At 40.7% G+C, this 144,179-nt stretch overlaps 1 protein-coding gene across 8 annotated transcripts; it reads left to right on the forward strand.

The window, feature by feature from the left end:
• The first annotated feature begins 31,303 nt into the window (after nucleotides 1-31,303).
• Nucleotides 31,304-117,865, forward strand: PTBP2 (polypyrimidine tract binding protein 2). Of its 8 annotated transcripts, none has more exons than XM_005307530.4 (14): nucleotides 31,304-32,015; nucleotides 33,777-33,807; nucleotides 52,750-52,825; nucleotides 68,950-69,122; nucleotides 69,657-69,800; nucleotides 73,779-73,943; nucleotides 74,024-74,134; nucleotides 94,960-95,155; nucleotides 112,863-113,017; nucleotides 114,491-114,524; nucleotides 114,944-115,036; nucleotides 115,724-115,940; nucleotides 116,044-116,121; nucleotides 116,282-117,865. In XM_005307530.4, the coding sequence occupies exons 1-14, from the start codon at nucleotides 31,840-31,842 to the stop codon at nucleotides 116,412-116,414; spliced, it is 1,782 nt and encodes a 593-aa protein (XP_005307587.3). In that variant the 5' UTR covers nucleotides 31,304-31,839; the 3' UTR covers nucleotides 116,415-117,865. The 8 variants fall into 8 exon arrangements, with proteins under 8 accessions (XP_005307587.3, XP_008164000.2, XP_005307588.3 ...); XM_008165778.3 differs by having other exon boundaries at nucleotides 31,439-32,015; nucleotides 116,285-117,865; XM_005307531.4 differs by having other exon boundaries at nucleotides 31,439-32,015; nucleotides 112,878-113,017.
• The last annotated feature ends 26,314 nt before the right edge of the window (nucleotides 117,866-144,179 follow it).

A 144,179-nucleotide genomic window follows, 5' to 3' on the forward strand; every position in this document is an offset into this window, starting at 1 on the left:
TCCTTACAGTTCCAAATGAGGTGTGTGGTTGACTGATCAGTGTGTAATGCAGGTGTTTGTAACTCTGAGGTTCTACTCAAATGGTATAAAGCACAGGAAGGAAGTGTGAAGGGGGTGTGTGTGAAAGAGATAACAGCAGACTTGTAGAGTCAGAACCATGAGTGACCTCTCCCCTTCTTTCCTCGGGAGCTGAGGGCTCCATGTTGTTGGAATGAAGTTGTATAGTCTGTTAAGGCGGTGCAAAAGAACACTGTAAATTGCATGAGGTGTCTAACCAGAAGGTCTTCAAGCCATTTGTGGGCTAGACAGTAGCTAGAGGCAAGTTAACTCTGCTGTAGCCACCTACCAGCATTATATTCTATCATGTAATGTTGCACATTTTATTATAAAATAAGTCACAAACATACTGATAAAAAGGAATGGGATGAGAAAATGTGCAATTGCTCAGAACAGTTGTAAGCTTACAAAAAATTAGCTGCCCACTCATGGTTTTTTTTGGTAATATATAATCTAAAGAAAGTGCAACTTTAGTCCTAAAATGCCTCTGGCAGTTGGGTACAAACTTAATGCCTTAAAGATGCAAACTGATCATCACTATATTTTGATCATCATCTCCTCTTGTTCATCCTGCCATACCATTTTGATAGCTTAACATAAGGTCTAATGTCAAGTAGTAATAAAACAATTACAAGAATTACACTTAATTCTAGAGTGCACTAGGCAAGGACTAAATTAAAGGACATAATTAATAAAAATGTATCTAAGACAAAATATGTTTTAACCCCTATATTTCTGCCAGCATCAACTAACTTGGCATTCATTCACGTGCCAGGTATATATGTGAGCATACTAGCCTTCTCCACACAGTCCCTCCAGTAACTTCAGGAAGCCAAGCCAGATTCCCGTTTCATCCAAGTCCAACCCCATTGAAGTTCTAGCAATGAAAATGAATCCACATTTGATTTGTTATGATCTTTCATAGTTTTTCCTCTTCAAATGGGGACTGTACCAATTTCTAATTAAAAGCACCCATTCATTTATTGTTATGGAAGGGTCATCATTTTACTGATAAATTCCTCAGGCTTTTATTGAACTCTATCAAAATTTGAGATTGCCTATACTGAATAAACTCTCCTACAATACCTGTAGTAGGACAGCTCTTGGAAGAGGAAACATGGACTAGTGGCTAAATCACAAGTCTGGGAATCAGGAGTACTGGATTTTTATTCCTGAGTCTATAACAGGGTACCTGTGTGGTCTTGGGCATTTAACCTTTCCTTTCCCCAGCTGCCTCATCTGTGAAATGGGGATGATATACTTCCGTAACTCCTGGACCATTGTAAAAATTAATCCATCAATGTTTTGTGACAGACCCAGACCAGTGGGGTACAGGAGTCTGGTAGAGGACAAATATACTGGTCAATGGATGAGTAGTTTTCTGGTCCCTGAGTGACCAGAGCAGGGGCTGCACTAGAATAATCAGGAACCTGCTAGAACCAGTTAATTCAGGCAGGTTAATTAGGACACCTGGAGCCAATTAAGAAGCTGCTAGAATCAATTAAGACAGGCTAATCAGGGCACCTGGGTTTTAAAAGGAGCTCACTTCAGTTTGTGGTGTGAGTGTGAGGAGCTGGGAGCAAGAGGTGCAAGGAGCTGAGAGTGAGAGGGTGTGCTGCAGGAGGACTGAAGAGCACAAGCATTATCAGACACCAGGAGGAAGGTCCTGTGGTGAGAATAAGGAAGGTGTTTGGAGGAGGCCATGGGGAAGTAGTCCAGGGAGTTGTAGCTGTCATGCAGCTGTTACAGGAGGCACTATAGACAGCTGCAGTCCACAGGGCCCTGGGCTGGAACCTGGAGTAGAAGGCGGGCCCAGGTTCCCCTCCAACCTCCCAATTGACCTGGACTGTGGGTTCTTCCAGAGGGAAAGGTCTCTGGGCTGTTCCCCCAACCCACATGGTGAATCTCTGAGGCAAGAAAATCCATCAATAAGCACAGGACCCACCAAGATAGAGGAGGAACTTTGTCAGTTTGTAAAGTTCTTAGGGATACCTCTTGAAGAAATGGAAAGGAAGTGCAAACTATTTAATTACCCCTTTATTGGTTCACAAACCCAAGTTGTTAATGCTTGAATCAAAATCCTCATTCATTCACTTTACGCTCAGATAAGCTGTAATCAGTCAAAATCTGCATGTTGTACCAATTTCTCTCTTATCAGTTTTTATTTAGCCAGGTTTATACCTCACAAATCTTCTTTAACAGATGGGGCCAAATTCAGCACTCATTTACATCCTGTGCAATTCCACCGAAGTCAGTAGGGTAGCATAGGACCTATGTCAGCAGTGAGTTTAGCACATGTAACATATATCAAATCCAAAACCAGTAGTAAAAATCATAATACAGCAAAGTTGGAGAAGTACAATTTGAAATAAATGCATTGGGCTTGATTTTGAATAAGGTTAGGCATGCAATTGTGACTAATTTGTGTGCCTAATTATCATGACTATGTGCAAATCAAGTAATTATGCAGGCAAATAACCATAATTAGTTTTAAGTGTAATTATTCAATTACCATGTACAATGACTGTAACTGGGTGTGCAAATTAACCATGCAATTGTGCATGCTTCTTCAGCAGACACTTATGTGCCTAATCTTTTTAAAAATCACACCCATCTGAGTTTTTTCTGATTTCCCTTTCATTGCATGTGTTCTTATTACAAGAGTTTTCTACTAGCAGTGCTATTGCTATAGGTGAAGACTCTGAAGCAATATCATTCTGTGCCCTCCATGTTCTGGTGGTTTTTAACTTTCCTCCCCAAAATACCTTTTATGCTGACAGACATTTCTCATGTTTATTCATTGCATAGATTTTTTTTAATTGAACGGGGAACTAAGGGGTGTGTGTGTATATATAATATACACACACATGTGTGTGTCATCTTTCAAACATGAACAATTTTTTAACCATGTAAGAATATAGCAAAATGCCTCTTCGTGCTCAGATAACACAAAATGATTTACTGTTAAAACATCAAACTTTGCATGTGCATAGTCCTCAGTGAGGAAAGTATGCTGAATTACATTAGAGAACTTCTTAAATAAAGCTAATAAAGAAACCTACTGCACTGGACATGCCTACCATGTTGTGGATTCAGTTTGCAAGAGCACTCAGTATTGGCTTAACTCTACTTCAATTGAAGTTAATGGCAAAACTCCCATTGGCTTCAATAAATCAGAGTTAAGCCATTACTGAACACTTTTGCAAGTCTTATATTATTTGCCTTTGTCAGGGTTCCCTCCCCACTCTGAATTCTGGGGTACAGATATGGGGACCTGCATGAAAGACCCCCTAAGCTTATTTCTACCAGCTTAGGTTAAAAACTTCCAAGGCACACATTCCTTTCCTTGTCCTTGGATGGCATTGCTGCCACCACCAAGTGATTTTAAACAAAGATTCAGGAAAAGGACCACTTGAAGTTCCTATTTCCCCAAAATATCCCCCCCCAAATCCCTTCACCTCCTTTCCTGGGGAGGCTTGAGAATAATATACCAACCAATAAGTTAACAAAGTGAGTACAGACCAGACCCTTGGGTTTTTAGGACACTAAAAATCCATCAGGTTCTTAAAAACTTTATTATAAAGAAAAAAGCACCTCTGTAAAATCAGGATAGAAGGTAATTTTACAGAGTAATAACAAGATTTAAAACACAGAGGATTCCCCTTTAGACTCAACTTCAGTTACAAAAACAGGAATAAACCTCCCTCTTAGCATAGGGAAAATTCACAAGCTAAAACAAAAGATAATCTAACTCATTTCCTTGCTATTACTTACAATTTCTGTAATCTTAGATGTATCAGTAGGAGCTGGGTACCTGCTTGGTTGGTCGGTCTCTCTCTCCTTCTCCAGAGGGAACAAAATCAAAGAGAACACAAACAAACCCTCCCTCCCCCCCCCCCAGATTTGAAAGTATCTTCTTTCCTTATTGGTCCTTTTGGTCAGGTGCCAACAGGTTATTTGAGCTTCTTAACCCCTTACAGGTAAAGGAGGGATTTTTTTTATGCTACCCTTAGCTGTATGTTTATGGCATGCCCCCCAAAATCACAGATGGTGCTAAACAGCCTGTTCCACTCTGGCTTTGATTTCTTCCTGGAGCTCTAGGAGAAAACAGTTAATAAGACATATGCACCTCTAGATATATTACTGATTATATAAAAATTAACTATTTCCCACATTTAAAGGACTATTTTAACCAGTTGATTCTGGGAAAATTTCATGGGAGAATGCATCAGCCACTTTGTTAGAAGCTCCTGAAATGTGTTGTATTTCAAAATCTTGGAGAGCTAAACTCCACTGAAGAATTTTTTGTTATTTTCCTTGATGGTATGAAGCCACTTCACCACAGCATGGTCGGTTTGCAGGTGGAAATGCCATCCCCAAACGTATGGGCGTAGCTTTTCCAGAGCATACACAGTGGTGTAACATTCCTTTTTGGTGATGGACCAGTGGCTCTCGGACTTTTTTTTTTTTTTTTTTTTTTTCTGAGAAACACAACAGGATGGAATTCTTGATCCGGTCCTTCCTGCATTAAGAATGCTCCCACACCACGCTCAGATGCATCTGTCCTTACTAGGAAAGGTTTGTCAAAGTCTGGGGCCCTTAGCACTGGGTCAGATATGAGTGTCGCTTTAAGCTGGTTAAAGGCCTACTAACTCTTCAGTCCACTGAATTGCATTAGGCTGTTTCTTTTTGGTCAGGTCTGTCAGTGGGGCAGCGATTTGGCTGTAGTGTGGTACAAATCGCCTGTAATATCCAGCCAAGCCTAAGAAGGATTGGACCTGTTTCTTTGACTTTGGATAGCATTTACTTTGGCCTGTAGGGGGTTGATAGTTCCTTGACTCACCTCGTATCCAAGGTAAGTCACTCTGTTTAGACCTATTGACACTTTTTAGCCTTAACAGTTAGTCCTGCCTCATGTGCTCAAAGACTTTTTGTAGATGCACCAGGTGTTCTGCCCATGAATCCGAAAAGATGGCCACATCATCAAGATAGGCAACTACAGAGTCTCCTAGCGGGATTGGAAGAAGTTTTTGGAAGGTAGCAGGTGCATTTCACAGCCTGAAAGGGAGCACATTAAATTCATACAGCCCTACATGGGTGATGAAGGCTGACCTTTCCTTGGAGAATTCATCTAGTGGTACTTGCCAGTACCCCTTGGTTAAGAGAGAAACTGGGAGGTACCCAGTTTCTCCAATAGCTCATCTGTGCATGGCATTGGATAGCTGTCTGGGCGAGTTACAGCATTTAGCTTATGGTAGTCCACACAAGCATATTTCCCTATCTGGTTTGGAGATATATATACACACATACAGAGAGCATAAACAGGTGGGAGTTGTCTTACCAACTCTGAGAGGCCAATTAATTAAGAAAAAAAACTTTTGAAGTGATAATCAAGCTAGCCCAGTACAGACAGTTTGATAAGAAGTGTGAGAATACTTACAAGGGGAGATAGATTCAATGTTTGTAATGCCCCTCTGCCATGTACATTGGCCAAACCGGACAGTCTCTACGCAAAAGAATTAATGGACACAAATCTGACATCAGGAATCAAAATACTCAAAAACCAGTGGGAGAACACTTTAACCTGTCTGGTCATTCAGTGACAGACCTGCGGGTGGCTATATTACAACAGAAAAACTTCAAAAACAGACTCCAACGAGAGACTGCTGAGCTAGAATTGATATGCAAACTAGACACAATCAACTCCGGTTTGAATAAGGACTGGGAATGGCTGAGCCATTACAAACATTGAATCTATCTCCCCTTGTAAGTATTCTCACACTTCTTATCAAACTGTCTGTACTGGGCTAGCTTGATTATCACTTCAAAAGTTTCTTTTCTTAATTAATTGGCCTCTCAGAGTTGGTAAGACAACTCCCACCTGTTTATGCTCTCTGTATGTGTGTGTGTGTATATATATCTCCTCAATATATGTTCCATTCTATATGCATCCAAAGAAGTGGGCTGTAGTCCACGAAAGCTTATGCTCTAATAAATTTGTTAGTCTCTAAGGTGCCACAAGTACTCCTGTTCTTCTTTTTGTAGGTACTTGATGTCTTTTTCGGGAAAGGACCCAGAATATCCACAGCTACTCACTGAAATGGAAGCTTAATTATGGGGAGTGGCTGGAGAGGGGCTTTGAGCTGGTCTTGGGGTCTTCCCACTCTTTGGCACACTGCACAAGACTGGACATAAGTAGAAATGTCCTTGCCCATTTCCTCCCAGTGGAAGGACTTCCCCAAATGGTCTTTGGTCCTGTTCACCCCAGCATGGCCACTAGGATGATTGTGGGCTAAGCTCAAGAGCTTTACCTGGTACTTAGTTGGAACTACCAACTGTCTTTGAGGATGCCAGTCTTCCTGGTGCCCACCAGAAAGAGTTTCCTTGTATAGAAGTTCTCTTTCTACAACAAACTGGGATTGATTAGAAGAGTTGAGAGGTGGTTGTTTGCTCCATGACGCCATCCAAGCTCCCTAGAGGCTTTCATCTGCTTCCTGCTTGGCCTGGAACTATTCCCTTGATGCTGGAGACATCAGTTCCTCACTGGATTGTGGACTTGGGCTTGGTCCCTCTGGAAGCAATGTAGGTGATGGGGCTGTTTCCGTTGCTTGTGAACTGCTCTTTGCTGAGCCTCTTGCGTAGGTTTATCTGCTGCTGCAAGTGCAGGCTCAGTGGTGTCCTCTCCCGTTGGAGTTGTAGACGGGGTTGCAAGCGCTGGCAATGGTTCTGGTGCTGGTTGCTCTGCCCATTCCTGTTCTGGGATTGGTTCTGGTTGGGTCTCTGGGACTGGATCCACTATGGCTGTTGCAGTCGTTGGCAGGGGATCTCCGTTTGAGCCGCTGGTAAAAACAGACAGGGCCCTGGTAGAAGGCTCAGGAACAGGGATGGGTGTGAAGGCTTGCTTAGCCTGGTTGTGAGTGACCGTTCCCACCCTCTTGGCTAGCTTCACATGGTTGGACAAGTCTTCCCCCAGCAGCATGGGAATGGGATAATAATCATGGACTGCAAAAGTCCACTTTCCTGACCAGCCTTTGTACTGGACAGGCAACTTGGCTGTAGGCAAGCTTAAAGAGTTTGACATGAAGGGTTGAATTGTCACTTTGGCCTCTGGGTTGATGAATTTGGTGGATAGCTCCAGTGTCCCTCCATGCAATAACTTTCTTCCCACCCACATTCAGTTTCTCTTCACTCTGAGGGTATCGGAGAGGCATCTGGGCCTGGAACCTTTGGTATGATTGCAGTTCATTACACCGGAATCTGTTGGGGTTCTTGGGGCAGTTGGCCTTCACATGCCCCAGCTCATTAAATTTAAAACATTGCCCAGCTGACTGGTCACTGGGGTGAGTTGGGTTGCTGGAGACTGGTGTGGTGGAACAATAAGGTGTTTGGGGTTTTCCTTGGGATGTAGATGGGGCGGGGGGGGGGGGGGAGGGCCTTGGGCTGTCCCTTCTGATATCCACTCCAACTGCTACTAGCTTTTTTTCTTTTCCACCTCCACCCATTTGGTTCTGATCTCCCCTGCCTTGATTACAGTTTTGGGCTTCCCATCTAGGATGTATCTTTCTATCTCCTCAAGAACACCCTCTAAGAACTGCTCCATTTGAATCAGGAAAGACCGATCTTCCAGAGATTTAACGCTTGCTCCTGATATCCAGGCATCCCATTTTTTACATGCACTTAAATCCCACTGACCTAAGACTTAACCATGTGCTTAAGTGCTTTCCTGAATAAAGATGCTTTCCTGAATCAGGGCCCAAATGCAGAAAGCTTGCATGTACAGAGCTTCTAGAGGGTCTACTTCATTACCATCTAAGGGTGGGACAGAACCATAAATTTCAACTCTTGTACAAAACATGTGACATTTGATATTCACAGGAATACCATTCTCACTTTATTTGAATAATACAAAAATCTTTATAGTTGAGTTCTTAAATGCAGGAAAGTCAGGACACTCAAATGTGTGGTTCACCCTAAGCCACCCTAAGCTAAGGAGTTCCAGAAGCTGCTGTAAGTGACTGTTTCAGTCTTGCAATAATGTTCTGCTCAGCTTCCCAAGAGAATATTTCTGTACCTGTGTATTCCCCTCATTCCTCCCTTCTGTTTAGGGTATAACACATTCAGGGCATGTGGCAGTGCTTTGAAGTGTGAGTGTGGTCGCACGTGAGCACTGAAAGAGAGCTCTTCCAGCGCTCCTGGTAATCCACCTCTATGAGGGGATTAGCTCCGAGCGCTCGGAGCCTGTTTACACTAGCGCTTTAAAGCTCTCAGACTTGCTGGGCTCAGGAGGGTGATTTTTCACATCCCTGAGGCAGCAAGTTAGAGTGCTATAAAATGTAAGTGTAGACAAGCCCTAAGTCTGATTACACTGGACATCAGTTCTTTAGTACTTCTGCCTGCCACAGTATTCATGGATACCTCCCCTCCCACGCCCATCTCTTTGGACGGCATTGTAAGGGGAAATACGTGCCACTTCTGCCATAGTGTATTGAGAAGTCTTCCCAAAGTTACTCTTCTTAACAAAAGGTCTTGGTTTCCATTGGTTCTGGGTTTTTTGTTTTGTCTTTTTGTTTGATACATCTTCCCCCAGCCCATGGATACTCATCTCATTGTCTTATAATAAGCAAAGTTAAACTTGCTCCTGTGATAATCTTACTTTTTGTCACAAGATCATGAGCTTTCCTCACAAAGGAGCTTGGAGGTTTAGAGACTCTATACAGGTGTCAATTCATCCAGCAATGGTAAGAGAGAGAGGCTGTTTAATAGTGCACAGTGCCAGTATGCAATAGTTACGTGAAGTGAAAATACTTTCCCAGTTGAAAATGCAGAGGGAATTTAGGCAGGCATATTGTGCTTACCTAAACAGAATTAACAAGCCACATATTGTGCTGCACCTGGGAAGGGGGAGGGGCACTATCAAAGACCTGCTTATGTCTCCCTGAGTCTCTGCCAGGTTCAGAGCCCCACATTGACACGTCTGAGGGCTTCTCTAACCTGCATCAAATGGCAAAGGTCCCCCAAAGGATTAGCTGCCTGCTGGCAATGTGCTCTGTTCCTTCCCCTTCCCCTTCCTATTCCAGTGGCTACAGAAACAATCGGGGTTGCACCCAGCCTCCACTTTTGCAGAGCTTGTCTCAAGGCTGACAGAGTACCACTGGATCTTTAATGACCACAAGTGGTCGAGATCTTGGTTTTATGTCTCATTTGAAAGGTAGCATTTTCATGAGCATGCTGCTCTATTAGCACCATGCTTGGGCACTGTCAGTATTGACTCAGTGTGAAGAATGCCATCTATTAAATCCCCAGCACCACTTCCTAAAACACCTCAACGTTCCTTGGTGGTCTCACATGATCAATGTACTAGCCCAGCCTCTTTAGCTGGTGATTAGTTTCTGGGTTCCATTATTACACAATGGAAAAACAAGCAGTCCATTCTTTAAACATATAAGATATTAGGAACTCTTTCCCTAGAAAGTTTAGCTACTTTATGAAAAAGCTATCCCTTTGCTTCTTGAAATTATCAGAATAGATAGAATATGGAGAGCGAGTATCTTTACATCTCTACAGAAGAATTTTGAATTATAACCTCTAGAAGAGGATAATTTTGAAATATCCATAAATGAGAATAATTGGATTGAGTTCCTACACAGTAATATGGACACTGAATTTGAAGTGGAGAGACAAATCTCTAATTATAAACAATAAAACATTGGAAGTTGTCATTTTACACTTTTGCTGACTTTACAGAGCTGCAGCTGTCTTATGGAAAGCATTGCTAGACACTTTATTGTGGTGAAACAATTCTGCTTATATAGCCTATATTTTCCATATTTATTTATCCTTATTCTGTGTAAGCGCAGACATTTGCATTAAAAAAGTGTCTTTGTTTCTTAAGAGTTCATCTGCTTTGCTGCTTATCATGTGCAAACTGAGAAAATGAGAATAGTGACAAACCACATTTCCCTCAGGTTAAGAATGCCCTCTGCCATAATAAACAGGAGCAACCTGGTGATCATATCTGACCCAGTGCCCCGCCTCCTCCTTATTGAGACAGATTCAGTCAAAGATGTTGCATGAGACTGACAGGATATGACCTTGGGGAAACCCAGGAGAATTCAAGACAAATTGGAATTCTAAGTAATTTATTTGGAGTTAAAAATATTACTCCAGCTGTTCATAAAAATCTTCCCTCACAAGAGGTCCTCACACCAACACTGGAAATATTAATCTCCAATAACTGTGCCAAAAAAACCCCAATCCTGATGGCATTAGATTAAAATATAATTTATTTGGGATGGATAATACAATTGTATACGTAAAGGGGAACCTCTACTACATGATCTTTGTGTTAGGAACCCAGACTTTGATGAAATTCTACTAGTGACTGCTGCACAGTATTTCTTTTTAGTTATTGAATACATTCTACTGAATTAAGAACCATTAAGTAAATATTATTTGTGTTGTGGTGATGTCCTAAGTGCTGTCAACACATAAAACAGTCCATGCCCCAAAGAATTTACAGTCTAAGAATTAATTCAATCTAATGTACTGGTTGTAAATAACGAGTGCAATTTTTTTAAGCTGACACTGGGTCTGACTTTCAGAGGTTATAAGCGCTCACACAATTGCAATTGAAATCAATGAAAACAGCTGGTGCTTATTGTCTCAGGCCCACTGAATTTAGCACTTGCATTGCCCAAAGCACATCTTCAAAGTGTTTTAACTATACTTCACAGCACACATGTGAGTCAGATAAACACTATTTCCATTTTATAAAGAGGACTGCATTGGAGCAAATTCAGCTTTGGTTTAAGCAGATACAACAACCGTTAAAGTTACTAGGTGCTGCATCTGCTTAAGCCAGAGCTGAATTTGATCTAGAGAAGTTACATGACTGGCCCAAGGTCACACAGCCACTTAGTTTTAGATCTAGGGCTTTGAACCTTATCTCTGAGTGTTGTATTAACCTAATTGTATTGCTGTTTAATACTTGGTCCACCATGACTTCTAATACAACCCCCAAGAGATGTGTGACTCCATGTAAAAGGCTAGAAGCCTTTGCCCAGAACACTCAACCCTGTTAATATTCCCCTGCAGCATCAAGATCTTTTAAGTGGGTGTGACACTGACAGACCAACTCAAATCAAAGCCATAAGCCAAGTCGCTTGTGTGTAGATGTAAAAGAAATGTTAATGTTGTCTTCACTTACCTATAACCAATTGTTTACTATTGCATTACATTATGTATACCCCATACTTAATTAACTTAATTAACTTTCTCTGTGGAGAAAGAAGTGGTTCGGGACTATTTAGAAAAACTGGACGTGCACAAGTCCATGGGGCCGGATGCGCTGCATCCGAGGGTGCTAAAGGAGTTGGCGGGTGAGATTGCAGAGCCATTAGCCATTATTTTTGAAAACTCATGGCAATCGGGGGAGGTCCCAGATGACTGGAAAAAGGCTAATGTAGTGCCCATCTTTAAAAAAGGGAAGAAGGAGGATCCGGGGAACTACAGGCCAGTCAGCCTCACCTCAGTCCCTGGAAAAATTATGGAGCAGGTCCTCAAGGAATCAATTATGAAACATTTAGAGGAAAGGAAAGTGATCAGGAACAGTCAGCATGGATTCACGAAGGGGAAGTCGTGCCTGACTAACCTAATTGCCTTCTATGATGAGATAACTGGCTCTGTGGATGAGGGGAAAGCAGTGGATGTGTTATTTCTTGACTTTAGCAAAGCTTTTGATACTGTCTCCCACAGTATTCTTGCCACCAAGTTAAAGAAGTATGGGCTGGATGAATGGACTGTAAGGTGGATAGAAAGCTGGCTAGATCGTCGGGCTCAACGGGTAGTGATCAATGGCTCCATGTCTAGTTGGCAGCCGGTTTCAAGTGGAGTGCCCCAAGGGTCGGTCCTGGGGCCGGTTTTGTTTAATATCTTTATTAATGATCTGGAGGATGGTGTGGACTGCACTCTCAGCAAGTTTGCAGATGACACTAAACTAGGAGGCGTGGTAGATACACTAGAGGGTAGGGATCGGATACAGAGGGACCTAGACAAATTAGAGGATTGGGCAGAAAAAAACCTGATGAGGTTCAACAAGGACAAGTGCAGAGTCCTGCACTTAGGACGGAAGAATCCCATGCACTGCTACAGACTAGGGACCGAATGGCTAGGTAGCAGTTCTGCTGAAAAGGACCTAGGGGTCACAGTGGACGAGAAGCTGGATATGAGTCAACAGTGTGCTCTTGTTGCCAAGAAGGCTAACGGCATTTTGGGCTGTATAAGTAGGGGCATTGCCAGCAGATCGAGGAACGTGATCGTTCCCCTTTATTCGACATTGGTGAGGCCTCATCTGGAATACTGTGTCCAGTTTTGGGCCCCACACTACAAGAAGGATGTGGAAAAATTGGAAAGAGTCCAGCGGAGGGCAACAAAAATGATTAGGGGTCTGGAGCACATGACTTATGAGGAGAGGCTGAGGGAACTGGGATTGTTTAGTCTCCAGAAGAGAAGAATGAGGGGGGATTTGATAGCAGCCTTCAACTACCTGAAGGGGGGTTCCAAAGAGGATGGAGCTCGGCTGTTCTCAGTGGTGGCAGATGACAGAACAAGGAGCAATGGTCTCAAGTTGCGGTGGGGGAGGTCCAGGTTGGATATCAGGAAAAACTATTTCACTAGGAGGGTGGTGAAACACTGGAATGCGTTACCTAGGGAGGTGGTGGAGTCTCCTTCCTTGGAGGTTTTTAAGGCCCGGCTTGACAAAGCCCTGGCTGGGATGATTTAGCTGGGAATTGGTCCTGCTTTGAGCAGGGGGTTGGACTAGATGACCTCTTGAGGTCCCTTCCAACTCTGATATTCTATGATTCTATGATTCTAACACTAAATGAAAAGTGTATGTTAGTGAGAATTTACTTGTGTGAACCTCATGAAAACTAATGAAAGATTGTTTGGATTGCTGTAACTAATTGCATTGTGTATATCTCTATAATTGGAATTCCCATCAAACGGGATTAGAGCCTTGGAAATGTAAATGAAGAAGCATGCTAACTTCAAAACATGGGTCATTGTGCTCAACAATGGGAAATCCACAGACCCAGTCTGCATCTAGTCAACAGAAGAAAAGCCCACCCTGTGACAGAAACGCTTGCCAGATTGCTTTCTGGGGAAGACAACTATAAAAATGGATCCACGGAATGATCCTGTATCTCTGAGCTGCTTGGATACTTTGAGGGAGCATTCCGTATCTCAAAGAGATCCCAAAGATATTTTGGGCAACACTGACACTTATGGAAAACTAGCAGATCACTACATCTCTACTATCCCATTGGACTTACAAACTTGGACTCACCGGTTAATGTATTTTATCTGCTTTAACCTCTCAATAACTCTCACTTCTTTTTTCTCAGCTAATAAACCTATAGTTAGAGAAATTGGCTGCCAGCGTTGTTTTTGCTATGAGATCGAGAGTATCCATTGAGCTGGGGTAAGTGACTAATTCTTTGGGATTGAGAGTAACCTAATGTGAGGTGACTTTTTTTGGTTTTAATAACCTTTCATCACAAAGTCTAGTTTCTCTGGGGGAGGGGGAATGCACTGGAGAGCCTAAGGGGACTGTCTGTGGCAACATAGCAAGACTAATATAGTAATCAGGAGTGCAAATGTGTTACTGGTTTGGTGAAATCTAATTATAGAACATACCACCAGTTTGGGGTGTCTGCCAATCTCAGATCAGACTGTCAAAAAACAAGGGCAATCTCAGATGTGAGCTACTCTAGACAGCATGACAGTCGGTTCTGCTGACTCATTGGTGCAAGTTGCTCACTACCTTCCCCCAGGTGTAATGGAGGGCAGAGTGACTAAAGAAAGAAGATCTAGGGCATGAGCTGAGTAGTCAGGAGGGCTGCACCTTAAGAGCAGTCAAACCTGAGGAGATGGCTTGAGTGAAATTTTTTATCTGTTAATTTCTTTTTTAATAAAGCCAAACTGCAGAAAGGGGTAGACTTTGTTTTAGAGCAGAATGGGAAAGCCACATACCCACTTCACTATTAGGCGTTCTAGTCTCTTGATAGTTTAGCAAAAGGTGAAATAGGAGGCAATATTAATAATAAACCATGAATTCCTGAAGGACAGATATCTTCTCATTTTAGTCAATTGCAAGACTATTCATTATAGTGGGAGCTAGGTTGATAGTAATGCTTCAGAACAGTGGAGAGGAGGGTAACCAGAAATACAAATGCTATGTGCCAAAGAATATAATTTAAGGGCTAAAATATCATTTAATCTCAATTTTTATATGCATACACACACCACGTTAGCATCTGTCAAGCTGCTACCTAAGTTCTGCATTTCTTGACTTGTGCATGTTCATAGCTCTGAGTGCACAAAATGCAGAAGCTATGTATATAAATGGTAGTGCATGATCAAAACTAAAGATAACGCTGAAATGTTAGCCCTAAATCATAGTAAGGTTTAATGACACATTGTACCCAAATAAAAGAAATATTTTCATAATGGCAATCCATGCAACTGGAAAGAATGGGATTTTGTGCATGACAATCACTTTACTATATACTTGTTGCATTCTTTGAAAATGAAGCCTGTGGCATTCAAAAGCAATTAAAAGAAAACTAACACTTTGCTCATCCCAGAAGTCTTCTTTCAAATGACAGTGCCAAATGAGCTTTCATATCTATTCCTCAATTCACCTGTGCTGGGGAGGACTTCCTCAATTTGGAAATGTGAGGCTGCAAGTCACTTATGGCCAAATATGCATGTGAAGCACCCCCAGCCATGAGGCTGAACTTGTAAGATATATATGAAGGGGCAGCAAGAGGCATCTTGGCCCTTAAACCACACAGCTGCTCCGAGGAAGATACTTCAGCCATATAGCAGGAATAGGTATGAATGCCCCTTCCTAACCCCACACAGCAGTACAGAGGATCTGCTGCTTTGCAGATCCTCATCCCTTACTCTTGTAGGGAACATAGGCCATATTTGGATTTAAGCCTCAGTAACTTTAGTTGGCCAAATGTTTAATGAAAGTTAGCGTTATTAAAAGATGTTTGAAGCAGCTGTCTGGCTTGTAGGCCAATGGATATTAAGGTAAGGTCATCTGCTTGCCCAAAGCTCTGCCCCATTTCTCAAAGTTGCTTTCCTACTGTCATCATTAACTCATTGTCATGAAGTGCGGGAATGAGTGGATGTGTATGATAGTTCTTGTATCCTTTGTTGAGACACTTCTGTTTGCTGTTATCAATTAATTGTTACAAGACCCAAAAAGCTAATCTGGAATCTTCAATGTGACTTCAAGATGCCAGATCACTGGCTGTCGGGGGGGCATGGATCAGTTTACATATCATGCTCTCCATCAGTGCCCGTCCTGGGCCTTGGAAGCTAATGAGCCACCCAACGTACCAAATTCAGTGATGAACTCTAGTCACATGCCACCTGAGGCATGTTGTGCATATGCTAAGAAGTGGCTCCCTCAAATTACAGCTACCAGGCTGTAACATCTAATTGGTCTTTGAAGATATCAGGATATCCCCTAGGGAGGAGTAAGAGGAAACTGATCCCTACAAAAGACTCTAACCATGGGATTGATGCGTCTTGTATCAATGAGAACACCCAGAGTTGTATCCTGCCATCTGCCCTAGGCCAGCCATCCAAAGAAGGAGAGGTGAAAGACTCCGATCACTGGCAAAACAATGCATAAGTCGAGTCTGTCCTAGCCAAAGAATGTGTATTGGTGTGTCTGACCAGCCTGGCAATCAGGCAGAGATAATGAAGATAGCTTTGTTTATCTTGTACATAAATTTAACAAGCCAGGGAGAAGATAGCAGGAGAGAGACTTTGTCTGGGCTTAATTCTCAAAAAATACATCTCAAAGGTTTACTGGACCTATAAGAAGGGGAGAGAACCCGTAAGTTGTCCTTCACTAGAAGGAGCCCAAAGCACTGGGCTTCATGTGTTGGGTCCTGGCTAAAGGTCTAGCCAGCCATGTTGCAAGACTATGGTGAGAACAAAGGGTTCTAGTTTGTCAAGTTTTAGTCTCAGAAGCATATTTTTACTTACTGCTTATACTTACTGTCACTTAAATCTATGTCCTTTTATTAATAAATGTGTTTTACTTTTACCATAAACCAACTCAGTGCTTTGATTGAAGTGGATGATGTGTCAACCCCAGTTAAGCTAACATGCTACTGTCTCTTTAAAGGAGCAGCAAACTTGATAAGGTTTTGAGGGTGCCAAGAGGGGCTGAGCACTGCAGAGAAAGAAATCTCTGAGGAACTCAGGAATTGGGGTTCACAGTTACCTGGTAGGCAAGGTTTGGACTAGCAGAGTCCTGAAGAGTTTGTTGACAAGTCAAACAAGCTAGTGTGTTAGCTTCCTGGCACGGAGTTTAGCAACAACAAAACTCTCTTGCTCAGGCTGAGAATGGTAACGGAGTGGCTCACAGTTCTGGGGACCCCAGCAAATTGTCATAAACACTAAACCCTTAAATCTTTTGTCTGAACAGTAAGATCTCTCAGTTAAATGAGCATTCTAAAGTTGTTATAACTTGGGATTCTATAAATCATTTTAAATCAGTGCAAAACTGCAAGAAAGATGCAGGCGTGTTTAAATGGGGTAGGGAAATAGATTAGATAAGCTTCACTGTCCACATAAATTGCATCAAACTTTTGTTTCAGGAACAGAGCAGCCAAAGGATGATGCTACCAAGAAATCCTTTTAAGAGCTGTACTTTCTCAAAACCAAGGCAAGGAATAGCCTCTGCCTCTAGCAGACTTTCAGCTGAATACTTAAATAGCTTCTCCCCTTAACCTTAAGTGAATTGTTTAACTTGTTTGTCATATGACTTAATTTCCAATTGTAGTAACTGGAGAGCCAGAAACATTGAACCATTGACTTATTGATTATATTTAAATTATAACCTTGATTTCACTATTGCATTATTGTAAACTGGGTTAAACCTGTAAGTTAATTTAGCTCAGACATATTTGCTTAAATTCATATTTGTTTTATAATTGCTTGCTTAATCTTTTAATACATTTATAAAGTTACACTGAACTGGTTCATCTCTCAAAACTTCAACGCAGACAAAGTAACCTACACTGAGGAAAAAGGTGAAATCTTTAAAGATCATTCCTAAGCCCATCCTATATTTAAAAAAACATCCTATCATCCCTCCACCCTTCTCCTGTCTGCTCCCAGTGTGGTGCCATGCTGAGAGCATGGTTCCAAGCTATGCAGGAATTGTGTATCGCCAGTTTCTCTCCCAATTCCTCTTTCAACTTGATCAGCACAATTCCACTGTGCGTGCTATGAAGGCACTTTCTGTGGCCGTGCAGTTGAGAGCAGTATTTGCTTCTATTTCCCTGTACTACATTTTCTCTGTCTGTAAAAGGGGGGGAAATCATCTTTACCTGCCTCACAGAGATATGGTGAGGCTTAATTAGTGTTTTAGGAAATTCTTTGGATGAAAGGAAATAGAAAAGCGCAAAGCAATACTAGTAGTAGTTATTCATTACTGTACTTTTATTTGGTCAAACAGTTTAATCCATCAGCTCTGATAGGAAAGAGAGGCTGATCTGGTATTAAAGACTATTTGGAATATATGAAATAGGGAATCACTAGTTATACATTTCAGGCCAGGTATACACTAGGAAATTACCGGTAGGTCTGTTTGAACTATGTTGATTGGGGTGTGAAAAATTCATACCCGCCTGAGCAGGATAGTTAAGCCAACCTAAGTCCCTATGTAGGCAGCGCTTGGTCGACGGAGAATTTTTCCATCAACATACCTACTGCCTCTCAGAGGTAGATTACCTACGCTGACAGGAGAATCCTTCCTATTGGCACAGAAGTGCTACAGCAGTGCAACTGTGCCAGAATAGCATTTTAAATGTAGATAAACCCTCAGTCCCTAAATACTTCACCCACTGTTTTGAAATCTGCTAGGTGAATTGGATGCTAGAATTTGGTTCTAGGGTTTGTTTCTGCTGTTATAAGACTTTAATATCCCTATATATCTGTCTATTAATGTACTTAAAGGTATTTTGTAAATTCCTTGAATAACTGTAACATCTAATTTTTCTATTGATGATCACATGTCATATTTAACAGTGCAAAGTATTTCAATGATCAGGAAGCATTTGTTGGTCAGTGGTTTAGACAAAATTTACTTTTGCTTTGAGAGCATCTAGGTGGGCCCATTTGATTGGATTACAGGAAGTGAATGTAGAAAATAAAATCTGATCCTAAATATCTCCCATTCAAATGTCAAGAAAGAAGAGACCTCTTCAGCATGTAAAGATGTGGTAGCTATAAAATGAACCACTTTAGAAAATGATTAGTCATCTAAATGATCAAATTAAATGACACTGATTCCAAACCACTATGTCCATGTTACACCAGATTCTGATTGCCCCATATCTTTACATTTACCATTAAAACAGCTGCTCCTTATCAAACACATCTAGTTGTATCACTATCATAGCATTATTGGGAATGGGTGGACTGTAAATAAAAATATCCCAAACCCTCACCCATCATCTAAATCATATCCTGTTTTTTGGTGGATGACCTGTACACAGAGTAATGGAAAAATATATATTTTTTTTCCTTTCTGGATTTGAGTCACTCTCACAAGTCTTGATCAGTTGTGGAGCTCCTATAGCAATAAATAAGATAAAGGATGTACTTGGCTTACAATAACATGGCGATATTGCATATTTTCTTTCTGCATTTATGTGAACCAAAGTACATTAGCAGCATATAGCATCCGTTATGGAACTCTTAGAAGTAATGTAATTAGTTTTATTGGCACGTCACAGTAGGAAGCAGGAACTTGATCTATTTGATAGTGTATCCGATACCCTAGAAGGATTAAACATTCTGCTTCAGAACCTTGTGATTTTTCCTGAGATAATGTAGTCTTGGTGACTGAAATGTGTTGGCTTTTTCAGTCCTCTTTTGGTGCATAGTATTAAATGCAGGTACTGGGAATGAATGTTTGTTACCTTTATTAAATACCAGGCATTTACAGAGACACAGGAGAATAGATGTGATCACAGGAAAGAAACTCACCTCTGAATTTTTGTACCATGTGTCTTCAAACTCCCATTGCTAACAGACATTGTACAAAACCAGAATTAGTAAGGGCACTGCTACTTCCATTTTTGTCTTGAGCAAAGATGTGATCACAAAGCATCAATTGTTCTTGAACTCTGTGGCTATGTACTTAAAAGATGACCAGGAACTTTTCATTTGGATCAGCCCATGGGCCCAGAGGAGAGTCAGCTCAGGACTGCATACAGATGTGTGGAAGTGTCTTCATCCACATCTGAGCAAAGTTCTATGCAGAAACTATATTAAATTGCTAAAGGCAAGCAAAGCTACTTTGTTAGGTAGTCCTTTAGATAGTCTTAAAGTTTGTTTTGATCTGATGATGTCATTTGCACTGGGAGTGAAGTAAGGCAATAGAAAACCCATAAGGACAGCATCAATGGAATAGATATTGAAAAGAACAAAAAGGGTAAAGTTCTTTTTAAGTCTTCCATGCTTGTTAATGTGAGAGTTATTGCTGTGATAAAGGAAAGGGGCATGAGCTAATGCACTAAGGGACATTAGCACTAAAATAAGCATACAATCCTGCTTCAGAAAGTATTTGGGGTTTTATTGTCTGAGGAGCAAATCCTGTTCCTTTTCTCTTGGGGCCAGCAGGGCTTGCATCTATCACTGCCTATGCAGCTGAGGGTGGAGTACTTACAGAACAGATCCACAGCTTGCGGGGAAGAATTCCTCCCTCAGCACAGTTCCCCAGTACCTAGCTCAGCTATTTGCCCTATATGTGGGATTGGTCCTCAGTGAGCTGTAACGATCACCATGGTGGCTGATAAGGGGGAATTTGCATACAGAATAAAAGGGAGGAGTCTACGGGCAGGGAGCCCTGTGTGATTTCAGTTACCTGATTTGCTTCTTGAAGATTCTGGGTGGTGGGGGAAGATTTGGCAAATGGAGATGGAAGTGGTGTGAAACAGAGGGAAAAGGAGCCTTAGCTGGGTCTGGCTAACCTAGTTCTTGTTCATCTAAATTTTCTGGAGGATTATTTCATGTATTAAGGATCCCTACAATGGACCTCATTTTGCTTGACTCCCACTGATATTAATGGAAGTTCCACATCAGCTGGACAATTAGGTGTTTATAAAAAAAAATTAAATCTGATTACATGTAGGATCAATTTCAGTGTCTTGTACTGGTTAGCTCTTGCCAATACCCTCTTCTACCTGGCATGAAGTGTTAATAGGCAGAATTTATACTAGTCTTTTTTATTGCATACAGTTTCAGAGGAGTAACAAAATTAATTTTGTGATCAATCCACAGTCATGAGGAAGTTATGAGACTTAGTTGACTTTTTGCATTAATTTTGTTCACCACAATAAAAGACTAATAGGGAGCTGCAGATTAACATTTTTTGGTATTAGTCCAAATACCAAATTTAGTTAGTTAAGATTTTAATATAGCACCTACCTGATCCCTAAGCAGTGTACAAAATTAAAATCACAAAGATAAATATCCTTCATACAGTTAAAACACAAATTCCAGGAAGAATAAAAATAATTTACTGTCATGAAGAGTAACTACAATATTGTCAGTGTAGAATGCAGATAACATTGTGAAATGTTACTGTTTTCTATTTTAATGATACATCAAATTATTCACTAATTACTGTTAGTACATTGCATGTTTAACAATTATTTATTTACTTAAAATATGCACACAGTGCTTAGCAAATAATGAATAATTTTGGTACTTCACTGCACGATGTCAGCACTAAACTAATAATAGCGATAGATAAAAATAAAGCACTGATTAATACCCAATATGCAATGATCACTATTTTAAGTTGGTCAAAGCTTGGGCTCTCAGAAAATAATTGAGATGGCCCTGTGAGAATTTGGCACTTTATTTATTTTTTTATAAAACATACCTATCAGTTATCCATATCCAAATGCAAAATTCCAACCTCTGGGCATGTGAGTATGTTAGATGCACATGTCCACTCAATAAGCTCAGTAAGCTTGTTAATGAGGGTAACTAACCTACAAATGATACATTATAAACACTATCAGAAAAATTAATTTTAGTTTCCATCAAAGTAGTTTTGTATGGCTTTGAAGTGGTAAGCATGGGGTACTTTATATTGTCTTGAATACTTAGACACAGATTCTATGCTTGTGGTATTGCAGTACCAGCATAGCCTGGCTCTAAAGATGGATGAATAGTGTGACCAGGACACTTTATGGCTTGCTGCTCTTGGGCAGCCATGGCACAGGGGAACTGGCCTGCACTGAGCTGCTGCAGGATCAGGAGACCGCAAAAGTGAGCTTTAAGATACTTTTGCCTACATTTTCTGCATTTTTGGTTGTAGTTGAGTATCCTGCCTTTTAAAATTATAACCCTGAAGAATGTTTAACCAGTGATACCTGAGGACATCATGCACACCAGATGAATCAAGTCAAAACCTGATCCATGTTGTGTGTAAATCAAAAAGGTAACTGAGACAGCAGGTTGCATGCAATTGTTAACATAATGACACTAGTTTACTGCAGTATTTTAGACTCAGTAATCAATTTTTTACATTTATTTGCCCTCCAATTTAGGGGCAGATTCTGCTAAACTTGTTCACATTCAGATGGCTTTGGATATGGTATGTTCTCTCCCATCTGATCCAAGGCCTGTTGTGCCTCCAAAATACCAGCCAAATAGATAACAAGGTCTGTCTGTCTATAGCCTAAGGCTAGGTCTACACTACGGGGTGGGGGTATCGACCTAAGATACACAACTTCAGCTACGTGAATAGCGTAGCTGAAGTTGCGTATTTTAGGTCGACTTACCTGGCTGTGAGGACGGCGGCGAGTTGACCGCTGCTGCGCCGCCGTCGACTCCGCTTCCGCCTCTCGCTGCGGTGGATTTCCGGAGTCGACGGCAGAGCGATCAGGGATCGATTTTATTACGTCTTCACTAGACGCGATAAATCGATCCCCCAATAGATCGATTGCTGCCCGCCAATCCGGTGGGTAGTGAAGATGTGCCCTCAGCTGTGTCTTAAAGATCTCTTGTAATATTAGTTCATATTTTTGACCCCATGTGTTGTGGTGATTCTGATCTGGGGAACCCCGGAGCATACAAGTAATAATCACTCTTCCACTGATCGATTGTGTGACCTGGGGCTAAACACTTCAGTTTCCTCATCTGTAAAATGGGAATAATGATACTGCCGTTCCTTTCTCAAGTGCCTTGAAATCTACAGATGAAAAGTACTACATCAAATCTAAGTATTATTAATTATGGAAATTTGGCATTCAGCCTTAACTAATCTTTTCAATTCCTATTCTAGCTTAATCCCTGGTAGAGAACGTTGTGGGTAGCTATAGGGTTAAACTTCAAGGCATGGATTACTATGGCAAGATCTGCATCGCAGCCTCCGAGTCAACCATAGTTGGAAAAAGACACTTCATGCCATAGTTGTCACTTCAGAATCCAGGAGCAGCAAAGGATCCAAACAGAAAAGATACTTACGTTTTCTGTTGATATTTTGCTAAGACATATGGCTACAATGGATTCCCACTCTATTAAAATATATCAATGATATCGCTGGTAAACTGGGAATTTGTGATACTGGGGAAGACAAGGATCAGTTGTTGCTGAATATTCAGTGTGCTAAACTGCAGATACTGATGCATGGACGGGAACCTCATATTTTGAGTTATTGGAGCAGCATTCTTAAACTATGCTGTAGAACAGATGTACTGCCTCTCTTTTGGAGATTGATGAGAATTCTGCTGTGACTGCCACACTCCAGTGCAGAGCACTTGAGGGCATTTAGCATGTTGAGAAAGGTCAAAGCAAGACTATATCAGTCTCTGAACCTAAAAACTCAGAAGTCTTTGTTACCTATTAGGATGAACGAACAAAAGCTGTGTTTTGATGTGCAACATCCCAAAGAATTGCTTGACACAGAAAAGAAATTTACTGTTACTTAAAATAAGGAGCACTTGTCTTCAAACTGGATCTCTCAAAGCAAGTACAACAGTATAGTACTGTCAAGCTGCCTTTTTTGGCAAGAATGACTTCCTCAACCAATTGCATATAGCTTTAAGTAATAAAGCTTTTATATTAAATATTCATACATTTGCTTTACTTTGTTAATTGATGATGAATTTGACAGTTTAAAATTAAGAATTATGGACGCAGGATGAAATAATACATGCATTTAAAGAAGAGTACTGGAGCATGATGCACGCACACACCAAAAAACAGGTATCATGCATTTTTAAAGGCTGGTGTGTCACATCACTCGATGATACTTGAGGGTTATGAGAATAGCTCTGTGTTCAGAAGATTGCAAGAAGTCTGAAAAAGAACTAGTGTTGTCAGGGGACAAGGAAGATGTACTCAAGAAAATGAGGCTTGAGAAGAGATACAAATGAAGGTAGTATTGCATCTTAAAATATGTGCTCAGAGTGCTTGCCCTCAGCACATCAGTGTGAGGCATTGTAGTCTAGTTGACATGGTGCTGGATTGGGAGTCAGGAGACCTGGGTTACAGGCTCAGCTCTATTACTAACTTGCTATGTGACGCTGGGCAAGCTACTGCAACTCTCTGTGCCTTTGTATCCCCTCCCATACTTTTTCTGTCATGTTGTTGTGTTTAAATTGTCAGATCGTCAGGGGAGAGACTAACACTTCTGTCCTATTTTCACCTTCTAAGTATTTTTGTTTCTGACCATTAGCTGCTTTTTGTCTATTTAACTCATACACACAAGTTTTCTTGTATTTTTTTTTCCCTTTCCCATGCAGTTTAAGGACCCCATTCTAGACCCCCACTTCAGTACCTGCGGTGCAGTCTAGCTCTTTAAATCCCAGACAGTAGACTACTAAACCTCTGCAGTGTTTTAAATCATTAGAAGGAAACCAAGTGTGTATCTACCAAAGCTACATTTAATCTATATACATACAAAAACAATTAACTTTTTTTTTAAGTTAAGCAATTAAAAGTTAGGAAATTCCAGAATTAATGTTGCTTGTGTCACCTTAATTCAGCCTCCTTGTACATATTTATTATGATAGTCTTTAATTACATGATCTCACACTCTTTTTCTACAGTACCCCAGTGTCATTCAGTGCACAAGATGGATGGTGCTCAGGGAAAGAATCAAGATTATGTACAAATAGTCTGATCCTGCTCCCATTTAAATCAGTGGCAAAACTCCCTCTAGGTCAAGCTCCTTAATCTCCAGCAATGAGTCAACTCAGTCTGCTCCCCCTTGCTGCCTGAGTGCTAGCAGGGGACACACTTAGAGCACAAGAGTTTTTCTGCCATCATTCCTTGTGACCTGCATCACAGCAGTCCCATTTGTACAGAGGAGCAATTGTAGGGAAATGCTGCCAGCCCCCTCAGCCCTGGATGGGCCTGGCCAGTGCAGATAGTATCTTCAAAGAATTTAGAAGCCAAACTCTAACAAGTCTCTGCTGACAATGTGCTAACAGGTTTTTTTTAGTGGCTCATAACTTGGTGAGTGTATTTCCACAGAGATGGGAAAAGGCGTATCCCTGAGCCTGACACCAGCATGACTTCCCTCCCCCTCGCCAAATTTCAAGACCCTGCACCAAAACATGGACGCACTAGAGCATCTCAGTTATAAGAATTTTTTAACATGGGCAAGATAATGTATTTTTCCTGACCTCATTCAATGAAACTGCTGAACTGCTTTTACTGGAAGAAAAAAAATCTGCATGAGACACACACCCTGGATGGAAAATGGTTAAGTTTGAAAAAAAATTATGAGCAACTGAAAACAGGAGATTATAATGGAAAATGTAAGGCAATCAAGCTATAGGTGTTGGTGTCTGTCCTTGGTATAAGGTAGCTATATCACCCTTTCCCATGGATAAACCTGTGGGAGACAACTTGCAATTTAAAGAAAATATCACTGTGTACTTTATTACAATGTAAGTGTGACATTGTTGACATGAACTCTGACCGTATAGATCATTGTTGCAATCAGGGTCCTATGGTTGCACCAGGTCTTGTGCAGAGGAGGGCAAGTAGGGTGTCTATGGAAAGGTTGTAGTTTGCTGGTTATGATTGTGCTGTCTGTATCTGTGTGTAATTTTTGTATATGAAGATATGATTACTGGCTATGTACTTGCATCTCAAGGTGTTTGATTCTAAGTAGCCTGAGTGAAGCATTTGGTCAGCTTCTTGAGAAGAACTAGTCTCAGTAAGTGCCCAATCAAGAAACACTTAACTGACAATGGACTTTGGGCGATGCCAATCCACATCTGAGCTTTCCTTGGAATGTTCAAACTAAGATGTAAACCATGGCATCGGCGTGCAAAAAGCGGAATCATTCATGGACATGTGACTTGCCCAGGTGGCTACAAACTCCATCTTGTTGCTGTGATTTGGCACAGGAGAACAAAGGGGTTTCTGCCCACAAGAGAGAATATAAAAGGCCTTGGAAACCCCTCCATTTTGTCTTCAGCTGGCTTAAGAGCTACCCCTCCCCCCCCCCCCAAGAGATGCCTGAAAGAAACTGGAACAAAGGACAGTAACTACAGGGGTGTGAGTGATTGCTGGAACCAGACTAGGAAGGAGTCCAATCTGTGAAAGAAGCTTATTGGAACATCTCTAAGGGTGAGATTTACCTGTATGCAGTTTCTTAATGTATTAGGCTTAGAGTTGCGTGTTTTGTTTCATTTTGCTTAGTAACTTATTTTATTCTGCCTGCTATTGCTTGGAACCACTTAAATCCTACTTTTTATACTTAATAAAATCACTTTTGTTTATTATTGAACCCAGAGTAAGTAATTAGTACCTGGGGGAGCAAACAGCTGTGCATATTTGTCTATCAGTGTTACAGAGGGTGGACAATTTATGAGTTTACCCTGTATAAGCTTTATACAGAGTAAAATGAATTTATTTGGGGTTTGTACCCCAATGGGAACTGGATATCCGGGTGCTGGAGACAGGAGCACTTCATAAGCTGTTTTCAGTTAAGTCTGCAGCTTTGGGGGACGTGGGGGCTGTGTTTTCAGCAGGCCCGCGTGTCTGGCTCAACAAGACAGGGTTCTGAAGTCCCAAGCTGGCAGGGAAAACTGGCTCAGAGGTAGTCTCAGCACATCAGGTGGCAGTCCCAAGGAGGTCTCTGTGACCGAACCCGTCACAATAAGAATGCAACATCCATGAAAATAGTGCTTTGACAGCAAACAATCTGATTTTTGAAAATAAGACCACTGTATTAGAATTTAAAAAAGACAAAATGCTCCTTTCACTCTCAAGCGCATGGTTTGTGGACACTAAATGCAGAATCACCATTAGACACCTGCATTAGACATCCATTGTAAGAGTGACTTCCAACCTGAGTGACTTAACCCATTTGGGGGTCAGATTGTGATCCCCTTTATATTGGTATGTGGGGTACTTGTTCCTTGGGTTCAGTTGTGTAGGAGTCCAGCAAGTTAAGGAGCCATGTTACTTGCAATGCAGGGTGGCAAACTGCAGTATACTGACTCGCTCTGTCTCGAATAGTGAAAGACAGTCATTTCTGCAATGCTAGGATACGTTTACAATGACTAAATAAACAAGATTAAGAACTATGCTTAAACATAATTTAAGATCACTTAAACGTATGGCTAACAGGAGTTCCATTGCTATTTGACCAGTCAAACCACAATGGAACATCCATGCTCTCTATTAGGTAGGGATACAAACCAGATAATTTAAAACAAAACAATTTCCCCCCCACTCCCTTCCCCCTGCCCTTCAGGCTAGCAAGCCAAATTATATTCAAACTCAGTTTGGCTATAACTAAGTGATAAATCCAGTTCTTACAACTGTGTAGACAGCCTTTGTCATGCTTGTTTTGATGTCACTACATATCAGCTGCCTTTTGTAGAGTTAATTTAATGCTAAATGCAGGCTAGCACTTAAGGAGACGTCATATGGAGACAGGAGGTTTTACAGGCTGCGTTAGTTTAGGAAATGGAGAAAAAGGAAGGGACTTGACTCTGTGTCCTATAGACTCAGTAAAGGATCAATTTTGCGTTCAGTACAATGGACTCCTGTTTCCTCTCTATCATGATACACAACACACTGTAGAAACGACTCTCAAATCCAACCTAGGTTAGATTTCAAGCACAGCTGCAAGAATCTATTCCACTGCCAATCTGCTGAGACGCTAAATTTCTTCTGACAGGGACAAAACAAACAGTGTGGATTAAAATATGCATGTGGTTGATTTCACCAGTTACAGATGTTTGGTGAAACACACCCCACCCCCTGAGCTTGGGGCCTTGGTAAATTGTTCTCCCTTTCCCCTCCTCTTGTCAGGCCTAGGCATCAGTGTGTAATGTTTGTGACAAAAAGTCAAACCACTCTCCAGGCCTGAGGAAGGGGAACGTGCACATATGCCTTTCCCCCTATTGTGATTGTTTGCACTCTGATTTTGTGCATGCAATTGTTGCACCTAATACTTTATTTTCCTGAAAATATAAACAATCACACAATGTTAAACAAACATTTAACATAACTTAATGGGGTGAAACTTTTAAAATTCAGCTTAGTCTGTTGTGGCTACAAATACACCGATTTGTGAAAGTGTGGTTTTCTCTACTGTACCCCCAACATGCAGGGCCGGCTCCAGGCACCAGCTTAACAAGCAGGTGCTTGTGGCGGCCAAGGGAGAGGGGCAGCACCTGCGGCAATTCGGGGGCGGCAGGTCCCTCACTCCCTCTAGGAGCAAAGGACCTGCCGCTGAACTGCTGCCGCCGATCGCGGCTTTTTTTTTTTTTTTTTGCTTGGGGCGGCAGAAATGCTGGAGCCAGCCCTGCCAAAATGGAGTGGGAGGGGTTAGGATGTGTTTCATAATGCCACGTGGTATGTTGGGGGGGGTGGGGTGGGGTGGGGTGGAGGGAGCAGCGATCATGAAGTTCTCCAAGGAGTTCAAAGGCTGAGTCCAGGATTTTTGGCCTCATAGGTCAACGAAGGACTGCTGCATTGGGTTTGCTGCCTCAGTAGACCCACTATACCCTCGTGCAATTTCTGCTCCCTTGTCTTGCTGGGACTCCTGGGCCTTTTGCTTGTCCTCCCTGTCCTTCTCCATGCTCTCAGTCATATTTACCCTCCAAGCCCTTTATTCATGGTCTGATGCAGCACTGGCTTGTAGGCTCTTGCAGATTATGTCCTACTTCTTCTTTCTCATCCACATCAGGGTCAGGCATTCTGCAGGTGTGGAGGGGGCACCTTTAAGGACGCCACACCAGAAGCTGCTGATAAAAACAGCCACACACACATTAGATTTACAGTCACAATTAAATGGGAAAGATAAGTTTCAAAACTCCCTTCCCTTATTCCCATTAATACTTTTAATAAGAAATGCTTACTGACACTTCTGCTTTGAAGTGCCTTGGCACAGCATTATCTCCAGCACCATCCATGGTGAGTATGGCCTACCAGGGGTGGGGTGGTGGATTTTCTTTTGCATGAAGCTATAAAATTCTGGCCCCTGTTCTATGGGTATAAGTATAGAGCAATGGCAATGAATATTGGCACTATTTTCACAGGCAATGGTGATTTGGCTATCTCACTCCTGAGGGTCACAAAAGCACAGCGAACACAACTGGTACTGGCACCCCGAAGCTCCCAGGGCCCATATGCCAGTAGTCTGTTGGCTGAGATGGTGCCAGCCACATTCATCGCAGAGTGGTGTGGGAAAGTGTCCTATCGTGGAGTAAGAAATAAGGCCGACATCCCTAGAAACCTTCCGGAGAGGACTGCAGAATATCTCCATGAAAGTTTTATCAAGATTTCTCAGCAGATGCTGACTACATTTCTGTTTGTTCTACCTCAAAATGAGCACAGGACACTGAATCCATGTGATTTATGTAATCCAACTGCCATAGTACTGTTCAGAAAGAAGGTAAGTGAGGTAATATCTTTTATTGGACCAACTTCTGTTGGTGTGTGAGACAAGCTTTTGAGCTTACACAGAGCTCTTCTTCAGGGACCTGAAGACTAGCTCTATGTAAGCTCGAAAGCTTCTCTCACACACCAACAGAAGTTGGTCCAATAAAAGATATCACCTCACTTACCTTGTCTCTCTGGTATCTTGGGATTGACATGGCTACACCAACTCTGCATATAGTATTGTTTGAGAATTTGGCTTGAATTTACTTTTTACAGTGACAAGATAAGATGGTGAAAAACAGTCCCTTTGTTTTATAATATGGGGATGGGATGGGTGTCCTCTTTAAATGGCATGGGGAAGGGAGAAAAGGAAGGAAAAGTAAATAAAATAAAATTTAAGGAAAATTGCCTGCACACACTTACATAAGCTCCCTTCCCCTTCATCATTGGGCTCACCTGAGCTCACTTGACAAGACTGGCTAGAGTTCTGTGGCGTTTCAAACAGGTCTTGGCTCATGGCATGGTAGGAGTCCCCCCCCACTGCGTTTCCCTACTCCTGCTCCTCCTCCTCCTTGCTGTTGAAGCCAGTGGTCTCCATCTTGGGCTCCTCTGAGGTATCCATAGTGGTCCCTCGAGTGCTGGTGGGGTCACCAAGAAGTATGGCGCACAGTTAATTGTAAAAGTGGCGGGTCTGTGGAGCAGCATCAGATTTCCTCTGTCACTTTGTGGTATTCCTAGTGAAGGTCCTTTACTTTCATGGGGCATTGCTGCTGATCCTTATTGTACTCAGCCTGCATCCTCCATGCAATCTATTTAGAGAGATCCACATTTCTAGGGCTGTTCCATATCTGTGCTTGCATAGCCTCTTCTCCCCACAGGCCCAGGAAATCCAGTTCTTCCTGCCTGCTCCAGGCAATAGTGCATCTATTACCTGTGTGTGTGGCTGGGTGGACACAAGTCATTGTTGGGTGGACACAATCACAAAGGTGAGCTGCTAAGTATGTTCACCAACGTAGGCAACAAGCAAAGTACATTTAAAAAAAAGTTTTGAAAGGGTGGGGGGAAGGTATGTGACCCCCCCCCAACTGTGGAGTTTTAAATCATGAGCAGAGTGGTCACTGTCGGGGGACTGGGGCATTGTGGGATAGTGGCTGGAGGACTGTTTAGTTTGACACTGGTCATACAGTGTCTACACTTACACTACATCTATCAAAGTAGGTTGAACAAGGCTCTATGCTGTTTGGGGAAGTGATTTTACTCTATCACCATAACAGAATATTTATGCTGGTCACAGACAAATTTAATGTAGACACATACATCAATAGGTTGATGCAAGGCAATTTATGTCAACTTAACTTTGTAGTGTAGACCGGGGTGGGCAACCTGCGGGCTGCAAGACAGTTTGTTTACATTGACCGGCTGCAGCTTCCAGTGGCCGTGGTTCGCCGTTCCCGGCCAATGGGAGCTGCAGAAAGTGGTGGCCAGCACGTCCCTGCCAAAACTATGAGGTAGGACCCGGGAAATCATGAGATTGGCTTAAAAATCATGAGAATATTTTTAACAAAATGCATGTTGAGTTCTATTTATTTCCCTGCTGGTTTTTGAGCCCTTATCTTACCTTTGGTTCACGTTTTTAAAGCTTTTCTCCATTAACACAAAGGTTAGAAACTTTTTTTTTTTTTTCAAAGAAATGAAAGCTGAGATTCTCCCATAATCAGCCATCTCCAGGAGCCTTGGATATAAGTAAAATATCAAATATTGCAAGACTCATGCTAAAACAGAGAGAGTTTGCAACATTGTGAAACCAAACATACTACTAAATGGCCTTGTAGTGTAAATATACCTAGTTTAGATTTAGGCCCAAATCCTGCAATGTACAACATTTCAGGACTGTTGTAGCCATGAGGAAATTATATGTTCATCTTAATACCAATTAAAGTATATTTGTTATCAGCTTTGAAGGGGGAACCCTAACCCCAAGGGAAGTATGAGCCATTGTGTGCAATCTTTAATTGCTTGGAGGGGGAACATATTATAGCATGCTTGATGGTTTTGCTTTTTTGTTCATCAGGGGTCGTAAGAGTGGTTGATATCTAGGACTAACTGCACTAGCTGTAATTATTATATTGTGTGCAATAACATGTCTATCTTTTCCTTGCTCATATTTCAGGGCATAAGCTAATGGTTCTCAATTTAAAATAGGAAGAATTTCTTTCCTATCCTTTGGAATACTGTTGCACAATTAGGTGCATTATGAGAGGTAATAATTTCCTTTGAAGGACCAGAGGCAGGATACTACAGAAGATGGACTACTGCTGGCAATTCCTCTACAAAATTTTCCATTACAAGAAGAGAAAGGCTTTAACTACTCCCTCTCTGGCCCCAGAAATGAAGGAGATGCAGCATCAAGTTTGGACAGTCTCTTCCTGCAACAAGTGAAGCCTGGCACCAGGGCTGAAGCCTGGGGCATCCAATCCAAGTCCCTGTGCATCAGATCTGGCAAGTTTCTCTTCTCAGGCCCAGCCAGGCTGAGGAGTCTCTCCCCAGCTAAAGGAGCCAGACTTTGAGGGAAACAGTCAAAGAATTTCCCTCCAAAAAGCGGGCCTCCAGTGAGCAGGGCTGGGAGATGAATGTGACGTGGGAGATGGGCCTAGGAGTGGGCCTTGTGGGCAGCAAGGCTAGGAAACCGCCCTGCTTGTCTTGCCTGCTTTGCCCCCCGCCGGGGAAATAGTTTGGCTCAGACAGGCAGGTGACGAGGGGCATCGCAGAAGCGCCAGTAGCTGCGGCTACTGAGCATGCGCACAGCGCACGGGCATGCCCAGTGACAACGAGGGAGCCCAATCTGATGGGGAGCAGAGCCTGGCACTCGGCAACCTTCGGCGGTTTCCGTGGGGGCCCGGCCGCCATTTTCTCGTTGCCTCTCTCCGCTCGCTGCCTGCGCGGCTCCCTGCCCTGCTCGCCAGCGCTTTGTCTTGTTCGGCGATGGACGGGTGAGTAACGGGGGGGGGAGCGGGTGCTGCCGGTTTATTGTTGCCTTCCCGTCGGGGGCTGGGCAGAGCAGGGCTCGCTCTCCACCCCGTGGGTGTCTGGGAGGAGCAGGGTGCCCAGCACACCCCACTGAATAACGGGGATTAGCTCCTGCATCCTCCCTGTGGGGGAGCTGGAGACCGACTGGGGCCCAGGGAGGATGGGGGAGGTGGGGGGAGCTTCTGCATAACGCGGATTCAGATGCGGGGCTGGGGAGGGTCCGTTCCTGACTCTCCTAGGGCTGCGTGAGCCCTTACTTAGCGCCCTGTTCATTCTGTGGCCCTCTCAATGGTGTGTGGGGGTGTCCCTCCCTCTTATTCCCTCCCCCTCATTTGTGGGGTTGGGGAAACGCTCTGAACAAGACCCCTGCTTGTTTTGGAGCTGGCCAGAGAGGAGGAGGAGGAGCAGCAGCAGGAGGAGGCAGATGTCAAGCTCTTTTGTTTTCAATAGCTGCTTAATAGCCCCCTGGCTTTTTTTTATTTAAGGTAGAAAGATGCCTTTGTGTATGCTGGAGACAGGCAGTAAAAGCCTAAGTAAGGAAGGGTTTGCAGGCGTCAACCATATGGGACAGCAAGGGCCTTCATTCGTGGCAGGGAGCTTGGGTGGGTAGTTATACACAAGGCCCTCTTTTCATTGGGGCTGGGAACCACCGCTGGTGTTTATAGCTACTGTCAGCATAAACACTTGTACTTGTGCAGCATCTTACAGCCCTCATTTAACTTGCCTCCCTCTTTTGAGACCAATTAAACAATCTCTTGTGTTTGTGTGATAAATGTATAACCTATTGGTAATGTGATTTTAAAGTCTTTTTATGGTTGCTTGTCAGCATAATGTTGGTGTTACAAACCCTATCTAAAAAGTCAACCCTTTGTGCTACTCACAAATTGATACCCATGGAAGTGGCATGCTTTACTTATCACGTTTTGTTTTTAATGTTTTATGATATTTGTGTTAATTAGGGTATCCTGGCTATATTCTGTTTTGGGTTATTATATTCTGCCTACCCAATGCTAGATCCTGCAAATGGATCTGCATAAGAGCATGTCTGTGCTGTTGTTCTACATGGGTGTAGGGTGCCATTTGTAGGAGCTAGCCTTCAATGTGGTCATCTTTTTCAGTTCAGAAATAATATTAATCACTTTCTGCCCTGAACTGTTCTGTAGGGATCACTGTTAAAGAATGAACAGAAAGATATCTTATGTACTACACCTGTCCTTAAATCCTCCTAGTCTCTCACTCTATCCATTGTCCCACAAAGTCCAGAGACTTCCTCTTCAGACTTTCTGGCACTGGCCAAAATGGATATCTGTCAGACTCTAGAAGGAGGAGGAGGCTGGATGGGGTGGGTTCTCTGACTGTGGGACCTAATTCCTCTCTCTTCTTAAGTCCTGTATCCAGACAGAACTTCTTTGGGTATGTTCACTGACATCATGGCCACCTTTTGTAGCTGTGGGCACTCTCTGGGATTCTCTGTTCAGTGTGCCTTCTGGATGTCTTTTATTTTGAACCTTTGAGCCCACTCCCATTCCTGTTTTGTTTTTTGTTGACCCCTCTCCTCTTTTGAGGGGTCGGTCTTTGCTTTTAATTTCTAAATACTAAAGTTAATTAAAATATATTAAGAGTTCAGTTTTATGGGGAAATCATTTATTTTGAGAGTCAATCTGTGGATTGAAAACTCAGACATGTTTCTTACTATTAAATCAGGTTTCTTGTTTTCTTTACAGCATTGTCACTGATGTTGCAGTTGGCGTGAAGGTAGGATGTGAAGCTAGCTGATGCTAAACTGGCAACCTGTTAATATGATATATGTTAATTTGTGGAGTTGAAGTGAGCTGCAAGATTTTAATAAGTGATTGTCAGCTGACATTTTGTCATCGAGATATGCTTTAATAAACAGAAAACTTTAAGTTGGAAACTGACTAGAAATGAGAGAATCTGTTATCAAGACCAGTCACGTGGATGGCAGATTAATATAGTGATATAATTTATTCTAAAGATTATTCCAACAGAATAATGTTTGGGCAACATTCTGTTCCCACTGCTGCATGATGACCTTAAAAGCTGATATTTTCCCCTCTCCCTACCTGCAAAAAAACTCCAAATGAGGTCAACAAGAATTGGATACCTATAATTGGCGCAGAATATGGGAATGAAATTTTGACCTGCAGATCTGAGAGCAGAAGTTTGCTGGTTTTTTTTTGTTTTTTTTACCCCCAAACTCCCATTTCCTCATTGGTACATGTCTTATAACTGGAGAACTTTCATATAGTTAATTTCAGTTAGCCCTCTGATTCTTTCACTCTTGAAATGAATTTTGCATTCAGGAATCAGATCAATACTTCATAGGAGCTGGATGCGACAAAAATGTAGTTAGCATGAAGGGAACAATGGCACAGGGCTAACCTTGATCTATACAGACAAATATGTTGCCACAGGTGCACAATTTATGAACAGATGAGAGAGTTTTCTAGTGTGCGTATATTACTTGTTGAAGAGCATATTTGGGATTATGGAAGTGAACACAGCAAAATTCTTTCATTTTGAAGTAGACTCTTGAAAGTAGCACTCCATAAAATAAAGTTCCAGCTGTACTAGAAACAACTAAATTGCACAATTTCAGCACTCTAACCCCTTTCGGTATCAGTCTCTTAGGGAATGCCCTGAATCATGTGTAATGAAATAATTCCTGTTAAATCATGCATTGTTTGAAAGGATTGTGCAAATTCTGTTAGAGATCCTTTATTTTACATCTTGGGTACTTAAAGGCAACACTTTCCTTCATTGTAAGACCATCACATTCTTAGAATTCTAAGTTGTTGTTCATGTTGATAAGTGTAACTGTTGATGTGACATGTTCAGAGCAAATTGAGGCCACTTATCTGAAGTATGTTTTAAAATAAATGTGAAATTCCCTGCTATCCACCTGCCTATGAAATGTAAACATTTCAGTGGGGATATTTATTTTGTTTATCTGATTGTGGAAGATGTGGTGTCACGAGCTTAAGCAAGATTGGCAAGCTACAACAATCATAAAGGGAGGAGCCTTTAGAGAACAAGCCTCAAAAATTAGATCAGAAATCTATAGTAGTATATAGACAGGGAAATAGTCATGGGTATTTGATAATGTTAGTGGTATGTACCTCACCATTTTTTCTTGAAGATAGACTTTGTGATATGTGTTTTTAAAGGGAAAAAGCATCTATTTGCACAGACAGGGAAAGTACAGAATAAGAGCTAGTCTTTGAAGAAAGCAATTACAAGCCATTAAGCCTAACTTCAGGCAGATTGGTTAAAACTATAGTGAAGAACAGAAATATAGATGAACGTGATATGTTGGGGAAGAGTTAACCTGGCTTTTGTAAAGGGAAATCATGCCTCAATAACATATTAGAATTCTTTGAGGGGGGGTCAACAAGCATGTGGACAAGGGTGAACCAGTGGAATAGTGTACTTGGACTTTCAGAAAGTCTTTGACAAGGTCCCTCACTAAAGCCTCGTAAACAAGCTAAGTAGTCATTGGATAAGAGGGAAGGTCCGCTTATGGATCAGTAACTGGCTGAAAGATGGGAAACAAAGGATAGGAATAAATGGTCCATTTTCAGAGAGGTAAATATTGGTGTCCCTGAGAGATCTGTACTGAGACCAGTGCTGGTCAAGGTATTTGTAAATGATCTGGAAAAAGCGGTAAATAGTGAGGTGGAAAAGTTTGAAGATGATATAAAATTACTTAAAATAGTTAAATCCAAAACAGATTGTGAAGAGTTACAAAGGAATCTCACAAAACTGGGAGATTGGGCAACAAAATGGCCAATGAAATTCAGTGTTGATAAATGCGAAGTAATACATATTGGAAAATATAATCCCAATGATACATACAAAACGGTGGGGTCTAAAATTAACTGTTACCACTCAAGAAAGAGCTCTTGGAGTCATTGTGATTAGTTCCCTGAAAACATCAGCTGAATGTGCAACGGCAGTCAAAAAAGTTAAAAACTTTAGAAACCATTATGAAAGGGATAGATAATAAGACAGTAAATATAATGCCACTATATAAATCCATGGAGTGCCCATAGCTATTGTGTACAGTTCTGATTGCCCCATTTCAAAAAAGGTATCTTAGAAATGGAAAAGACAGAGAAGGGCAACAAAAATGATTGGGGTATGGAACAGCTTCCATATGAGGAGAGAGTAAAAAGAATGGCACTGTTAGTCTTAAAAAAGAGGCAACTAAGGTCTATAAAATCATGAATGGTGTAGAGAAAGTGAATAAGGAAGTGTTATTTACCCCTTCACATAACACAAGAACTAGGGGTCACCCAATGAAATTAATAGGCAGCAGGTTTAAAACAAACAAAAGGAACTACTTCTTCACACAACGCACAGTCAGCCTTTGGAATTTGTTGCTAGGGGATGTTGTGAAGGCCAAAAGTATAACTGGCTTCAAAAAACAATTAGATACGTTCATGGAGGATGGACCCGTCAAAGGCTATTAGCCAAGATGGTCAGGGACACAACCCCATTCTCTGGGTGTCCATAAGCCTCTGACTGCCATAAACTGGCATTGGGCGACGGGATTAATCACTCTATAATTGCCCTGTTCTGTTCATTCCTTTTGAAGCATCTGGCATTCGCCACTGTCAGAAGACAGGATACCGGGCTAGATAGACGATTGGTCTGATCCAGTATGGCCGTTCTTATAAGTGAGCCAGACTAAGGCTATGTTTACACTAAAAAATTGTTTACTCAAGTTACATCAGCATACAGCTGCTGCAGTTAGTACATCGCTTGTGCACGTGCATACTTGGCTCCTTGTGCTGGCAGTGCGTGTATTCACTAGGAGTGCTTGTGTCAATGCAGATTGCAGTGCACAATGGGTAGGCAGTCTCACTGTGCAACTAGACACTATCCCGCTCGCTAGTTTTTGGGGAGTTTTGGCAATGCATGATGGGACCAAAACGAGTCGCATGGGGTGACTGGGAGCATGGGTCAATGTTCCAGTTCACAACTGTCTCCATCCCATAATTTTTGTGTCTTTTTTTCAAAATCCCACAAACCCACGTGTCCCTCCTTGCTGTCCGCCATCTCAGACAGAAGCATGAAGCCTGCACAGTTCTGCACTATTGTCAGGAGCATTGCAAGCACAGGGTTCACGATCCTGTAGCATTTGCAGAGCCGCAAGAAGACCTGAATTGGGGGTGGGAGGGACATAATGATTCCTTGGAGGGCAGATTGTCATGGGACATAGCAAGAATCAATTGAATGTTGTTGGCGGTGTGCATGGAACAGATGGAGAAGGTGGAGCACCACTTCTGGACCTGAGAAACAATCACTGACTGACTGACTGGGATCGCATCGTAATGTAAGTTTGGGATGATGAGCCGTGGCTGCGGAACTTTTGGATATACAAGGCCATGTCCCTGGATCTGTGTAGGGAGCTTACCTCAGTCCTTCAGCACAAGACACCAAAATGAGAGCTGCACTGACAGTGAAGAAGTGAGTGGTGCTCACAAGTGGAACACCAGATTGTTACCTGTCTGAAATCAATTTGGAGTCAGGAAATCCACCACGGTGGCTGTTGCCATGCGAGTGTACAGAGCTTTTAAATGCCTCATGATGTACAGGATTGTGACTCGGTAATGTGCAGGACATACTGGATGGCTTTGCAGCTGTGGGGTTCCCAAACTGTTGTGGAGCAATAGATGGCATGCATATTCCTATTTTGGCACCAGACCATGTTGCCACTGAGTACATCAATAGAAAGGGCTACTTTTCTATGATTATGCAAGCATAGGTGGATCACTGGGATGTTTCACTAACATCAGTGTCCGATCCAGGAAGGTGCGCGACACTCACATCTTTAAGAACTCAGGACTGTTCAGAAAGCTCCAAGCATGGACTCTTTCCCTACTGACGGATTGCCACTGGCAATATTGAAATACCAATCCCTTGCTCCCCTGGCTCACGAAAGCCATAGATTGGTCACCTCTACAGCACCAAGGAACGATTCAACTACTGGCTCAGCAGGTATTGAGTGACAGTTGAATGTGCATTTGGTCATTTGAAGGGTCGCTGGTGTTGCCGACTTACAAGATTGGACCTCAGGGAGAAAAATATCCCAATGTTTATATTCCACAGCTACCTGCTGTGTCCTGCTTAATATCTGTGAAGCAAAACGGGAAAAGTTTCTGCCAGCATGGAGGGCAGAGGTGGAGTGGCTGTCCGCTGAATTTGAACAGGGCTATTAGAAGAGAGGAACATGGAGCTATACAGCTCAGGGAGGCTTTGAAAGGCAATTTTAACAGTGAGTGGAGTAATGTGTGGTGTTGTAGTATTCTCTATCTGGCCCTGCTCTTTTGTGGCGTGGTAAGAATTGTGTGGTGATTACTGTACATGTAGGAATATAACATTGTCAGCTCACCTATTATTTTTCTTTGTGACTGATCCTCTGAGTTGTGTGATACAGTACAGTAACAGGTAATTGGTTGCTTTCTGAATTGCTGAGCACTCAGCAGCATATGTTGTGAATTAATAAAGATGAATTATGTTCCAAATAATAGAATTGTATTATGTAACAAAATCAGTGCAAAAGAACCACTGCAATTTTAAAACAAATAAATTGAAAATTTAATAAAACTTTCTAAATTAATAGAACTGAACTTTTCAAGAGGAAAGAACATTGATGTCCATTTCAGCTACCACATACACTGATTTGCAAAAGCCATGGTAGATATATGTGAAGCTGTGTTGTCTTTAATATCTCCCAGGGCGGAGTGGAGGGAGGTCATCATTGTCCTTTGATGCCATGTAGAATATTGGTGGAGGAGGAAGAGAAGGTATAGGGAGATCCCAATATTGAGTTCTCAATGGCTGTAGAGGGAGGCAAATCCGGGGTTGTTGAACCCGCAGGTCCACCAGAGTCTGCAGGATCTGTGTTTGCTGCCTGAGAAGTCCCATTATGTCCCATTACATCTCCCTCTCCTTTTTCCTGCTGGGACTCCTGGGGTTTTCTCCTTTACCACTCTTTCCTTCTCCAGATTGTCTGCCATGTTCATCCTCCAGGCCATGTGCTCATGATCCAATGCAGCACGGGTTTGCAGGATCTCATTGAACATGTCGTAGAATCATAGATCATAAGGGGCCCACAAGGTCATCTAGTCTAATCTGCTGCCAAGATGCAGGATTTGTTGAGTCTAAACTATCCAAGACAAGTGGCTATCCAACCTCCTTTTGAAAACCTCCAGTGAAGGAGCTTTCACGAGCTCCATAGGCAGTCCGTTCTATTGTCCTACTGTTATTACAGTTAGGAAGTTTTTCCTGAGATTTAATCTACATCTGTTGTGCTGTAATTTGAACCCATTGCCTCTTGTCCTGCCCTCTGTGACAAGAGAGAACAGTCTTTCTCTATCTTTTTTTTATGACAGCCTTTCAAATATTTGAAGAATGCTCTCATGTCCCCCCCCACCTCAGCCTCATCTTTTCCAAGCTAAACATACCCAGTTCCTTCAGCCTTTGCTCATATGGCTTGCATTCCAGCCCTTTGATCATCTTTGTCACATACCTCTGGATCCTTTCAAGTTTCTCCACATCCTTTCTATACATTGGTGACCAAAATTGGACACAGTACTCCAGCTGAGGCCTCACCAGTGCTGAGTAGAGCGGTACTATCACCTCCTGTGACTTGCATGCTATGCCTCTGTTAATGCAACCTAAAATTGCATTTGCTTTTTTTGCAACAGCATCACACTGTTGATTCATGTTGAGGTTGTGATCCACCACAACTCCCAGTTCTTTTTCAGCAGTGCTGCTGCCAAGCCAGTTATCTGCCGTTCTGTATTTGTGCATTTGTTTTTTCTTCTCTGAGTGTAGCACCGTACTTTTAGCTTTGTTGAATTTAATTTTGTTGTTTATAGCCCAGTTCTCCAATTTATCAAGATCCATTTGAATTTTAGCTCTACCCTCCAAAGTGTTTGTAACCTCCGCACCCAGCTTTGTCATCTGCAAATTTGATCCTACATCCAGGTCCTTTAACCAATTATGTATATGCTTAATGGTAGTTTCACTGAGTCTGCATTTCTTCAGCTAACTTACCAGAATGTTATGTGGAACTGTGTTTAAAGCCTTGCTAATGTCCATGTATATATGTCCACTGCATTCCGTCTATCCACCAAACCAGTTACCCTGTCAAAGAAGGAAATCAAGTTAGTTTGGCATGATTTGTTCTTAGTAAATTCATGTTGGCTGCTAGTGATTACCCCTTCATCTTCCAGGTATCTACAAATTAATAGAGCCCTGCAAATCTGAAGCTGTCTGCTTTGTATCCACGGATATCTGCAGATCATTTTTGCAGACCATAACTTGGATGTGAATACAAATTTTGTATCTGCACAGGGCTCTGCAGCACACGCTCACCCGAACAGAATGGCTGTCACCCAGCCTGCAGACTCCAGCTTGGCTCTCTGAATCACACAGCAACGTGCTGGGCATTCTGGGAGTTGTAGTCGTCAGCTTGCTCGTAAGGAGGAGGTAAACTACAACTCCCAGAAGGCAGTGAGCCAAAGCGCCATTTTGAAGGTGTGGTTGTTCTTTAAATGAGCAGGCAGCTATAGCTGCGTGCATTAGAGCCTCCGCAACTGCATAGGGGTGTCTGAGCCCACCATGGGGAGGGCGGCACTGCATAGGAGGGCCCAGAATTGTAGCCTCCCTGCTCGGAGTGGGTGCGGCAGGGGTAGAGCGGGTGGCAGGGCAGGAGGTCTCTGGGGAGAAGTAGTTCTGGAGTGGGCAGTTGGGGGCTTGATGCAATCCTGTGTCATTGCTGCGCCCTGACCTGTAGAGCTTTTTAGAGTCCTGCAAATCCCCAGCTATCCACGGACAATTTTTGCAGATCAGATGCAGATACACCTTTTTATATCCACGCAGGACTATACAAATTAAATGTTTTATACATTGCTCTAGTAGCTTCCCAGGTATCGAGGTCAGGCTGACTGGTCTGTAGTTCCCCAGCTCCTCCTTTTCTCCCTTTTTAAAGATGGGCACTCCGTTAGCCCTTCTCCCATCTTCCAGGTCCTCTCCTGTCATCTATGAGTTTGCAAATTTTATTGTCTGTGGCTTTGAGATTTCTTCAGTTAATTCCTTCAGCACCCTGAAGTGAACAGCATCAGGCCCTGCTGACTTGAGTTCATTCAGATTAGTCAGAAGATCTGATGTATTATTTACTTATCCTTATCTGCATTCCTTCCCCTTTATTGGCAACGATAATATGACTGGACAACTAATGAAGTTATTGTGAGAAGACTGAAACAAAGTAGGCATTGAGCAGCTCTGCCTTCCTATAATCTTCCGTTACCAACTCACCTTCTCCATTGAGCAGTGGGCCCACACCATTCATGATCTTTTTTTTGTTGTATGACACATTTGTAGAGCCAATTCTTGTTGTCTCTCTCATTTCTTGACTGCTGTAACTCAGTCTTTGCCTGGGCTTTTGTCCCTATATGCTCACACTATTCCCATGTATACTTCCTTGGTGACATGCCCCTGCTTCCATTTCCTGTATGTATCCCTTTTGGTTTTTACATAGCTAAAAGGTTCCTGATGCAGCCACATTGACCTCCTGTGGCTCTTCTTATCTTTCCTCTGCATAGGGATAGCTTGCAGCCCCCTTTGACTCCTTTTGTTCCTAATTGGTCTTTCCATGGCACCTTGCCTATCATTTCTCCGAGTTGGTTGAAATCTGCCTTTCTGAAATCTAGTGTCCTTGTTTTGCTGTTCTTATGTCCTCCTTTCCTTAGGATCTCGAATTCTATGAAATCCTGATCACTTCCTTCCAAATTCCTGACCACCTTCATGTTCACAACTGATTCATCCCTGTTGGTCAACACCAGATCCAAAATGGATAACTCCCTCCTGGTTTCTTCAACTTTCTGATTGAGAAAGTTGTTCCCTACACATGCTAAGAACTTGCAGGACATATTATGCTTTGCTGAAATAGTCTTCTAACAGATATCAGGAAAGTTAAATTATTAATACTAGCTCATCTTCGCTAATCTTGTTACCTGCTTGTAGAATGCCTCGTCCACTTCCTTCTCCTGATTTGGTGGTCTATAATAGACGCCCACCATAACATCGCTACTATTCTTTTCCATTTTTATCCTCACCCAGACACTCTTAGTAGGTCTGCCACTCACTTGCTCTTGGACCTTAGAGCAAGTATATACATTCTTGACGTACAGTGCAGCACCACCTCCATTTTTCCTATTCCTGTCCTCCAGGACAAGCAATATCCCTCAGTGCTGGTACTCCAATCATGGGAGTTGTCCCACCAAGTCTCTGTATAATGCCAATTAAGTCATAATTTTCAACATATACCATGACTTCCAGTTCATCCTGCTTGATTCCCATACTCCTTGTATTGGCATACAGACATCGAAGATATTTTGAAGACTGTCCTGTTGCTTTTCTCCTTGCCTCTTTAATGCAGTTGTGGTTTCTAGTCCCTTCTCCAGAATTTAGCCCCTTCCCCTTGACTTCATTACTTGAGCTTATATGTGAATTGGCCATTTTTTTGTCACCATACCCCATCAGACCTAGTTTCAAGCTCTCCTTACCGGGTTAGCCAGACAATGTCCAAAGATGCTTTTCTCAGTGTTTGGTAGATGGAGCTCATCCCAGTACAGTAATCCTCTTTCCTGGAACATCAGCTCACTGTCAAAGAAGCCAAAACCTTCTCACCGTTACCACCTGCATAGCCATGAATTTACATTCATAGTTTGATGGTCCCTTCCCAGGCGTTTTCCATCAGGTGGGAGGATTGATGAGAACACTACTTGCATCCCAAACTCTTTTATCCTTCTTCCCAGAGTCATGTAGTGATCCACTCAAGGTCATTCTTGGCAGTATCGTTGGTGTCCACGTGGATAAGTGGGAAGGGGTAGAGGTCCGAGGGCTTGATGAATCTCGGAAGACTCTCTGTCACATCCTGAATTCTAGCTCCAGGCAAGCAGCACACTTGTACAGGATTCCTGGTCCCAGACGGCAGATAGATGACTGTCCTGCTTAGGAGGGAGTCCCTGACCACTCCCACCCTTCTCCGCCTCTTGGGACTGGTGGTCTGGAACCCTTGTCCCTATGACAATGCATCCCATGTCTTCTGGTCAGTGGGGTCTCCTGCTGCCTTCCTTCAGATGACTCTTCCAAGGCATTCTCAACAGGAGAACCTGTGCAGAGAGCCTAAAAGCAGTTGTTTGCTTCTATATGTGTTGGGGGTATATTGGCTCTCATTCTTCTTCCGGAGGTCACACGCTGGCAGTTTTCTTCCCTGTTCTTCAGTCCCCCCCTGCACTTCTGTCTCCGATTCTTGGGCACTCTGTGCCTGCAGTATCAAATCTTGACTTCTGTCCAGGAAGTCTTCATTTTCTCCGATGCAATGCAGGGTTGATACTTTGGCCTCCAGTCCTTTAACCTTTTCTTGCAGCATGGAGATCAGCTTGCACTTTGTGCAGATGAAGTCGCTTCTATCCTCTGCGAGAAAGATAAATATGACACATCCTGTGCAGCTGATCTCTCACTATCCATATTTTTTTTCCTTGTAATGTATCACAAGCCTCTTCAGATGATGTATTTACCAGGGTGGATTTGATTTAAATCACTAAATCGAGTCTTCCTGACTAATCATGGATTTCTACATAAAAGTGGATTCTTGTTGGTTGTTATAACCTTAATACATATTCTTCACAACTCAGAGATAGATGTAGGTTTCATTTTTAGAAGGTACATACTATACATTTTTAAGTGATTTATCTTGAAAACTTTTTAGGTTAGTTTTACAGCTATATCAGAAAATGAATGATTGTTTGGTTATTTCATTTTACCAAAGGTAATTGAAGCAGATATTTGAAGTCATTGGGAGGTGAACCATCTCAAATTCAACAGGGTAATCATTAATATTTGGAGGATTTTTCTTGCTATGCTGTATTATGAGGAGAACATCACCAGACGTTTAACTAAAACAACAACAAACATATAATATTTTAACAAAATAAGCATATGAATTTTTGAATGTAGTTAAACATTCAAGTGTTTTTAAAATCAGGTTTGTTTTTTTTTTTGTTAAAATTGTTTAAAATAGTTAAATGAATTAAAAAAAAAATTAAATAGACTATGACAGCCAGGTCAACATGAGAGACTTAAAATATTGGCTTCTGTAGCTAACTCAGTCATCTTCACTTTAATTTTCCTGTTTGTTCATAATCTGGAAAAGAAAAACAAGCTTTCCTGCTTTTTCAAATCCAAAACAATTTCTCAATTTGGAATGAATGAATTAGTCCAAAGGAAGAAAATATTCTTTCTACACCAGCAGAAGAAGCTACTGCAGTTAAAAGTGAGATTATCACTTCCACAGTCTGTGAATCCAAGTGCTTAAGTGAATTCCACCAGTTCACTGGTGTGACTTTCTTTAAAACATCAGCAAACATATATTTCTTGAATGGTTCACCCTTAGCTCTGAAGTTTATTAGTTGGTATTATTGAGGGATGATTGCTGGATGTTCATGTGATAGCTAACTCCTTTTTTTCAGCAGTTAAGGTTTGACCCTGGTATTGAGAATATTTGCAAGAAAATGAGCTGGAGATAGTGCTTGTTCGGTTCGTTTTTTTAATGTTTGTGATTTAACTGTCATTGCATATTTCTCTTTTTAAGATCTCACTCAGTTCCTTCCAAATTTCAACAGTGTCAGCAATAAAACAGCTATTTCCCTGCATTTTGTTCAAGGCTACAGAAACAGGCTTCAGGATACTCAGCATGTGTTCAACATTTCTCTTAAGCCCAATGTTGAGAACTTTGGCTGTGACTGTGAACAAAATCGTGAAAAAATAAATGGCACTAACTGTCATTGGATTAGGCCAGTTCTTGATATAATGCTCAAAACAGTCCACTACTGAGTTCCATCGCACATCTTGTGGGAGAGTTAGTTGGTTCCTCCCACTTTTTTCAGAGCAGCTGCTGCAAAGTGGTTGTTATGGAAGTATTTTGCAATTTCAACAACTTTAGCCTTTATTTCTGGAATACTGAAGTCTTTGACTAGGAGGTGCATCAAATGAGCACTGCAACTGTATGTTATTAGTTTGGGACTCTCTTCTAAATAATTTCTTCTCATCTTGGATACATTTGCAGCATTGTCTGTGACCAAGTTGCGTACTAGACATTTGCATTTTTTTCTACAGTTTGTTATAGCTTTTACTGCTACTTGTTGTAAGTATTCTGCTCTATGTGCATTTCCTGAGGGATCAATTGTTTCTGTAAGGAAGACATTCCCTTCTTCTGTTGTCACACAAGCACATACAACAGGATCATTGTGGACATTGCTCTACCCATCAAGACTCAGGTTAACAATTTCTCTAGACCTTTTGCACACTGCTCAATTTCTCTTTCATACACTTTATCCAGCAATTTGCCTGCGACATCTGCTCTGTTGGGTGGACTGTATCCTGGTCTTAATGACTGAACCATGTTAATGAAGTGTGGGTTCTCAATCATATGGAAAGGAGAGTTTGTTGCATAAACAAACCGGGCAATTTATTCATCAATTACCTCTTTTTGTAATCTGCTGGTTCTTATCACAAACTTATCTATGGTTGTTTCTGGATGATGGAATTTTTTTTTTCTTTTTGCTACAGGTGATATACTGTGGCTATGTGACATACATGATGTGACTGAAACACTGTCATTGGCAGATAATTCTGAAACTATAGAAAATGATGGTGATCTTGAAGGCGGATAGTCTTCAGAATCCTGCATGTTGAGGATGGTTTCTCCTAAACAAAATAAGACAATGCAGTACCATACTGCTCATTTAGTATTACTCATTGCATTCACTGACACTCAGTACTACTTTAAAGGTGAAATTGTAAAAGGAAGTTCTGCCTATTTCAGCTATTTTTTTATCACAACTGCATCTAAAATGATAGTACGATAGAGAAACAACTATATTTTTTTCCTCAAACATGAGAATTCAAGAATAGTTCAGAAGGAAGACAAGCAGTCTTTAAGAAGGAAGTATGAAATAAAAAAGTTTACCAACCTGAAGACCCTGCGTGTTCAGACATGTTCCTTTCATCATCTTCAACGTAACTTTCTCCTGAGAAGGAACACTTCTCATGATGTTGTTTCATTCGGGTAATCAGGCCTTGCATTTTTTTGTTGCACTGTTTGCATTTTGCATGCATGCCTGTCTTACCCACAGGTAGAGGAACTTCATTAAAATATTTCCAAACTGGGTCTCTCTTACGGCCTGCTGCCTTTATAGGTTTTCCCTTCTAGTGAGAGAATGGTATAGTAGATCTCAAATCAATGAAGGCTACACTCAGAAAGACCACAAGACTTCTGGAATATGCTGCTCAAACAGTTTCACTTTTGTTTCTACTGCCTGTCCCTCCCTTCTCACATTTATCTCCAGACTTCTTCCCCTTGTCCAGATCTATTCACTGTTGGGGGCAGAACTTTTTGAAACTTTGCATGTTTAAAGAGAGGTGAGGGATTAACTCTGTGTACACAAATTTGCAGAGGGACAATAGGGTTGAGGTCTGTTCTTTCTCACCTCTATATATTATTTATTTATTTATTTAAAATATCTTTGCTGTTAACAAGCGTGTTATCTCTGGTGACACAAATCCAGTTTGAGAACTGCAAAACTAAGGATCTCTAATGGTATCTTCTAGATTGAGCACTGAGTCCCATTGGGTAGATAGAAAGATTAACCTAAATAATCTATACAGAAGCCCCTGGAACCTCATAAAATTGAGTCCTTAATCCATGAACTGTTGGAACTCATTTACAAAACTTTTCTTAAACATTACATGACTATATTGTCTCATACTACAGAATTTATAATCTCTATTCCATGAGGAGATACATTATAGCTCAAAATTATCTTAATTAAAATTGTCTTTAGATAGCTTTTTTCCCCAAAAAGCATCTTATCAAGAATCTAATTTTAAATTTAAAAAAAAAATCCTTTATTTATTTATTTAAATAATTGATTTTTATCCACCCTGGTATTTACTGTTTCCAGAAGTCTGAAAGGCAAAAACTCTGTGGGCTCTATCCCTAGGTGAACTTCTCTGTTTGCTTCTCCTCTGTTCACTAGGTTGGCAACTGGCTGCCTTTTTATAAGGCTGCTGGCTCAAAGCAAGTTACCATGGGTCTGGGCCACTCTGGCCATGCTTGAGGCTGGCCCGTGCCGTGCCACAGCAGAGTTGGGGCCAGAGGAGGGGCGCCCTGCGTCCTTGCTGCACCGGATTGTGGGCCAGGCTAGTTGGGGGCCGGGGAAGGGACGCCCCTCCACCAGTCACGGCAGGTCCCCGGGTGGGTTCCTTGAGCACCTGCACTAAATACGCTGCTGCGCGGCCGTGCAGCTTACAGGGAACTGAGGTGAGAAGTGAGGAAGAGGGAGAGGACTTATAGGACAAACGAGGATACGTATGTATGTAATGTCCAATTAGTTACAGAAAGACAAGTGAACTTTAAACACAAATTACAGCAATGAGTTACCACTTGTTGGTGGAATACGGAGTTGTTGGGCTGGTCTACGCACAGTTCTTGTCCTGATTTAACTAAATTGTATTTAAACCAGTAAAAAACGGTGTGTAGACCAGTCTTTTGTCTATATGGTGCTGTGGCAGAGATGAAACTGGGGATTTTTGTAGCATACCTGTGAACCTGCATGGAATTTCTTTTGGACTGTAGGTAGGATGAGAATGTGTACAGATGTAACTCATACTCTTGGGGCCCTGGCCTTGGGGAGTCTAGTGATTCTATGTTGCTGTACAAAGTGAGTTTGCTTCTGTTAGTTATTTTTGGAGCAGATTGTGGATATTGCTGTTTGAGGTCAGTGTGTAAGGTAAGATGTCTATACATAAATGCACTTCCTCTTCACTAAATAAGCATAAACTAAATATACGCATGCTGTATTTCACTAAAAATTCATCATGTGACAACAGAATATTAATTAAATTCATATCTATCTCTCATGCAAATTGAAATCTGTAAATGAGTGCTTATTGTTCTGTGCCCTCTCCTTCCCCCCCCAATATACTAACTCAAACTCTTAGTATTTTCATCCCTGGAGACAATGTTTTTTTTAAATGCCTGAAGACACTTTATATTTTGGATTTGCAAGAAACATAACCTGAAGAAGAATGACTCAAGCTACTGGAATGGTAGTCACTGATTATTTTGAACACTTGTTTTTGAATGCTGCTACTCCTCCATCACACTGATAGTTTTCAGTTGCCTACAGATGCTGTTAGATGCTAAGGGTACATCTACACTTCAGTAAAAATCCTGTGGCACCAAGTCTCAGAGCCCGGTCAATTGACTCAGGCCAGCTGTGGCTCTGCTGTGGGTCTTTTATTGCAATGTAAACATACCCTGTCAGTGGTGTTATGCTCATGGCTTGACATATGCCCCTAGGCTGAGACTAACTGTGGTAAATGTACAATGTAACTAAAACTACCATTTAACATTTTTTCTGCTTTCTTTCATCACAGAAAAAAAGTGTCCTATCCTCTACTTAAAATAGATACGTATCATCGGTAAATCAAAATCTCTCCCAAGAGTTAACAGAATGTCTTTTTTAATTATTATATCCCCTTCACCAGATTGTAATTAAAAAATGTTTAGATATTAATTGTATCACAGTAGAGTAGATGATAGTGCTGACTCTTACTACTGTGTTTGAAATAGAGGGATAGTTTTGTTCATTTGTTGACTGTTTTTAGTAACACCATTTACTTCGTGTTTTGTTTATTTCCATGGTCAGAGGAGACTGCAAATTTGAGTGATGCTTTTATTAAGCCTTCTTTAACCTAAACAAATCTGTTACATTAGGTGTAAGAATCGACTTTCGAAACATTTTTCTCTACTTAAGAGTTAATAAAAAATTGGGCAGACACTTTTGGGTGTATATTTTTAGACTTTTAGAATTTTTTTGACAGGTCCTCACGAGGCAATTAATAAAACTTGGTAGCTGCCAAGTTTTAAGTGCAGTAATAGATTTTAAAAATGTTTGCGAATTGGCTTCTTATTTCTATTCTTTGCTTCTTAAATGTGGAAAGAGATTTCTACTATAGTTAAAATATATTATTCTGGAGATGTGGGAAAAATAGTTGACAATAGATTTATTTATTTATTTATTTATTTATTTTTTTGCCAGCCTGAATGGTTTCATGGTTAGACTTCAGGGGATTTTGATGACTGTAATGGCCTGATAAAACTAGGAAGGTGTATAACATAACCTGTGGCATTCAGATTAGATACATTTTCAAAGTAATACGTGTTGGGACAAACCATTTTGAAACGAATTATAATATGGATACTAAATTGGTTGCAACATTTAAAGCAAAGATCTATACACTGTGGCTAGTCACTGCACTTTCGTCCTCCTTTTCTATAGTTTTGTCCTGTAATTTAGGAAAGAACTAAAAGATTTGATTGTATTTGTTGTGCAGTGGTATTACACAGTTAAACATTCCCTACATTCCACTTCTTTTAATTTTTATATTTCAGATTTACAGTACATGAAGCAATTTATGCTTCTGAAGTTTGTAAATTGCTTTTAGGAGTCACATATTGAAGGCTTAAGTTGACAGTTGAATCTCTTTTTGAAAATTTGGTCCTGCATGAGGAATCTCACAATGTCACTTTTACACATCTGCTTTTCTGGGTAGAACCACACTTTAAATATTTTTCTTCACAATTCTGGTGAAAGACTGCGTTGCGGGGGACAGGATGAGATAGGAAGGACAAAACAGAATTTGCAGGCATGAGTCAGGATTATTTAAGAGGCTGGATCTAATACCCTCCATGTTTAAGTTGTAAACTAGTAGTTCATCAAGTAGTTTGTTTGTTCTGTACAGAGTCTTCCCTTCGTAGGGTTAGTGTTCTGGCTTTTACTTAAGACAGATCAGGATTCCATGATTTTAAGAGTTGTTTCTTTGCCAAGACTGAAATAGCATCCATCTTTCCAAATCAAAAAGAAAAAATCATGAGAAGCAAGGGACTTGAAAGCCTTCTAGACTCAAAATTGCATGTGCCTAGATCCAGCACTCATAGAGATTTGGCCTGTGAGTCATCTATGTTCAGGCATGAGAATGAGCAGGTAATTGCCCTCAAATGAAGCAATGAAAACAGAATCTGAATATATCCAGGTCAGTACAGTGAGCAGCATGGGAATTCTCTTTGGATGTAGGGGAAGGGCTGTGTCTTACAAGCAAACTGAAATCTTAAATATGCAGTAATATTATATTACAGTTTTGTTTTTTTGAGAAACTACCATAGTGGGTTTTTTTTAAACAACCATCTATAATCTGTTTAATTAGTAGTAAAAATAACTTTTTTTTTATTATAGCTGCCATCACTAGTTATTTTTGTCCATTGCAAACAGAGGTAAAATATCCCTCCGTGGAAATATATTGGTGGGCTGACTGCACAGAAGTGCAGGTATTTTTTTATATTCAACCATCTTGTCTTCCATGATTTTACTTCCATAATTTTGATGTCAAACTATGATATCCTCTCCTTAGCAAATATTGGGGAAGAAATTTAGATCTTCAAAGAGAAAGAAGGTACTCATTGTAATGTTCTATCTGCTACATTTCAGTCATCTTTGTACTTGAGAATAGTCATATAGAGTGAATAATGGAAAGGTTCCATAGCTTCTCTGAATTGGCTTTCAATTTTGTCTGTTTTAAGTTCATTCTTTTGATCTAATTAAAAATGGTTTTCTCTGACAAGACTCATTGCTGTTTTCTTTTATTAAATTTAAAGTCAAATCATGTTGCTCATTTGAACCCCAAAATGTGTAGAGCAGCATCTAGAATCAACAAGGGTGTGAGGCAAACTAAAATTATTAAAAAAAAAAAAAACAGGAGTACTTGTGGCACCTTAGAGACTAACACATTTATTTTGTTAGTCTCTAAGGTGCCACAAGTACTCCTGTTCTTTTTGCGGATACAGACTAACGTGGTTGCTACTTTGAAACCTAAAATTATTCAGGAATAGTCTGTTTAAATAACTTTTGAGAACTAGTGCTCAAAACTGAATAAGCTTAGTGACTGTAACGGCTTGGTGTGTTGTCTAGTATGTTGTGGATTTTAGATATGGGATACTTCAGAATGTGTTATATATTCTAATATTCCTCTTCATATTCCTATGCGTGTGTGTATATAGAATATATACACTAATATTACAGTTTGGGCTTGATTATATGCATCCTGGTATAAGCATACCACTTAGTATTGTGATATCCTCAGATTAGTTTAGTACAGGATGCTTTTCAAACAGAGATAGATCATACCTGCCTCAAGGACAGTACAGTCTGAAACATCTTGATTATTATAAAGACTTTGTAAGTAAAGCAGTTTGTGGTCAGTACTCAGAATGGAAACAGATTCCATGCAAAGTAATATTTGGTGATTCAGTAACTGGCACTCATCCTTTTCAGTAATGACCCAATGGCCTGGGTTAGTGCTGAGGGCATTGGTGCTATTGGAGATACCTTTGAATTAAGACACAAAACTGAGGTCCTAACCTCTTTTGGACATAAAAAATCCAGTAGCCTATTAATGATGACATGCAAAGGAGGGGAGGTTTATACCCGTTTTAATTCATTTTGACTTATGAGGAAGGCCTAAAAGATTTAAAAAAATACACAAACAAAAAATCCTACAGGTTTTACATTGGGCATCTGGATGTTTTTTTCTATCCTGGAAGGAAATGAAACCTGATCACTGAGAGGGGAAGTATATTTTTTTAAGTATTTAGATTGCTTCAGACTTACTTTTTATACCTATTTAACTCAAACACTTTGGGGAAAAGGATTCAACACCAAATCTCCTCTGGTATCTGCATTCCACATTGAAATCATCCAAAAAGAAGACTCAGAAAGAATAGACGTGATGTTCTTCATATTTTTATGACGCTTAAACCGAAAAGAAATCCATCCTCCAACAAAAAAAATAATTGTTTTCAACGTTCCTATATACACACCTCTACCTCGATGTAACACTGTCCTTGGGAGCCAAAAAATCTTACCGCGTTATAGGTGAAACCGCGTTATATCGAACTTGCTTTGATCTACACAGCCCTCCCCCCCCCCAGCACTGCTTTACCGTGTTATATCAGTATTCGTGTTATATCAGTATTCGTGTTATATCAGTATTCGTGTTATATCGGGGTAGAGGTGTATTATAAAGAAGTGCAAAACACAACAGTCTGCTTTTAACTTTTTCTAATAGGAGTGCTAGCCCTAGCACTTTAGTCAAATTCTAATTTCAGTATTTGCCTGAATTCCCCATTTAGTTTCAGTGGATAAAATATTAACTTCCTATTCTAAAATATTTCGTAAGGCGTGTACTGTTGGACAGCTCTTGTGGTCCCAGGAGGTTGCATTTCAGCTGTGGATGAAGTGATTGTGTGTATGGAATTATTTGATTTGAGAGATGCTATGTAAATATACTGTATTGTCTAGATTTTATTTTTTTATTTACTGTCACTTTTTTGAAAAGGGAGAATCTGCCAAATCTTATGTAATGTTCATTTAAAGCTCTCTGAAGGGGTTTGCCCTGTCAAACTGATATTTTTAATATCAACATTAAAGATGACAAAAATAGAGGGGAAAAAAACTCTTATTGTCTCTTTCTTTTTAGAGAGGATCTGACGAACTTCTTTCAGGCAGTGTACTCAATAGTCCGAACTCTAACATGAGCAGCATGGTAGTTACTGGTAAGTGTTTCAAAGGAGAAATCTAACATTATATCTCAGAATCTTTTCCTGTTTACAAGGGGGAAATAGTAAAATTAAAATAGTAAAAGTAGATTCCATCCTATTGTACAAGAATAAATTGTTGGCATGCACCAGACTTTAACAACCCTGTATCTACATTGAAAGACTCAAAAAATATTTGAACGAGTAAACCAATTAAGTTAATGGAAATTTACGGATGATGAAACAATTCTTAAGGCTGGGGAACTGGATGGGACATGAAAGAAATTACTCTTTTTAATATGGAATGAGTTATACAATTCTCTTCAAATTAAGTAGTGATACAGAGCAAATAATGGCTAACAGGAACTGCTGTAGGAATTTAACTTTGTCATGTGTAGGCATCCACATGTCTGGGCATCCCTGCTGGAGTAGCCTGCTCATTTCACAGTAGTGGAGTAACTTTATGAATAATTAAAATTCTAATAACTCCTCAGCTAAACTGCCACAGCACTAGATTCTGATCCTAGTTCACTGCCTTAGTATGGAAGCAGCTTTAGGCTCACAGCAGCACTTCAATGCAGCGTGTGTTAGTGTTCCTTTGTCAAACTGCTGGGGACTCCAAATAAATTGGCTTTTCAGTAATTGAAACTTGTTCTCCTTTCTTTTATAACTTCCTTACAACTATTTCAGAGTGTATCTGTCAAAGGAGCTTTGCTCAGCCTGCTGTTTTGGCACACCTACCACTTAGGTCTTTCATTCTGGTGGCAGAGTGGTTTAGTTCATACCTCTAGTCTGTTAGTGGGTGATCTAAATAGTTGTAATCAGAAGACTTAGCTCACCACTTTACTGTGGTAGGTGAATTCTCCACAGCGGTGCAGCAGCTTGGTCTAGTAGCTCCTATTACCAGTGGACCGTATCAGCAGTAATCCTGCAGTAAAAGGTAGCACTTTCCTCCCTGAGTGCTAATGACTGTGGCATAGCTTTAAAACCACTACAGAGAGCCTATAAATTATTTTTAGATTAAAGGAAGGTTTCTGAACACCAGTGCTTTACCCAGCTCTCCTAGTTTCCTTTTTGCTTCTGGAGGATATCCCTATTTCATTTCTAGGTATCCTTGGACACAATAATAGTATGCTTGAGTTAGAAAGTGTCCTGACTTGCCATCTTTTCTTACAGTCTTTTCCATCTTCTGGGAAAAAACTATGATTCCTTATCCCCTGCTCCCAAACTTTCTGTGCATCAGGACTAAAGCCATTTTATTTAATCAAAGAAGATTCTAAACAAAAAAGCTATATTACTGTCAAGTTTTACTGCTACATTACAGTTAATGTCACTTTTCAAATGAGCCAATATTAAAACACAAATTTGAGAGAACTAAATTAGTTTAAATTGACTGCAAAATGGAAATGTTACTTTCTTCTCAAATTGATCCTTTCCCCCAGGCTCTTACAAGGGCCACCAGTTGGTTGTGAAGGACTTCACTGTACTCAAATGGAACAAATGAACTCAAGATTTTTGTTGAAAAAATATTCATTTACCATACTATTGGGCTTTAAAAAAACTATGGTCAAGATTTTAAAATGTGATTTGAGTATCCAACTTAAAACACCTAATAGAGCTCAATTTTCAGAGAAATGGGGTTTGGTACTTTGAGAAAATCAGAGCCTTTCAAGGTGTCTCAAGGTAGCTATTCAGAATCACTGTCACTTTTGAAAAATCTTAGCCCATGCTTTTATTTTACAGCCAAACTAGCTACAAGTTTCAATGAACTAAATAATCTTAACCTGAGCTCTTCTATGATGCCCAGATCCGTTGCCCATTCTAATGGTAATAGTAAATATTGGAAAAAGAGGAGGAAACTCTAAAAGAAATATAAGAATCCCTAACAAAGATGCTCCTGAATGCAGTAATATAATTATGTCATTTTCAATGGGTAGTCTTGAAAATATCTTGGAGAAAACTTTCAGGAATTCATCAAAACATAACCTGTTTCCTCAGTCCATCTCTCTTATGAGACATAAGCCTCTGAATAGAAAATATTGACTAACTCCCACATCTTGTCTGGTGAGATCTAATGGACAATCCTTCCAGCTGTATCCAGAGCCAGGGAATATTTTTCCAGCTTTGCAAGCGAGAGGTCAGTACAGATTCTTCTTCAACCACTCATAATGTAAATGATCAACTAAGGCGTAATTAAGCCTAAAAGGGAAACCAAGCATTTTTCTTATTCAAATTCTTGACCAGGTCATAAGGCATAAGGTTCGAAATGTCATTTAAAAATGTATTATAGGTCAATAGACTAATAGGTTCACCTCTAATCTTTCTTCTGGCCTCTCTGCCATTGAATTTATATATATGTAATAGTATTGACATGAATCAGAGTTCTGCTATCACACTCAAAGCAGCATGACTGTGAAGCCCTTATAAAGAGAGGATATAATCCTTGATCACTCTATTTGTAAAGGAAGCATGATTTGGAACAGTAGCTACTCCATAACACACTCGAGAAATGGCTCTCCCTCCCTCTTTTGCACTGTGTAGTTCTCAAGAACTTCTCTTTCTGATTTGTCCTGGTCTTCATTTTCTACTATTCCTGGGAAACAAGGTGTATTTATGACCTTGTCACTTCTGTCATCAGATTCCATTATACTGTCCAAGCTGATGTCTTCGTAGAAGAAGAGAAGGAAGAGAGCAATTTACATTTCTGTAACCAGGATGTGACCTGTTGGTGAAAATGCACCTGAAAGCAACTTACCTTCACGCAGCCCAGAGTCCACCTACCATTAGTTCTACCCCAACAGTGATTCACAATGAAGACTTTTTTTGTTGTTTTTTAAAGCTTTCTCTCTCCTTTCTTTCCCCTTTCGTCCTATACCTTGTAAAGCACTTAAAAACATTTTTGTAAAAATAATAAATAATTGCACAACAAGAAGCAAGAGATCAGATTTTTTGTCACTTAAACTTGTCTAAGTTTTTAGATTGGGATTTTCAAAGGAACCCAAGGGAATTAGGCATCCAGCTCCCATTTAATTCAGTGAGACTTGAGCATCAAATCCCCCTGGTCTCTTTTGAAAATTCCAATCATAATTCTCTTCAAATAGACGGTGAATGATATGAAAGATAGACACCTTCTCTTTCCTTTAAGGATTTCTGTATATCAAACTTTTCTCCCATTTTTTTCATATTGTCTGGGTGACTTGCAAAATAAAACGAGGTAAAGAATCTGTAATTCTTATTGCATCATTATTGGTCTTACAGGCCATCGTCACCCACGATCATGAAGACATGTTTGTGGGAAAACTTCAACATTTCATTCTGACCTTGGCAGGTTGAAACTAATAGTTTAGAATTTAAGAGAACGGAGCCGGAAACAACTCTGTTAAACAGTGGTAAACATTCTGCAACCAGAACATACAAGAGGATTTGGAGTACTTGGCTTCCAAAGTACACAGACCTTTACCAAAATAGACTTCAAATCAAACATCCTCAATTGTCCAGAGGTCCAGATCTCTTTATTCCATGTTATTTCTGGTATCAATACTTTTACACCTACTTCTGCACCCTTGCATTTCCTCAAAGCTATGTGGTGTTAGGGTGCAAACGTCAACCCCAGAAGTGTTTGTATTTCACTTAAGCTATATGTATCTATATCAGAATTAGTTTTTATGAGTGATTTGTGAATCCTTTGCATGAAAAGTCCATAAATAACATTTGAGACGAAAATCCTAGATGCTAGAATAGATTGTTTTAAAGGTGAAGACAAGAACTAACAACCACTACGTATTCTGGAAAGCAGTTTTGTCTTTGCTTAAGATTAAAGGTCAGGGCTCAGAGTTTTTCTAGCAATAGTTGATGACATCATTTACACCTACAGCTGAGAGCTGCACCATCAAAATCACAGATAAAAACTATTGGAATAAATGTTGTCCTTCATCAATTCTGAAGCTGATGTAAAATTCCATTCTTGTTTCCTATTTTAAACTAGTTAGGGTCAGAAGTCTTTGGAGAGCATGAGCCCTCCTTCCAGTGTTTATGAATTCATCCCTTTTATATTGATGTATGGCAGATATTGACTCACTGAAAAGTATTCCAAGCAAAGAGATGTTAAATGGGACTCTGATACTCTATGAAATGGACCAGAATGGAAACAAGGAATATTAGAATTTTACCTCAATTCTGGGTATTCTGCAGGGCACCAATGTCGTCTAGGTCATAAGTCCTGCGCTAACTGGTCTTAAACTGGTGTCTCTAACAATATGCTTCCCTGTGCTTTTCACTAGTCAACTAAGAAGGCAAATGTTGCATGCCCAATAAATACTTTCTTAACTATGTACTTTGCATACGGTGATAAAAAATTGCTCTTACTCATTCTAAGGTTTAACTATAAAACACATTTATTTTCTATAGAACAAGGAAACATGCATCTCTTCTCTGGTGTGCTATTTCTGTGCCAAATTTAATCTTCTGAAACTTTATTCCTTTCAACTGTAGGACTGCTCAATAAAAATTGCAGGAATATTTTTATGTATGGAAAAGTATGTTTGTTTTCTAGTTCCTTGTACTTGGAAACAGCCAAACTGTATTTCCTGAAATCTGCAAAATCTTCTCTCTCTCTCTCTTCTTTTCTTCCCTCCCCTCCCTCCCCCCCCCCCCCGGAAAAAAAAAAAAGGTCGGCAGACACAAAGAATGGAACATTTCAGCCTGATGGGGTTAAAGTTCCTGAAAGTTGAGTGACTGGAAACAAGGGATTAGAATGGAAAACAAAACAAAACAAAAACAGACTCCAAGGAGAAACTGCTGAACTTGAAGTAGTATGCAAATTAGACACCATCAATTTAGGCTTAAATAGAGACTGGGAATGACTGAGCCATTACACACATTTAATCTATTTCCCCATGTTAAGTATTCTCACACCTCTTGTCAAACTGTCTGTAATGGGCTATCTTGATTATCACTACAAAAGTTTTTTCTCTCAATTAATTAGCCTCTTAGAGTTGGTAGGACAACTCCCACCTTTTCATGTTCTCTGTATGTGTATATATATCCCCTCACTATATGTTCCATTCTATGCATCTGATGAAGTGGCCTGTAGCCCACGATAGCTTATGCTCAAAAAAATTTGTTAGTCTCTAAGGTGCCACAAGTACTCCTTTTTGTGGATACAGACTAACACGGCTACTACTCTGAAACCTGTCAGAATGGAAACAGTTATCCAACTTTAACTGTAGCAGTGACTGCTGCTGCTCCATTAAACCCACTAAAATTTGGGGAATTAACAATCCAGTGTCTGTGGTAACTTTTAACTCTGTCTAATTAGAGATATGCTTTGATAGATATTTAATTGCAGTCACAAAACATTTAGCAATGTGACATACAAATAATCATGTATATCTTAAAATACGGTTTAACAGTGCTAATGGTGCATTGTTATAAATTGATGAATGAATTTATATGTCCTGTTTTTATAAAGCCATAGCTAAACTGACAGTGGTTAACAATAAAATGTTATAAATACAGGTACTTGAGTAACTAAGTTCACAAATAGTAATTTTTAATAGTATCTGCTGGAAGTTTAAAAAAATTACTACCCATCCTACGTTTTGGTGATATATTGGCCAGTTTATCATTATGTAGTAATGTAAATTGACGTTTGATTATCATACAGATGTGCTTGTGCATATATGTGCATACATTAAGCTCACAAGCAAAAATGGTTTAAAAATAAGCTTTATGCTTGAAAGTGTGTTTTCAATGGAATCTAGCTAAAACATCAAGAATTGTAACTTTGTTTATGAAACCTTATATAACTGCAGAAGACAAAATCCTAAACAGTAAATGTGGAAATGAATAGTTAAGGGATTTACTACTTTAGTTAACTCATCTTTATCCCACCTAACTTATATTGTGCACCCAACCTTAATTTTGATCCATAACATTGTAAAAATATATTTAAAGTTCAAAATTCCTATATTAATAGTACTATATCATATTCAGAGAATCAATTTCCAATTCACTATAACATTAACATACCCACTGTTACTCACTACCAAAATCCTTACCCGCTAAGTACTACACAAAATATAGATAAAAATATAGACTTACAGCTTTTATGTCAATGTGTGTGTAAAAATCTATGTGTTTGGCTTAACTGGTAGACATTTACCTCCTTGAGCCAGGAATTCTGATATATCCAACATTCCACTCCTGTCTAAACAGTTGTATAAATTGCTGGCCATCTATGTCTTCTAGTAGCTGGTCTACAAACCCACTGCCAGTTATTTCTTTAGAGCAATTGGTAGAAATCTATCCTATGAATCTGAAGGTGTGGCGTCAAACCCTGTTTGTGATACATGCTGCGAAAAATAGTCTCTGATTATTTGATTGCATACTATCATAATGCATATTCTCAAGAGAGCAGAATTAAGGTTACATAGGTAACCTTAATTTTGGCATTTCCCATCTTTGAGTGCCTGACTTTGCAATCTTAATATTCTTAACATATTTTGTGTTTGAAATATATCCAGGGGATCCCCTCTGATTAGCATTTATTTGGAAACAGTAGAAGGATAGATTCTGTGCATCACAACTAGGTGGATTATCTGTGCCTTGGATTTTTCTGTTCTTGTTATCTCGACATCTGGTAAATTGCTCAATCAGACACAATTTTCCTATCATATATAGTTTATTAATGAACTAAAATGAATAATCACAATTATGTAATATTAAACAAATCAAATAATCTAATTAAACAGTGCCAAATAGGATAACAATTGCTTGTAACTCTTTTAATCTTGTAAAATGGCAGTCTTTGTTTAGCTGTCAGTCACAAAATAGGAGGGCATTTCCACTCTCAGTCCCATTGTATATGATTTTATGTTTGTCAAAAGACTCACACCATGAAGATCAATTCACTTCCATGTTAAACATAAAACAATTAAGGTAAAGAGAACAGTTCATCAGGATTTAAGCACATAATCTTAATCCATAAAATTTACGTGAGATTAGGTTTTTTTTTTGTTTTTTTAATTAGAAAAGGTACTTAATTTAATTTTTGTTTCTGTGGCTGACTTTAGGAGTTGCCCCTATGTGGGTTTACAAATAATCACACACACTCTTACTTAACTGTGCCTAATAAGGAGAGAACACCAGACCACCTAGGAGTGTTGTCCTGCTGGAAAAAATAAAATCAAAACATGTGTGAAACTTATAGAAGATGATTTACATTGTTATGGTTTCGTGCATCTTCAGAAAGCTAATAATGATTAGCTGGTAACATTTTCAACACAGCTTGTTAATGTTGATGGGAAATATTAGAAGCTGATTCCTCGTGGCTATCAAGTCTTAGATTTTTACAAGTTATTGGACTCCTGCCCCTTGGTTGGTTGCCAGGCAGGGAATGTAGAAAGCATAGGTCTTCTTGGCCAGCATGGACTGGCATCATATAGCCAAAAGCAATATAGTCTCCTTTTCTTCCAGGTCTTAAAGATGACTGCCTGGCTGGCTCCTCCTCACAAAAACCTATCCTTAGAAGTTCTTTGGCAAGTCAGAATGTGGCACTGTCACTCTGTATTCACTGACATCACCCAGTGAGGATTGATTGGGTCAACTTTATGCAAATGAAGAGCTTTCCCATTACAGTAAATGTTGGCTTGGAAAGTCCCACAATTAGTTTATTTTATTTTGGAAATAAAGGGGCAGACAGTCATTCTACAAAACAAAAAGGTAGCTTAAAAGTCTCATAAAGTAGCTTGAAATTTTCAAAAATAACTGCAGTGCAAAGCTGATCTTAAAAGTTAGAATTAAAATTATTCTTCAGACATACTGGACCTTCCTTATTTCACAGTTGCTGCTGACAGTTTAACTTTAGACAGCATCTTTTATTCAAAAATCTGGGTGAAAGGTAAAACTATAACTGTAAAAAATAGTCTTTTTAAACAAAATTCCCAGTTGTTGGTACAGTAGTTATATAGGCTCTGTTGTGATTACAAGTGGATGCCTTGACATATTGCTAATGGTCTGTGAAGATCACCAGTTTGAATCCAGCGTGGCTCTGTAGGGACTGAAAGTTACTGTATAATGGATGTTGTGTGACTCTGTGTTCCAACTCCTAAATCATAAACTCAACATCGTGCTTTTTACTGACAGATTCAGATAAGCCAGGAACTGCAGGGGCAGCTATTTACCTGTAAAGAAAGTAGCTCCAGATCAGATTGAGGCATGTTAGCAGGGCAATGTATATGAGACGCTTACCCTGCCACTGCGCTATAGATAAGCGGAGAACTTCATTTAACAGGGCTGGAAACTTGTAGCAGTGCTAAATCTATATACATTTTTTTAAGGTGAAGTTTATAGTTATATGCACAATATTGGTAAATATACACATTATTTAATGGACTGATTTAGCTGAAGTGTTTGTGTGACCATGACTAAGTGTCCCTAACGTTTTCCCCAAAATGTGGCAACCTGAAATGTCAAGTTGCTCTAAAAAGTGTGTGTGTACATTAAAGAGGTGACTGTAGTGACTCCATAATGAAGTCTGCAATGAGATTTGAAATGGTAGAGGAGGATAAATCCATTTTCTTGTATGTTCGGTATTTCACTACTGAGCTTGGTGTCAACACCCCTTCCTAGACTTAAGATAGAATTTTCAGGAAAGTTAAAAGTAAATCTGTTCACTAGCTCAAGTTAGCAATCAAAAATTATTTCTTTTTGAAATTTAAACTTGCAGTCTCAGCTCCTTTTCCGTTTCCTCTAAGTCAGTGGTTCCCAACCTTTTCTCTGCCATTGCACACCTTGAGCTCCAGGGGCTCATCCTCATTCTGGCTGGCGGCTGACAGTGGATAGGGGAGGGGCAGAGGAGGCGACCCGTTGCTCACACAGGAGGGGAGGGGGGAAGAGAGGGAGATTGAGCTCTGATTGCTCTGCCCCGGGAGGAGCTGGGGCAGTGAGGCAGCTTCCCCCCCCCCCCCTTTGTTCTCACTTGCAGTTTTTCAAAAAATTCCGCAGAACATCTGTTCGGATGTGACGGCACACCAGTGTGCCTCGGCACACCAGTTGGGAAACATTGCTCTAAGTATGATAAGTGTCTTGGATGTGACACTTAAAACGTCAGGTCCATGTATCTCTTCTAGATACAAACTAATTATGACAGGATCCCCGAGGTGCACCCAGGGACTGTGAGACTGCTGTGCCCCCTTAACTCTTTCCAGTCTGGGCTGTGTCTCAATGCCTTGCTAGTGACAAGCAGCAAGCCCTTCCAGGCGCTATGATCACTCAGCACAACTGCATGTAGAGCCCCCCAACCCCAGCTAGGTTACATGAATCCTCCCTGAGCCACTCATGAATCACACAGAGAAAGGCACCAGCCAAAATCCCCCCAGCTCCTAGCACTGCCTCAGGAATATATCCTCTTGCATTGCTCAAGATGAGCAGTACAAATTTATTAATTGGTTCACCACTTCATCAGTGGAAAGTAGATATATATACCAGCCTTTGCAAACCTGAGCACATTTGCCACACACTTTAGGCAAACTCACTTGTAAAGATAAACAGTAAAATAAGCTTATTGACTACAAACGATAGATTTTAAGTGATAGACAAAAAGTCAGAGTTAGTTACCAAAATAAAATAAAATCTATAAGCACGCAGTCTAAACTCTCAATTCTATTAGATTGGGCAACATCTAGAATAAGCAGTTTTTCTCACCCCACTGGATATTGTAGTTCATAGTACACAGATTTCACCCTTGAAACCTGGGCCAGTCTCCTCTGTTGGAGTCTTAAGTCTTCTCCGTGTCCTTGTTGCTTGCAGCATAGGTGGGGGCAGGGGAGGCTAAGCATGTGGCCACTGTCTTCTGTTTTATACCCTTAGTCCATGTGCTTGTCGAACACAAGTACAGGCATGTCTCATGGGCATTGCTGAGTCTCCAGGCAAGGTTGAGCAATTCTCCTGGTGTGGCCTCATGCAGGTGAGTCATTGCATTGTAGCTCCCTTGCTGGACAATGGCTGGTGATGTCTGTTCAACAGCACCTACCTTGCTGTTGGTTACCTCCCTTGTCAATCTGGGTGCCTCCCAAACCCACAGCATATTTTAGTGAAAACCATACAACACAATTTTTATAATTTCAAATGCATTGGCAATACACATATTTAGATATGATCTGCTGAAAGACACTATTCTAACCTTTCTCCTGATATCTCACATGGCATGCTTTATATGCAATATCACAGTTATATACAGATGAAGAATGTGGGGGTTAACAAGACGCTCCCCCAATGTATAGTAGGTCACACTAATTTTATTTAACTATTAGATATTTGCATTGTTTGGTTTCAGATTGAAAACTTGTAATAAATGTTATAGTATTAATCATGGTCAGTTATTTTAGTTATGCTTAATGCATTTTCACTAGTGACTTTTTTCTATATCTTAATGTCAAACAGTAAAAAATTCAGTTTTCATCTAAAGAATAGCTAACTCTTTTAAGATATCTTTTGAAGACTTCCGTGTGCAGTATTAATATAATAACTTATCTCCACAGTTGCCTCATTCTGGGAACCTATTTGTATGTGGGAGAGATCCTATTCCCAGTTTCAGGCTCTTTATCAGACCTATTAAAATTAATTATCCATATTAAGAAATATGCTGGAATATTTAATTTACAATCTTAACAGGATCATTTAATTACGCATCCAGTATAATACAGATGTTTGTAACGTAGTGCCGGACAAAATTAATTTTTATGTTTCCATTCAGCTGAAAATGTGAATCTTGATTTATTCAGACTGCTGAATACAGGGGGGAAAAATCCCAAATTTGACTCTTTTGTCCTTTCTGTGTGAGGAGGTCAATTAGAAGAAATTGAGGTTATTTGAGTTCACGTTGTAATTATCAGATTTTAACCGATGAACTAATATCAACTGTTATATTTGTGCATATGTACAAGAGAATTATAGTTAAGATTGAGATGGTAAATTGTAACTCCTCAAGAGAAACAATAGGTGAAAGTAAAGTTTTTTTAATAGACAGGTATTCTTCCAGGGCATAAACCTTGCCAAAACTACACAGAAGTTGCTATAGACCTAGGTAATGGAGGCTGAGCAAATATGGGTAAGGGAACTGCAGGGCATTCACTGTAGGAGGAAGAAAGAGAAAATGTTTGTTACAGTGGGTCATTTGTATCACAACATAGCAAGGAGATGTCTAATTTTTTAAATTTAATTTTCAGATTAAATCTTCAATTACATCTCAGTTTTTCACAGTAACGTTAAATTAAGTTGCCGTAAGAAAGTTTTACTGATGGAGTACATTTTTGTCTAACATAGATTGCTCTGACCTCAGAACACTTACAAAATTGGATTTTTTTAATTCTTCAACAAAAAAGGAAAAGTGACAGTTCATGCTAGTAATTTTTTGGTTTTTTTTTTTCAAATTTAGCTATTTCCAACATGAAGTTGGCCCATTGTTCATTACTTGGTATTATTCTGGGCTTTGGGATTAGCTGTTTTCTTTCTAAAGCCTCTCTGACTTCTGAGTTGGCTCCAGGACTGTCTGTGCACCCTGTATGATTGAGAGCCACATGTTCCGGATGATCTGTCATCTATTGATTGCATTTAACATGACTTTTATTGAGGATGTGTATGATTCTCTGTTCTTTGGATCTGATCCCTGACCCTTTTGGTTGCTTAAAAGAAAGTAAGTGGTTGTTTTGCCCTTCATAGGAATTATCAATACCTTGCTGAAGGAGTGAAAGTTCCTGACTATTCTTAAACAGGCAACTTCAAGAACTCAGTTTATGCTAAATAAACAGAACATTTCTAATCTTTGGGAGGGGATTAAGCCCCAAGGAGTCTTATGCATCTAATAGACTTAAAATAGTAGCATATGTATAGCACACCCATCAGTCCCTTAAGTTGTTGCTGGTTATTCAGCATCATGGAGTTCTGTGTATAGATTTGGAAAAGTGATGACAGTACTTTTGAGAAGGGGTGTGTGTGTGTGTGTGTGTGTGTGTGTTCAGTGAAATTCCAAGTGATACTAATTTTGGCTATTGTAGAGATTACTTTTAACTAACAGATTATTAAATGGTATGTAACTGAATATTGTGTACATTTTACCTAGAGAGAGCTTTGGAATTATCCCATCCTGTAGATGTGTCTTTTGAAGATGGGATTTGCTTGGAATTGGGAACAGGGATAATAGTAAACAAATAATTCAGTTTAGTAACAATGATCATTTGGATGATGCTTTTCCACAGTGAGTTGCACATATTTTTCCTTGTGAACATTAATTTTTATCTTGTCCAGAAAATAGCAGAGGGAGGAGGTTAAACTGATTAGGCTTTTCAGATCTGGTAAAAGTTAGATTTCATGATAATACAGGCCTGTAGGCAGTCAACTATTTAAAGTGCCAAATACTGTAATTGTAATTTTTGGCAGAATTGAAACACTGACATTTCTCCTGGCTTGCCCCTATTTACTTCTTAGCCTGTTGCATCAGGGAAGACCTTTTAGGCTGGCCTGTTGTTTCCTAAATCTGTCTGTGATTGAGATGAGCCACAGTACATAATTGCTACAGCCATTCAGTGGTTGATTACGTAGGTATACCATTGTTAAAATGATTGAACATTTTCTAACAATAATTGAGTTCACCTTCCAGCGGCTTTGAACAACATCTGTTTTTTCATGTATTAAAATAGGGTCATCATTCCCTTTTGTCCCACAATATATCATTAAACTTTATCTCCTGTTGAGAAGTATCATTTAAAATGGTAAGTGAGAGACCATGCAGAGTAAGGTGGAGAGGTTTCCTTCAGTGCCAAATGCTTCTAATAACCATTTTGAAAATGGAATGAATTTCATATTTTCAAACTCAATATTTTTATTTTGAAAGTTCACTTTAATACATACTTTGTAAAAATGTACAAAGGGCAGTGTTATTCAATCCATGACTCATATAAAACACATTGGTTTCTGCTGGCTGGCAAAGAGCGGGAAGAAGCAAGACATCACTGCTTTCTGTTAGCAGGTGAATTTTTGAGAAACTGCATTTCTTATCTGTTGGAACTCCATCCTTTTCCATGAGGTGTTGGGTAAACTGCTTTCTGTTGTTACATGCAACACTCTCCTCATTTGATGAGCTGAGGTGGAGACAACCATCCATTTCACACTCTGAGCCACAAGTTAAAGGGAATCTCTGTATGTTTTCATTTTAAACAATCAGGAGCCTGGAATTTCTCACAGAGTATCTATGCAAAGATAAAATGACCAGAACAAAAGTTCATTATTATACTTAGGACTCTAGATATAACTCTAATATCAAGCAACTTCAAAGTGTGGGGAGAGCAAACAATCATTTGAAAGGCTAGAAGTTTGTATATTGGGTTTGAAATCTAATCTTAAATTTACCCTTCCATTTCTACAAGATCAATAAAAAATAATAATTAAAATATGCACACAATGTTAAAATAAAATTATATTTCCTTTAATACAGTGTTTCCAAAGTGTTTTGCATGTACCCTTGTAGATTTGAGAAGTACTAGCTGGAGATGAGGGAGTATGGACTGACCTCTCAATTGTACTCCCAAGTCTCATATTTCATTTTCAGTCCCAGATTTCATAGTCCTTAAAAACAAATAAAGTTAGTTTCTGGCTGTTCTGGTTGCTAAGAAAACCTACAAAATGAGACATTTTTGTAACAAATGCAGGGATCTCTGCCTGAATTTGCAGAGAGCCTGAAATGAAACTTTGAGGTGTGAACTGCCCTATTCTTTTCTATCAGTGCTAACTCAGATGCCAGTAATAGTAGTTTAAATGTCAGCATTGTTAATAATGTTACTGCTTATTAAAACATGTAAGAAAGGAGAAAATTGTATGAAAATCTGAGTGCTTGCTAAACAACAAGCTCTTTCATCCTGCCACTAACTAATTTAAAAGTACATTGGGCTGTTAGGTATAAAGAAAAAATTTCCACTTAGATGTAACAAGTATAAAACAATCACTAGTAAGTAAAACTATTGGAAACTTGAAAATCTTCTTCCACTTTTAAATAATAAATCATTTTATGCAAGCGTTTCTTAACATCCCATATTGAATATACTTTATTCTTTAATTAAACATGTAAAGATGTATTTTAAGATGTAGCTTAATTTAATAAAAAATCTAAGTTATGGGTATGTTTTTAACATATGGTAGGACTGAAGGGAGCACAGTAGTTTTCATTTTCCTAAAACTTTCAGAAGTTTGACAAATGCTCTTTGTAAAAAAAGATCAACAATTTGCATATTTCTGCATAAATATGATAATTTGGCACATACCACATATGAAGTCAAATAATGTTCCCTGGAATTACTGTCTGTGAAGTGATACTTAACACTTTCCTTAAAAGACTTTGGGCCCTTAGAAACCCACATTACAACAAGTGTAGCATCAATTCCCTGCTGTTCACACTGACAGAACCTCTTTATGGGCTGGCATAGAGTCCACCCATGATGCATAAACCCCATCTGTCAATGGGTCAGAATAGCTTTTGTTAACACAGTCAGGAAACTGGACTCAATAGTACATAGTCATAATCAGTCAAAATGAAACAATGTAACTTGATTTTTTTTTTTGCATTTTATTAGAAAATGTCTTTTCCACTAAATTTTCATAGAGTAATCATGAATTTTTTTAAACTTGCTTAATTTCAGGAGTTTTGCCAGCTTAATTTTTATTCATTGGGGGGGGAAAACCCCTACAAATATTTTTTCTTAGCTCTGGTATTATTGCTTGTCCTATTAGTGAATAATTCTCTGTATAGACACCAGAATAGCTCATGGCCCTAGTTGAAGGGTGGAAGGGTTCCAGAGCTTTTGCGCCAGCCCAAGCTCAGAAGTCTCCACAGCAGTGAAACAGCCCAAGCCCTGTGAGCCCGAGTCGGCTGGTATGGGCCAGGCATAAGATTTTCTTTGCAGTGTAGACATACCCTGAGAGGTCGGGGCAAAGCATCTGCTACTGTGTGGATTCTCCCTTCCCACTCCATCAGTGGGGGTGCCACTATTGGAATACTGCATCCAGTTCTGCTGTTTACATTTTAAAAAGGATGTTGAAAAATTGAAGAGTGTGCAGAGAAGAGAGAGAAACAGCTTGAGGCCTGGGAAAGTGCCTTACTGTGAGAGACTTAAACTCAATCTGGTTAATTTATCATAAAGAAAATGAGAGGTGATATGAGGTGTAGGTGGGTAAGTTTTTGTGCCGGAGGTCAGACTACATGATCATGGTGGTCCCTTCTGACCTTAAAGTCTATGATTAGTGTATAAGTATTTTCACAGGGAGACTATAAAGCACTACAGGGTTCTTTAATGTAGCAGAGAAAGGCGTAACAAGAACCAATGGCTGGAAGTTAAAGCCATACAAATTAGAAATAAGGTACAAATTTTTAACAGTGGAGATTCATTGGGACAAACTACCAAATAAAGTGTGGAGTTCTCCAGCTTTTGATGTTTTTAAATAGAGACTGGATGCCTTTATGAGTTAATCAGATACGAGTTATTGGGCTCAGTACAGAGGTAAATGAGTGAAATTCTATGGCCATTTTATACATGGGGGCAGACTAGAGAGCCTAATGATTCCCTCTGACTTTAATATATGAATATAATGCTGTAGTTATGACTGAGAGCTACCCTCACTGCTCTGAAGAGTTGAAGATGGTGGACTTCTCCATTCTCTTCCCTTTGTGGAATTCTCCAACAACAACTCTTATTACTCAGGCTGGGCTCTGAGAGGATTTTTTTTACATAAGTGCCTGCCTATCGATTTATTCTAGGGTTTTTTTCACAATCAAAGTGAAATTAACTGGACTTGTTTATCAATTACATAGGTTTGTCTCTGGTCCTCTGGCATCACATTTGTTCTCCACAAACTTGGTCATACGACCTCTGACAGTTTCACATTTTCATCTGCTTGTTAGTTCCTTTAGAAATTGTAGGTAAATGTTAAATGGCTTTGCTGACATGAATGGAAAGGTGCATAGCTCACATGATGACTGGAATATTTAGCATCAAGTACAAAGCGCATCTTATTTGAAAAGTTTGCTTATGTGGATATTTTCTAAAATATTACTGACTTGTAAATATGAAATGGAGTTTAAAAATGTCTTTCAGCCAATGGTAATGACAACAAGAAATTCAAAGCAGAGGATAAAATGGATGGGGCTCCTTCTCGTGTTCTTCATATCAGGAAATTACCTGGTGAAGTGACAGAAACAGAAGTTATTGCTTTAGGCTTACCTTTTGGTAAGGTAACCAACATCCTGATGCTAAAAGGAAAAAATCAGGTATTCTTCTTGTTTCAGAGTTCCATTTATAGTACAATGATTAAGTATTTTTTAATTCCAAATATACTGGTAAAATCTTACTGAGATTAATCCGGATGTAATGGTAAATAATTAAAATGAAAAGCCTTGCATTCTTTCAATTTGCATTCCTCTTTCATGTGCTCCATACTATTTCTAGTCTATTTTATATTAGAAAGCAGTGAAGAGCTAATAGTTCAGAGCAGATGACACTCAAAAAATATGGCTTTCAAGCTAACTGTTAGGCCAACCTCTTCAAAGGTATCGTTTTATGGGCAAAAACCCCAGTTTGCTAAACTGGGCAGATTTAAAAGTGTCTTTGAAGATATGGGGTTTATTTGCCAACTACAGACCCATTCCAGAGAGCTTAGTTTTGTTTGTTTGGGGTTTTTGGGGGGCAAAACATGAAAACTACAAATCTTATCGATCCCTTCATTATGTGAATGTGTTTTATTCTAGCAATACAAAGTGTAAATAGTGTGTAAATACTATTTTTTTTTAATTCTTATATTATAGGCTTTTTTGGAGTTGGCAACGGAAGAAGCAGCTATCACTATGGTTAATTACTATTCTGCTGTGACACCTCATCTTCGCAACCAACCCATCTATATTCAGTATTCTAATCATAAAGAGCTAAAGACTGATAATACACTAAACCAGGTATATTTACTGTTATGGAGTATAACGAATGCATACAGTAGCAAATTAAGCTTAGCATACATTCAACTATACACTATGTAGCCATGAATATATTTTTGTATAAACTAAACTTTATTTCTAATAGCTGCAGTTTATTGAGATATTATAAAAGACATAGAGTTTGGAATTGTACATGTTGCAATTACATGTTAGAATTTTATTAATGTATTTCATGGTTAATTTTCTAATTAAATTTGAATTTGGAATTTTTTTCGTAAAATAAGTCTTAATTGACTCTTGGTTTAGAAGTCACATGACTAAAACTTTAAGTTTCTTGCTTCTGGCACATTTGAGAGTTCAGTACCATATGGAATTGCCCCACCACTAATGCAGAGTCCTACTCCCAGTGTTTTGAATCATAAATTCGATAGTATTGATAACTTCAGTTTGTTTGGTCTGCTCTTCCCACTGGACAGTTCCTGAAGAAAAATGCATTAATGATCACCCTGGGAAAAATGTATTCAGTGACTGAGAATTTTGTTTTTTGATCTTGGATGTATGTAGAACTGATTATTCTTTCAAAACAGTTGTAATACATTTCTTTTAATAGAACATGGAACTGTTTCAACGATAACATAGCAGGGGTGGTAAAGATCGTCTTAGTATTTGAGGTTGCTGTATCCTACAAAGAATGGGGAAAAGAAGCATTGACCCTTCACTGTTCAAATGTTAATATATTCATGTTCATTTTTGTGTTCCCTTTTCGATCAGACTAATGCTGTCTGTTGTGACAATCTACAGTTTCTATTACTCTCTTGTCATACTTAAGTCATTTCTAGTATAATAGTGTGTTAATGGCAAATTATTTTTTTTTATTATGTTTTTTAAGAAAAGTTTTCTGGAACCCTCTGGTTGATATTTTTGCTTTCTGCTAAAATTAAGTTCAGTATTAATTTCCCTGCCTGGCACTACAAACATACTAGATCTTTTGGAGCTCTGAGTATTCTCCTATCCATTAAAGAAATATTTTAGATTGTATGTTTAAAAAGTGCCAGCTGTAAGAAATGGGTACTTAAAGGTAAATAGAATGAAGTTTGTAAAGGGAATGATTAAACATGCCACCAGCTGGGCAATAAGTGGTGGATTCATGTACAACTTTAAACGATAGGAACACTATCAGTCATGTATTTGCCTTTCATTTTCTTTGGGGTCCTGTGGCAATGTCAGCCTTTTGGCAGTATCCTTGCTTCCATACCACCTTTGTTTTAGCACTAAGTTGGCTCAGTCTTGCAAGCACCCTTATTTTAACCATTTTTTATTTATAATAAATTAATTGACATTACAATGCTGTAAATATTCTGTGACATCACCAGCACAATGGAGAAATATACAGAGCAGGAGCCAGTTGGCTTTGATGGGGTTGGACAGTGTAGTAACCTGCTGGAAAACTAAAAAGGAGTTATTCGCGGGTCATGTGCAGAATATCCCATTAAGTCTGGCCTGGTGGGGCATTCACCACATAATTTTGTTACCAAAATTTGAAGGTTACGTTTGAAAGCTAGCTGGTTTCATTTTTAAAGTGGGCCTTTCCTTACATTCGAGACAGAGAAATGCAAAGAAAATGAGGGTCAGTAGATTCATTGCAAAGATGAAATATGAAAAAGGTGAAAAGTACAAATGGTTAAGCTAAAGGGATGAGAGAGGGAGCTGTAATTAGAAAAGATGGGGTACCTTAAAGAGCCAAGTTTTTGAACTCTGAAAGTAAAAACAATTTGCATTTATGACTCTGAATTCCCATGATTGGTTGTCAGCAATATGGTTATTTATGAAAATGTCTAATCACAATAGGTTTATGCCTGACTAAAAGAACAGATGTAAAAGTCATTTGAATGTTTCATGTCATTTCAATAATTTTGTGAAGATATTTTGTCCTAAAAGACATGTAAACAGAACAACAAAATAACATTAAAGTTCAGATTTAAAACAAACATTTTTTACCTTGTGTGCTGCAGTACCTAGGCACAACTAGGTGAGTTAAGAACAGAATGACTGCCATAACTGTGAATCTCCTTGATTGTCAGTTTGTCAGAATGAAATGTTTTAATATAGACTTTGTATTTTTATAAGCTTATGTATTATGATGTTCCTAGGATCAAAGGTGAAATAGTCAAATGTGGTAGAATATTATGAAACTTGAAAAATCAATTTTATGTAATACTTCATAAGTTAAATATGCAGCTGATTTTGCCTATTCAACATTACATTTTCTCAAACACCTTCAAAAGTAGGGTTTCTATACAAATATTAAAAATTAAACTGAATTTTTTTCCTCCTCCAAAACAATCCATTGTTCTTGTAATTTCTAAGCTGTAGGCTCTACCCTGCAAATGCTTATTCCAACAATCATGCTTGCTCTGGTATGTAGTCCAGTTGACCTTAGTGGAATTAAATGTAAGGAATAAGCGCACACCGAAGAAAGAGTGTTTTCAGGCTCTGATGTAGAAAGCCAGATCAGACCAATCCTTCCTTACTTGAATAGTCCTGATTGAGCTCACTTGTGTGTGTAAGAATTTGTTGTACAACCTAAGGACCAGAACTTGCAAAAACTTTTCCCCAGATTACTCTAAGACATACATTTTAATTGACACATTACTATTTATTTAAAAAATAGAAGAAGACTGAAACAATGAAGTAACTCAACCAAATGTTTGAGTGGGTTAAAAGTGATGTATTTCATGTGTTTTTAAAAAGAAATTAACATTGTCTTCAAAATATTTTTGTCAGAGTAACATTAACTAATACTTGACATGATACAGTAAACTTTCTTTTCCCAAGTAGTGTTCACCAGGTCTTTTTTTCTTACTTTGCTTATTCCTTAATTCGTTTCAGTGTGAGGAATATCATGTAAGTTGTGGGATCTGCAGTTGTGTATTGTCTCTGGTAATACCCTTAGAATATGCTGTATGCATTCATATGTCGATGATTGATTGATTTATTTTTTTTCCTGGCATGCACACTTTTGTCTTTTCTGTTGTGTATTGTTTTACTTCTTAAAGGTATTATAATAAAACATATGAAATGAAAACCATCTTTTATGCATTTTTTCCTCTGAAAATCATTTAACCCTTTTAAAATTTGATCAATTGGCAATAGAAGTAGTTATGTAGATGTGTGCTCATGTGTTGTTACTATGTGATTATTGTAAGAATTTTTAAAACTGTGCTTGTTGCTTTAAGAAACTCTTGGGATTTTTGTTTTTAAAGAGGATGGGTAATACAAACTGTAGTTTGCTTATCTGTGACCACTTCATTCTGACTTTGTTCAGTTACTGTGTATTATTTCATTAAAACACAAATTGGAATATTTTTGAAGTACCATACTTGCATTATCTTTTCCTATCAGAACCTTTTGCTTAATATTTCACTATTGTTTTGATTAACTCTAATATGAATATTGGAAATATTAAAAAAAAACCTTCAGTTATTCAGTAAATCACATTATGATTCTGTAGTTTTGTTTTTTGTTGTTGTTTTATTCCTCATTGTAACCTGTGGAAATATTCTTCTGAAATCCCCCAAAAGCCCACTTTTGTCCTACTAGTAGAGCACCATACTTGCTGCTAGAAAGGCCAGATACTGGCTTCATTTGAAGCCACTTCCTGTTGTTCAGTAAGAACCAATCATTATTTTCAGGGCTACTGCCTTCTCCCCTGGTAGTAGATTATGGTGGTTTCCATTATACTACCCTAATTTGGCATTGCACTTTATTGTCTAGATCTAGTAGATAGTTTAGTTTTGCTGCCATACCACTGAAGGAATATCTAAAATGTTTATCATTCTATTGTTACGTCAGTAGGTATATTTTTAAAGAGGTGAATTTTATTGTGCCAAAGGTAACTGAATATATATTGGTAGTAACAATATGAATATATCTATAAGCTTCTGAACCTTTTTTCTTGAAATACTTTGTTTATAATACATATTTTTTCTTTTTATTTAGCGGGCTCAAGCTGTTCTTCAGGCAGTGACAGCAGTACAGACAACAAATACTCCCATTAGTGGAACTACTGTTAGTGAGAGTGCCGTGACTCCAGCTCAGAGTCCAGTACTTAGAATAATTATTGACAACATGTACTACCCTGTAACCCTGGATGTTCTTCACCAAGTAAGCCAGTTGTCTATGTAACTTTAGTTTATATGATTTGTAATACATTTCTATACATATAGTCTTGTTATTTTTGACAGATATTCTCTAAATTTGGTGCTGTGTTGAAGATAATCACATTCACAAAGAATAACCAGTTTCAAGCTTTACTGCAATATGGTGATCCAGTAAATGCACAGCAAGCAAAATTGGTAAGTACAAAATTACTTTTGGGCTAGTGATAACCTGTGGTGATGGAATTATTATTATTTGTGCAGGGTATTACTATGACACTGATTTAACCATACATTCCTTTATTAAATCTGAACGCCAAATGGTATTTATACAATTGCTCTAAACTTGCCTAAAACGCATAAATAATAAGCGGTTTACTACATCCAAACAGTAACAAAACATTTATAAGCATTTGAGTAAGATATTTACAAATAGGCTAAACCCCAGGATGCTTACATCCATATTGATTCCAACATGGTTATTTAGCAATGAACCCTTTAAGAGTTTATTTTTTTATACCCTTCATCAATCATGTAAAGTCATTGCCAATTGGTAACTTCAGATAAAAAAAACAGTTTGAGACAATTCATCCTTAGTTCTAGTCTTAATCCACATAAGATTTACAACCTCCTTTCTTCCCAAGTCCTTTCCTCCCCTCCTTCTTGCTGACTAGCAGTTTTTCCATTGCATCTCGATTTATGTAGGCTTGAACACCGGTATGCAGGGTGGGAAGGCTTATGCTGGCTTCTTTTAAGACAGACTCCTTTTGTCTGATTTAAAACCATCCGCAGTCCCCCCTAAACGTCAGAGGCCTTCTTTTTAGAAACTTCCCCATATCTTATTAGTTATTCTTTGAACCAGACATCCTCTCTACATCATTCCTTCTGGCCTTATAATTTAGTATTCTTCTTCGAGTGCTTGCTCATATCGATTCCAATTAGGTGTGCGCGCGCCGCGTGCACGATCATCGGAGAATTTTCTACCCTAGCAACACCGGCGGGTCGGCTGTGGAGCCCCCTAGAGTGGCGCCTTCATGGCGCTGGATATATACCCCAGCCGACCCGGCGCCCCCTCAGTTCCTTCTTACCGCCCCTGACAGTCGTTGGAACTGTGGAGCGCGGCATAGCTATTCTCCACTCTCCCTAGCTTCTTCCGTTGAAGATAGTTGTAGTTATAGTTGTAGTTGTATATAGTTAGATAGTTGTTTAGTTCACTAGTAATAGTTGTTATATAGTTAAAGGGGATTAAGGGGGTTGTTCTTCCCCCTTTTTCCCCCGGCGTGTAGCCGGGCTCATGCCCAAGGCTCCCGGCTTTAAGCAGTGCGCGTCCTGTGCTAAGCCTATGCCCACAAGCGACCCGCACGACTCGTGTCTGAGGTGCCTGGGAGAGTCCCATCAAACAGATAAGTGCAAGATCTGTAAGGCCTTCAGACCGAGAACCAAAAAGGAGCGGGACTTTAGGCTTCGTCAACTCCTCATGGAGGTGGCACTTAGCCCAGACGCTCCATCGGCGCGTCAAGCCCCAGCGCCAAGCGCCTCGGTGCGCAGCGCCCCGGCGGCACCGACTGCTCCGGCACCGCGAGTGGCGTCGGACAAGCCTCCACAGCACCGGACCCCTTCGGCACCGCACCCACCGCAAGTGCCTCGCCGCCGTTCGTTATCGCCGGGACATAAAAAATCCCGTTAGGCGCAGGAGACTGTCGTCCTGAAGACGCCGGCCCCCCCGGCGCCGGGGATAGAGCCGCGTCCACTGGCGGAGCACCAGAAGCAGGTGCCTCCAGCACCGTCGACTCCGGCTCCGAGGCCGTCGAGTCCGGTGCAGGTGGGCTCACCACCACGACCAGCGGTGGTACCGTTGCTCCTGTCGACCCCAGAGACCTTTGCGATGGCGAGAGACTTGATTGCTCTCACGGAGCCGGCACCGCCTCAACCACCGGCACCGTTGGCACCGTTGGGTCCTCGTCCGGTGCAATCCAGGGGGAAACCTGCCTTGATGCGCCCACCATCCCAAGGGCTGGAACCACGGCACCGATCCAGGTCCCGAAGCAGGTCCCCACGCCGCTCGCAGTCCCGGCGCCGAATATCACCTCGGCACCGGTCATACTTGCGGCTAAGATCATCGTCGCGGCACCGTTCTACGTCCCGGCACCGTTATGATCGTCGGTACCGTTCGACCTCGAGACGTAGTTCTCGGCACCGATACGAGCGACACTCGACGTCGAGAGGCCGCTCCCGGCACCGGGCCTACTCAAGATCACCTTCCAGGTCCAGGTCGGACTCTCGGCACCGACGCGGTCATCGGCACCGAACCCGATCTCGGCACCGTTCGCCGGCACCGCATAGGGACCGTTCATCTCCAGACCAGCACCGTACGGCACTGTACCTTCCGGAGCTCGTCTCGGCGCGGTCGGCACCGCCATGGCCATCTAGATCAGTGTCCCGCTCCTCCGATGGGGCATCGAGATTGGCATACCCCCCTCAGGGGCAGGCCGATGATCCGGACATGGGCCACTGGCAGGAGGTAGCGGAGGATCCCGCTCAGGGACCTTCGCACTGGTCGTTCTGGACCCCGTGGGCGTACCACCAAGCTCAAGGGGCTCCACCATCAGCCTCTCGCTCGGTGCACTCTGAGCGAAGGGCCCCAGAGTCCACCATCTCTCGCCCTCCTCCAGGGGGCATGGAGGCTTCCGTGCCCGCACCACCTGACGTCCTGGACCCAGGGGCAGGTGATGCTCCGCTCCAGGGCTCATTGGACCAGGACCCGCCCTTGGATCCCTTGCCACCTGAGGCATCTTCCTCATCTTCCCCAGATGAGGCAGTGGCGGGCACAACGAGCACAGGTCCACCCCCGATAGATCTCCGGGCACACCAGGACCTATTACGTAGGGTGGCACGTAATATGGACCTTCAGGCAGAGGAGATAGTGGAGGTGCAAGACCCCATTGTGAACATCCTCTCTGCGGATGCCCCATCCAGAGTGGCGTTGCCCCTGATCCGCACGATCCAGGCTAACGCCACTACGATATGGCAAACTCCTGCCTCTATCCCACCCACAGCCAGAGGGGTGGAAAGAAAGTACTTTGTCCCCTCAAAGGACTATGAGTACCTGTATACTCATCCCCAGCCGTGTTCACTGGTGGTGTCATCAGTGAATGCAAGGGAGCGCCACGGTCAACAGGCCGCAGCGCCCAAATCGAAGGAAGCTAAGCGCCTCGATTTGTTTGGGCGTAAGGTTTATTCAGCCGGAGGGTTACAACTCAGAGCGGCTAACCAGCAGGCGCTCCTGAGCCGCTATAACTTTAATTCCTGGAACTCTATGGGGAAGTTCAAGGAATTGGTTCACCAAGACTCCAGGGAAGAGTTCGGGGCCTTGGTAGAGGAGGGTAAGAAGGTGGCTCGGACCTCCTTGCAGGCCTCCTTGGACATAGCAGACTCGGCTGCGAGAACCCTGGCCTCAGGTATCGCTATGCGGAGGATCTCCTGGCTCCAGGTTTCGGGTTTGCCTCCGGAACTGCAGCAAACCCTGCAGGATCTGCCCTTTGAGGGACAGGGATTGTTCTCGGACAAGACGGACTCTCATCTGCAGAGCCTCAAGGACTCGAGAACAATCATGCGCTCCCTGGGGATGCATGTTGCGGGTCCCCAGCGCAGACCATTTAGGCCCCAGCCTCAACGTTTCTACCCCCCTCCACCTCGTCAGAGACAGGACTCTGCCAGAAGGCGGGGGCGAGGTGGTAGGAGAAGGTGGACCGGCCCTCAACCCGGTCAGAACCAGGGGCCACCAAGGCCACCTTCAGGCCCCAGGCAGAACTTTTGAAGGTGCGGTCGAGGACGGCGCCCCAGTCATCCCCCAGGATCCAGCCCCCTCCTTTCAGGATCGCCTTTCCCATTTCCACCGTGCTTGGTCCCTTATAACCTCGGACCGTTGGGTCCTTCGCACGGTGGAGAGAGGATACGCTATCCAGACTTCGGCTTCGCCCACTCCAGACCTGGGTGTCATCGGTATACCGCCCATGTCGGGACAGCCTGAACATGGTGGTCACGGTCCCGAACTCGGTCCTGACCTCCCTCACCTGGTGGCTAGATCACAGTGTGGTTTGCGAGGGGATGCCATTTCACGCCCCACTACCCTCTCTGCACCTGGTCACAGACGCATCATCGCTGGGTTGGGGTACCCATCTCAACGAACACCATACCCAGGGCCTGTGGACTGCACCCCAGCTATCCCTGCACATCAATGTTCGGGAACTGATGGCGGTGCATTTGGCGTGCCAAGCATTTCTCAACCTCCTATGTGGCCGCTGTGTGTTAGTTCTCATCGACAACACCACGGCCATGTTTTACATCAACAGGCAAGGAGGAGCACGTTCGTCGACTCTATGCCAAGAGGCGATTCGCCTATGGGACTTCTGCATCGCCCACTCAATCCATCTCACGGCATCGTTCCTCCCTGGAGTCCAGAACACTTTAGCGGACCGACTCAGCAGGTCCTTTCAGACGCACGAGTGGTCTATCCGTCCAGACATCATCTATTCCGTTTTCCAGAGGTGGGGGTTTCCCCAGGTAGACCTGTTTGCATCTCGAGCCAACAGGAAGTGCCACGTGTTCTGCTCCCTACAAGGGCGAGCTCCGGGCTCTCTCTCGGATGCGTTTCTCCTCCCCTGGAAAGACCACCTGTTTTATGCCTTCCCTCCATTTCCTCTGGTCCACAAGGTGCTGCTCAAATTACGCAGAGACCAGGCGCAAGTAATTCTGGTCGCTCCAGCGTGGCCGAGAGAACACTGGTACACCACACTGTTAGAGCTCTCGGTTCAGACACCGATCCCGCTCCCATTGTGTCCAGATCTCATCTCTCAGGACCACGGCCGGCTGCGTCACCCCGACCTGCAATCGCTCCACCTCACGGCGTGGTTGCTCCATGGTTCACCCAGGCAGAGCAACAATGCTCGCACTCTGTCCAACAGATTCTGCTGAGCAGTAGGAAGCCTTCTACACGGACCACGTACTTGGCCAAGTGGAAGCGGTTCTCCTGTTGGTGCGAACAACGAGCCACGTCCCCGTTACAGGCACCCATTCCTCTCATATTGGAATATCTCCTCTCCCTAAAACAGCAGGGTTTGGCGATATCTTCAATTAGAGTTCACCTGGCCGCCATATCGGCTTTTCATCCAGGGGAACGCGCGTCCTTGGTATTCTCTAACCCGATGGTCGTTAGGTTCCTCAAGGGCTTGGACCGGATGTACCCACAACAGCGTCAACCCGTTCCGACGTGGGATCTCAACCTGGGTCTTTCCAAGCTCACAGGTCCTCCATTCGAGCCACTGGCCACCTGTTCACTTCTGTACCTATCCTGGAAGACAGCCTTCCTCGTAGCCATCACCTCAGCAAGGCGCGTTTCTGAACTCAGGGCGCTTACATCCGAGCCCCCTTACACAGTTTTCCATAAGGATAAAGTGCAGCTTCGTCCACATCCTGCCTTTCTTCCTAAGGTGGTCTCTCCGTTTCACATCAATCAGGATATATTTCTCCCAGTCTTCCATCCTAAACCACATGCTACTCGCCATGACCAGCGTTTGCATTCTCTGGACGTACGCAGGGCCCTAGCTTTCTATATTGACCGCACAAGACACTTTAGAAAGACGACGCAACTCTTTGTTGCAGTGGCCGACCGAATGAAAGGCTTACCGGTCTCCTCACAATGCCTATCCTCCTGGATCACGTCTTGCATCCGGACTTGCTATGACCTGGCAGGTGTCTCAACACCGCACCTCACCGCTCACTCCACGAGGGCCCAAGCTTCCTCGACTGCTTTCCTGGCTCAAGTTCCAATCCAGGACATTTGTAGAGCTGCAGTTTGGTCATCAGTCCACACATTTACAGCTCACTATGCACTAGTGCAGCAGTCCAGGGACGATGCTGCATTCAGATCAGCGGTTTTGCACACAGCAATGTCTCACTCCGACCCCACCACCTAAGTTGGGCTTGGGAGTCACCTAATTGGAATCGATATGAGCAAGCACTCGAAGAAGAAAAGACGGTTACTCACCATTGTAACTGTTGTTCTTCGAGATGTGTTGCTCATATCCATTCCAAACCCGCCCCCCTTCCCCACTGTCGGAGTAGCCGGCAAGAAGGAACTGAGGGGGCGCCGGGTCGGCTGGGGTATATATCCAGCGCCATGAAGGCGCCACTCTAGGGGGCTCCACAGCCGACCCGCCGGTGTTGCTAGGGTAGAAAATTCTCCGACGATCGTGCACGCGGCGCGCGCACACCTAATTGGAATGGATATGAGCAACACATCTCGAAGAACAACAGTTACAACGGTGAGTAACCGTCTTTTTTCAAGCCCTGCCTTCAACTTGCTAGTCAGGGCCTTTCTTTACTGCACATGTATTCCTTAACCAAACTTAAGCTACCCCTGATTCTTTAATTACATATTTATCCTGTGTGGCTTACAAAAGATATTTGAAAAATGTGTTAGTATAAGACATTGCTAATCTTAGTAATGTCCTAAACTCTTCCCCTGCTTTTTAAAGAGAGTAATCTTTTTCATACAGAGATAATGTATACCCTAATAATTGTTGTTTTGTGTGTTGTGGTAGCACCTATAGGGCCCAATCACAGATCAGGACCACACTGTGTAAGTAAAATGAATGAGTACAGTTTTTAGTGTTAAAGTATTGGGTTAAAAAAAAATCCTTTAAAAAGCCAAAATCTGTCTTGAGCATCACAGACTGTGCCAGCTAAATTGAAAATTGACTGGAAAGGAGACAAAAGAGAACAAGAAATGACTTGCCCTTATTTAAATACATTTGAAGTACATTAGAAGTAAGAAGACTGTGTGACGAGGCCTTCTAAAAAACTAGTGGGCTGCCTGGGGGTCAGTTGAAAAGCATGATGAGATAGTGAAGTTGTTAAATGATTTTTCCATCATTCTTACTATAGAAGATAATGGGAAATTAATTTTCCAGTGGCACACTTCAAAGGAAATGAGAATGTGACCTTAACAGAAATTGAAGACTTAGTAAGGAACTTTAAAGAGCAATTTGAAAAACTCAAGTGATGTAAGTACTTGGAAGAGATGGTATTTATCTGAGTGTTGTGAAGAAAATAGTGAGGTATTGACAAGAATGTGTGCTATGAAGCCTCTGGCCCTATGGAACTTCACTCATTCAGATAGCATAAATAGTGAAAAATACATTCCTCTATCACTTGTTTTCCATGAAAATGTCATTTCCTCTTGGAATAGATTCTGGACATGCTGATCTATGTTTTTGTCACCACCTCTGGATTGGATCATGATATGTGCAACTGAAGTGAAGTGAAAAAACACTGAGACAAGACTCTGGTGTACTCTGGGCTATCATGTCTGTTTTAGAGGAAGGCTTCTGGACCTTTCAGATGTCTTTCAGATGCTAACATGCACAAAGTGATACATTTCAGTCACAAACATTGTCTTAGGGGACGTCTACATTGCAGTTAGACACTGAAGGCTGGCCCATGCCAGCTGACTTGGGCTAAGGGGCTGCTTAATTGCAATGTAAATGTTTGGGCTCAGGAGGTAGCCTGGGCTCTGAGACCTTGTGAGTGGGGGAGGATCCCAGAGCTTGGGCTCCAGCCAAGCCCAAATGTCTATGCCCAAATGTCTTAGCTTGAGCACGAGTCAGCTGGCACGGGCCAACTGTGGGTATCTGATTGCAGTGTAGACATAACCTAAGATTTATAGAGGAACAGCATTGCCAGTTCTCTGTATTGACATTGAGACTTGTATGAGTATTCCATATTTTAATGACAGTAGTCGGGGCCTACCTGGAGCCAGGCTGGAGTGCATGTGTCTCCCCTTCTGGATGATGGGCTAATTCAAGGATACTGCCATGTAGGAGCCCCCAAAATAGTTTGTCAACACCATGGTTCTGGCATCCCTATCTGAATTCTTAAGTCCCAGGGTGTCCCTCAGAGACCATTTGAGGACATCATACTTCTAGGAAGAAGATTTGTCATAGCTGGTCATTTTGAACTATACTTGTGAGTGTTATGGTTATCCCTAACTGTATGCATAGTACATGTGACATATCTCCATATGGATAACCTCATTAAAACCTAAATTGTAGTGGAAGCAAGTTCCAGAGGGACTTTCCCATCCCATCTGAATGATAACTTCAGGGCAACTCCTCCCTAATGATAGGCTATGGATCTTCTTCTGCTAGGACTAGATTTCCAGTTTTAACTAATGTAATTTTATAATGTGTAAGAGATGTAGTCACCCTGGAATAGACTAAGAATTTTCAGACATTCAGAATCCTAAAGGTGATCTTTTTTTAAATAGGCTATTATTTCTGTATAAGCAAGCAGGGACCTCTGGATTTCAGCTCCTGTGTCAGGAAGCATAGTAGATGCAAAAGCAGGCTTTGTCTTGGGAGTTCCCATTTTCCTGGAGAAGAACATATGCTACAAGTGGTCCCTGGATCAAGGATTTCTCCATATGATACCAGGAGATGACCATATTTGTCAGGATCCCATCTCCATACTGTGAATGTGAAGGGTTCTATATGCTTATCCATCAGTACCTCTGCTCTCCATCAGTACTTGCAAAGATTCTGGCCAACCTCAGAAGAGATAAGGTTTCAGTATTCTTGAAGGTGCTCCACACTGCCCCAAGCAGTTACAGTTTTAATGTCTGCTGCAAGGGGTCATCTTGTTCTCTTTGCCTCACTCCTGGCAAGAAGGAACTCCTGAGATTCAGTGTTCTTGAGTTATGTGCTTCAAGTTGTTCTTACGCTTTCAGGTGATGACAGATGGAATTACAGTTCTAAGTTGAAAATACAAACAAGCACAGATGGATGCTTTTAAGTGCCCTCTATACATGCCTGACTACCTTTGTCTTTCTGAATTAAAGTCTAATTGCATTTCTCTTAATTTGATGATTCTTTCTGCCCATTGTAAACCAGTTGAATGTAAATCTATCTGCAACCCATAGTCATCAGATTAAGATGAAGCTTCACACATTTGACACTCCTCCCTTTCGCCCTCTCCCATTTTGTGGCCTGTTACAGTGGTTTGGACATAGCTCAAAATCAGCTATCATTAGCTATTTCTCTGCCTGTGAGCTCAATATTTTTATTTTTTATGTGGAAGATAACTTTCCTGGTGGCAGTGGCATTAGCTTGCTAAGTGGGTGAGCTTTCAGCTGTAATGACTGGATCTATCTTATACCAAATATCAAGAGATACAGTTGGTCTTGCTAATTCATCAAATATTTCTTCCAAAGATGGTAACTGAATTCCTCCCTGTTAAGCCAATCATTCTCCTGGAACTTTTTCTGTATTTGCATGTCTGTTTTAGTGAGGTCTTTCTCCACAAGTCACATTAGAAGGCTTTTGGGATTCTACGTGTAGCAGACAAAATTTCTATCATAGGTTCCATATCTAAATGGCTGGCAGACTGTATTTCCTATTGCTATCCTATCTCCTAGAACTGGAAGGGACCTTGAAAGGTCATCGAGTCCAGCCCCCTGCCTTCACTAGCAGGAGCAAGTACTGATTTTGCCCCAGATTCCTAAGTGGCCCCCTCAAGGATTGAACTCACAACCCTAGGTTTAGCAGGCCAATGCTCAAACGACACCAGGCAGGCCTGCAGCCCACCCCTTGCACAGTTTGTACAATGTGAGGCAAGGCAGTTTCTGATGCCAGCCTGAGTCTGTCTTTAATTTGACATATGCAAAGCAGCCACATGGCAGCAACCATCATACAAAGCGTTGTTGCCTAGATTCAACTACAGTGGATGGAGTTTCTGTCCCTCAGTGCTGTTGAGCCAATGACCAAACTCTCTCGCCCTCTGTTAGTTTTGTTTCTCTTCAGGCATCTCATATTTGAATTGGCGAATTTTTGAAAGCTAGAATATTGGTCATTTGTCTATTTTTGTGCGGTGCCTGTTATAGTATTACTTCTTTTATTTTGAGACATCCACTGAGTCAGAGTGAGAATCCTATGGGATAATGCCTTTCTAAAGGAGAGCGAGCGAGGAAGAGAATGTGTCTGTCTGTCTAATTGTTGTTGTTTTTTTCCCTAAGAACATTTTTTTAGCTTTTTTTTTTGTGTGTGTGTGGTTAATTTTTTACACCTGTGACTAGTTTGAGAGGTCTTGATTTATCCTCCACAATTAGAGAGCTGACTAGAAGATTCTAGGAAATGAGGTAATGGCAGTTTGTTGGACCATGATCAGTGAGAAGGGCTTAGATGGATAGTCCTGCTGCTACTACTGCAGCCTTTGAGCACTCAAAAGCTTTGAACTTTGGGAAATTCTGCCCTGTCTTGTGCTGGGAGCAGAAGACCCAAGAGTAAGAATTCTGTGAAATAATAGTTTCAAAAAAGAATTCCAGGTGAGTAATTTTTCATTGTTAATATCCATTGTGCTATCAATCTAAATGAGAATTTGAAATGATCTCATTCTTTGCTTTTAGGAAAATTTCAATGCATAATTGTTTCAACTAGTTATAAAAAATGAAACTTGCAAAGAATTTCCTAAAAAATTAAGTGTAATTAAGGAAACGGGCATCAGTCAACTGGACTATCATGTGACGTAGATTTCAACATAGTATTTGAATGTGGCCTTCTGTATTTGTATTTGGTGAGTAGTGAGGACCTCACAGAAGAAATTATTGTAGAGGACAACCCTTGGTTCGAGCGATCATGCGCTAATTCAGTTCAAACTAAATGGAAGGATAAACAAAAATAGATCTGTGACTAGGGTTTTTGATTTCAAAAGGGCTAACTTTAAAAAATTAAGGAAATTAGTTAGGGAAGTGGATTGGACTGAAGGACTTGTGGATCTAAAGGCGGAGGAGGCCTGAAATTACTTCAAATCAAAGTTGCAGAAACTATCAGAAGCCTGAATCCCAAGAAAGGGGAAAAAATTCATAGGCAGGAGTTGTAGACCAAGCTGGATGAGCAAGCATCTCAGAGAGGTGATTAAGAAAAAGCAGAAAGCTTACAAGAAGTGGAAAATAGGAGGGATCAGGAAGGAAAACTACCTTATTGAGGTCAGAACATGTAGGGATAAAGTGAGAAAAGCTAAAAGTCATGAAAAGGAAATTAAAACCAATAGTAAAAGGTTCTCTATCCATATAAATAAGAAGAAAACAAAGAAAGAAATAGTGAGACTGCTAAACACTGAGGATGCAGTGGAGGTTAAGGATAATCTAGGCATGGCCCAATATCTAAACAAATACTTTGCTTCAGTCTTTAATGAGGCTAATGAGGAGTTTTGGGATAATGGTAGGATGACAAATGGGAGTGAGGATATGGATGTAGATATTACAACATCCAAGGTAGAAGCCAGACTTGAACAGCTTAATGTAACTAAATCAGGGGACCCAGATAATCTTCAAGAATTTTAAAGGAACTGGCACATGGAATTGCAAGCCAATTAGCAAGAATTTTTAATGAATCTGTAAACTCAGGGGTTGTACCATATGACTGGAGAATTGCTAACATAGTTCCTATTTTTAAGAAAGGGAAAAAAGTGATCCGGGTAACTATAGGCCTCTTAGTTTGACATCTGTAGTATGCAGGGTCTTGGAAAAAAAATTTGAAGGAGAAAGTAGTTAAGGACGTTGAGGTCAATGGTAATTGGGACAAAAAACAACATGGTTTTACAAAAGGTTGATCGTGCCAAACCAACCTGATCTTCTTTGAGAAGGTAACAGATTTTTTTAGACAAAGGAAACGCAGTGGATTTAGTTTACCTCAATTTCAGTAAGGCATTTGATACGGTTCCACATGGGGAATTATTAGCTAAATTGGAAAAGATGGGGATCAATATGAAAATTCAAAGGTGGATAAGGAAGTGGTTAAAGGGGAGACTACAACGGGTCATACTAAAAATGAACTGTCAGGCTGGAGGGAGGTTACTAGTGGAGTTCCTCAGGGATCGGTTTTGGGACCAATCTTATTTAATCTTTTTATTACTGACCTTGGCACAAAAAGTGGGAATGTGCTAATAAAGTTTGTGGATGACACAAAGCTGGGAGGTATTGCCAATACAGAGAAGGACTGGGATATCATACAGGAAGATCTGGATGACCTTGTAAACTGGAGATAAAGTAATAGGATGAAATTTAATAGTGAAAAGTGCAAGGGCATGCATTTAGGGATTAATAACAAGAATTTTTATTATAAACTGGGGACGCATCAGTTGAAAGTAACAGAGGAGGAGAAGGACCTCGTAGTATTGGTTGATCACAGGATGACTATGGGTTGCCAATGTGATATGGCCATGAAAAAAGCTAATGTGGTCTTGGGATGCATCAGGCAAGGTATTTCCAGTAGAGATAAGGAGGTGTTAGTACCGTTTACAAAGGCACTAGTGAGACCTTATCTGGAATACTGTGTGCAGTTCTGGTCTCCCATGTTTAAGAAGGATGAATTCAAACTGGAACAGGAACAAAGAAGGGCTACTAGGATGATCTGAGGAATGGAAAACCTGTCTTATGAAAGGAGACTCAAAGAGCTTGGCTTGTTTAGCCTAACCAAAAGAAGGCTATGGGGAGATACGATTGCTCTCTGTAAATATGTCAGAGGGATAAATACCAGGGAGGGGGAGGAATTATTTAAACTAAGAACCAATGTGGACACAAGAACAAATGGATATAAACTGGCCATCAGGAAGTTTAGACTTGAAATTAGGCGAAGGTTTCTAACCATCAGAGGAGTGAAGTTCTGGAACAGCCTTCCAAGGGGAGCAGTGGAGGCAAAAGACATATCTGTCTTCAAAACTAAGCTTGATAAGTTTATGGAGGGGATGGTATGATGGGATAGCCTAATTTTGGCAATTAATTGATCTTTGACTATTAGCGGTAAATATGCCCAATGGCCTGTGATGGGATGTTAGATGGGGTGGGATCTGAGTTACTACAGAGAATTCTTTCCTGGGTGTCTGGCTGGTGAGTCTTGCCCACATCCTCAGGCTTTAGCTGATCGCTATATTTGGGGTCAGGAAGGAATTTTCCTCCAGGGCATATTGGCAGAGGCCCCGGGGGGGGTTCACCTTCCTCTGCAGCGTCGGGCACTGGTCACTTGCTGGAGGATTTTCTGCACCTTGAAGTCTTTAAACCATGATTTGAGGACTTCAGTGGCTCAGACATAGGTTAAGGGTTTGTTATGGGAGTGGGTGGATGAGATTCCATGGCTTGCATTGTGCAGGAGGTCGGGCTAGACGTTCATAATGGTCCCTTCTGACCTTAAAGTCCATGATTCTATAATTTGTATTTAATAGAATCACTTATTAATCATATATTGGTTTAATATGAGCACAATTTTTTCCAAACAAATAATAAAACTTAATCAGCTGTGAAAACCTCAACTATTACTCTCCTGTATTAAGCTCTTTAATTAGAGAGAAAAATAGTTCTTATTAAGAACCACTAACATGAAAAATAACACTGATGTGACTTTCTTTAAACAAAAATAAAATTTGAAAATTCATATATAGATGTTCAGTATTTTAGAAACCTCTAAAAGGGCCTGATACATGCATCAACTCCATTTGGAATTAGAAAAATACACAATTCTTTGAGTTGATACAGCCATGTATTCCACTTAGATGTGTGCACCCCCAGCACGTGTGAGCTGGAGAATTTTGCCTAGCCATACCTGTAGAGGAGCGGCGCTTGTCTCTTGTAACCAGAGCTCCCCTCTGGCTGTATTTGGCGGCGGCACCACCCCAACCCCCCCTCAGATCCTTCTAACTGCTCATGGCCGGAGTTGGAGCTGTGTGTGGTTCCTAACTTCACAACCTCTCTATTTCTTAGTGACCTTTCCAGCAGTATACAGTTAATTAGCACCCTTGATATAGTGTTAGTTTTAGTTAGCTTTAGTTTAAGTACCGTATATACTCGTTCATAAGCCGAATTTTTTTAGTAAAAAGGGGAAGCATCAGAGAAGGGGGTCGGCTTATGAATTGGTATAGAGAGGGAGAGGTGGGACACAGCCCCCAACAGAGGGGGCAAGGAGAGGCAGCACAGCTAGCAGAATCAGAAGGGGCCAGAGTCTCTCTGCTTCTGGCCACGCTGCTCTCCCCCCAGCCTCCGAAGCAGCTGCAGCTCAGGGGCTGGCAGGCTGCAGCCATGCTGCCTGGCCCAGCCTGCCAGAGCAGGCTGTAGCTGTGCCGCCCGGCCCGGCCCACCGGAGCAGGCTGCGGCCGCGCCGCCCAGCCTGCCGAAGCAGCTCTGGCTAGGCCAGAGACATCCTCCCCTGGCCCGCCCCAGCTAAGGTGGAAAGGGATGGGACAGGGAGAGGGGATGGGCTAAGGCGGGAGTCATGTGGGGGGGGGGGGTTCGCAGGGATTACTCCCCTGACCCCCAGCTTCTCTCTCTCTTCCCCCCTCCCCCTGAAAATTTTCCCACCAGTTGCTGTCCAAGCCCGTCAGGGTAAGCCGCTGGCGGGCCGGGACACTTTGTTTACTTAGGTTTTCTCCGTGCCTGCGGACGCTCGAGGTAAACAAACCGGCTCGGCCCGCCAGAGGCTTATCCTGATGGCCCGGGAGCCAAAGTTTTCCAACCTCTGATTTATAAAGTCGGCTTATGAATGGGTCATAAAAAAATTCCGTTTTTACTCCTCCATCTTTGGGGGGGGGGGTCGGCTTATAAACTAACTGGCTTATGATCGAGTATATACGGCATTTCTCTGGTGATGTCCTCACCAGGGTTTAAACACTGTCCATCATGTGAGGGGGCAATTCCCAACAACAATCCCCACATACAGTACTTGCTGTGCTTAGGGGAAGCCCACATCAAGGATCGGTGTTCGATTTGCAAATCATTCACACGATGGACTCAGGTGGCACGGGAACTTTGTCTAAAGCAGCACCTGCTCGAACAGGCAGTGCAGCGTTGGACTCTGTGTTAGATCAGAGGTCGCCCTCAGGTTCTGAGAGTTTTACCACTTCCTGCTCTGGAGCTGGTACCTCTCCAAAGAGACGGAGGAGTCCTTCCCCATTGAGTGTGGCGAGAAGAAGATCACATGAGACTGATTAAGGTTGTTCCAAGTTGCATGGTGTCTTGTCTTTCCAGAAGAGACACAGCCTGGTACAGTGTGAATGCTGGCATGCAGGAAAGAGCAGGAACCGTCAACCACTCCCTGATACCATGCAGGGAGGATGGAGATCCTGTACTGTTGACTCTGGATCCGACCCCTGCTTCTTGATCACAGAGGTTCCAATCTACATCTCACTTAAAGGTGAAATCACTGGCCAGGTCTGTGGTGGTGACAGTTGATCTGCCACAAGCCCAGGCACCAGTGAATCTTTCCCTTGCAGAGCATCCAGAGTTGTCGCATCCAGGTCTCATCAGTCCTGGAGTAGGATCTGGCACAGTTAACCATTTTATCTTCGTCCCCGGATGATTCCTTTGTGCCTGGCTCTTCCGCTCCTTTGGTATTTGAGTATTTCAAGGCATACCAGGATCTTTTGTAGTTCATGGCTGCTTCTCTGGGTATTCAAGCAGAGTTCCTGCAGGAGAATACCCATAAATTGATGGATATCTTGCAGCTGCCTGCCCCTGTTAGTCGCCCTCCCTATTAACGATGAGCTCTGAGAGCCTGCTAAGTTCTCTGAAGCAATCCAGCTTCAGTACTGCCTATTGCGAAGCACATGGAGAAATGCTACTTCATTCCAGTGCAGCGATTTGAGGGTTTTACTTACATCCAGCCCCAGATATCCTGGTCGTAACTGCTGTGAACAATAGAGCCTGACAGAGCAGATGTAAGTCAACTCCTAAGGATAAGAACGCTAAATGTATGGACCTGATGTATCCCCTGAAGCCTCGAGGGAGGAATTTCAAGCATTTATCACCAAAGACTGGTTGGTGGCTAAGACTTTGTTACAGTCCACGTTGCATCGCAGAGTGATCGCCTCAGCAGTGACCATGAGAAGGGCTTCCTGGCTGTGGAATCCGGATATTGCTCCCCATGTGCAACAGGCCATAGAGGATTTGCCTTTCAACTGCTGAGTCCTTGGGGGTGTATATACCGGCAGTGCAGAGATGTCACTGTGGTGGTCAGCAGCAGCAGCATCTGTAGTCCACATTTGGGCAGCCTTTCCCTCCCTGAGACAGCAGGACTACCCAGAAAGGGGCATAGGTCCCAGAGGAGGCGGCATTCTGGTTTGGCCAGGCCACATGCTTTTCCCAAGAGTCCTCTGTACCCATTTTGACTCCTTGGACCAGAGCCGTGTTCCAGTCATGGCTCCCTTCTCCTTGCTTGCTCCATTTGGGAACAGACTTGCTTCCTTTCCCAGTGCTTGGGTCTCAGTCACCACTGACATCAGGATTCTAAGCATTGTCAAGTGGGGCTATGCCGTCCAGTTCCTTTGCATCCTCCTCCCCCCTCCTTCCCCATCCCTCTTCAGGGACACCTCTCATGAGATGCTGCTCCTTGAGCAGGATTGCTCTCTACTGGCTTTGGGAGTAGTGGAGGGGGGTTCTGCCGGAACACCAGGGTCAAAACTTTTATTTATGGTACTTTCTGGTGCCCAAATCCAAGGGAGGAGTAAGTTTCTTGACCTTCATGTCCTCAACAGATTTATCAGATACCTGACACATTTTCCCCCGTTGTCTTGGAACGACTGGTTGGTTGCTCTGGACCTTCAGGATGCCCATTTTCATGTGGCAATTTTGCCAAGCCACAGAACATTCCTTTGATTTGTTATAGCGGAGCACCATTTTCAGTATGAGGTGCTTCCCTTTGGTTTTTACCAAATGTATGGTCATGGTGATGGCATACCTCAGGAAGGAAGGAATCCACAACTTCCCATACCTGGATGACTGTTTACTGAGGGGCAGTGTCCAGAGAGGAAGTCCTTTTCCATGTCAACACTACATGCACTTGCTCGAACATCTGGGTCTCATCCTAAACATCAGAAAGTCAACTTTGGTTCCCATTCAGAAAATTGAGTTAATTGTTGCTCTTATAGACTCTACTAGTTTGAGAGCATTTTTGCCAACTGACAGTTGCAAATGCAAGGTTGCGTTTTTGCCTCCTTCAAATGTGTCTCAGGACAGTTGTCTGTCCAACTCTTCACTTGGACAGATTGGTCCATCTTCCTCCACTGGTCCTGGACATATCGCAGTGATGGACACTTCCGGAGAATGTTTGTCAGGGTGTTCCCTTTGTCTGGCCCTTACCAACCAGGTCTGTTGTCACCGATGCCTCCCTGATGGGCTGTGGAGCACATCTGGGGCTGCTGAAAAGTCAAGGTCAGAGATGCAGGCCGCACTGCATATCAGTGTGCTGGCACTTCAGGCCATCTACAATGTCATGCTTTTCTGGACCATATTGGGCTCAGTGGTTCGCATACTTACTGACAGTACCACCACAATGTATATGTGAACAAGCAAGGGGGAGCACACTCCAGGAGGCAATCATATTGTGGTACTTCTGCATTGTGGAGAGTATCATGCCAATAGCCGACTACTTACCTAGGATCCAGAATCATCTTGCGGACTATCTCAGCAGGAATTTTTTCCTGAGTCATGAAAGGTCTCTGAAGACAAGTGTCCTCTATGTCATCTTCTCAGCTTTGGGCATTCTGGCAATTGACTTATTCTGCTCTTGAGGGGACCTTAGTCTGGGTTCCCTGTCCTGTGCTTTCCATCTCAGGTGGCAGTTGGCTCTCCCGTAAGCTTTCCCCCCAATTCCGATCATCCCACAGGTCATGCTCAATCTGAGGTTGGGTCGGGCCACGCTCATTCTCATTGCCCCGGTGTGGCTGAGGCAGTGCTGGTTCTCCGACCTCCTCGCTCTGTCAGTTCAGCCTCTTATATCCCTTCCTCTCCATCCTGACCTATTCACACAGAATCATGGTTGCCTCTTATATTCCGTGCTCAGCTTCCTGAATCTCATGATGTGACTGCTTCATGACTAAATGAGGAGGAAGTTTGGTGGCTGTTCAACAAGTCCTACTCAGCAATAGAAAACCCTCTACCAGAATGGCCTTTTGGGCAAAATGGAAGTAGTTTTCATTGTGTTCGCTGGCCTGTGGAGTTCAAGATGCCCTGAATAGAAGCCAGCTGGAGTACTTGCTGCACCTTCAGTCATTGGGTCGTGTGCTTAGCTCATTGAGAGTATATCTGGCAGGGATATCCGCATTTCATCCTCCTATTAATTGAAGATCAGTCTTTTCCAATGCCAGGGTAGCAAGATTCTTAAAAGGATTTTGTCTCCATCTTCCAGTCTGAGAGTTGCTTCCTGTGGAATCTTAGCACGATCCTAGCAGCTTTAATGAGGCTTCCATTTGAGCCCTTGGCATCTTGTCTGTTTCTGCTTTTGTGTCAGAAGACTTGGTTCCTGGTAGTGATAACATCCACAAGGAGGGTTGCAGGCACTGATGGCCTCCTTATACACAATTCTCTAAGGACAAAGTGATTTACTACCACACCTGAAATTTTTGTCTAAAGTGGTTTCTCAGTTTCATTTGAACCAGGCAGTATATTTACCTGTGTCCTTTCCAAAGCTGCATTCATCTCCATACATTAGATGTCAGGTGATGTCTAGCCTTCTATCTGGACAGGACTAAACCGTTTCTTGATTCTTCTCACCTGTTTGTGTCATACGAAGTGGTCTCTTCACAGACAATCTCTAAATGGATAACATCCCGTATCAAGGCTGCCTATAAAAAAGCTTTGGCTATGCCTCCTCAGAGGGTGCAGGCTCATTTGATGAGAGCACAAGCAAAGTCAGTAGCGTTCCTCAGTGCTGTCTCAATATTGGACATTTGCAGGGCTGCTATATGGTCATTCATATACCTATTTATGAACTAAACCTGTCACATTGTCTGAAGCGGCTCACCACTGTGAATTACTATCTCAAGGCAGACTGTCAGAAAACGAGGGCAGACACCCCAAACTGGTTGTATGTTCTATAATTAGATTACACCAAGCCAGTAACAAATGTGAGCTCCTAGCTCACTATACCAGTCTTAACACAATGGAGTCACAGACAAATCCCGTTACCCTCTCCAGCCTATCTTGCCAACCAGACAAATTAAACTTTGTGATAAAAGGTTATTTAAACCTAAAATCATGCCACATCAGGTTTCTCCCAGTCCCAAGAGACCAGTTACTCACCCTAGATCAATTGGTACTCCAGACCTTACACCAAACACAATGGTCGCAGTCAGTTCTGTAGTAAACTGTATATAGGTTTATTAGCTAAGAAAAAAGAATGAGTTATTGAGAGGCTAGGGCAGGTTAAGATATAACAGGTACAGTTTGTAACTCCAAATGGTGGCAGTGATGTAATAGACACCAGTTTCCCAAAAGTCTTTCAGGGCTACCCAGAATAACTCTGGGGATCTCTGTTTTCTCGTTCAGTTTTTCTGCCATGTTAGAATCCAAACAGTCCAGAGATACAGGAGCCTTTCTTTGAATTCATGTTTATATCTTCTCACAGAAGACAAGCTGACAGTCTATCTACCCATGTGCGCCTTTCCTTTGATGATGATGGCTGAGGAATGCACTTAGATTTTTGACCTCCAACCACATATATCAGTGGTCCCCAAATGTTTTATCTCGCGCCCCTCCCCCATGGAGCTGGAAGCACAGACAGGGGTAAGGGGGCCGAGGCCGACGTAAGGGGGCCGAGGCCTGCGGCAGGGCTGGCGGCTGGGACCGCTAGCGCGGGGCCAGGAGCAGAGCTGGGCGGAGCTCCCTCCCCATCCCCTGTGGGGGGCTGGTCTGGGACCCAGCTGTGCCCCTTCCTCTAACATTACTCCACGCCCCCTGTGGGGGCACACCGCACAGATTGAAGATTTCTGATATACAGAATGGCCACTTGCTTGAAATTAACTTTTTCTGTTAAAGCCCTTAAGTCCGTCATTAGCATTTCACAAGATTTCTTTGATGTGTAATTTAGTTGCAAGGGTATTTACCATGTAAATGTTTGCTATTACATTATGACAGGAATAGATAAGTGAAAACAATACAAGTAATTTTCTACTAGTTTCTATGAAGTTTAAACATCTGAATACATACTATACATTCAACAATTACTTCGATCTATCCTAATAGAAAGTAAATTGTCCTGAATACACTCTTACATCTAACAATTGCTTTTGTGTACTGCTTGTGAGTCACCTAAATGGAATACATGGCTCCATGTACTCAAGGAAGAAGAAATTGTTAAAGATGAGATGCGGACATGTATTCCACGACCCATCCTACGTCCCCTCTGCATTGGAGTCTAGTCTCTGGGTGTTCTGTGCAAAGGAACTGCAGGGGGTCGAAGCAGCACCACCTCATATAGCCAGGGGAGGGATTATGGCCACAAGGCGCAAGCACCATCCCTTTGTGAGTACTGCTAGGCAGAATTCTCCAGCTCTGGTGCGGTGGGCACGCACACAGCTAAGCGGAATACTGTTGCATCACATCTCGAACCACAGTAACAGTAAGGAATTGTTTGTTTTAAAAAATTGCCTTAAAATAGGTGTAGCAGATCTTTTTCATTTATCTTTTAAGTGTTGCTGCTGCTCTTGTTTAACAGTAGAACAAAAAACATTCTACTAGAACAATGCAAATACTGTGATCCTCCACATAACCACTTTTTACATATTATTTTAATGCTTTTTATTTAGTCTTCTGTCTCTCTCTAATGCCCCTTTAGAAAGAATGCTTTATTGGGGTTTTAACTTTTGGAAATTTTACAGTATATCTGCATTAAACCTGAGTTAAATACCAAGCAGCGTGTAAAACGGGCTAATTCAGTAGATCTGACAAACGAGGTCCCAAGTTTTGCTGAACTAAAATGCTACTATAAATCTCCCGGTATTTTGGTATGCAAAATTTTGCAAGGTAAGGGAATTTAAAAAGCTTCCAGGAATGACCTTTATGAGCTACGTAATGCGTTTGATCTTTATTGGTTTTTAAACTAAATAATTTTAGTTTAAATGGACAAAAGTGTGCTCACTTTTATCAGACTTCAGCAGTTGTGACCAAGCAATATTGTATATTATTAAATACATTTTTCCTCTTTCAGGCATTAGATGGTCAAAATATTTATAATGCTTGCTGTACCCTACGGATTGATTTTTCCAAACTGGTGAATTTAAATGTGAAGTACAACAATGATAAAAGTAGGGACTATACTCGACCTGATCTTCCATCTGGTGATGGGCAACCAGCATTGGACCCAGCTATTGCTGCAGCATTTGCAAAGGAGACGTCACTTCTAGGTATGATTTTAATTTTCAAAACACTTCCCTCCCCATTCACAATTAATCAAATGCAGTTTTTTTATTATTAATCATTGTAATTATTTAATGTTTATATTATGGTAGAGCCCAAAGATATGTTAGAGTTGTTTTCAGTTGCGGTGTGCAATTCTAGTAAGACAGACAGTTTCTGCCCCTGCAAGCTTACTGTATAAATAGATGAGAGAGAAACAAGAATAGGACAGAATATACACATTATCAAAAGTTTTTGTCTAGTTATTTACATTTTTTAAATTTCCCCAAACCATCCTTCCTTTTGTGCCGGTGTCAGTCAACTTCCTCCACCGTTGGTGACCTAAAGTGTCTTCCTTTCATCCGGCCCACCTCATGGCGAAATCTTTGGGACTTGATATTGGTCTTGTTAATATCAAGGAAGCTTCTCTATTGACTTCACAGGAACAGGATCTGTGTCCTTATTGGCACTGTAAGCAGGTCATGAAATTTTGGCTTGTTTTCATATATGCAGTGTCCATTTTCTTCAATTAAGAAAGATGCTTTGAGGAAGAAGTGTCATCCTATAATTTTTATAAAAAATACCAAAGAAATAAAAGAGCAGATGACAAAAAGGAGACCATGTATACAAAGAAATTCCATCTTAGCATTTTATTTTTCATAATTATTGAATTTTTTTCCTTTATATAGATCAGCACTCTTATCTCTAGCGCTTTGTTATGCAAGCTCAAGAGCTGATAAGATATTAGAACCCATCAGAAGAAGCAACTGAGATTCCCTGTGCAGTGCATAGATAAACATTCATAGCTTCTAACAGTCTTCTGGTTGTTGGTAGAGGCAATGCATTCAGTACTTACTGTACTTATGCTTTGAGAGAGACAAAATTTTAATACACTATCTTGTTTTTGTTTTATCATTTTAATTTGGCATCAACCCTGTAAATTTCATGATTATATAAACTAGTAAGCTTTAACCAGTTCCTGTTCTGGATGTCCTTTATATTTTGAAGTTTTAGGGTTCATTTTGTCAGCAGAGTTTAGATTGGATTTAGAGATTTTTTTACAAGACCCAATGAACGGTGTTGTGTTTATTAACTTACCCACTTCTTAGGGCCGGCTCTGGGCACCAGCGTTCCAAACTTGTGCATGGGGTGGCATTTTTCAAGGGGCGGCATTCTGTTTTTTTTCCCCCTTTTTTATTTTTGCTTGGGGCAGCAAAAAACCTGAAGCCGGCCCTGCCACTTATTGTTTGTTTCCTTTGGAATTGGGAAGCTAGAAGGAAGGATCAGCCATTCATGTAAAGTGCTGCATTCTTTTTTGGCAGCCAGTAAATAGCTTTTTGAAGTATTTGATTATGGGCAGAGCTGACAGCACTGTCTATTACTGAGGTTGCCCAACACTTCTGATTTCAGTTGCTCTGACCCTGTTGTCAGTTGTACATAACTTCAGTGATTTGGGCTGATGATTTCCATGCCAGATATCTGCCTAATACTGAATGTTTTTTTTAAATATTCAGCCAAAATGGCTCAGCCATTTCTGAGAACAAGGCATGGGGGAAATACATTTGTTTTCCCCTTGTTAAAAAATTCTGGTGACCTTTTCTTTGAGAAAGTGTAGTGTTCCCCACCCCCACTTCAGAGCAGGGACTTGAAATTTGACAGGGGATGATCTTTGTGTCAGGGATGTGCCTTTTGCCATCACAGTGAAAATCCACCCACATTTGGCCAAGTTGTGAGCCTTAAAAAAAAAAAATCACAGTTCGCACATGTTCAGAGACTTCTTAGATTTTAGCAGTTAAAAAGAGTGTTCCTACATTGGGCTTGCTCCAGCCTGGGGCTGAGCAGGAATTCCACTGCAATTGCAGCTGCGAACCATGCCAGGTCCTTGTCTGGACCCCTGAGCTGAAGGTAGGAAGCCTGTCTCTTCTGTGCTGTCAGCGTCTCCCTTCGTGGGTCCAGGCAGTGTGGAGTGAGAAGCTGCCTGATTCAGATGCCATGGAGAAAAGATCTGGACCTGTGAGGGGTGGGAGGAACATAGTCTGGAACGAGGAACCTGCAGGCGAAAGTGCAGAAGACTGAATTTTGACAAGAGCCAATGGAGGGAGATTGGGACTGGGAACCAGTGGGGGTGGAGACTGTGAATGGGGGAGTGAGAGGAGAGAGATTGGATGAGGAGAAGCAGGGATCTGAGAATGACTGGGGAAGGAGACTGAGAACAAAGAGCTGAGGGTTGAAGTGGGAGAACTGGTAGTGGCTGTGTGGGGACACTGGGACCAAGACAGACTGGAAGGATGACACAAGGACTTACTGGGCAACAAGACTGGGGCTAGGACAGTGGTTCTCAACCTGGAGCCTGTGCACCACTTGTGGCCCAATCAGCACACAGCTGCAGCCATGTGACATCCGCAGGGCCATATAGGTAGTATTGGATGTGACCATATAACACATTGTGGGCTGCGTAATGGTAAATAGGTTGAGAACCACTGGGCTAGAAGTAGAAGCTTGATGAGTGGAGAAGGGCTGGTTACGTGAGGAGAATGGAACTGGGAGGGTGAGCCGGGGTAGGGAAAAGACAGGACCAGGACAAGGCCAGAGTAGGGAGGATTGAGCAGAAGGATTCTCACTTCAGGGAACGGGCAGAAGACCGTACTCACTGTGTACAATTTATTCCAGAACCTGTAATGGAACCTCAGACTGCTGAATCTCACTATTCCTTTGCTGTTAGCAAATATCTGTGATTAACCACTAGTAAAGTGTGTATCTCGTTCTCCTCTAGTGTTAATCCACACATCATATAAAGAAGGACAGCCTACTACTGCTATAAATTACTCTTTTTGCTCAAGAGGCAAAGGTCTGCCCAACTCTGCTGATAACCCATTTGGATGTCGTGATCAAATTTCTGTATCTTCAGTTTGCTCATTTTAAAAACTAGCAAATTACACACACATGCAAAAACTCTGCTAAAAGAACATTAGTAGGGTTGCAAAGTCAAGCCAGAGGTTAGGAAATGCAGAATTAAGGTTGTGCAACCTTAATTTGGCCATCTTGTGTACATGCATATAATAGTCTTTACATGATCACATACCATTTTTCCATAGGGCTTCTGTCTTATTCTGTGTACAGGATGGACCTGCTATGGGGAGGAATCAGGGTTGTGTAATAAAAGAGATTGTCTGTCTGTAGAATCTCTGCTATATTTATTGCAGAAGTTGAAAGGTGTGTAATGAATGAGAGGGGATTGCAGGAACAAAGAGGATGGGTCTTATGGTTAAAGCAGTTGAATGCTGCCTTGAGAATTGGTTTATATCCCTTCCCCTGCCACAGAGCTCCTAGGTGATGCTGGGCAAGTTGCTTAAACCTTTCTTTTCACGGGTGGTCAGTAATTGTTTCTCTCATTTTCTGGGTGCCTGACTTGAGACCCCAGGGTCTAATTTGTATAGGTTCTGAGCACTAACACCTGCAACTAAAGTCATTGGGGCTGTACTTTGAAAAATATAAAGTGATATAGAATGCTAAGTTCTCTGAAAAAATCCGGTTCTAGAAGTCTCAAATTGAGCACCCAGAATTAGTGAACACTTTCTTTATTTCTCTCTGCTTCAGTTCCCCATAGGTAATATGGGGATGATAACCCCTCATTTCACAGGCTGTAATGAAAATGAATGTGAAGCACTCAGATACTGTAGTAATGAGCGCCATAGAAAAGCCCATGAGGAAATTGATAATTCTGTCTTTAGAGCAGGGTTTAATTAGTGTGCAGTAAAGAAGGCATGCGGGCACACAATGAACAATGAGGAGAAAACAGAATATTGAAACTACTCTTTGTGAGCACTGTCCATTCTGTGCACTGAATGAGGCATTGATGTAGTCTATTTCAAAAAGACCTAGTTTGTATTAACATAGTCATCTTTTAGTTCATGCCAGCAGGGTCTACACAGGGTAGTTAGAATGCAACACATTAGAGTGCTCTACAGTTCACACCCCCATAGACTGGACTGCGGCACTTCTAAAAGATAAATCTTATTAGAATAGGATAGAAATTGTTATTTAATGACAAAATTATTTAACATAAGAACGGCCATACTGGCTCAGACCAAAGTCTGATCTAGCCCAGTCTCCTGTCTTCAGACAGTGGCCAATGCCAGGTGCTTCAGAGGGACTGAAGAGAACAGGTAACCATCAAGTGATCCATTCCCAGCTTCTGGCAAACAGAAAAATTGATTTTTAAAAAATTGATTTTCTTTAAAAACTATAGATGATTTTTCCAGCTTATTTTAATAGGAAAAATTAATAGCATCTAGGTACATGATAAATTTCCCTTACCATCATCTATTTCATGAGTATGGAGATTTATATAATCTTTTTTTCCCCTCTGTAAAATGTTAATATTGTTGGATAGGTCACTGCATTGAGACTCAGGACCCTTGAGTTCAGTTCCTGGCTTTTGTTGCTGGCCTGCTGAATGACCTTGGGGAAAGACACTTCCCCTTCCTGTGCCTCAGTTTCCCCATCTATAAAATGGGTGTAATATACAGATTGGCTTTGTAAAGCGCTTTGAGATGTACAAGTGAAAAGTCTTGTATAAAAGCTAGTCATTATTTATTATTAAGGCTGTCAAGCGATGAAAAAAATCTCGATTAATTGCACGATTAATCGCACTATTAAACAATAATAGAATACCATTTATTTAAATATTTTGGGATGTTTTCTACATTTTCAAATATATTGATTTCAATTACAACACAGAATACAGAGTGTACAGTGCTCACTTTATATTTATTTTTGATTACAAATATTTGCACAGTAAAAAACAAAAATAGTATTTTCAATTCACCTAATACAAGTATTGTAGTGCAATCTCTTTATCATAAAAGTTGAACTTACAAACATAGAATTGTTTAAAAAAAAACACCTGCATTAAAAAACAAAACCATGTAAAACTTAGAGCCTACAAGCCCACTCAGTCCTCCTACTTGTTCAGTTTGTTTACATTTTTTTACATTTGCAGGAGATAATGCTGCTCTCTCCTTGTTTACAATGTAACTTGAAAGAGAGCACAGGCATTCACATGGCACTGTTGTAGCCAGCGTTGCAAGATATTTACATGCCAGATGCGCTAAAGATTCATATGTCCCTTTATGCTTCAGCCACCATTCCAGATGACGTGTCCATGCTGATGGCGGGTTCTGCTTGATAACGATCCAAAGCAGTGTGGACTGATGCATATTCTTTTCATCATCTGAGTCAGATGCCACCTGCAGAAGGTTGATTTTCATTTTTGGTGGTTCGGGATCTTTTGAAAACATGCTCCACACCTCGTCCCTCTCAGATTTTGTAAGGCACTTAAGAGTCTTAAACATTGGTTCAAGTGCTGTAGCTATCTTTAGAAATCTCACATTGGTACCTTGTTTGCGTTTTGTCAAATCTGCAGTGCAAGTGTTCTTAAAACAAACAACATGTGCTGGGTCATCATCCGACTGCTATAACATGAAATATATGGCAGAATGCGGGTAAAACAGAGCAGGAGACATATAATTCTCCCCCAAGGAGTTCAATCACTAAGTAATTAACGCATTATTTTTGTAATGAGCATCTTCAGCATGGAAGCGTGTCCTCTGGAATGGTGGCCGAAGCAGGAAGGGGCATATGAATGTTTAGCACGTGGCACATAAATACGTTGCAATGCCAGCTACAAAAATGCCATGTGAATGCCTGTTCTCATTTTCTGGTGACATTGTAAATAAGAAGTGGGCAGCATTATCTCCTGTAAATGTAAACAAACTTGTTTATCTTAGCGATTGGCTGAACAAGAAGTAGGACTGAGTGGACTTGTAGGCTCTAAAGTTTTACATTTTTTTGTTTTTGAGTTCAGTTGTGTAACAACAAAAAAATCTACGTTTGTAAGCTGCACTTTCACGATAAAGAGATTGCACTACAGTACTTGTATGAGGTGAATTGAAAAATACTGTCTTTTGTTTATCATTTTTACAGTGCAAGTATTTGTAATCAAAAGTAATATAAAGTGAGCACTGTACACTTTGTATTCTGTGTTGTAATTGAAATCAATATATTTGAAAAGGTAGAAAAACATCTAAAAATACTTAATCAATTTCAATGGATATTCTACTGTTTAACAGTGTGATTAAAACTGTGATTAATCGCGATTAATTATTTTTAATTGTGATTTTTTTTTTAGTTAATCGCATGAGTTAACTGTGATTAATCAAGAGCCCTATTACAAATAAGCAAGGTGCTTTATAGAATATACAAATACAAAGTCCCCATCTGAGGAGCTTACAGTATAAGTATACACATTCAAGTGACTTAAAAATGTAGTGGGTATTAGGATAGAATAATGATCATGAGGTTGATTAAATGGCTGTGTGTGCAGATTGATGAATAGCATTTTTGTAAGGGTACTTGAGGTTGAAATAGAAAAGGGAGAGAAAATAATAAGAAATTAAAAGATCATTGGAGGTGATGGTAAGGTGGGAGGGGGTGGGAAAACATGGTGAACAGGGATAACATTAATACTGTTCCAATGATCTTGCCTATTTTTTGGTCCTATCTTACTCCTCTTCCTCACTTCTTTTTAAAAATCATTTTATTGATTGTAGGGGAATCTTGGATGGTTCTTCCTGCTGCTGCCTATCTTGAATATCTCAGAGAAAGTCTACTTGGTTAGTAGTCTGTGTGGCTTTTGTCAAGGGGAACATGGGAGGCTCTGTTCGCAGATTAAGTGTTTATAAAAGTGAAGGAATAACTGCACTGGATTGAGCCAGATATAGTTATAGGTGCAGTCAAAGCTTTTCCACACTGCTGCAGAAATGTACCTGAGCTCTGACCTGCAACACTCATGTTAGTGTACTCTTGGGCCTTTTTTTGTTTAGTTTTTTTAGAAGAGATAGTAAACTGTGCTACTTTCATATGTACAAGTACAGTAACTCCTCACTTAGTCGTCCCGGTTAACGTTGCTTCTTTGTTACGTTGCTCATCAATGAGGGAGCTTGCTCGTTTAAAGTTGTGCAATGCTCCCTTCTAACGTCATCCACTGCTTGCAGGAAGAGTAGCCCGTTGCAGCTAGCTGGTGGGGCTTGTAACCAGGGTGGATCAGCAGTCCCCCATCAGCTCCCCGCTCCCCTAAGTTCCCTGTGCTGCAGCTGCCCAGCAAGCTATCAATTGCCGGACAGTTCAGCTGTCCCTCTCCCCACTTCCATGTGCTGCTCCTGCCCTCTGCCTTGGAGCTTCTCCCAGAGACTCCTGCTTGCTGTGCAGGGTGGGGTAGGGGGGGCTAATGTCAGGGTGTCCCCCTCCCCCCTCCCCCCTGCTCCTGCACCCAGCTTACCCCTTCTCCATATAGAGCAGGGAGGGGACACGGACAGAGAGAGAGAGAGAGCGCGCGCCTGGGGCAGCAGCCGCTGTCTCAACTTCCTGATCCACTTAAAAAGACAATATACTTAAGAGTGGGTCAGCTTACTTAAAGGGGCAGTGTGCATCTCTCTCTCTCTCCCTCCCTCCCGGCCCCCACATACAAGGTGTGTGACTGTCTCTGTCTGCTATGCTGTCTCCCCTCCCTCATGCTCGTGCTGTCTTGTGTGAGAGGCTACATTAACAGTGTTAACACTTGAGGGCTCAGCCAAGTGCAGTTCATCATTTAGCAGCAAGGCATTCCCTGGGAAATATCCCTCCCTCTTCCACCCTCTAACTTCACCACCTCAACCAAGCTTCACAATCATCATAGCTGTGAACAGGATTAAATTGTTTGTTTAAAACATATACTGTGTGTATATCTATATAATATATAGTTTTTGGTCTGGTGAAAAAAATTTCCCTGGAACCTAACCCCCCCTATTTACATTAATTCTTATGGGAAATTGGATTCGCTTAACATCGTTTCGCTTAAAACGCAGTTTTCAGGAACATAACTACAACATTAAGTGAGGAGTTACTGTAGAAGCTAGGATGAGATCACCAAACTCTAATAGGAAAAATAAGGGTTCAATTCTGACACAATGGCTCATTTTATTACATATTTGAGAATTATCACAAGATCAGTTACTGATTTTACAAGAGAAGTTGTAATTCATAACCACATGTTGAATATAAGGGTTGAGTCCTAATAGACACTTCTTCAAGAATTAAATATAGTTTTAGCAGTCTGACTAGCATTAAAGTCTTGGAGTAGAGAATCTAAAACTGTATAAGTGGAAAACCATTGTATCACTCTACATGTGGTTTTACTAGGACATTGACAAGCAGTTTTTTATTTGGGAATGTGTTTTATATTATTTGTATTACACTAATGCCTAGAGGACTGAGATTGAGGTTCAACTGTGCTAGGTATAGTCAAGCACATATTAAGACATAATCCTTGCCCCAAACAGGTAAATCTATAAATCTCCAAGGCAGACCAAACCCACGGGAAACTGAAACACAGAGTTATTGAGTTTGCAGAAGGTCACTAAGGAAGTCTGTGGAAAATCCATGATCTGAACCCAGAACTTCTGAGTCCTAGTCTAGTACGTTAACCACAAGCCTAGTCCTACTTTCATGTTTTTTAGCCTAATATAAACAGTTTCTTTTCTGTTTTATAAGGTTTTAATTTGTTTAATGATTCTAAGCTCTCTGATAAAAATGTTACTTTACAAATACTGCTCACCATGCAACATATATGTACACTTAAAAAACATTGATGTGCTGTGCCCAGGTATACTTTAGCAAAAAGAGCTGATAAGATTGCTTCTTTAACAGCAAAAAACAAAAACAGCCCCCCAGCCCCCAAAATGTGTTATCCATAAACTAGAAAGATTAAGTACAGCTATTGACCAGATTCATGAATGCAGGGTCACTGTGTTGAAATATGTTAAGATTCGCTCCATATCATGTATACTATTCTGTTGATTAATTACCAGGGTATCATACTACAAATTGATCATGGTTTTTATCAAAATATTTGTACCTGATAATTCAGAATAGCCAGCTGTAAATATCTACAGAACAAGGATCACTTTTTCCTTGGATGTGTAATTTCTCTGAACCTTCTAACCGATGAGGTCTCTGTGCTATATAATCGGTTAGAAACCGGACATCCAAAAAGATAATCCTGGCCCTGACAGATGATTATTCATTCATATACTGCATTCTCTGCTGCGAAAGAACGATGTGATCAGAAATCCTTGAGATTATAAATTGGATGTCTTTTTAATGAGCCTTTTATCTTTTGAAAGAAGGAAAACTCATTAATGGACAGAAAGGAGTGCTTTCAGGTGAATTGTCAAAAGCAATAGTTGTTCCTTTGGAGTGGCATGTATTTTTTACATAATATGAAAAAAAACACATAGGGAAAATCCTCTATACAGGGAAGGCCACTAGCTGTGTTCTGATATGTAAGCAGTTATATCTGTTCAATATCAGTGTAATATATATTCCAAGATACAAACTGGAGTTAAGGTTTATTATATATAGTAATGTAAGTGTAAAGTATTATAGTGATGTTATAATTATCCTCCATACAAGGATTACAAACTCTGGATATTCAGTTAAGGTTAAAATTAAAAGAAATTCAGACCTAGAAACACACCATAAAGGCATCCAAACAACCTTAACTCCACCCTGTAATGATGTTGTGCAATAACCATACTGTTATAACTAATGCATAATAGTGTTTGTGGTCTCAGGTTAGATAAACTGATTTTTAAAGACATTATATATTTTGTTGTTAGGGGACTCTGCCCTGTAGTGATACTAACTGATTTTCATACTTTAACTTTTTGAGGTTTCTTTTAAGGGTAACCTTAACTGTAAATATCCTGGGTTTGTAATGCTTGTTTGGGGTAATCTGAACATCCCAGTAATGTTTTCAACCATTAAGTTACTGATCTGTACTCTCAACCTTAACTCCAGTTTAACATAGTTCTGATTTGGGAATTTCCTTTTTATTTAATTAAAATGTTCATGTATGAACACTAAACAAGAATCCCAAAGAGAATGTTACAATGTGATATTTCTAAATGATTTGAAGATGTATATTATAAACCTTCACTTTATTCCAACTTTTAGGACCATTGTCGCCTAAAACCTAAGCTCCATATTTCCCTTACTTGGTCACACACCACTTCCTCCTCACTATTGTCCTTCACATTTCTCTGTTCACATCCACCCTGAGTTCCCCTTCCTAACCTTCCTGTCAAGTCAATATGGTGCAGAGAGTAGTTATTGAAAATAATTTTTATTTTTGCCGTCATTCTGCATAACTTGGTTCCTTCAACAAGGACTAAAGAATAATGTTCTGCAGAGAATTCCACAAAGAAGGGACTGGATAGGGTGCCATCATCTTCCATGAAGGCAATTTGGCTTCATTTCCATTGTTACTAATAGGAGTTGGTGGCCATTTTGAAAGAGGGAACTGTTCGCCTCACTCCACTGAGAAAAATAGTAGATAGTAACCATTTTGAAAGAGGGCATTTTTTGTGAAATTATCTGTCATAGATTCGCAGTACCCTCCCTCGCCCCCAATTAATCATAAAAAAAGTTTTCTGATCTAGCCAATTTCAATGAGTTTTACATTTGAAGGATCTATAGTATTTTGTTATTGAGATCATTAGGGACTTAAAAAATATCTATTAGAGCGCTAAATTTCTTAAAGGTTCCATTATTTTAAATTTTAACTCAAATTAATTGATTTACTTGTAAATTCTCTTAAGTCCTTCTGTATTCAAAGAGTAAGTGCTGTGAGGGCGGTGCCTGCAGGCAGAGGCAGCACATGGAGCTAGGAGCTGAGTTCCTGTTGCCTATTCATGGAGCCCCTCCCCCAGTAAGCACCACACCAATCCCCAGCCCTAAGTCCCTCCAAACCCAAACTTCTGCTTCTGGGAGCAGGGGGGCCTGAGACTGCCCCAGCAGCCGCTACTGCAACTGGCACAGGGGCTGCCTGAGCCGCTCAGGCAGCTCCCAGGCCAACCGCAGGGGCCGCTGCAGAAGTCACGGACGTCATGGAAAGTTGCGGAATCTGTGACCTGCATGACGGACACGGAGCCTTACTGATGAGACTGCTAAAATGATTTGATTGTTATTGCTTACTTTATTTGGAAAAGCTGTCCAGTAGGGTTTGGACTGACAACCGCTTACCTACCCAGGCCAGATTTGAACCAGGGGCAATAGGGTTCATTTGTATTCCGTTACCAGTCTCCCACATCATCCAGACTCTTAATTTATTCTTACTAAATATTTATTTCCCTTTCTCCTCTAGATTGTGGCTATCTCTTGTGCCAGTTTTATCCAGTAAAAGCAAAAATAAGGCATTTCTTTTATCGATTGGTCTAAATCATTAATAGGGACAAATTTCAAGCATTTCATTCTTCGTTTATAGAGATCATTAAAAGATAGTCACCTTTTTAGAAAGAACTTGCTTGCTTTTATTTGGAGTGTCCTCCTATAGATTGATTCATTTATCCTGCTCCCTGTTTGAGTTGTAATTCCATTTTATTCCCCAGAAACCTAGATCTTTTTAAATTGAAAAAAGAATTAATCATTAGAAGCTATGACGTGCTATATATGTCCCCTGAGACACATGCTTTAATTGTTTCCATCTGAGGGGTTCTAAACTTTATAATACAAGCTTTGCTAGTCAGCTCCTGAAGGTGCATCTGTGAGGACACAAGACTTAAGAATGTGGATCTTTAGAGCAGGGGTTCTCAGGACAAATTTTTTTGGTGACCTCAGACTGCGACCACCAACTCTTGCTGGTGGCCGCTCAGACAATTTTTCCTAAAATGCTCTAGGAAAAAAAAAAACAAATATGCACATATACATGTCAGTGTAATTTATTTATTGCTAGCTAGTAAGTCTGTTGTGAAAAGTGATATTAACAAACATACAAGTATCACTTTTCACAGCAGCCTTACTTAGCCCTGTCAAGCCTGGGGAGAAATTAAGCCCTGGATTGGGGGTCAGGGGAGGCAGAGGGGGCCAGGGGCAATGGGGGCAGGAGAGGCAGCAGGGGGCTGGAGCCTGTAGCCCCGCACCCGAAGCCCGGCGGCTGGAGCCTGAAGCCCTGCAGCCAGAGCCTGCTGTCCCACTACCCCAGGGCTGAAGCCAATGCCTGAGCCATGCAACCCCTGGGAAGGTGGGGAACTCACCTGCTACCTGCTCCTCCAGTGTTGTGCCCCAGCAGTCTTCAGAGGGTGGGGCAGGGCTCAACCCCTACTGGCAGCCCCAGCAATCAACACCAAGATGGTGCATCCTGGAGCAACAGGGAGGAGGAGGGGCCGCTATTTTGCCCCCCATCCCATCACAGCCCAGGAGGCTGTGGCTGCAAGAAAAGCCCCTGGTGGCCGCATGTGGCCCCAGTGGACGCATTTGAGAAACGCTGCTTTAGAGGATACAACCTTTGGAGAACTTCCGCTTCAGGTCCTGGTAAGCTGTGCCTTTGTATTCTGCTTTACTATGCTAATCGTTAAGAACATTATAAAAATGCAGTCATCTGTTATTTTAATGTTGTAGTAGTAGTAGTAGTAGTACACAGAAGCCCCAATCAGGATTAAACCTGTATATTTATGGTTGGTTAAAGCTTTGTGGAAATACACAAAAATAATTTCTAATTAAAATCATGGTTATATATCTTTTCTAATAGGGGAAAAGGCCCTTAAGTAGTGGTGAGGAATTTTAATAAGTAAGGACATATAGATGAATATTGGTAGTTTCAATTTGCTTCTGTTTATTCTTCCATTGAAGGTACTGATATTTTAATTATTACCTCAGCAACAAATTGATAACACAACACAGCATTTTGACATGAAGCAATTGATATGCAATAGTAGGAGATACAAAACCAGAAAAGATAAATGCAGCTACATATTACTATAAATGTTATAAATTGCATGCCTGAGTATATAGGGTGTATAGGAATATGATTTGGTATGTGTTAAAGGTTTTCCAGCTTAAATTAGGAATGGCTGCCTTGTGGAAATGACAAAACTATAAGGTGAGTTATGCAGTTCATCCCAGAAGAAAGCCATTGTGTAGTCTGCGCAGGGGATACAAAAATAATATTTTAGGACTGTTTTAAAAATATTATTGGGACTATTTTTTATCCCTTTACCTGTAAAATATCAGTTACTACGTTTCTAGCTGTAGAAGGCTTAGAGGGAGCCATTAAAAAACCTCTTAAAATGGCTTGAAATAGCTTTTCAATGCTTAAAAATGTTACTTCTAGTCCTCAAAGGTCCTGAAATAGTGAGTGTTAAGTCTCGTTGGGAAGCTCTGCTTTCCAATGGTACAAAGCTACTGTTTCTCACACCTGCAGTGATTCTTTAGTGTCATGGCATTTTCATAGATAAAAATGGCCTACATTTAAACTATGCTACGCTTCTGCCACTTCACATGGAAAAAGTTGTGCAGTGGGCACATAGTATTGTGCCCCGTCATGTGCATCTTTACTGAATTTTTACTGTGCATCTAATTTATGCCTATGTGACCTTCTTTAACTATACTTCTTGAGCTTACCGAAAACAGACATGAAAAATGGGTATGTACAATATAAAAATCTGTTTCTGCATTTTTTTATGTCTGAATTAAAGTCTTCCAAAATATGTTTCCTAGGGAACTAGTTTTATACGTTGCTCTATTTCTTCTTATTTACATCACAAAAATCTGAAATACTAATATAATTCAAAAGTATACTTAAATCAACTACTACTACTAGCAAGGAGAGTAAATGTATCATTTTTATGGCTGTCACAAAAATGTTGTGGCCCTCACAATACAGGGAGTGGTAAAAACATTTAGAAACAAATTACATGTTTGAAGCCCATAGTTCTCCTCCCTGTCACCCCCTCCACCCCTTGGAACAACATTACAAATATCAAAATTTATGACCAAATTACTTGGGTCTTGAATTAGTTGTACAATAGAATACACATTTAAATTGCACAATAGGATAAATGTATTTTGTTCTCTAAACATTGATGTGCATCTGTTGTGGTTTGCCAATTATGAAGTAAGGGATTGGAGAGGGAATGTCTCAGAGGAGACCAGGATAATGTAAAAACGTGTGTAACTGGCAGAAAAGACCAAATTAGTCATTTCTTCACTGTAAAATATGTAAATAACGAACACAGGTGAAAGCTGCTTTGACAAATTTAACTCATGCAACTATCACTGGCCCCAGATTATACTAGAGGAATTACCGTACTTAGTTTTTGATTAACAAATGGTCTCTCCTGAAACTTCATCCAGCTTATACAACAACTGATCTTAACAATCAGTCTTTTCAACATAAAAAAAATAACATTTTATTGTATTTAAACTTTTTAAAATTATTCTGAAATAATATTTATTTAAAAATTGGTTGAGTACTTTTTTTTCTTTAAAATACAGTTTTGATACTGATTTTGAGGGGAAAGAAAGTAGCATTATGGGATTCCAAGTGGGCATCAATGTAACTTCCAGAACACATTTTCTCATATTGCAAACTGTCTGCTCTACAAACTTTTATGAAAGTTATGTTCTTTCTGGTTTGTAGCTTTGGGTGATGAGGGGTTCATCTTATCTTCTTCCATGGGATATGTGAAAAATTAGAGGTATTGAATAGTGTTCAGTATTTTGGATATATTTTCATTTTTTCACTTATCTCAGCCTCTTTATTGGCTGGTTCTGTTGCTCTAATACAGTGCCTAATATCTGTGCATTTTCTTCTGTGATACAACAGCAGAACATAGCTAGTTAAAGGGAAATCAGTTAATTGCTGAATGCCCGTCTGCCCTTTACTATTTGAAACATTCAGGGCACAACTTTAATTATGACTTTTGGAAAACTTTGGCACATCGTTTTTACATCTAACTTATTTTTTCTCTTATTTATTGATACATTTGTATATAGCAGTATAAATTTGCATGGCAGTCAACTGTGGAAAAGAAAGTGAAAAGTGGATTTTGAGGAATATAGGAATTGCCATGCAAAACTACCAGTGGTCTGTCTAATCCCGTATACTTTCTCTGACAGCAAACAGTACTATATTTCAATGAAAGATTATAGACAACCCTCATATATTGTGTCTGGGGCAGGGAAGTTTTTTCCTAACCCCTGGACAGTTAGTGATTGGCTTATATCCTGAAGCTTGATTGTCCATGTACACATATTTAGCCTCTCTAATATAACTGGATGTTCTTGTTATCCATAAAAATGTCTAATCCTCTATGCATTATGCTAAAAAACAAAGCATTCTTATTGTCTTTAAATGTGTTGCCCCTTTAATTTTATTAGATGCCTCCTTCCCTTTTTTTTGAGTTACAGGAGGGACTAAATAGGATTGCCTAGTTAACCTTCTCAATAGCATTCATTATTTTGTATACCTGTGTTATGACACTATAGACTAATATCTTTTAAAACTCTTCTATTTTGAAAATCCTTTCACATTATTAATTTTAATTGCCCTTCTTTCAACCCTTCTGTATCTGCTTTTGACATGGAATGACCAAAACTGAACACGTTTTCTAAGGGAGAATATAACTTTCATTTATGTAATGCCATAACAATATTTTCAGAATTAATCTCTATCCCTAACATTGTTTTTGTCGTTGTTTTGTTTTACCATTACTGCATAATAGATACTGGCTATCCCACTCAGTCACAATAAATTAATATTATATACTTAGCTAGTCCTTTTGTCCAGCACGGTAAAATCTCAATGTGTTAATTATTTCTCTCATAAATTCCCCCCCGTAAAAGAAACATGATTAATGAGTTGGAGCATGGACATTTTACTTACTTTGTGTGAAATAAACTTTGTAACCACACTTATTTTACACTTCTCCATTTTTCTTCTACTCAAATATCTATTTTTAGTAGTGCTGGGAATATTTTATTTTATTATTGACAAGTACAGTCACAATTAGCTTCTCAGTATTTACTCACTATCTGAGATGGGAGAATTCTTCTGCCTTTCCCTTATTTTTATTTTTAAACAAAATTAGCTCCTGAGGGGAAGAAGGGAGAAAACTCAATTCTCATCTGCAAACTAAAGATTTCTATTTAGATGGGTTAGTGGGCCCAACTGGTCAAGGTTACATGGTCCTGAGTTAAATTTTCATTTATCATCATCATCCAGGCATCAGAAGACCACATAGTGAAATCTGCAAGGCCTAGTGCAGTAGTGGAAAATAGCATGCAATAGAATAAAGTAATAAATAATTCGAACAATTATGATTTTTGTGCTAGTCTTATCATTTTATTTGTTGGAGACTAAATAAAATGTACTTGTACAAATATGTCTAATTTACCTGTAAAAGGTAGGGCAGGCATAGCACAGGGGCACAATTTCACAGGATGGTGGGGAAGGAGTGTATCCTAGAGGGATAAGTACCCAAGGGATTCCACTGGGAAAACGCATCATAAATTAATACTATCCCTGCCTTAGCCTTTTTGGAGGGGAGGAGCTGAAGTGCAGGTGGCCAATGGCAGCTGAGTTCCTGAATTAATTTTCTTAGGATTCAGAGAGGCTAGGGAGGATTACCACTGTGGAGCCATATCTCTGGACTGAATATTCCTGCGTCTTCATGGCTGGAACCTTTTTTTCCCCCCACTGAGCCTATCGCTATGGGTAATATGTAGGCTACTCGATTTGCCTTACTCTGCAAGGTTGCAACCTAGCCTAAAGCATCAAGTTGAAGTGAAGAAAGTACTCTAATACCAAAGGGTAATTTAAAGGAAATATAATGGTGAAGATAACTTGCATTAATATTTAGTTTCACTGACTTGACTGGTATATTCCAGCAACAAGATTAATTAAGCATCAAAAAGATTTTTTCAAGTCATTTTGATAAGAACATAAAAAATGGCCATACTGAGTCAGACCAAAGGTCCATCTAGCCCAGTATCCTGTCTTCCAACAGTGGCCAATGCCAGGTGCCTCAAAGGGAATGAACAGAACAGGTAATCATCAAGTGATCCATTCCCTGTCCATTCCCAGCTTCTGGCAGACAGAGGCTAGGGACACCATCCCTGCCCATCCTGGCTAATAACTATTGATGGACCTGTCCTCCATGAATTTATCTAGTTTTTTTTTTTAAACCCTGTTATAGTCTTGGCTTCACAACATCCTCTGGCAAAGAGTTCCACAGGTTGGCTGTGCGTTGTGTGAAGAAATACTTCCTGTGTTTGTTTTAAACCTGTTGCTTATTAATTTCATTTCATGACCCCTGGTTCTTGTGTTATGAGGAGTAAATAACACTTCCTTATTTACTTTCTCCACACCAGCCATGATTTTATAGACCTCAATCATATCTCCCTTTAGTCGTCTCTTTTCCAAGCTGAAAAGTCCCAGTCTTATTAATCTCTCCTCATATGGAAGTGATTATATACCCTAATCATTTTTGCCCTTTTCTGAACCTTTTCTAAACCTATAGATATTATTAGGGAGGATTTTTGCTTTAATCTAAGAAAAAAGAGCAATATGTGTGGTTCACAAGAACTACATTTGATTGAAAACAAAATGGTCTTTAGAGAAGTGAAGTAGCATATAAAGTGCTTTGAAGCAAGAAAATAGTGAGAACCTTGGTTTTTCTCCTGATATTTATTACTGATCCATTTCACTAAGCATTGGAAAATACTAATTCTGGAATGAATTTTTTTGTAGTGTAAACAATACAGTATTTGAACTTCTAATTTAGATATTTTTAAACGACTTGTTTGTATTTCGTAAAATATGCTTTATTTTAAAATTAGGGCTTCCTGTTGCAGCTGTTCCAGGAGCGCTGAGTCCTTTGGCTATTCCGAATGCTGCTGCTGCAGCAGCCGCTGCTGCTGCTGGCCGAGTGGGTATGCCTGGAGTCTCAGCTGGTGGCAATACAGTCCTCCTGGTTAGCAATTTAAATGAAGAGGTCAGTGAAACCATTAACTCTTTTTTCCTTATTTTTTAATCACACTTCATTTGTAAATGTTTTCATTTTTTTGCACTTGCCTCTATTTTCACTTGCATACTTTAAGATCAAAGTATTTTTTCTTGTTTTTTGTATGTTTAAATTAATTTTGAAACTATAAACTTTATATTTTTTTTCTATTATAGTTAAATACTTTTGTTTTCCTAGGTAGCTAACAACTTAAAATATCCTTTGATATTTGGCTACCTATTTTTCCTAAGAAAAATATGGTGAATACTGCATGTTTGGCTTTCAATTTGTAATTTAAATATTTTCACAAAAACAGCAAACTGTATTCTAATTTGTAGATTATATTTTATGTAAAGTAGAATTATGTTTTTCTTTTCTAATTATTTGCTGCTTCATTTCATGCTTACATGTCACTGCATTTTTAAAATCTTAATTTATGTGAACTGCTCTAACACGTTTTTCTTTGAAGGTTCTCCCAAAGATCTTGACGAGGCACTCTTCCAGTCTCTCTTAGTAATTTTTTCTTTGCAGTTATTATTCATTTGTCTCCAAAAACATTTTTCACCTTAATACTGTTATCTTTCTTGCTAACTCTAAAAATCTAAGGGGTTTTATTTAGTTTTGCATTTTTACTGTCTTGTACAATTTTTTTTTAATTGCTGTGAAAGCTGGTATGAAATGTGGGAAGTTTGATGTATCAGTTTGTCTAGTTGGAATACTTGTTTCATTTTTAACTGGCCTCTGTTAATATGATTCATTAAGCTTATTTATCATTCGTTACTATTTTCTCATCCACAGTCTTGCATGTTAAAATGTTTGGATCAGAGTGCCATTTTGAAAGATTTTTGCCTGCATTTCATACCCAGCCATGCTTATGCACTTAAAGTTCAAAGTTTAAAATTTCTATTGCATGCTTTTTTTTTTCATGTTGAGATGAAATGCTGTAATTTATTCTTTGATATGGATGTACTTTACCCATATTTGTCTTGGGTGACTACATTTTACTCAGTTTTTTTTCTTGTACAGTACATAAACCAACCATTTTCTGACCAAATTCCTGCATTTCCTATGTACTGACCTATATTTTATTTTTTTTTGTTCCCCACTTCCTTTTTTTCTACTGCATTGCTGTTTCCCTTCCCCATTTCATCCTTCTCCTTTTGTGTTCACCTTCCCTTTCCTTGTCTTTCCTCAAATTCCCATGCCCTCCCCCGTCTTATCCTTTATTTTCCTTATCCTTGTCTACGTTCCCTGTCTTCATTCCCTATGTTCATGCTTCTGTGCTTGAACAAAATGTGTTCCTCGGACCAACTTGCCCCAATTAACCGCCTTGAACCATGATCCATGACCACCTCACCATTCTGCGGGAACCACCCTTCGTTATGGATGATCTGTTCATCTCCGCTCTTCCTCGACTCTTCTCTCTTCTTGTCTTACGCTGCTTGCTCTTCTCTCCTTCTAAAGATGGTTACGCCCCAAAGTCTGTTTACCCTCTTCGGTATGTTATTGTTAGCACTATACTTTTATTATTGATTTAATTTTTGTTTCACCTTAATTCTTATTTGTAGCTAGCACTTTTGGCTTAAAGTTGAATAGTAAATCTTTTGCTATTTTTCTTTTGCTGTTTAAAAACTCTCCATAGACACAAGATTTTCTTTTAATGCATGCTAATATATTTTGCATGGTCTTTAATTTAATATCATTCACATAGCTTTTGAGGGTTTATCAAAAATTTATTCTTTTCAAAATTCACTATTCAAAATCTTGATCTTCTTTATTCATTTGTGTGAATGTTGAGATTGAGTGGGTGATCTTGTTGATGTCTGAATGTTTCATTGATATGTCAAGATGTGCTGTTCAGTTGATTAGACTTAAAATTAATTTTTCTTTTGGATTACCTCTCTGACTCCAAAAAAGGTGTTTATGGGGATGTGCAGCGTGTGAAGATTTTATACAATAAGAAAGACAGTGCTCTTATACAGATGGCAGATGGGAACCAGTCACAGCTGGGTAAGATTAAATTCATTTATGCCTCATTTAAATCTGTAAATTTAAGTGTTTGAAATCATGTTGTGGAAATTCAAATGAACATGTTCATATTTGTCAGTCTACTCTCATTCTAGTTTTTCTCCGATCCCAGACTGTCCATGAGATATGAAAACTTATTACATCAACTCATTTTGTATTCCAAAAAGCGTATGTGTATATGCTGCTTTATGTGAACAGAATAATAGTGTTGTTGGAGGAGAAAGAGGTGTTAATTTATTTTTTTAACTAAACATTAGCTCCAAATTCTAATTTAACCCTATGGACATCAGTCTGCTACTATAGTGGCCATATCAGCACAATAGCATACACAAAATACCACAATTAAATCAGAAAAAAGAAGTTTGATCATAATACTAGGTAGTGGTATATATGTTGGTTAGTGTCATAGTGTGCTTATTCACCTGGAATAAATTATTTGGACCATTCAAATAACAGAATAAAATAGGGTTGTGTTTGCATGTTTGTTTTACTGAATACATGGCTAAACATAGCAGTGCAGTTTTGAAAATTTTACAAACTAACTTTGAAATGGAATTATTTTTCTAGCTTGCAATGTTGGCTGAAATCCGTGATTTAATGAGAAAGTATATGCCATCCTTGCAGGGTTTTGAAATGTAGTACTGAATTTAATAAACTTGTCTTTTTCAGCCATGAGTCATCTTAATGGACAAAAAATGTATGGAAAGATTATTCGAGTTACCCTTTCCAAGCATCAGACAGTACAGCTACCTCGAGAGGGACTTGATGACCAAGGGCTCACTAAAGATTTTGGTAATTCACCCTTGCATCGCTTCAAGAAACCTGGCTCAAAAAATTTTCAGAATATATTCCCTCCATCTGCAACACTTCATCTGTCCAATATTCCGTAAGTATTGTATGACAATAAGCCAACGGGATTCACATAAGGCATAAAATACTAGATCCACTAATAATTAATTCTTACTTTTTTTTGTTTTCCATTTTTCTAGACCATCAGTAGCAGAAGATGATCTGCGCACACTGTTTGCTAACACTGGAGGCACTGTGAAAGCATTTAAATTTTTTCAGTAAGCAACTTTTCCTTGAATCCTTATGTTTTTAACAAAAGATTGACTTCATATGTTTTAACAGAACGTCTTGAAAAAATACTCTTCTGGAGAGGGAAGAGAGGTTTTTAGGCCCTTATTTAGTATTGATTGAGTTCCTAATGTTGTTCTTTTGTTTCAGAAGAGATCACAAGATGGCACTTCTTCAGATGTCAACAGTGGAAGAAGCTATTCAGGCTTTGATTGATCTGCATAATTACAATCTTGGAGAAAATCACCATCTGAGAGTTTCTTTCTCCAAATCAACGATTTAAAATGGGAGATAAAAAATGAAGGTGTATCGCATTGTTCAGTGTCGTCACCTATTGACTGTTCAGGAGAGTGGGGACCAGAGTTTGACTTCTGTCTTTCATGCTGTTATCATTCCTTGGTTGTTTTTTAAAAAAAAAACATTCATAATAAAATAAAAGCAGTGATATTAACTGTTGGTTTTTCATCTGTTGTTTAGAGAAACATCATTTTGTTTAAAAGGGTTTCAAGTTAAGCCCACAGTTTTTCAAGTTAGTTGACATACGTGCCTTAAAAAGGAAAACTAGTGTTGCTAGAATTGCATTTGCTAGTAAAATGAATTTGGTTGGCTGGGGCACAGTGTTACATGAGAATTAAAATATATTTAGGCAGGGGTGTGTTAAAAAGGTTAAGGTTTTTGTTTCTCCTGCTTGGAATTCTTTTATTACTTATTGGGTTGTCACGTACCTTTCTTTTTAATCAGATAAGATACATTACTTTGAAAGATTAAAACACAGCATATTTTATTTCTACTACTTTAACTCTTTTTTGTAAATGGCCTTCTGTATTTCATGATTCTGGTCTAGATTCAGTTATGAATGTAGCCATTAGAGAAAATTAACAAGGTACAGAATATTAATTTCTTAAAAGAGAAAAAAGTGATTTCTGTGTTTTTGAGCCCTATGTGGAAAGCATTGTGGGTGGAATCTTAACCTTTTTGTACACACTCTTGTGGGACGTATCATATAAATGTCAGCACTAAGTAATGTCTTGTTTGTGGTTGAATATTTTTCGTAGATGTTTTTGAAGTTGACATGACTTATGTGCATTTAAATATATATTGCCATCTTTAGTTTGTAATTAAGATTTGGAATATGGTTGTGGATTTCTGAGCATGTGCAGACTGGTCTAGCTAGTTCAGGAACTGGTGCATGTATTTTTCAAAGATGAAGAAAGTGTACTGTGAACACTTGCAGGAAGGTTAATTTTGTGGCAGTTTTTTAAAACTGACAACCAGGTGGGACCAAAGTTTATGTGCCTTTAGTCTTAATTTACCTTGCATTGTAATATTCAGTTTTAATAAATCTCTTCAAAATATTTTGTATTTAGAAATCGATCTGACTTTACTATAAACATGGCTCAGAATCTACAGATCAAATTATTTTGAAAACAGTTCTTCTGTCATTCTGAACTGTTTAATCTGATTCTGTTTAAATGACCAATGCTTTTTGAAATTGATGTACTTAGTTTCAAGATTCATAGATTCTGTTATCTATGTAGAAAAAGGTCATGTATATTTTCTATTAGTTAAGTTTTTACATCTTTAGAAATGTAAAATTCAGTATAGTTTGAAAGCGGCACAATTAAAAATTAATTTTCTAACAAAGTTGGGAGGTTTGACAGTCGTTTAATTTCATTTTGTGTGTACTCTGCTTACCTCTGTAGCATGCTCAATAAACACTTCTGTAGCTCTGTATTCACCTTTTCTGTCTTTCTCTGCTGCCTTTTCTCTCTTCTCTTCTTTGTTTTCCACTCCCACTGTGCTTCTGAATTCATGTTTATTCTCTGCCAGGGTGGGAAAAGAATAATCATAGTAATAATTTTACAATTGTATGGCTTTATACCATAAGTAAATCTGATGCTGTGAAAATACATCAGCTCCTTATATTTAGAAAGACAGTAACTGCTTTGGAGGAGTACATATATATTACACATTTCCCACCCTGTTATAACCTACTACTTTAAGGACAACTTTTGTTGTGGTTTGTTAATGCTCTTTCTCTCTCTCTTTTCTGTTTTAAGTAGATTTATGCACTAATAGATCTCTCAGGTTTGCCATGCTGTCTTGCTGCAATTTCATCTTCCATCTTTTGTGTCTGTTAAAGATTTTCTACTAATCATAAAATATTCTCATGGGTTAAAAAACAAAACAAAAAAAACCCCAAAGTGACCATGTTGCTAAAACAAATATTAGAACAATGGACCATATTATAGTTGTTGGTTTGTTTTTTGTTTTTTTTCCCCACCTGTTCTGAAAACCATTCAAGAAAATTCTTTTGGCAAGTTAGTTTCTACACATTTATTTTAAATTGATTTTTCTCCGCATAATAAATGTTAATTTCTCTAGGTTAAAAATAACTTAACACACAGTCCCAGTTAAAGAATAACTGTATAATTCTGAACTTCTGTATTGGTAAAAGTTATCAAGGTTCAAAACATTTTTTGTCACTTCTTCAATACAGCTACTGTAGGTTTATTGATCTCAGATTACTTTGTGACCTGGTGTCTGTTCTTTATGATGGCCTTATAATCAATAACTATCTGTCAAATATTTAAAGGTTACCACATAACCTAGAGGTGTTGCATTAGTCTCCACTGTACTAAATAAAAATGAATTGCATTGAAATCTGCTTGGTCAGGAACACGCCCTAAGTATGGCTCTGAAGTTATGCTTCAAGTATTGCAATCATCACCCAGACTGAACTACAAATAAAATCATTTCAACTCTGACTGAAGCTTTGTGAACCAATTTAAAGCTTTGTATATTACAAAGTCTAAATTAAAAGCCTGTTGTAGACTAAAAATCCTTCACTTTTAACAGCATGATGTGCCCTGTATTTTTAAAATCAGAATTTTAATGAATTAGTTTGACAGCATCCAGAACTAATAAGTAATGAGATTTTGACTAAATTTGTCTTCTGAATGCATGTTAAAATGTGCTCAACTGTATCTGAGGAGAAATATGAATTGAAAGTTACCATTCCTAGTATTCAGCTCTTGCTGAACTATTTATACTTTGAACCATCTGTATCAGATAGCTGTACAATAAAAGTTGTGTGTATAATGTAGAAATAACTTTACAATACGTGCATCTGGTGAGATGTTTACAAATTTAGGGGTATTTTTATTTGTTTAATTGAACGTTGCCAAACCTATTATTCTAAGAATAGGTAGCTATAATTATTTTCTCAGGTTGTTAAGTTCTGTTACAAAAACTCAAGCAGAAAACAATGTATATTGAATTCTATTTGTTATAAACCCATTAACACTCATTATGAGGCTCTGTTTATATACATTTAAATTAAAAAATGCTGGTCTTATAACTGCCATAAAGGTGTCGTCTATAAACTCAATGAAGAAAATCACTGTTCAGTTCTTGACTAACTTGAATTCTCTAATAATAGATGTGATAGATAATTGAAAGGTTATTAATTATAGAAATATATTATGGTTAATATTTCTGTAATTGGGAAGATAATGATCAAAACAATTTTTTACTGCATTATGCAAAAAACAAAAAATAAAACTGCCTTACTGTAAAGAGTGAAAAGTAAAGATATTTGTTTAGATAATGCATAGATTAAATGTCCTAATTGTTGGAAGAACTGCTAGAAGACCAAGCTGACATTATTTTTCTTACATTATTATCTAAATTATATAAAATGTTGATAATTTGAAAAATCAACATTCATATTTTTCAAATTTAAATTATTCTTAGCATATAAAGAGGTTTGAATAACTTTTTAGACAGCATACAAATAATGCAGTAGCCACATAAGCTACCTTATTAGAACTTTCCAGTTCCGTAGGCATTTTTGATATTTTAAAATACAGAGATCTTGGCTTTGGAATATCTGCTTTAAAATAGCTGTAGTATGTTTCCTTTATGCAAAAGTCATTTTAGATAGCTCAAGAACTTTTCTGTGTAGATTAGTTGATTTTTCCATCATTTGGAGAGGAACCCAGATTAATTTGCTAAACAACATTGGACTTGGAAAGCTGGGTCCAAAAGTGGTTTCTTATTTGTCCAGTAGTGCAAATACTATGAATTTATGTATGAACTTAAAAAAAAAAAAAATCTGGACAACCAAAAATTGTGGCAAACTTACTCCCTTTAAATAAAGATTTTCAACATTCTCAGGTGATGTTATTTACTCTGATTTTAAAATGTGTACTACTAACACATACCTTAGCCCTTCGGGGGAAGTGACTGATCTCCCTTGTTTTGTAAATTGCCATGTGAATTTATGCTGCTATATAATTTTTTAAGATTAAAAATCTTAACCTTAAGATTTAACTATTTGGCTATATACATTGCAGTGTTACATTGCAAACCAGCAATTTAAGTTTAAGAAATAAAGAAAAAACTCTTCTCGTTCTTACTCTGAATTTCTTTAAATAATGAGGATCTAAAAGTCACAAATCCCACGCTGAAGTACAGATCTGTAAGAAGTGGTCACAAATGTATAACCAGCCATTTGAAAAAGGTACTCTTGGTCATCAGTTCCAACAGCTGCTACATATCCAGACCCAAATGGTGAATCTCCTGAATAATAGAGGGGTGAATCGTCTCAATAACAGAATCCTATCCTCCCGATAATTTTGTCTTGCCCTTCAGGGCTTTCGCCCAACCCAGCATACCTCTCTTTATTCTTGTCCAGGTTTCGCCCAACCCAGCATACCTCTCTTTATTCTTGTCCTGGGAAAAAGGACATTGAGCCATATGACTTCAATGAAAATGAGACAGAGCTGTGTTTCATCAGCATACTTATTCTGCTGCAGCCCAAATTTTCACTCTAGCACTCCCAGTAGTTTCACGTACATGTTGAGATGAAACAGCGTTCCTAAACCCCATGTGAGAGTTTATTTATCCCTTTTTGTCCATCACATCGAGACTATTATGGCTTCATCCCTAGATGATTCTGAACATTTGAATGGACTGCTTGTCCCTGGGTGCCCAACTCTTCCTGCCAAGAGTGTTTTTTCCTGTGCCAAGAAGGGCAGTTCCCCTCTCCCTTTTGTGGTTTCAGATTTGTAGTAGTGCTTATTTCACCTTTTGACCTTAAGACTATTATCAGCTCTAAAGCAGAAGGTTTTCTTCTTCAATGGATATGGCGTAATGGAGGAGTGGCAGTGATCATTCAAATCATTTTTGAAGTTAAGCATTTTAAAAGAGGCAATACAGCTAATGTAATTAAAGAGGTGACCTGGAAGATGGTACTCTGGAGGAAAGAGGAGATGCTTTTCTAGTGACTAGAAGGGTTCAAAGAATTTTCTGGCTCACTTGCTCAATCAGGACTACTTAGATAACCAGTTCTCACCATCATCATGACAGATCACTAAGGGACATGACAAATTGAGCACCACTCAGGTCGATCTCTGGCAAGATGTTTAAGGTGCACTGATTGTATATTCAATTTATATCCATCACTGGCAGTTTTGTCAAGCCACCAAAGCTTTTAGCGCCCTTGTGATTACTGGGTGTGTAGCAGCTTTCCTTGGCTGAAGCCCACAGGCTTCAGAATTAGTTTTCCATATTTATAATATGTCCATACCAAGAGTGAAGCAGTGTAGATGGGCTGGTAGTTCCTGTGTTTGGCTTAGAAGATTCTAGTTCTTTTTTCGAGTGCTTGCTCTCATATCCATTCCATTGTAGGTTTGTGTGCTCGCCACATGCACTGGTGCCAGAAGTTTTTCCCTCAGTGGTATCTGTAGGGGACCGGCTCTGGCGCCCTCTGTAGTGGCTCCTCCCACGCTCAGTTCCTTCTTACCACCAGTGACGGTGGTGGAACATCTCTTGCTTTGACAAGCCTGCTTGTTCTTAATCCGTTGAAATGAACCTTTTTCTGTAAATAGTTAAAAGTTTGTTAGTAGTTTCCCTTAGTGTAGGTAGGTAGTTAAAGTTAGTCCTGGACGGGACTCAGCCTAGAAACGAGGCATGCCCCAATCCCCAGACTTCAAACCCTGTGATTGCTGCAAAAAACTGATGCCCATCAGCGATCCTCATAGTAGCTGTCTGAGGTGCCTGGGCGAGACCCATATCAGTGACAAGTGTCAGATCTGCAAGAGGTTCAAGCCTCGGACAAAGGAGTGAGACATACATCTCCGGGTGCTCCTTGCAGAGTCGGCGCTAGCACCGGCACTGGAGCCATCCAGGTCAGACTCTGCTCCTAGTATCGCAGCATTGGTACGAAGCGCTTCGCCAGTGCCATCTTTGGACCATAGCCAATCGCTCTCTCCGGCACCAGCCGTGAGGCAAAAAAAGGCTGGGAGGGGACGATTGTCGACATCCCATAAAGTGAAGGAGAGGGCCAGAGGGGAGCAAGGACCCGCAAAGGGCGGCTCTTCACCTCCATGAGTCAGGCCCCAGCTCAGGTCGAGTAGGTTAGCCCATCCCGAGACGCACCTGCCACCCGGGACAGTGATGCGGGCCTCTGGCACCTGGACATGCCGTCGATACCCAAGGCCCTGCAGGCAGAGCAGGACATCTTACTGTTATCAGTGCCGGCCATGGCGGTGCCTTGTTCTAAGGGCAAACCTGCCATGGGACCTTTCCAGCAGTCCCCATCTGTGTAGCACCACTCTCCTCCTCAGGGAGTCCCACCAGCGGTCACCCGCGCTGAGCTGCCAGGCCTTGGACATAGGGAGGCCAGCCCGAAGGAGCCCTCACTAGTCTCCGGACTAATGGCACCGCTCACTGGGTTCAACACGCAGAGCGCTGGTGACTCAGTGCAGGCCCATGGAGGTGCACCCGTCCCTACAGCCCCGATATCAGGGCCGACCTAGCCACTCCCCGAGTATGCAGCACGGCTCCAGGGACACAAGCCAATGGTCCCGAGAGCCTCACCGCTGGAGTGCAAGTATGGGTCGCTGCAGTCAGGTCCGTGCTTCCCACCTCGATAGCCAACTCGCTCCTGCTTGATGGACCGGCACCGTTGAGGAAGCATGAGGCATCAATCGCTGGGCCGCCGTTGCAGATCCGCCAAGCACCGTTGGTCTCCGGGAGCTTGGCGCATGGAGTCATCACCCTCAGACAGAGCTGGGATCGGCACCATTGCAACTGGGACGATTGATCGTCACTGTCCTGGTCTCCCATATGTGATCCCTCCTCTTTGGACTCCAGTACCGAGCAGGACTCCATACCCAGAGGTCGTCGAGATGCTCTTCCGCTCCGTGAGCGGACCTGTTTGTCACCAGGCAGCACTTCTGCCCTCTCCAGGGCTTAGGCAGGGACTCCCTCTCCAATGCCTTCCTTCTGTTGTGGAAGGGGGAGCTGATGTACGCATTCCCACCAATTCCGCTGATCAGCAGAGTCCTAGCAAAAGTCAAGAGACAAGGTAAGGGTCATCATGATCGCCTCGGCGTGCTCATTAGCCTGGCTGTGGCGACCCCTGGCCACTGCCTAGCTGTCTGGATCTCCTCTTGCAAGACCACGGATGGCTCCTGCACCCGAACCTTCCCACTCCCCACCTCATGGCTTGGTTGGTGAGTGGCTGAACCCGGAAGAAAGGGCCTGCTCCAGCCAGGTACAGCAAGTCCTCTTGGAAAGCAGAAAGCCTTCCACCAGAAAGACTTACCTGGCAAAATGGAAGTGGTTCTCCTGCTGGATGGAGGAGCATGGCATCTCCCCAACATGGTCGTCTGCAGTTCATCCTCAATTACCTGCTCCACCTTAAGCAACAAGGCCTCGCGCTTTCCTCCATCAGGGTGCACTTAGCAGCCATAGCAGCTTTCCACCCGCAGGTCCAGGGCAAATCGGTGTTCTCACATGAGCTGTCCATCCGGTTCCTGAAAGGACTAGAGCAGCAATTCGGTCTGGGACCCGATTGTGCAATGGAACCTCAACCTCTCAAGGCTCATGGGACCTCCCTTTGCGCCACTGGCCTCCTGCTCCCTTTCACATCTGTCATGGAAGGTAGCTTTCCTTGTAGTTATTACCTTGGCAAGGTGAGTCTCTGAGCTTAAGGCCCTCACTTTGGAGCCCCCTTACACAGTTTTCTACAAGGATCAAGTCCAGCTGCGACCCCACCCGGCATTCCTGCCCAAGGTGGTGTCTCACTTCCACGATAACCAGGATATCTTTCTCCCGATTCTCTGTCCAAAGCCACACTCAATTGCGGAGGAGAGACGGCTGCACACCTTGGATGTCTGGCACACCCTAGCCTTCTACCTGGAGCATACAAAGGCCTTCCGCAAGTTGACCCAACTCTTTATCGCAGTCACGGATAGGATGAAAGGCCTGCCGGTATCCTTGCAGAGGATCTCTAACTGGATCGCCTTGTGTATCTGGACCTATTATGAGTTAGCGCGGACCGAGCCGCCACCTATACTAAAGGCTCACTCAACCAGAGCACAAGCGTCCTCAGCAGCCTTCCTAGCACACGTCCTCATCCAGGACATCTGCAGGGCCGCCACATCATCAGTACACATGTTCACGATGCATTACACCATCACCCTGCAGGCCAGAGATGATGCTGGATTCAGCAGAGTTGTGTTGCAATTGACACTTCCATGAACTCCTATCCATCTTGGGTAGCACTGCTTGAGAGTCACCTACAATGAAATGGACATGAGCAAGCACCCGAAGAAGAAGACCTGTTTCATAACTTGTGTTCTTTGAGATGTGTTGCTCATGTCCATTCCATGATTTGCCCTCCTTCCCCACTGTTGGAGTTTCTGGCAAGAAGGAACTTAGGGTGGGGAGAGCCAGCAGCACCCCTTGTACCGCGCCATATGGGCGCCACTCCAGAGGGCGCCAGAGCCGGTCCCCTACAGATACCGCTATACCACATTATGGAGTTTTTCTTATCAATGCCATTATCTTCCCAGGGATGCTGAGACACCTCATCAGATCCCACAAACTTACTTGATATACTGAATCAAAAGACTGACAAAATCTTATAAAAAGCACTGTGCATGGCTTATTAAATTTAGCCATCTTCTCAAAAAGTTGTCTCAAGGTAAAGATCTGCTTGACAGTGAAACAACCAGGTCTAAAGCCGCACTGAGTATCCTGGCATTATTGATCTGAGACATTAATACAGAAGTGAAGACTTTCTCTGAGACTGACAATAGTGTAATATCCTCTATAGTTGCTACATTTAGCCTTTATCACCTTTTTCAATAGATGCAGATTAACCCCCTTCTTCCAGTAATCAGGGATGATATTAGTATGCCAAATGGTCTGGAAGAGCCTATGCTGCAATGGAAAACTCACTTGTTTTCATCAACTCTGAGGTAATGTTACAAAACCCTGGTGCCTTTCCAGATAATTCAGATCTCTTCTTGGATGAAGGAAGATGCCTCTACTGGAATTTCATGCCATACCTCAAGCTGAAGAGAGGCTATGGAGACTGTGTTTGGTAGCAGTCGTTCTAAATTGGTGGCCTGGTTTGACCACCACGGATTCCTCATCTTGCTTACACAATGACTTGATGACGTTCTGAAGTCAAACCACCACGGTCAGCCTTTGCTTTTGCTCTCAACAAACATGTCCTTGAAGACTTCAATTGTAGCCTTGCTTTTTTATTAGCTCCGACTGTTGTGAGCATCTCCTCAGTGTTCCATGGATGATGTTTGAAGCATTGATGCTCCAGTACTGAACTGGCAGCAGTGATAACTTGAAACAACACCTTTCCACATCAGATGACAGAGGGAGTGAGACATCAGATTCTAATGCTTCAATGGCCGTAAGCAGTTCAGAACAGAGAGACAACTGACACCTTGGGTGTAATAAAAGTTTTTGGTTGAATCGTATGAATTGTAGCTTTCTTCTAAGTGGGAGGTGCACTTTTGCCCTCCAGGATTGATATGTTCTTCTACAAGTGATCTATAGAATAACTATAAAAGTGTAAAGCAAAAATAAAAAAAGTTGGGGGTTTTTTATAGAGAAAAAGAGAAGTAGTAGTACTAGCTACACTAAAACTGACAGGTACGTCGCTATCTACTGAGGGAAAAGGAGAAGTGAGCTCTGCTGCAGATTCCATCCCAGACAAAAGGCGGTAGAGAAGAAATTGGGGGGTGGTCGTACGGCACAGCACTGTATGTATGTTCTGCTCGCAGCGTGAGAAGGGGGAGGTGCACAAGTGCAGCCCGACAGACACTGCTAATGAAGATCTCTGATCCCAGGCACAGGGAGCGCTGCCACATCTATAGTGGAGCATCTATAGGGCCACACATCTTGAAGAATCTCAGTTACTGTACAAGGTGAATAACCTCTTCACATCATGAGGATGTTTACACTGAAGCCACCATCTGTGACAATCTGGTCAATTGTTCTTGTAGCTGAAAAGGCCATTCTTCTATCCTGTGTATTGGTGGCAAATGTAAAATTGGTGCCTGGAACATATGAATGTTGTCTGAAACAGCTAAAGCAATCCTTGTCAAGCAGATGAAAAGCCTGACTATTGAGATCTATGCTTTACATAAAGTGGGACTAGCCAGGAAGTGATGAGAAGAAAGTTGAGGACTATATGTTTTTGTTCTCAGCCCATTCAGATTTACTTCAGCAAGGGGTAGCTATTGTACTTTGACCCAATGGGCATTGCAGGGCTGGCTGGTGTTAGTGAGCAACTTATCAGTGTCAGATTCTGTACCAGCTGTGGGCATCTTACCATCATTGCAGTGTATGTTCCCAGCAAAAACAAAGCCAATGATGTGGATACAGATAATTTTTACCAGCAACTACAGTCAGTCTTTAATGAAACTCCAAAAAGATGTTGTCGTAATCTTGGGCACGTTTAATGTACAGATTGGAAAGGATAATGACACCTGGGCGAGTACGTTCAGGAAGTTTTGGTATTGGGCAGAAGAGCAGGAATGGACAGCAACTGCTGGAATTTGCCACTGCCAGTGACATGGTGATTGCTGACTCACTTTTGCATCTCCCAAAGATTCATAAGCAGACCTGATACAGCCCAGATGATTTCACCAGGACTGTTGATCATGTCCTCATTAACTGTCAGCAATCATGGATGTACAAGTTCACAGAAGTGCATTACATTGAGTCTTGTTTCCATGAACAAAAGTATGCCTTTGATTTCAAAGCCAGCCAGTTAATGGGCAGAAATTAGTCCGAGAAGTGGTGGATTACTCAACTGTATTTGTTTTCACTTTTAAAAAAATTATTTACCCCACGCTCACTCTCAGCAAGTTCAGAGTACCATAGTTGTTCTAGCCCTCAAGTAATTTTTGGATAGCCAAGAAACTGATCACTAGAAGAGAGGGAACTCCACTCTCTAGGAACTGGAGTGGTTTAGCATACAATTACCCACTTCATCCAAGATTTGAAGGGCAATACATGGAGAATCTAGTAAGAGCATTCTATCACTATGACAGACAACCAAGCATCAGGTGCTGAGAGCAGAGGCTTACTGGTAAGGCATGCCAAGTCTTGCAGGCAGAGGAATTTTCTGTCCCTAGTTACCACCCACATTGTTAGGGTTCTTAAATCTGGAGGGGACTGTCTTAGCTAGAGCAAAATTTATGTAGGGGAATAAGAATGGCAACTGTCATATCTCTTAACTTTCCATAAATGGCTAACTCCAGTAGAGGCAGTGGTAGTTTCTTACCTGTACAGCCTGCCAGCCAATATGCCCTCACTAGTTCTTCATCCATGGCCTTTCTGTCACCAAATTTCCTGAAAAATTTTATTCCCAAACTGTCCTCTGTTTTGCATTTAGAAAGCTATACTTCGGCTCTACTTCCTGTTAGCATATAAGGAGATATATCAAATGGTATTCCACAATGCTCCGTCCTGGGTCCTGTACTATTCAATATTTTCATTAACAATTTGGATAATGCATTGGAGAATGTGCTTATAATAATTGCAGGTGACACCAATCGGGGAGGGGTTGCAAACACTTTCAAGTACAGTATTAGAATTCAAAACCACTTAAACAAATTAGAGGGTTGGTCTGAAATCAATAAGATGAGATAAAGATAAGTGCAAAGTATTACACCTAGGAAGGAAAAATCAAATTGAGAACTACAAAATGGGGAATAACTGATTAGGCAGTAGTATTGCTGAAAAGGATCTGAGGATTATAGTGGATCAAAAATTGAACACGAGACAACAATATGATGTAGTTGCATAAAAGGATAATATTCTGCGCTACTTGTCACTGGTGAATCCTCAGCATGAGTACTGTGTCCAGTTCTGGTAGCCACACTTTAGGAAAGAAGTGGAAAAATTGGAGAATGTCCAGATGAGTGCTATAAAAATGATAAAATGTTTAGAAAATGTGACCTATGTGGAAAGCTTAAACTGGTCATGTTTAGTCTTGAGAAAAGAAGATTGAGGAGGGTCAGGGAACCTGATAGTCTTCAAATATGCAAAGGGCTGTTATAAAGAGGATAGTGAGCAATTGTTCTCCATGTCCACTGAATGTAGAACAAGAAGTAAGAGGCTTAATCTGCAGCAAGGGAGGTTTGGGTTAGATGTAAGGAAAAGCTTTCTAACAATAGATTGTAAACCATGGCTTCTGATTATGTTGGGTTCCTATCCCTTGAGAAGTTCTCTGCTGTCCCTCTACCTTATTCACTCAGGGCAGCTCAGAGTCTCCATCAATGAGATATTAGCCACTGTGCTCCCTCAGGCTTTGAGATGTTTCCTTCTGAGCTCCTCTGTCTCCCTCCCAGTGTGCTCTTTGAGGCCACAGAGTCTAATTTAGAGGAAGGTGGCAGGAAATGGACCTAAACTCCACTATTGATCCATGCCTTAAAGTGGGCACCTTTCCATGCACACAAGGAATCCTGACCTGGAGTGTCTCATCCTCTGACATTTTTCTTTGACTATCTGTACATGTGGATTCCACACTTGGTGTGCATTCAAAGGAATCTTTTAATCAGCAGTGTTCCTTGGAATCCTACATGCCCTGGCTCCCCCCTCTCTCCAGGGCATAAAGCCTGGAGTAACTCCAACTGCCACTCAGTTCCTTCTTATTGCCTGTGGCAATGAGTTGGAGCAACCTCAGTGTCCTCTTAGTTACTGAAGCTCTACGTGTTACATAGTTGCTGTAGTTACTGTACTTTAATTTTTCTCTGTTACGTTTTAATTAACTTAGTGCATGGGCTGGTGTCTGTACACACACATAGTTAGAGGTAGGCTTAGTTAGTCCTGGTACCAGGACTAAATTAATAATCCACATTTTATAACCTACCCATCTTGCAGTGCAGCAGTTCCTTTGAATGATGGACATATTAAGTGTCTCTTTTGTTTAGAAGAAGGTCATAGCACTGCAAAATGTGTAAATAATTTCCAAAACACCTCTAAAAGGCCAGAGAGGCACACTTGAAGTGGTTCCTGATGGAGAAGTCTGAATCTTACATTTCCCCCTCAGAAGTTCTCCCAAGGGAAGTGATTCCTACTCTTTCAAAACCTCACTCTTTGAGTTCAGGGTTTCAGAAGTCAGAGAGCTCATTCATCATCTAGGAGTTCAAAGGCAATCTCAGATACCTTTGGAGCAGTCAGTTACCTCTGCTATTTGTGGGGGGAAAGGAGCACAGCTCCATGTCTATTTCTTGGCACTGCTCCCTCTTTCTGGTACCGAGCAAGAGAAAACCAGAGTCATCACAGCAGACTGCTGAATCTGCAGTACCACATTCAACACTGACCCCTGTACTCATCCTGCACAGAGCAAAACCATTCTCTTCTGAATAGCCTATTCTCTTCTTGCTTTATTCTCAACTTTCTCTCTGCATGTATCCCTGGAAGCTCTTCAATTGGAGGGGAAAGAGAGGGCTGACTAGGGTTTATATAAATAGGAGAGAAATCTCACAACAAAAAGTATTACCAGTAAGTAATTTTCCCTTTGCTATCTTTCCCTCAAATTGCCACCCTAAATTCTGAAGTTTGGTCTGACTATTGAAAATTCCTTCTGGCTAGGTTGCTGTAGATGGAAATGGGAGAATTTCTTGATTTTGTTTTTTTCTTCAAGTCCCTCCATCCCAGCCAGGCATTCCAGTCTGTCCAGTAGTCCAGTACTTCAATAGAGTTGATGCTATCTGAATATTTCCTTATGTGTTTTTTTCATAGTCTTTTTAGTCACCAAGTTTTGCACTGAGCAGAAACCATCTATCCATTCATCTCCCTCTGAGAAATATCATGAAAACTCAAATTTTTTCTTTTCACCATCTGCTCATAATACAGCTTATGTCAAATGGCTGAATTAGCGTACAGAGGGTTTTGAAAAATAAAATTAGCAGTTTTGGTTTTGCCAATACCAATGTAATACTTAAATAAAACCAGAAATATTAAAACACCAGTAGCAGAACAAGAAATTGGGAACTATAATGCAAAATGAGGGATTGTAAATACATAACACAAATATGACTACACACTAAAGAATATATATATATAGAGAGAGAGAGATCTCAGAATTTAACTGTATAGCAAGATCAAAGAGATGTCACGTTTTAGAAGTTACAACAGGAGCTCTCAAGGTTATAATTGAATCTGTCATGCACTTGTTAATCATAAACATCCAAGAAGGCAGCCCAAATATTATGGGAGGGCACTGACACTTTCATTGCATTGAAATCTAAACCTTTCAAGAGGGACAGGTTCACTCAAGACGGTTCATAAATTCCAGGGCCAGAAGGGACCATCATGATCATTTAGTCTGACTTTGACCTCCTGTCTAATACAGGCCATAAAACTTCCCCAAAATAATTTCTAGAATGTCTTTTTAGGAAAAAAAATCCAATCTTGATTTTAAAATTGTCAGGGATGGAGAGTCCACCACAACCCTGATACATTTGTTCCAGTGGTTAATTACTCTCACCATTAAAAATGTATTCCTTGTTTCCAGTCTAAATTTGTCTAGCTTCAACTTGTGGCCATTGGATTGTGTTATCCTTTTCTCTGCTAGATTGCAAAGCCCATTGTTAACTATTTATTCCCCATGTTGGTACTTATAAACTGAGATCAAGTCACCCTTTAACCTCTTTGTTAAGATACCCAGGACTCTTTTCTGAACCCTCTCCAGTTTATCAACATCCTTGTTGAATTGTGAGCACCAGAATTGAATCCAAGATTCCAGCAATGGTCGCACCAATGCCAAATATAGAGGTAAAATAACCACTGTACTGCTAATCAAGGTCTCCTGTTTATGCATCTCAGGACCATATTAGCTTTTTTTTTTTTGGCCACAGCATCACACTGGGAGCTCATATTCAGCTGATGATCCACTATGACTCCCAAATATTTTTCAGTGTCACTGCTTCCCAGGATAGAATCCCTTATGCTGTAAATATGGCCTATTTTCTTTGTTCCTAGAGATACATATTTACATTTAGCCATATTAAAACACACACTGTTTGCTGCACCCAGTTTACCAAGCTATCCAGATTTAGTGACCTGTCTCCTTAATTATTTACCACTCTTCCAATTTTGTATCCTCTGCAAACTTTATGATTTTATGTTTTTCTTCCAGGTCACTAATAAAAATAATCACGAATCAATCCCTTCAGGACCCCTCTAGCAACACATCTGCTTGATAATGATTCCTCATTTACAATTATATTTTGAGACCTATCAGCCAGTTTTTAACCCATTTAATGTGTGCCATGTTAATTTTTTATTCTATTTTTTATTAAAATGACATGCAGTACCAAATCAAACACCTTACAGAAGCCTAAGAATATTAGATCAATACTAAGCGACAGAGTCCTGTGGCACCTTATAGACTAACAGACGTATTGGAGCATAAGCTTTCGTGGGTGAATACTCACTTTGTCAGATGCATGTAGTGAAAATTTCAGAGGCAGGCATAAATATGCATGCAAGAATCAGTCTAGCAATAACGAGGTTAATTCAATCAGGGAGGATGAGGCCCTCTTCTAGCAGTTGAGCTGTGAACACCCAGGGAGGAGAAACTGCTTCTGTAGTTAGCTAGCCATTCACAGTCTTTGTTTAATCCTGAGCTGATGGAGTCAAATTTGCAAATGAACTGAAGCTCAGCAGTTTCTCTTTAAAGTCTGGTCCTGAAGGTTTTTTGTTGCAGGATGGCTACCTTTAAATCTGCTATTGTGTGTGCAGGGAGGTTGAAGTGTTCTCCTGCAGGTTTTTGTATATTGCCATTCCTAATATCTGACTTGTGTCCATTTATCCTTTTTCATAGGGACTGCCCAGTTTGGCCGATGTACACAGCAGAGGGGCATTGCTGGCACATGATGGCGTATATTACATTGATGGACATGCAGGTGAATGAACCGGTGATGTTGTGGCTGATCTGGTTAGGTCCTGTGATGGTGTTGCTGGTGTAGATATGTGGGCAGAGTTGGCATCGAGGTTTGTTGCATGGATTGGTTCCTGAGTTAGAATTACTATGGTGCGGTGTGTGGTTGCTGGTGAGAATATGCTTAAGGTGAGCGGGTTGTCTGTGGGCGAGGACTGGCCTGCCTCCCAAGGCCTGTGAAAGCGAGGGATCGTTGTCCAGGATGGGTTGTAGATCACTGATGATGCGTTGGAGAGATTTTAGCTGAGGACTGTAGGTGATGGCCAGTGGAGTTCTGTTGGTATCAATACTATTACTTTTATAAGCCAAACTTGTAATCTCATCCAAAAAAAGATATCCAGTTAGTTGGACAGGATCAATTTTCCATAAACACAAGTTGATTTCCATTAATGACATTATTCTCCTTTAATTCTTTATGTATCAAGTCCTGTATCAACTGCTTCATTATCTTACCCAGGATCAGTGTCATGCTAACTTGCCTATAGTTATCTGGATTACCATGAGGCTGTTTACCTTTTTAAAAAAATGGTACATTAGCTTATACAAGAGACTATAATTCATGGTTGAACATTTCCACTTCAAGTCCAGTGTGGTTGTTTAGTTTGTTTTTCTGTACTAGACTTGCTATTATCCTTAACAACTTTGAATGGATCAAGAATAACTATGGATTCTCTAGATATATCAATAAGTATTAAAAATTAGACTGTGTATCATCTTAGAATGCAAAGAATTGCAAATATCCAATGTCCCTCTTACTTATCGACTCAGTTATACCTAGTGATACTCCTTTTGTCTCTTAAAAATCTGAATTTTGTATATTTTTCTTTTTATTTCAAATTTTAGTTATGTCATTTTTTCCAGTCAGGAGGGCCACTGGCCCTGCCTAGTACCAGGGGAGCCTGTGCCAAGATCCCCAGGTTTTAGGCTTTCTGCAACCTGAGCAAAGTTTATGCCTGTCAGTGACCATTATTCACTGTCTCAAGTGTTTGGAGGAGGAACATGTTAGAGATGGATGCTCCATTTCAAGACCAGGACAAAGAAGCTGAGGGAGGAGCACTTCCATTACATCTTGGTAGATGTCATCAGCATTGTCCACCTAGGTGTTGTCACATTATGGAATTTGTTTTTTCAGTTTGATTTTTTTTTAAAACCTAGGAAACTACACACACAGAAATTGCATTAAAATTGAATTGCCCACTATGTGTTGAAGGAGAAACAGTATGTTTTAAACTGGCCCATTCAAAAATCCAGGGAATACTTGTTATATTTAGGTTAATATTTAGAAATGTTATAAATGTCAATCATACATCTTGTATAAACATTTAAATAAATGCAAAAAAACTGGTGGTAGGAATTGTTCTTGATCACTGTACACTAGTTTTGGCATTGTTTCTACAAAGATGCTTGCAAAATGTCCTTCAGCTGTATACCATTGCTTCTGTGTAGGTTTCCTACCTTGTTAGCTGAGCTTTCTTAATGTACCACTCATTGTTCGGGGCGGGGGGGGGGGGGGGCAGAGAAAGCTGCTTTGCCCTTTTTTTCCCCCCTTTTGAAAGTGTCTGGACTGTCTTCCAGAATCTCTTAGTCTTCCCAGTTTAGATGCCCTATGTAATGATAGTAGGAACGTGGGAGTGGAAACCAAAGTTACCAGTAGTGTTGTATGAAGGGAATTATTATGTAGTGAGCCTTACCAGAAGCACATTGCTATGTCACTTGGAGCCAAGCAGACAATCCAGCAACACCTGTGTGTACAGTTCTCAACAACAAGTTGTGTTTACTGTTGTTTAAAAAGTCTCCAGGATCTCTTCTTCTGTTATAATAGCAAGTTGGCAATAGCTATTTCTCCCTAACAAAGACAGAACAAGCAGAGAAATGTGCTCCAATGCATATTTCCATGAGGAAGGATATGATTTGATGCAAATACTCTCCAAATTCTTCTAGTGGGCTTGGAAGCAGACCAGCTTCTTAGCTCAAAGCACTATGTACATCATTGCAAAAGTTCTGCATCTGCTATAACTCTTCTAAAAACAGGTTTTTTTTATTCTTGGAAGTTTTTAAAAAAGAAAATGTATGTGATATTTCAGGAGAAACAATAAAAACAAAAGGCTCAGATGGATCAACCTAATTCTAAGACCAACTGCCAGTTTCTCCTTGCCCTCTAGAACATTCTGTTTCAGTTCCTTTCTGACCACATTGAGCTAAGGACCTGCTCCCATCAGAGCTGCATCCATTTAGGCCAGTTCCTGCATCCACTCCCCACTACAGATTTTGGTTTCAGTTTGGACAGTGTTTCTGTATCGTTTGATTTGATCTTTTCCCTTATAGTTTTCCAGTGCTCTGGTTTGGCTTCTCACAACCCCAGCTTCCTTCAATGCTTATAGCTGCATGGATGAAATAATCTGTCAGCTGTCCTTTTTTGAGGCACGGAGGGATTTATACCACTGCAGCTCATGAGGGTCATTGGCCTCATCATTTTCTTCAAGCGTTGACAATCCCTAGTGCATTCGGCATGTTAATGTGAGCCTCATGGTTTTGTCATCAGAATCGCCTTTCATCGTGCTGTGTTTTCGTGGTCTCAGTGCTTAAAAAGTTTCATATCTAAATCATTCACTTTGGCACCTTCTATGAATCATGAGATTCTGTTTCTATGTTCTTGTCTCATGTCTTCACTTCTAGATATGACTGAAATATGTTCAGAGGTGAAGTCCTTAGTTTGTCTTTGTTCTCACAGAAGATGTGCAGATTCCCATGGGCTACCTTCCACTACTGCTTGGTAGCCAACTGAGACGATGAAAAAACACTATTCTCTTGCTTTCAAAAGTATGAGCTGTTTCTCCCGGCATCATATTTTGAAGCTGAAATTATTAGAAAGTGATGACTTTCAAATTCTCCTGTCACTTAGAACTGTAGACATCCTCAGATCCTTTGGAGTTTAGTCACGTAGGTAACATGAGGGTTATGTTAGGTGAGTTTTTCTGGTCTTAGGTAACTCAACTCCTGACTCATCTTTGAATATGAATGTGCTAGTGTTTTCGAGCTGTTACTGCATTAGTATGTATCTAACTCTGAGAATTCAAACAAATGCTATCCTTAACTGCAGTGAAAGATAGAGTGTAATGGACCTTCTGTGTAGCCCTATGGATGAAACTTAGTTTTCACATTTTATGGTAATATAACTGTCCCTGAGGAAGTCCTCAGTACACATCTGTCCATCAGGAATTATAAAGATTTGAGGATTTGTTTTCGCAGATTTTGCACTAAGAGTTGTATCAAAACCAAAATAACCCACTAGTATTGTCAGAAAGACTAGAGGTATTTACTGATAATTGATAGTTCATTTAATTTGCAACAGAATCAGAACAATATTGATGTTTGTCTGCAAATGTTTTAGGGGTACTTGAAAGAAATGGTTTATAGCTATTCCCTTCTTGACACCATTCCCATATAGTAACTGAGAATTATTTTCATATTGGAACCTAGGTTCCATTTGTCAAATTGGGTAGACATTTACATCTATGTGAGATAGAGGCTTTTGCCCTCCTGAAGGATTTTCCTCCTCTGAACTAGATGTTCTTGGGGAGAATGCTCTTAAACTGGTCCTTAGCCTTTAGCTTTTATGTCTGGTATAGTCAAGTCTGCCATCTGGTCTAAGGCTTGAATTTTTGCTAACACAGTGGAATATATTTCTTTCTACAAAACTATATTTTGAATTTGCAGAGATCTGCTTCCTTCTCATCAAGGAATTGAAACAGAGAGTTCTATAATTCTTGCCAGAGGGACTGGCAGTTGGTCTCAGAATGAAGACCTGTCTCTCAAAGGGTCAAATGTCTGTGGCAGCTGAGAAAGTTTTGGCCTGTTTTGTACTAGACAGTTGAGACTTAGGGCTTGTCTATACTGCACGCTAAATGGATGCTGCTGCGATCAATGCAGCGGCATCGATTTAGCAGGCCTGGTGAAGATGCGATGAGTCGATGGGAGCATACTCTCCCGTGGACTTCAGTACTCCATCTCCATGAGAGCTGGAAGGTAAGACGTAGCGTGACATAGACACCGTGTTAGGACGATGTTAGCTACATCGCTCACGAGGTATTTTTTCACACCCCTGAGCAACATAACTTACATCAACTTAAGCAGCAGTGTAGACTGAACCTAAGGAGCGAGAATCTATTCAAATGAGGTCTGGAGAAGCAGAATTACAGATAGGTAACTATCCCATATAGATTAAACTGTTTATTATTATTATTTTTATTTTATTAATGCATTTATTTATTTATTATCATTATTATTATTTATATTACGATAGTGCCTAGGAGCGCTACTTGTGGACCCCAAGATTCTTGTAGACAAAGCTGTTTCCTCTCTACAATTTTTTATCAAATTTGAAGTTACCTGGATTAGCAATTTCTAAAGATCTGGGACAAAGAAAACAGTTGTTAAAGATACTCTCAGCTGGAAGTCTAAGGTAAAATTCTCAAAAGCTCCTAAGTGACTCAAGAGCTAAGTGCCATTTTCATAAGTGATTGAGGAGCTTAAATCCCATTGACTTTTAATGTGACTTTGGCGCCTAAGTGCCTTAATGACAGGTTTCAGAGTAGCAGCCGTGTTAGTCTGTATCCGCAAAAAGAAGAACAGGAGTACTTGTAGCACCTTAGAGACTAACAAATTTATTAGAGCTTCGGATATATGCATCCGAAGAAGTGGGCTGTAGTCCACGAAAGCTTATGCTCTAATAAATTTGTTAGTCTCTAAGGTGCCACAAGTACTCCTGTTCTTCTTAAGTGCCTTAAGTTTTTTTTAATGAGATTTAGGTGATTAGGTTACTTAGATGCTTTTGAAAATTTTACCCTTTGTCAGTAAAATAAATTTAAAAAAAATTTAAAAGTAGGTCTAGATCTTACACCTGTTCCTTAGTCCCTCTGCTAATTTTTATGGTTATTACAATGTTTAAAAATATTTTATCTTCCCTGTTGTTCTGAGACTGAATGATTTTTGCTTTGTAAAGTTCATTGATACCCTAATGAGCTTCCTAGGGATGTGGGAGCCCTTGATATTCTTAGGAAGTTTGCCAGATTATTATGTAGGCCATATCATCTCTTTATTACTGAATGCTGAGTCACTGCCAGCATTATCTTACACAGAGACCTGCAGAGCCATGTCAAAACCACCCTAGCAGGAAGACAAAGAGTTGATCAAGGTGGTGGTGTTGAGCAGTTTCCAAGGAAGGGGAGCTGAGGGAGTAGAGTGTAGAGCCTGAATTCCTGCACAAATACTCCAACTCTCTGTGGATGCCCTCGCGTCTGAGAGCTTTCCCTGTAGATCCTGAGACAGCTCTTGGTTTGGAAGGTAAAACTCTCCAACCACTATGTGGGAAGGCAGCAGTATTAGGGCCATAGAATTTTCTACCTAACTTCAGCTAACTTAACTTTTTTATCCCCCTTATGTCTGTTCAAAATCAAAAATTGAATAAGCAATTTATAAGTTGCCTTTGTCAGGCGACATTATGGAAATTATCTGAATATCATTGCTAAGCCAGGTGAGCCATTTAAAAATGCAAATAACTTAAGATACCATGAATTTAGCTGATGAAGAACAAACTTTATGTTGATTGATTTATTAGAATCTTTTGCTGATTAGTAATTGCCTCAAATATCATTTCTGAGATTTAAGCTATCATGTTTTTAATACATGATCTGAACATATTTATGTATATCTATAAAATCTATTATAAGCATAGAATCATAGGACTGGAAGGGACCTCGAGAGGTTATCTAGTCCAATCCCCTGCACTCATGGCATTTTTACATTATTAGTCCCAACCTTCCAGCAGAATGCCAGTTGCTGAACATTTTTTGTTTTATAGTACTAATTCTTTGGGTTTCCTACTTTTTTATATTGTTAATGACTTGATTTGTATGATGTGTCAGTTTCATTGATTTCCTTCAGTTTGGGATTTTTAATCCTGGATTTCATATTGTGAAGCACTGCAACATCAAAATGCCCTTGAGAGTTGCTAACTTTCAACCTCAAAACCTTGACTTTACAATTATTTCAAGCAGTGAGGCAAAGGGAATAATCATAAAGTTGAAAGATTTTGAATCTCAGTTTTGTCTCTCATTTGATTATGGTCTTAAGGGTAAATATCCTACATGCAAGGGCCTAACAGAGCTGTCCAGAAATTAACCCCATTTACAATTTTTCAACAATGAAAATATTCCGGTTCCCCCTGAAAAATCAGTAAGTTCCATCAAAATATTGGGAATGTCTACAGATAGAGCAGTGTTTTAGCTCTCTCCATAATTTACCCATGGGGTGGGGGGCGGAGAACAGAATAATAGATTGCTATTAAAGCAGATTGCCATTTCTAACACTTCTGCCTCCTTGAATATAGTACTTTTTGATAACCATGTTTTATTATCACAAGTATGTTATCATCAGTACAGTGATGCTGAAAAATGACCATTCTGTGGGTATGGTACTACTAAAACTGCTGCGATTATACAAATTGCTAAATAGAGGTCAGAAGCAATACACTTAATGCTTGTAAAGTTATTAGTTACATAATTGGATTTTTAGAGTCTTTAATTCATAACAACTGCCTGTTTCTTGAAAGTGAGTATTATCTTCCTTAGGCAAAATGCAAGCATTCAATTTCTAATAAATCCAACATGTAATGACCCCACTCTGTAAGCTGATGTCCTTTCCTCTTATTAGTTTATTTTATGACTTGTCTATACACAAAAGTTGTATCACTTTAACTACACTACTACAAGTACAACCCCGCTCGTGCTGATGCAGTTATACCAGTATAAAGGATGCTTTATACTGATATCTATTCCTTTACAGAAAGCAAAATAAGCTATTCCAATGTAAGACACATATATACTGATATAACTGCATCCTCATTAAGGGATATACTGATAAAACGTTTTTGGTTAAAAGAAAATTCTACCCTAACCAGAATAGGGTATAAAAACTGTGTAGACTAGGCCTAATCTGTACATCAGTTTACCATATGGTATGTGTTGATAGATCTTATGAACATGAACATGAATTGCTGTTGTATTCAGCCCAAAAGGAGAACTGAGGTTATGAACATGTGATAGTGGTGGTATAATACAAATTTTAATATAACCTCAACTGCTACATTTACTAAAAGCAAATGTGGTAAACAGAAAGAAGAAATAAGTATGAATATACTGTTTGGTGTATTACCCATAGAACACAGAGATTACACATGATTTTCCAAATGTTATTTACAATTGTGTGTGGATTCTCCATTTCTGCCTCTACCCTTGATACTGAAGAATTCTATTAGGAGAGTGCCATTTTAGACAAGACAATGCTCTTCTCCCAGCAATAGGTGTAGGTAGTGCCAATGCAATATTGTCTTCTGAACAAACAAATACCTAAAAATTGTAATTAAAGACTGCATCGTTGATGTACACAAGGGGGACAAATTAAGGTTGCCTCCTTCTGGCATTACTCAACTTATGAGTACTTGTCTTTGCAATCGTAACTTTTTTTTAACTTAGCTTTTTCTATTTAACTTCCTACATCTTTTAAAAAGCAAAATGGAAACAGACATTCTATCATGTGGAACCGTATTTCATCATTTGCATTAGTCATCAGCAGGGTGAATTCACAGCACAGAACTCTACCACTTGAGATAAAGGAGTAACTGGTAACAATAGTAAGCTGTTATCCTCTATGGACCAACCACTAATTAAGAACATGGTGTATAAACCACTGGCAAAATATATAACTTTTTACTAGAGAACAGAGAGATATTTGGAATCCTATCTGCACAGAAATCCATATTTCTGTTTCTGGCTCAGGGAGAGGGAAGTGGAGTGGAATGTGTCCTAATAATTTATAGAGAGCACAAACAAGTGCTTTAGGTTTGTCACATTCAGTCAGAAAGGAAGTGTAATGAAGGGAATCAGACTTCCCATATCAAAGATTTGGATTCTTCCCCCAACCTTGCCAGAAGTGACTTTGAGCAATCTCTGTGACCTCTGTAAAATGGATGAATAATACTTGCTTGTCTCCTAAGACAAGAGTATGGCATATTGCTCAATAGTAAGGGCTGTGAAGTGCACAGACTAGAATTCCTAGTTTTCTCTCGACTCCCAACAAATGAATCTTCCTTAAGTCAAGAAGGTGGGGTGGCAGCTCCTGGTGCTGCTGCAGTCTCTGTTTAGAGCTCTGTGCCTACCATACCTGAGACTTATTTGGGGTCTGGAAGCATGCTCAGTGCACCTGGCCATATAGTCAGAGATCTATTCAGAGGAGCATGCTCAGTGCAATGGAATTTTCAGAGATTTTTAGCTGCAGCTTCTAACAAGCTCTACTGAGCATGACAAATTTGAACTTGAAATAAGACATAATTTCCTAGCAGTGAGGGTAATTTAAACATTGGAACATTGGAACTGGGGAGGTGGTGGATTTAGCATCGTGTTGAGTCTTTAAAACAAGATTAGATTCCTTTCTTAAAGATATGCTTTAATCCAGTTTTGGAGTAGATGGTCTTGGTAGTCCTTTCTGGCCTTGGAATCTATGAATCCCCAGTTCAGGCAATCCTGTTTACCCCATGGCCCATGAAGGAAAGAGCTGAAGTGCCCTCAACATGCTCAGAACACTTGCAGCTCTGCATTAAGACAATAACTGTTATAAAATATCATGTATCAGGGTTTCAGCCGGTCACCTGTAGTGGTCAGGAAGGAATATTTTTCTCAGATGCATGGTTGGCCAAATGTATTAGGGGTGGGGGGTGTATTACTTCCTTTGACACATCAGGAATCTGCCTGCCTACAATTCTCAATCCGATTCTTCCTCAGTAGCAATCCTATTTCTTTTATTTGATCTAGAAATTGCACTACTACTAACCCTACCATGAGCAATTCAACTCCCCTCACCAACTTACACCTGAGCTTTCATCATCCTACTAATTCTAACATTAGGCCTTATTTATGAGTGAATTCAAAGAGGCCTAGAATGAGCAGAATAGGTAACTAGTCTAATATAAGACAGCTAATTTCAACTTAGTTAATCGTGATTAAATCTCATGGTTCCCCAATGCTACCACTTGTTTCAGTTAATATTCTGCCTTCATCAGCAGCATTACAGGTCTCTCACTACATTGAACTCATCTAATTTCAACTTTATTATGCTTACAAGGTATAATGCTATCTCTATTTATTGCTTTATCAATATGATCAATTCAACACCGGATGGGGCGGACCAGTGCTCTGAGGCGGTATAGGGAAGTCACTTTCTTAAGTACCTGGCTGGTGTGTATTGTCTTCCTAATCATGCCATGTCTACACTACAAAGTTTGGTCAATGCAAGTTACATTGGCATACAGCTGCTGACTTCTGCATATGGCCCAGGTACGCACACACTTGAGTACTTGTATCAACACTGCACATACTCACTACAAGTGCTTTTGTCAATATAATATGCGATGCACTGTGGGTAGGCTCCATGTATATCTTGCACTGCTGTTGGCTCCATGTTTCTTGGGATATCAGCAATTAGCCTAGAGATTTCTCAGACCTAGGGGTCAAATTGCCACCCTCTCTCTTTCTCCATCCAATAATGCTTTCCACATCCCATAATTTTCACATCTTTTTGAAAATTTCACAGTCCTGTGTGCTGCTTTTCAGTCTCTGCCATCGCTCTGGCAGAAGCATGGACCCTGTGCAGCTCAACATGATTCTCATTAATGTTGCTCGTACAGAACACAATTCTCCTGTATTTGCAGAACATGAACAAGTGCTGGTACAATCAGGATGGTTATGGGGAAAAAAATGTCAGGTTGCTGCAGTTGTTCATGAAGCAGCTCCATTTCTGGGCCCAAGAAATGTACACTGATTGGTGGGGGTCACATCGTAATGCAGGTTTGGGATGACAAGCAGTGGCTGTAGACCCTTTGGATGTGAAGGGCTGCATCCCTGGAACAGTGTACTGAGCTCATCCCAGATCTCCAGTACAGGGACACCAGAATGAAAGCTGCACTGACAGTGGAGAAGCAAGTGGCAATCATGCTCTGGACACTAACAATGCCAGATTGCTCTCAGCAGTGGGTAATCAGTTTGGAGTTGGGAAAATCTGCAATGGGGTCCATTGTCATCCAAGTGTATTAATCCATTAAGCATCTCCCACTACACAGGACTGTGACTCTGTGTAAGGTACAGGAAATAGTGGATGGATTTGCAGCAATGGGGTTTCTGAACTGTGATGGGGCAATAGACAGCGTGAATAGCCCTATTCTGGTGTCAGTCCACCTTGCTACTGAGTACATTAACAGAAAGATATACTTTCCCATGGTTATGCAAGCGCTAATGCAGTGGTTCTCAAACTAGGGCTGCCGCTTGTTCAGGGAAAGCTATGGGCAGGCTGGGCTGATTTGTTTATCTGCCGCGTCCGCAGGTTTGGCCGATCGCGGCTCCCGCTGGCTGTGGTTTGCCGCTCCAGGCCAATGGGGGCTGCAGGAAGGGAGGCCAGCACGTCCCTCAGCCTGCGCCGCTTCCTGCAGCCCCCATTGGCTTGGAACAGCGAACTGTGGCCTGTAGGAGCTGTAATCGGCCGAACCTGCGGACACGGCAGGTAAACAAACCGGCCCGGCCCGCCAGGGGCTTTCTCTGAATAAGTGGCAGCCCTAGTTTGAGAACCACTGTACTAATGGATCACCAGGGGTGCTTCACTGATATCATTATGGCCTGGTCGGGGAAGGTGCATGACTCTTGGATCTTTAAGAACACAGGATTTTTCAAAAAGCGCAAATAGGGACATTCTTCCCCAACTAGTGGATTATCATTAATGGTGTAAAAATACCAGTAGTGATTCAGGGGACCCACTCTACCCCTGGCTCATGAAGCCTTGCACTGCCACAGGGACAGCACCAGTAGGTGCAGAATGACAGTTGAATGTGCTTTTGGTAGATTGAAAGGTCACTGACACTGTTGGTTCATTAGGCTAGATCTCAATGAGGAAAACATCCCCTTGGTTATAGCTGCATTTTGCATTATCCGCAGTATCTGAGACACAAAAGCTACCGTTAGGGTAGAGGGGCAAGGTGAACAGGCCACTCTTTCAGCATCCTCTACTCAATCTGCAAATACATGTCAATATTTCTATGGCTTTTCCATAGTTGTGCTTGCACAGCCTCTTCTTTCCACAGGTCTAGTATATCAAAGACATCTTGCTTGCTTCAGGCAGGAGTGCGTCTAAACCTGTGTACTTGGAGCCAGCATGGCAATCAGGCAAAGGCATTTCAAAACATGCAGGGTGTTTTAAAGTGAGGAGGGTAGGAGGTCTCTGAGCCTTGGGCAGTGGAGTTCAAAATTGTGACTGGACTGACCACAGTCACAGGGACGGAGCATTGAGGGACAGCTGCTGGACTGTTAGTGTTGACGTAGTCATTCAATGTCTATACTTGCACTGCATTGACCTAAGTAGGTAAACGGTGACTGTGGTGTCGCTCCTAGAGTTGGCGTTATTGCATCACTCTAATGGGGGCACTTATGTTGGTGGGAGACATATTTTGATGTAATCACATACACATCTAGGTTAACGCAAGCTGACTCGCATCGACTTAACTTTGTACTGTAGACCAGCCTTTAGAATACACTGGTCTACAATTTTTGAGAAGTCATCTGCTTCAGAGATAAAATGTGCTATTTATTATTATTTTGATGTGCTGAATTCAAATATGACAATTAAAACAACTGGCTACTGTTTCTAAGATATTTAAGTTTTTATATTTTATGT

Source organism: Chrysemys picta, chromosome 8 (genome assembly GCF_011386835.1).
Source record: "Chrysemys picta bellii isolate R12L10 chromosome 8, ASM1138683v2, whole genome shotgun sequence".
Taxonomy (NCBI): domain Eukaryota; kingdom Metazoa; phylum Chordata; order Testudines; family Emydidae; genus Chrysemys; species Chrysemys picta.

Bases quoted from the DNA above. Each gene is read 5' to 3' on its own strand.
- PTBP2 (XM_005307530.4), top strand. From the start codon at position 31,840: ATGCCCAGTGACAACGAGGGAGCCCAATCTGATGGGGAGCAGAGCCTG. The intron at 33,808-52,749 runs GTAGGATGTGAA...CTTTCTTTTTAG, and splicing joins ATGTTGCAGTTGGCGTGAAG to AGAGGATCTGACGAACTTCT. The intron at 73,944-74,023 runs GTAAGCCAGTTG...TATTTTTGACAG, and splicing joins CCCTGGATGTTCTTCACCAA to ATATTCTCTAAATTTGGTGC.